The sequence below is a fragment of the Ipomoea nil genome, unplaced genomic scaffold, assembly GCF_001879475.1.
Source record: "Ipomoea nil cultivar Tokyo-kokei standard unplaced genomic scaffold, Asagao_1.1 scaffold1509, whole genome shotgun sequence".
Lineage (NCBI taxonomy): Eukaryota > Viridiplantae > Streptophyta > Magnoliopsida > Solanales > Convolvulaceae > Ipomoea > Ipomoea nil.
In genome coordinates, this window is record NW_017617937.1 from 611,452 (window position 1) to 752,829 (window position 141,378).

At 35.9% G+C, this 141,378-nt stretch overlaps 16 protein-coding genes, 1 long non-coding RNA gene and 1 pseudogene across 33 annotated transcripts; 8 read left to right on the forward strand and 10 right to left on the reverse strand.

Moving 5' to 3' along the window:
* Positions 1-9,011: 9,011 nt before the first annotated feature.
* Positions 9,012-11,640, reverse strand: LOC109188809 (transcription factor BIM2). Of its 4 annotated transcripts, none has more exons than XM_019339440.1 (8): positions 11,480-11,639; positions 11,253-11,380; positions 11,073-11,169; positions 10,419-10,488; positions 10,222-10,317; positions 9,774-9,997; positions 9,591-9,743; positions 9,012-9,363 (listed from the first exon to the last, which is right to left on the reverse strand). In XM_019339440.1, the coding sequence occupies exons 2-8, from the start codon at positions 11,335-11,337 to the stop codon at positions 9,180-9,182; spliced, it is 909 nt and encodes a 302-aa protein (XP_019194985.1). In that variant the 5' UTR covers positions 11,338-11,380; positions 11,480-11,639; the 3' UTR covers positions 9,012-9,179. The 4 variants fall into 4 exon arrangements, with proteins under 4 accessions (XP_019194985.1, XP_019194984.1, XP_019194983.1 ...); XM_019339441.1 differs by having other exon boundaries at positions 9,270-9,363; positions 9,591-9,659; positions 9,778-9,997; positions 11,480-11,640; XM_019339439.1 differs by having other exon boundaries at positions 9,591-9,997; positions 11,253-11,363; positions 11,481-11,639.
* Positions 11,641-14,690: 3,050 nt separating this feature from the next.
* LOC109189078 lies at positions 14,691-19,471 on the forward strand. Of its 2 annotated transcripts, none has more exons than XM_019339809.1 (10): positions 14,691-15,135; positions 15,417-15,501; positions 15,621-15,694; positions 15,776-15,864; positions 15,963-16,206; positions 17,239-17,351; positions 17,428-17,518; positions 17,626-17,754; positions 18,005-18,555; positions 18,751-19,471. In XM_019339809.1, the coding sequence occupies exons 1-10, from the start codon at positions 14,917-14,919 to the stop codon at positions 19,250-19,252; spliced, it is 2,097 nt and encodes a 698-aa protein (XP_019195354.1). In that variant the 5' UTR covers positions 14,691-14,916; the 3' UTR covers positions 19,253-19,471. The 2 variants fall into 2 exon arrangements, with proteins under 2 accessions (XP_019195354.1, XP_019195356.1); XM_019339811.1 differs by having other exon boundaries at positions 15,624-15,694.
* Positions 19,472-20,697: 1,226 nt separating this feature from the next.
* On the forward strand, positions 20,698-22,801 carry LOC109189080 (GDSL esterase/lipase 7-like). Its single transcript, XM_019339813.1, has 4 exons — positions 20,698-21,368; positions 21,484-21,729; positions 21,818-22,073; positions 22,231-22,801. The coding sequence occupies exons 1-4, from the start codon at positions 20,934-20,936 to the stop codon at positions 22,440-22,442; spliced, it is 1,149 nt and encodes a 382-aa protein (XP_019195358.1). The 5' UTR covers positions 20,698-20,933; the 3' UTR covers positions 22,443-22,801.
* Positions 22,497-24,843, reverse strand: LOC109189079 (F-box/kelch-repeat protein At5g15710). The gene has a single exon (XM_019339812.1). It carries the CDS (start codon positions 24,197-24,199, stop codon positions 22,883-22,885), a length of 1,317 nt encoding a protein of 438 aa, XP_019195357.1. The 5' UTR covers positions 24,200-24,843; the 3' UTR covers positions 22,497-22,882.
* A 2,803-nt stretch (positions 24,844-27,646) lies between these two features.
* LOC109189077 (kanadaptin) lies at positions 27,647-35,535 on the forward strand. The gene is made up of 12 exons (XM_019339808.1): positions 27,647-28,159; positions 28,625-28,710; positions 29,216-29,295; positions 30,113-30,168; positions 30,912-30,960; positions 31,967-32,113; positions 32,649-32,744; positions 32,975-33,088; positions 33,349-33,479; positions 33,703-33,935; positions 34,178-35,023; positions 35,116-35,535. Exons 1-12 carry the CDS (start codon positions 27,765-27,767, stop codon positions 35,163-35,165), a joined length of 2,283 nt encoding a protein of 760 aa, XP_019195353.1. The 5' UTR covers positions 27,647-27,764; the 3' UTR covers positions 35,166-35,535.
* Positions 35,536-36,157: 622 nt separating this feature from the next.
* LOC109189086 (protein furry homolog-like) lies at positions 36,158-49,042 on the forward strand. 3 transcript variants are annotated; one of them, XM_019339820.1, is made up of 18 exons: positions 36,158-36,356; positions 36,473-36,691; positions 36,987-37,105; positions 37,471-37,516; positions 38,898-38,970; positions 39,065-39,122; positions 39,791-39,886; positions 40,386-40,503; positions 40,573-40,839; positions 41,533-41,634; positions 41,765-42,122; positions 42,212-42,325; positions 42,539-43,170; positions 43,284-43,480; positions 43,752-43,974; positions 44,602-44,721; positions 44,856-45,629; positions 45,833-49,042. In XM_019339820.1, the coding sequence occupies exons 2-18, from the start codon at positions 36,596-36,598 to the stop codon at positions 48,896-48,898; spliced, it is 6,459 nt and encodes a 2,152-aa protein (XP_019195365.1). In that variant the 5' UTR covers positions 36,158-36,356; positions 36,473-36,595; the 3' UTR covers positions 48,899-49,042. The 3 variants fall into 3 exon arrangements, with proteins under 3 accessions (XP_019195365.1, XP_019195366.1, XP_019195367.1); XM_019339821.1 differs by having other exon boundaries at positions 36,494-36,691; XM_019339822.1 differs by having other exon boundaries at positions 36,518-36,691.
* A 920-nt stretch (positions 49,043-49,962) lies between these two features.
* Positions 49,963-54,891, reverse strand: LOC109189105 (sodium-coupled neutral amino acid transporter 3). Of its 3 annotated transcripts, none has more exons than XM_019339845.1 (7): positions 54,641-54,891; positions 53,892-53,957; positions 53,377-53,844; positions 53,131-53,283; positions 52,410-52,613; positions 51,286-51,751; positions 49,963-50,635 (listed from the first exon to the last, which is right to left on the reverse strand). In XM_019339845.1, exons 3-7 carry the CDS (start codon positions 53,798-53,800, stop codon positions 50,497-50,499), a joined length of 1,386 nt encoding a protein of 461 aa, XP_019195390.1. In that variant the 5' UTR covers positions 53,801-53,844; positions 53,892-53,957; positions 54,641-54,891; the 3' UTR covers positions 49,963-50,496. The 3 variants fall into 3 exon arrangements, with proteins under 3 accessions (XP_019195390.1, XP_019195391.1, XP_019195392.1); XM_019339846.1 differs by lacking the exon at positions 54,641-54,891 and adding an exon at positions 54,306-54,458; XM_019339847.1 differs by lacking the exon at positions 54,641-54,891 and adding an exon at positions 54,303-54,458 and having other exon boundaries at positions 53,377-53,846; positions 53,892-53,954.
* A 1,045-nt stretch (positions 54,892-55,936) lies between these two features.
* Positions 55,937-58,917, reverse strand: LOC109189104 (pentatricopeptide repeat-containing protein At3g02330). Its single transcript, XM_019339844.1, has 2 exons — positions 56,045-58,917; positions 55,937-55,966 (listed from the first exon to the last, which is right to left on the reverse strand). Exon 1 carries the CDS (start codon positions 58,719-58,721, stop codon positions 56,058-56,060), a length of 2,664 nt encoding a protein of 887 aa, XP_019195389.1. The 5' UTR covers positions 58,722-58,917; the 3' UTR covers positions 55,937-55,966; positions 56,045-56,057.
* A 3,491-nt stretch (positions 58,918-62,408) lies between these two features.
* Positions 62,409-63,608, forward strand: LOC109188824. Its single transcript, XM_019339461.1, has one exon. It carries the CDS (start codon positions 62,409-62,411, stop codon positions 63,606-63,608), a length of 1,200 nt encoding a protein of 399 aa, XP_019195006.1.
* Positions 63,609-72,508: 8,900 nt separating this feature from the next.
* On the forward strand, positions 72,509-73,484 carry LOC109188885 (basic leucine zipper 8). The gene has a single exon (XM_019339531.1). It carries the CDS (start codon positions 72,577-72,579, stop codon positions 73,141-73,143), a length of 567 nt encoding a protein of 188 aa, XP_019195076.1. The 5' UTR covers positions 72,509-72,576; the 3' UTR covers positions 73,144-73,484.
* A 5,641-nt stretch (positions 73,485-79,125) lies between these two features.
* LOC109188825 (protein GLUTAMINE DUMPER 2) lies at positions 79,126-79,455 on the reverse strand. The gene has a single exon (XM_019339462.1). The coding sequence runs from the start codon at positions 79,453-79,455 to the stop codon at positions 79,126-79,128; it is 330 nt and encodes a 109-aa protein (XP_019195007.1).
* A 12,224-nt stretch (positions 79,456-91,679) lies between these two features.
* LOC109188967 (probable flavin-containing monooxygenase 1) lies at positions 91,680-98,116 on the reverse strand. Its single transcript, XM_019339636.1, has 6 exons — positions 98,002-98,116; positions 94,738-94,791; positions 93,954-94,626; positions 92,938-93,104; positions 92,393-92,757; positions 91,680-92,113 (listed from the first exon to the last, which is right to left on the reverse strand). The coding sequence occupies exons 2-6, from the start codon at positions 94,780-94,782 to the stop codon at positions 91,771-91,773; spliced, it is 1,593 nt and encodes a 530-aa protein (XP_019195181.1). The 5' UTR covers positions 94,783-94,791; positions 98,002-98,116; the 3' UTR covers positions 91,680-91,770.
* Positions 96,901-103,352, forward strand: LOC109188972. Its single transcript, XR_002055521.1, has 4 exons — positions 96,901-96,992; positions 98,863-99,044; positions 102,626-102,879; positions 103,260-103,352. It is a non-coding gene; the product is annotated as an uncharacterized LOC109188972 (long non-coding RNA).
* Positions 103,072-104,870, reverse strand: LOC109188968 (annotated as a pseudogene). Its single transcript, XR_002055520.1, has 2 exons — positions 103,888-104,870; positions 103,072-103,621 (listed from the first exon to the last, which is right to left on the reverse strand). The product of XR_002055520.1 is annotated as a zinc finger protein CONSTANS-LIKE 2-like (transcript).
* Positions 104,871-111,491: 6,621 nt separating this feature from the next.
* Positions 111,492-115,328, reverse strand: LOC109188966 (protein NSP-INTERACTING KINASE 1-like). 4 transcript variants are annotated; one of them, XM_019339635.1, is made up of 12 exons: positions 115,073-115,326; positions 114,992-115,005; positions 114,775-114,907; positions 114,591-114,662; positions 114,338-114,481; positions 114,143-114,214; positions 113,991-114,050; positions 113,795-113,892; positions 113,506-113,655; positions 112,908-113,249; positions 112,444-112,823; positions 111,492-112,259 (listed from the first exon to the last, which is right to left on the reverse strand). In XM_019339635.1, the coding sequence occupies exons 3-12, from the start codon at positions 114,894-114,896 to the stop codon at positions 111,933-111,935; spliced, it is 1,767 nt and encodes a 588-aa protein (XP_019195180.1). In that variant the 5' UTR covers positions 114,897-114,907; positions 114,992-115,005; positions 115,073-115,326; the 3' UTR covers positions 111,492-111,932. The 4 variants fall into 4 exon arrangements, with proteins under 4 accessions (XP_019195180.1, XP_019195179.1, XP_019195177.1 ...); XM_019339634.1 differs by having other exon boundaries at positions 114,143-114,201; positions 114,400-114,481; positions 114,992-115,328; XM_019339632.1 differs by having other exon boundaries at positions 114,992-115,327.
* A 5,640-nt stretch (positions 115,329-120,968) lies between these two features.
* On the reverse strand, positions 120,969-123,325 carry LOC109188964 (pentatricopeptide repeat-containing protein At3g02490, mitochondrial). The gene has a single exon (XM_019339631.1). The coding sequence runs from the start codon at positions 123,248-123,250 to the stop codon at positions 121,316-121,318; it is 1,935 nt and encodes a 644-aa protein (XP_019195176.1). The 5' UTR covers positions 123,251-123,325; the 3' UTR covers positions 120,969-121,315.
* A 4,239-nt stretch (positions 123,326-127,564) lies between these two features.
* LOC109188969 (uncharacterized protein DDB_G0283697) lies at positions 127,565-134,881 on the forward strand. 5 transcript variants are annotated; one of them, XM_019339641.1, is made up of 8 exons: positions 127,565-127,731; positions 131,606-131,710; positions 132,237-132,350; positions 132,419-132,856; positions 133,190-133,276; positions 133,741-133,838; positions 134,265-134,475; positions 134,656-134,881. In XM_019339641.1, the coding sequence occupies exons 2-8, from the start codon at positions 131,614-131,616 to the stop codon at positions 134,739-134,741; spliced, it is 1,131 nt and encodes a 376-aa protein (XP_019195186.1). In that variant the 5' UTR covers positions 127,565-127,731; positions 131,606-131,613; the 3' UTR covers positions 134,742-134,881. The 5 variants fall into 5 exon arrangements, with proteins under 5 accessions (XP_019195186.1, XP_019195182.1, XP_019195185.1 ...); XM_019339637.1 differs by having other exon boundaries at positions 127,567-127,731; positions 133,145-133,276; XM_019339640.1 differs by having other exon boundaries at positions 127,567-127,731; positions 132,240-132,350; positions 133,145-133,276.
* A 1,141-nt stretch (positions 134,882-136,022) lies between these two features.
* LOC109188970 (S-adenosylmethionine decarboxylase proenzyme) lies at positions 136,023-138,794 on the reverse strand. The gene is made up of 4 exons (XM_019339642.1): positions 138,615-138,794; positions 138,435-138,513; positions 137,649-137,796; positions 136,023-137,541 (listed from the first exon to the last, which is right to left on the reverse strand). The coding sequence occupies exon 4, from the start codon at positions 137,318-137,320 to the stop codon at positions 136,232-136,234; it is 1,089 nt and encodes a 362-aa protein (XP_019195187.1). The 5' UTR covers positions 137,321-137,541; positions 137,649-137,796; positions 138,435-138,513; positions 138,615-138,794; the 3' UTR covers positions 136,023-136,231.
* Positions 138,795-141,378: the final 2,584 nt, after the last annotated feature.

Consider the following 141,378-nt stretch of genomic DNA (forward strand, 5'->3'; position numbering starts at 1 on the left):
GTTGCTTGGAGCCTATCAAAAGTATTGGCCCGCGCACGTGAGAGGGCGTGTTGAGCATATAATATCAACTATAGTAATAAGAGCCAAAGAGAGTTATGTCTATAATGGGTAGAAAAAATGACGATAAATTTTTTTAATCAAATGAATGGCTCAGATTAGGGGTAAGCAAAATGTCGGTTAACTGACCGAAAATCGCTAACCGAACGGCCCGAAAAAAGCGGTTATCGGTCGGTTACGGTTACTACATTTAAAAAAAATTTCAGTTTTTCGATTTTTCGGTTATTGGAGGTCGGTTATCGGTCGGACCGATAACCGATATATAATATTTATATATATTAAATATATTAATTACATATAAGATTTATAGCCCATAGTCCATGATTGTTATTTGTTATTTGTTAAAGAACTCAGCCCATAGCCCAAAACCGGAGAGCCCAAGGAAAACCCTAAAGTGAGAAAACCCCACTCCCACTCAGACAGTCAGACATCACTCGTCCACTCACACCAGACACGGTCACAGGCCACTCCGCCACTGTCTCGCTCTCCGCAGTCCGCTCTCGTCTCTCGCTCTTCGGCTCTTCGCTTTCGTCTTCCACAAACCACAGTCCACAGATCAGAGAGTCTGAGACGGCGAGTTCCACTCCATCCGTACTTTACACGTTCCACTCCGACTTCTTTCCACTCCAACTCCGACGCTACACCGCCAGACGCCACCGGCCACACTACTCTAAAAAAAAAAAGGTAATTTTTTTAATTTTTGTTTTAAGTTTTTTTACTGTTAATTAAATCTAGGGTTTCTTCTCTTGCTTGTGATGTACTGATTTGTATTTTTAAGTTTTGGGGTGAGTACTTGCTTGTGATGTACTGACACAAGTAGGAGATGCACTCTTCCAAGTTGGTATATTCTGTGAAATCTTGATTATATACCCAATCAAAAACATATTTTTTTAATTATATTTTCTGGTGATTTATTTCTTAAAATAGAAATTTAAAAAACGGTATGTACCTCGTTGAACTGGAACCACTCAAAATAAGGAGGTGGAAATATGCCTTCTATGGATGATTCGTGAGTCTACTATTTTAAGTAGTTTAAGTTGGGTGCTAATTTTTTTTACTGTTAATTTTTTTTTTTACATAATTTAAGCTTTAATTTTTTTTTTTTACATAATTTACCGTGTGTGAATTTATTACATTATTTGTGTTTAAACTGCATACTTTAAATTTTTTTTACATAAACTGTATACTGTTAATTTTTTTATTTTTTTTTTTACATAATTTACAGTGTGTTAACTGTTAAGTGTTAAATGTTAACATAATTTAGTAATTTACAGTGTGTTAAATGTTAACATGTAAACAGTGTATTAAGTGTTAAATGTGTTATGTGTTAAATATTAACATAATTTACAGTATGTTAAGTGTTAAACTGGAGAGATTGATAAAGTTGACTGGGTACATTCTAAATTCTTTATTTACTTTTTATTTTTTGTGTTCAAATATTCAAGTTATAAACTTATAATTTCTTATTCATCTTTATCTAATTATTTTAAATTATTTGATGTGATTTTAGAATTTTTAAAGATTAGTTTGGAGCCCGTGATTGATCAATAGAAAGTGGAAGAGTTCGATCTACACTTCTACTTATTAAGGACTTAAGGTATCATGCTCACTTGATAGTTGATATTAATAATACTAATTGTTTTATTATATTAATTGTAATAATATTAATAGTTTTATTATATTTCATTTGATAGGGTTGAATAAATTGAAGATTTGAAGGAATTGAAGTTGCACTTTGATAGAATGTTCTATGAAACTATCTATGTTTAATATCTTTATATTACTAGTTGTGGACACTCAAAAAAAAAAAAAAATATTACTAGTTGTGGACTATTGGACTGTTGGTGTTGGATTATTTCAATATGCAGGGTCGTTCTAATAAAAAGTGGGGTCCTGTGCAATATTTTAATTTGGGCCCCCTTTTAAATAAATTTCTATATATAAATAATAGTTGTTCAAAAAGTTGTCCCAAAAATTCAAAACATAAATATTGTATACAAAAAATACACTTTAGACGTAAAATCATCCACCAAACTTTTGATAATGCAGACGAAAATCTTCTAGATAATTTATCTTTAGGACCTTTATTTATTGATAAATCTCTTTTAGGACAATCTTTCACAAGAATATCTATTAATTTAGAATCAAGGGCATCCCAATTTCTTGGATCATATATATGTCAAATAAAAGCGAATCATTTGGTTTATCACTGTGACCAACATCATCTAAACAACTATCAACATTCTTATTATTTTCATTTATTTTCATTGTCCCAGTGATAACTATCATCGTTGTGCACACCATTATTTAAATTTTTTCTAATCTCACAATCATCTTGATCTTCTATATGAAAATTAGCATATTAACAATTTTTCCTTGGCATCATCTTTTTGCTCATATATTTGAGTGTTTTTTTTTTTTTTTTTTTGTAATGAATTTTCAAGAGCTCCCTTTTGAGATTGAGTTAGTTGCTCAATTATTCTTTTCTTTTTACGCTTCTCAAACCCAGACGAATATTTTCTAGATGACATAAAATCCTAAAGAAAAAATAAAAGTTTATTTAGAAACACTATCAATAAATAATTAATCAAGAAACGAATTCTTTGAATATATTATTCTGAAATCAGAATTACTAAGTCATGTAATGATGTAAATAAAACAATAAACAAGAATTTTATAAAACAATACGTAATTTTAATTATATTACACATGTCAAGAAAATTGAATAACTTGAGAGTTTGTATAATAAAAAAAGAATTGAAGAATCGATAGCACAAGAACTGAGTTGTTGTCTTTGTGTCAATTCACTTAATTGCGCTGCCTAAGAGACGTCAAACAACAAAGAATAAAAATAAACAACCCCAAATTGAATTTAAATTACTACATCAAAAAAAATACAAACAACCAAACAACAAAAAATTAAGATTTAAGAATACAATTAAAAAGAAGAATACAATTGAGATTAAAGGACTACACAGCCTCAATAACGCAAATAAGTAAAATTAAATATTTAAATTACTTCAATTTCAATTACCTAGACAAATTGAATTATTGAAATTGTTGTAGTCTCTCTAATTCTTCTGTCACTCTGTGTCTTTGTCTACTGCTAGTGCTAGAATCTAGATTAGAGAATAGGGATTTAGGGTAGGGTCGTAGGGCTTGAGTGTTTAATGATTTGTGAGTTTTTCTCTTAATCGCTACGTTTGAACGCCGCAGCTGCCGAATGCCAATATATATACTATACTTTTTTAAAAAAAATCCGGGGCCCCCAAAATTTTTGGGGCCCTGTGCGCCAGCCCTGGGCAGACTTGCCCAGGGACGGCCCTGTCAATATGTTGTTTGAGACTTTGGTTTTATATTAATTTGGGACTATTTCTGTTGGATTTATACTATTTGTAACTTTGGCCTTTGAGCATTGGCTCGGGTAGACAGCACTCACAGCAGACTAGCAGTATGAATATGTTGATTTTTAATTTTCAATTTTGGAATTTGATTTTTTCTTGTTTTATTCGGTTTTTTGGTAACTGACCGAAACCGACCGAAAACCAACGGTCGGTTATCGGTCGGTCATAGGGCCACCTTCGGTCGGTTTCGATCGGTTACGAAGGTCAAAAAACACTGTCGGTTTTTCGGTCGGTTATGTAACCGACCGACCGTTTGCTCACCCCTAGCTCAGATTGATCAGATTTTAATTTTTCCTTGAGATTTCCTAATTTATCCTTAATTATATGATTATCCATTAACTTCTCCATTAAATATTATCTTTTCCGTTAATTTCTGTTAGTTCATAGTTAACTTACTCGTTGATTTCAATAAGAAAGGTATTAGGTTCGAACCTCATCCCAATCAAAGTTGGCATAATTAGTACTCTATTTTACTCTTATTAAATTAAATAATAATTTAGTAGCTACAATAAAAAAATAATACATATGCATTTCTTTAATTTAGAATTATATGTCTACAATGTCTTTATTCAAAAAAAAAAATATTCATTATCAATGAATTAAATAAGAGAAATAATTACATTAGTTATATCGTCTTTATTTTTTTCAAATATAAAAATTCTTTACATTCAAATTCATCAATTGATTATATTCGCTACATTGTCCCTACAATGTCTTTATTCAAAAAAAATCATTATCAATAAATTAATTAATAGAAATAATTTCATTAGTTATATTGCCTTTATTTTTCACCAATGTAAAAATTCTTTACATTCAAATTCATCAATTGATTATATTCACTACATTGTCTATTATCTCACGGGTTCGATCTACTACAAGTATCCACGTACAATTTTTACTTCTTCACTTTTAGTCCTGATGTGGTAAGAAATGTAAAATTATTTTCATCATGTAGATTCTAAAAAAAAATGTCTACATCATGAATCTAAGTGTTAAAGTAAAAGTTAAGTTTAAAGAATTGAATGAAAGTTTATGTAATATTTTTCTTAGAGCAATCCCAACAATATGTATTTTTTGCATGACCAACAAGGAAAGAGAGGAATGAGAGAAAGGGGAAAAGGGGGGGAAAAATCAAAAGAAAAAATTTGTATTGCTCACGGTTTGCACGCTCGCTGGGACAATGTAAGTTTGTGGAAATAGTTATGAACTAAAACTACACAATGATCAAATAGGGCAAACATCTGATAAGCTTACCAACATATCATTAACAACAAATGGAAATTGTTTAAATGGTGAGCTCACTTGCTCCCCAGCCTTCAGATTACAAAATGTGAATTCCAAAAATGGGTAGAAGAATAAAACAATACTTAAAAATGTAACTAAATAAATAAAACAAATTAGATTAATACCTGCCATATAAAATTAATGAAAAAAGACCCCCCACCCCCCACTCCCCACCCAAAAAAAAAAAAAAAAACCTTCAAATTTGTTGTTGGTGGGAAGCGGAGTAGGCTAGACTTATAGATTTTATTATTCAGGTACAAATTTGTGGGAAGCGGAGTAGGCTAGACTTATAGATTTTATTATTCAGGTTTCGCAGTATGACAGTAAGTATTTTTTTTATTCAAAATGTATATTATTTTGTTGCCCATTATATTATTTATTCAACCAATCCTTAATCTTTTTTAAGGGAATCATGTATGTTATAGTGTGCTGTTTGGGATGAAAATGTCTTCAAGGTAGAGCCTTTTTTTTTTTAATCCAAGTATCATTAACCTGTTGTGGTCCAGATACAATTTTGTAGGGCTAAGTGTTGTGTTATCAGTAAGTATATATTGAATTATCTTTATAATAGATAGTATATATACTCTACTTTCATGTACTAATTATATTTTATCTAGATGATTAGATGGTGGGGTCAGGATATGCTGTTCAATTACCCGTGTCATAAGAGTCATCACTAGAGGTAAATCTAATGATGAGTTTCAATTAGTCATCACAATGCAGTAACCCTATCGATCATAGCTGGTGAATAAGCTAAGGTCTTAAGATTTTTTTTTTTTGGCTTATTTCTCAGATATCTAACTGAAACTATTTTTTGTTTGAAGAACAATAATGCAGTCACCTTGCAGGACAAATCTACCTAGATGGCATAACAATTTTTTGTATGTTCTTGTATGTTTAGGCAATATAATGTTGGGCTATTAGTCTTTTCATTCTGTGCACATATGTTGTTGATTGTGTGATTACAATTTAATATTCTCTTATTGGTCAAATAATATTTGTTGGTTATTTATTTAGTTATTATTTGTATAAGCAAAAAATTACAAGTGTAAGCAACAAAACAAGTACAATTACTTAATTGTTTCGCTAAGTATTAAACATTCAATTGATTTAAACTATTAATATCATTCGTAGTTGAATTGCATAAATAATTTTTGCTATTATAATATTATTATATTATTACAAGTTATAAACATTAGTTGGTGGTAATATTTTTTATTACATGATATAATATTTTTTATTTATATTACGTTGGTTAAAAATTGATTATTTTGTTTATGAATTGCACAGTAATTATTTAAAAAATTGATATTAATTATTTTAGTACGTCAACCGCTAACGTTGTTAATTACCATGAAGTGTTTAAAAAAGCCCGCATGGGCAGTACCAAGTTTATGGCAAAGTTTACTAGTGATGCTGAAAAAATGCACGACGAAACTGTTGGGGTTTGGTTTTGGTTGAGAGGCATCACATCTTTGTTTTACTTTGAGTTTTATTTCTTGAAGTTTGCGAATAATTTATATTTTTAATGAGTGTGTCAATTGTCAAAATATGTGGCCACATTCAGATATCAGAAAGAAAAGTGTATTTTGTAAACTAGATGTTAAAAAAAGTCCTGTGGTATTTTTTGTATGAGTTTAACATGATGGTTTAAATCAACTATTTAATGTAATTTCTTTGAAAAGGATGCTTGTTGCTACTATTTGGCAAAACTTCTCTCTCCTCTTTTTTTTTTTCCAAAAATTTATTTCAAGATTGCCTGTACGGCGCAACCTATTCTTAATACCTGCTAATCTATTCCATTGATTTCTATGTTGTTGCTGTGCTAATATAATTCCTTTTCATTTCTGAATCAGATACAAGTATGATTTTAACTTCTCAATCTGAATGGATGCTTCAATTCCTGATGTTAACTCACCATTACAATAACAGAATAATGGATGCTTCAATTCCCTCTTACCTCTAAACAAAACCATACAAATTAGATTTTGGTTTTTATTGTAACATTACTCTCATTACTTTTATATCTCTGTAGCATTTAAACTTATTGCACCTTTTATTATATATTTAAGGAGCTCCCAATGATCAGGAACTATACTTAAGCAAAAAATCTGTTTTCATTATTAAAATAACACTCCCTTTTATAGAGCTTATTACAAAGATTTCTAAACTAAAAATGATTAATTATTTGGTAGTTTCTAAATAATTAATCTACCTAAACTAATTTGAAGACTAAGAGTAATAAGTTTAATAACTATTTAGTAGTTCTTTAATATCTAAACTATGTAATATAAATGATATCCTCCCTACTACTAACAACTTGCTTTTAAAGAGGGTAGAAGTGGATCCTGCATGTCCAATGTGTGGGATAACTCATGAGGATGTTATGCATTCTCTTATATTATGTGATTATTCTAAACTAGTTTGGAATGTTTCACAATTACCCATCACAAATATTGTCACCAACTTCTTTCCAACTTGGCTCACCGGTGCAATGACTATTTAGAACAGTTAATTTACATGCTCATATTTTAGCATGGTTAGCGTTCCATCAGGAACACTCTATGTATTGGGATTCAGTCCCTCCCTCCTGACTCTATTCCTATGATCATTCATTAATATATAGCTACGGCTTATTTTCAAAAACTATGTAATATAAGGAGGGCTATTAGTGGTATCCTCCCAACCGCTACTAGTCTAAGGAGGGTGGATGTGAATCCCTCATGCCCTATGTGTGTCTCTTATCATGAAGATACTATGCGCTCACTTTTGGAGTGTGAGTTTGCCAAGTTTGTTTGGCATGAGTCCCACCTCCCTGTTTCTATTGTTTGGTGGTAATTTTTCAGAGTGGTTTCAAAATGTCATGTCCGTGTTAACCCCTACTATTATTGTCAAGGTTGCAGCACTCTATTTTATATGGAAGGCGAGGAACGGAGCCGTATGGGACGCCTGTTTGCAGCAGCCGACTCGGACTTGGAGGAGTGTTGCCGTTGCACTCACAGCATGGGAGAGCGCTGTTGGATTGGAGGTCACCCCACTGCCGTTTTGCGACAGCAGCCCCAGCCTCAGCCGGGCTCCCTCCGGTGTTTTTTCGACGCAAGCTACTCGGCGACAGCAGGTACAGCATCCTTTGGTGTTGTTCTCATCTCGGCTGAAGGAGGTTTCATGGCAGCGGCTAATGGCGTCCTCCCTCACTGTTCGAATCCTCTCACGGCGGAGATGTTGGCATGCAAAGAGGCCCTATCGTGACTAAAAGATCGTGGTGTTGTTGCGGTAGCCTTACACACTGATTGTTCCGTTTTTCACCGCTATATCACTAGCTCAGTTGCCAAGCCTAGATCCTATACGTGATTGAAGATTGTTTACGTTTAATGGTTTTGTTTGCATCGTGTCCTTTATTTTTGGCTCCTAGACAGTTAAACGTGATTGCTCATACTTTAGCTTCAAAAGCGTCAACTCAGACTAGTTCATTGTACTGGGACTCTGTCTCGCCAGACTTTGTTACTGCTCTTTTGAATTAATATATTCTTTTGCTTTAAAAAAAAAAAAAAAAAAAAACTATGTAATATAATAGTAATAAAATAAGTCATCCTAAATAATCATAGCCCAGCATGTATCATACATATTTTCTCCATCTCTCACCAGAATGCATTGTGGTTAGAGGTTTCATTTTGTAAATGGGTCAATTTTCCCTTTTGTCCAATTTTAATCAGTGCTCATATTATTTCTTTATTTATTCATATTTTGGATTCAGTATATGTTGACATCAATTTCCCCAGTTGATTTATGAAGATTTTGATATCAAGTCTCTGCGTGTGGCATATGTTTATCAGTTTATGCTGCATTTGCAATCTAATTACTTCTAGCATTAATGTCAAATTTTGCATTACAGGGCAAAGAATATGGAATGCTGCTTAGTGGATATCTCTTCATTTTGTAGCTTGAGGTTTGGGCAAAGGAAAGTGCTGGATTAATTTTTGTTAGACTATAAAATTGGATTACAAATTCTTAATGTTAGTATTTGTAGACTTTATTTGTTTTTTTGAACATTGAATTCAACCCAAGAAAAAAAAAAACCCACAGGCCGGCCAACCTCCGTGGGCGGGCTAGGGTTGCATGAACCTTAGCCGGCCCGCAAAAGCCCGCCAAAAATTAGGCTCGCAATAAGGCAGGCCAACTCGTTTTGACAGTACTAGTCGGAACATCCAACACTATGAATTTTTCCTTTTTACACCTAAGTAATATTGCCAAACAAACTCTTTCCTGTCACAGCTAACCATACTAGTATTCACTTAAAATCAAGTTTCCAACATTAGTAATACTGAAATGCACTTCGTAAGCCTTTGTTCCAAAAAATAGTTATGAAAGCATACAAGCAGGCTAGAAGCCGATTTAACTTCTAAGAAAACTCTGGCAAAAAGAGTAAGATGAAGATTAACTTTGTTCTTTTCTAAGCTTTTTATGAGGATGGTCCCAAGTTGTGCGGCTGCTTAATCTTGTAAGATTGGCTCCACTACTAGTGTCAGTGTGTTTGTCAATATCAAGTTGTACTGAAACATTGGCCTGCAACATATCCACTCCCAGCGATGCCAATGTCCGGTTTAGGGTATTCATCAACCTGTTCAAATCCAACAAGATTACACAATTCCAAAACCGTTTTGATCTTGTGTGAGACAATCTCAACTTTCAAATGAGATGTGTTATACTTTTTAGTAATACACATTTCACGTGAGACAGTCTCACACAAGTTTTTGTACGATGGACAGCCAAGAAGTCACCAATAGTGACAACACAATTGATGCTATGTTTAACGGCTATTATTAAAATAGTGAATGGTTTTCTTGCCTCTGGGAGAACTCGTTTGAGATTCCAGCTTCTCCGCCTCCAGTTTCTGGCTCTTCTTGACCATTCTGACTGCAACCAGGAGCAGCTCTCTGAGTTTCATTTTGTTCATCAGTCCAATAAAAGAATTGAGACTGAGAAGCCAAATTCTCAATTAAAGAAGATCCTGGTGAAAGTTGGACAGATGAACCTTCAAAGAAACTAGGCTGCATCTGCATGCCGAAGGAAGTTGCTTCATTGGTCAATCTTTGGAGATCATCCATTGTTTTATACAACACCTCAGCACTTGGATCAGATTCTGTTGAGTCATGTGCATTTGCAAGAATTGTTTGGTCCAAAACACCATTGTCCTCGTGTGCAGAGCCGTTCCTGATCAGTTCAGAGTGCCCAACTGCCCCAGAAGAGCTCCTCTATTGGCAATAAAGATGAGAGGTTGATATCATGTTACCTTTAGAACTGAAAATTCCAATACAGTAGAAAGAGTAATCCAACATCCTATCTATATTCCAACTTCCAAGTTCATCATTTGCAAATAACAGAAACTTGTTTATGTAAGTTTAAGTTATTGCCTACTTGAGAAATTTGCATCATAAACACACTTGAAAATCAGTATGATGTGGTGTACAGATTTTACCCATGGCATCAACTCGGAGGGCTCTTGACTCCAATCTTGGCATCCCCCCTCATACATTTGTATCCTCCCCTGTAAAGACTGGATGTACTGTATAACCTGTATTTAATATTCTTGTGAATGCATACATTGCACCAGGGTTCTGAAATTGATTAAAAACTAGAAGAAGAAAAATAGTCAAACAAGGTAGAGTAACACACCTCCAACAAGAATGAAGCTTTGTCTCTCTTGTTATCTTTCTCTGGTATGAGATTCCTCAAAATCTGAAATCTGCAAAATAAAATAACTCAGCTCCATTATAATAATCAATGTTTAAATAGCTCAACGAGTACAAATTGAATTGCAAAGAGAGTTTCTTTATATACTATATCAAATCAAAGGCAAATGTTTTGACCATTCACTAATAAATGAACAAGACAAACATATCATAAAACATTAGAACCAGAGGAAAGACAACAAGTCCTCAGCTGAGATGATTTTTTCATGGCATAATGGAGTAATGGCATATTGGCAATACATCCTAGAGAACAGCACTGGCTAACTTTCTTCTCGAATAAAAACAAACTACATTTTCCTCAAGATGAGTGAAAACAAAGACAACTCCATATTTCCATAAACCCAAATGACTGAGAAGTGAGAACCTCAGAGACATTACAGAAATTCATCCATTAACACTTGTTGATAAACGCATAAATCCATCCATCTTTCATGGCAAAACTACTCCAAACATGCAGAAGAAACAGCATATGCAGTGCCAGCAAATTAAATAGCCAACTTCAACACTTCTTTTCAAATTCAAAAAACTTAACAAGAGCCAAAGCAATAGCATACAACACATTAAACAGAAAGCTTGCCTCTCATTGATTTTGCTCCTCCTGCGCTGCTCTGCCTCAGAATGCTTGGATCGAACCACATTTGCCTTCTGATCACCGCTCCTCCCCTCTACTTTAACTGCCACCATAAGAATCTAACGATTTAAATACTAAATCACCCGCATACATAGCTACCTAACCGTAAACCGATGTTTTTCGTACCTTTCTGGGAGAAGCCATCGACACTTCTGGAAGAAAACTCCATGTCATCATCTTCATCGCTGTGATTCATTGCAGCTCTCAGCATTTCTACAGCTTCAGCTCAAACACTCCGGAAATGACAATCAATCCTAATAAAAGAAATAGCATAACAAGTTAACAATCCTGCTCCGGATACACATACTAATACACGTACATAATAATAGCGAGGGAGGAGTACAGAGATAAACCTCAGTTGGCGGCGTAGAGCCGTTCGCGGCGGTCGGAAATATTCTCCGGCGACTACAAGAGCTGCGTATACTACTTACACGTATGTACGTAATCGTCTTCTGTATGTATCATGTCACGAATTGTTTTTCGCAGCGGATTATTATCTGGAGCCCTAATAAGTGAGGGCTTTCCTGGAACTATAATCAATTTTGGCGGTTGGAGGGTGCTAACGTGCGCAGGGGCAGGTGAAATGTCCTAAAATTAAGCACCACTATATAATGTTGGGCCCACCGCTGCCGAATCGTTTCAGAATTGTACTGAAAATCCGGTGAAGTTGAAAATTTGTCCATTTTACATTACACAAAAGAGTTCCTCATTCCCGACGTCACACTACTTCCTAACATCGCCTTAATACTCATTTTGTCTCATTATATATGTATAATTATTTTTTGAAAAAAAAAAAAACAAATTTCATTAATTCGAAACCAACTGGAGAAAATAACACAGAAAATTAGGAGAACACACACCATTCTATATTTTTTTTGAATGACAGTGACACACTATTCTATATAATTTGTTAAGGAAATAGATTCTCAGACAATAATATGGTCCGTCTGATTCGCAACTCATCTAACAAATTTGATGATAATATGATTTTGCTAGGATCGGATCCATCTTAAATCGGGTATATATATACAGAATCGGCAAATTATGTTGTGCATCCGTATGCACCATGCATGGTGCATACGGATGCAAAAATGACGTCGTTTTATTAAAAGCGCGTCTCACTTAAAAAAAAAAAATTAGTTTCGATTCCCAGCAACAACATATGAACTAAAATTTCAGAATCGATGAACTAAAATTCCATAATCTATGAACTAAAATTTCAGAATCTAATCTATGAACTAAAAATTTCAGAATGAATGAACTAAAATTCCAGAATCTATGAACTAAAATTTCAGAATCAATGAACTAAAATTTCAGAATCGATAAACTAAAATTTCAGAATCAATGAACTAAAATTCCATAATCTATGAACTAAAATTCCAGAATGAATGAACAACATAATGCTGTTGAAGGGAATCGAAACTGGATTTTTTTAAAGTGGGATGGGCGTTTTTAATAAAACGACGTCATTTTTGCATCCGTATGCACCATGGTGCATACGGATGCACAGCATAACTATCCTACAGAACCGGTATAGGAAAATAGTAGTATTATTGCGATTGAGATACATGTCCAAAATGAAGGCCCAAACACAAAGACTAAGACCCAAATGATGAGTTATAATTAATTATGTTACTACAAGATTTGAACACATGTGACTATGTTGAAAGTATAGACCAAAGACCACTAGATCAGGGTGTCTATAGTGCTCAGATGATGATGTCTTGGTGAGAGGTAAGACCCCTATTTATAGCAGAACCCCCTACCAATTTCACAGTAACAATCGACCAATAAAATAAGAAACATACATCCAATCACTCATGCAACATATGTATAGTCCATCGTGCAGATACAAAAATACACAAATGACCGTACTATCCCAATTTTAAAAAATCACGTCACATATATAATAAGAAATCATAGTTATAGAAAAACACAAAAGCAAATTGCTATGATCCGTCCACAATTTTCACATGAAAGATGATTCTCACACACACACACACACACACACACACACACACACACACACACACACATATATATATATATATATGAGTTGCTTCCCGCTACCTCACAGGCAAATGCACTCTCGTATAGTGAACACGACTACTTGTAATCATCCTCACACATGAGTGCCTTATTCCAAATTGAGTAAACTCACACTTTAGCACTTATGTCTTGTATATTCCTTCACCCCAACCCACTAAACATTGACACCTCTATACAGATCCAACTGTCTACCGATTTTATTTTATTTTTTATCAACTCAGTATCTTCCAATTATATAAATAAAAATAATAATTGAATGTAAGAGCAACCTCATTTGTCGAGATTTTTTGTAGGTTCTTTGCAAGCCAATTAGAAGAGATGAGAGAGGGAAATGTGAGAAAAGAAAAGGAATAAAAAAAAAAAAAAAGTAAAACAAGTATGACAAATGAAAAAACAAACAATAAAAAGGATCTTTTACGTTACCAACACGCCAGGCTCTGTAAGGAACTCGTGTTATGCGTGTGAAATTTTCAGTTGTGGGGCTCATACAGAACTTGTATTTGCAAGAGAAAAATGTGAGAAAAATCATGCATCCCGTTAGCATAAAAATCCAAGCCAAATTTGTAGATCTGAAAAAAACCTCCCAAAAACCCACAAATGTGGTTGATCTAAGCATACACTTTAAATTTGTAAGTAAACAAAATCCATAAAATATTAAAAATGCATGGAAAAATGGTCAAATACACTCTCAAACTTTATATGAGAAGTCAATTAGGCCCCTAAACTTTTAAAAATTGCAATTAGATACATCAACATATCAGTTTAGTGCATAAGACCCAAAAACCTAATAGTGACCTGTAATAGCAAGTCAATAATGCACTGGCGGAGCTCAGACGACATTCCAACAAAGACGCGACCAACAAGTCGTTAGAAAAGGCGACCAAACTGGTAGCCGTCTCCGTCGACCAGAAAAGGCGACCAAACCGATCTCCTTTTCCGTTATTAGAAATGAGACCAGTTGGTCACCATCTCCAATCGACGGAGATGCTGACCAGTTTGGTCGCTATCTCCAACGACGAAGAAGGCGACCATTTTGGTAGAATATTGCCGGAGCTCTGCCGGTACATTATTGACATGCTATTGCATATCACTATTAAGTTTTTGGACCTTGATGTAATAAATTAATATGTTGATAACTTGATATGTCTAATTAGTAATAATTACAATTTTAAAAAATTCGGTGGCCTAATTAACTTCTGGACGGTGCTTTTTCCAAAATGCATTATTCATTTTTCTTGCTTGAAATGATATCCGGTCAACATCATGTGAACAGTTCAGATCTGACAACATCGGACGGTCAACATCCACTTGGGCCCAAGCTTACCGGGCCATAAGATCCATTAAAATTTAGATCATGTAAGATGTTACGTATACACGGCCCACTTTTGATCAAATCCATTTACTATCCACGTGAGGCTGACAAGAGTCACGTGACTTCAAACCTTAATTATGCCAAAGTACTCCCAATTTAGGAAGCCCTACTTCCACGCGCCGCTGTCCGCAACCTCCATTATTGCCCTCTTTATCCAAGCCACCGTGTCCTCCACGCGCTTCCACCTCCATGTAAACACTAAACAGTGTCCCCTCCACTAGTCCACTGTGCTATTGTACAGTTTGACTTCTCATCTTACCAGCTTCTTGAAAGTCCAAATTCCATTTTTTTTACCCCAAAAAAATTGTGTTTTTTTCTTTTTTTTGGGGGGCAGTGTTCTCTGTGTAACTGTGTTCTTGCTGGGTGGAGATGAAGTGGGTGAAGACTAAAGGGGAAGGGAAGACGATGGTGTCGAAGAAGATGAAATGGGTGGGGCTAGTGGGGCTGGTCGTCTCTGCTCTCTCCCTCGTCACCCACTTTCTTCTTGCTCGCCACACTTACGGCGGCGCCGCCGTGTCGGAGTTCCGGTCTTCTGTCACCATATTCTCGTGGAGGCCCATTTTCGACAATGCAGATCTTCCCAGTGCTGTAATTTTGCTCAAACCCATCAAAGATCTGTTCTTTGCTTGCTTGTTTCGTTTCTCTATTGATTAGATTGTGAAAAAAAAAAAATCTTGAATCTGGGGGTTGGAATCCGGGAAAGCAACAACCTTTTTATGATTGTCGGGCACATGCTGTAGTTCTTTTTTCTTAGTCATTAGCTAATTTCGAGTATTAGGTAGTGCAGTTGAGGTTACTGGAGGTTGACTTGTGTGTTTGGTGGATTTCAATGTTATTTATTTGTTTGTTTTTTTTTTTTTTTTTGGTAGAATCTGATTCATGAAAGACTTTGGGGTCCGGTTAGGCCTCTTGAATATTTACATGCTGATGCCAATCCTGGATCCAATTATCCAGGTTAGATTATACAAAACTGGGTAGATTGATGTTTGATGTCAAGAAGTTAAAGGAATATAATCAATTGTTTTTTTTTTTTTTTGCTTGTTGGTTTGTGCTTCAAATTCTGGTGTTTCTAGCAGCTCCTGAAGTTATGTCAACTGGGTTTATCTTTGTGAGGATACGAGGCGGTTTCCATGAGATCAGGAATTCGGTATGGATGATATTTGTGGATTCTGGTCTAATCTGATAATCTCATGATGTTTTATCAACTTAAAGTTGCTGTTTTTGTCAGATTTCGGATGTTGTTGCTGTTGCTCGACTTCTCAATGCTACGCTCGTTGTTCCAGAGATTCAGTCTACGACGAGCAGCAAGGGGATCAGGTACATTCTTAACATGTGAATATGTAATTAGGAATATCATGAGATGTCGAGATGTGTGAGAATTCGATGTAATGTTTTGATTCGTTTTAAATTTGCAGCTCAGAGTTCAAGAGTTTTGCTTACCTCTACAATGAGGATCAGTTCATGGCAGCTTTGGCAAACGATGTGAAAATCGTGAAAACCCTTCCGAAAAATCTCAAAGGAGCGAGGAGGAAGAAAGAAATTCCTTCGTTCAGAGTGTCATACTCAGCTTCGCCGTCTTTTTACCTGCGCCATGTTCTCCCCGTGCTGACTCGACACTCGGTTGTTGAGCTTGTTGTTTCTGATGGTGGATGTTTGCAGGTGAATAGGGAACAATCTTTCCAATTTGTGGTTTAGCTATTGCTAGTTCAATTTGGTTCTGCAATGTTTTCGATGAAAATAGTGTGCTTATCTTTGACAGAAGTAATATAACTTGTTAAGTTACTACATAAACCGTGTCTAGAAATATAATTCATAATGTTACAACTCAAATGAGTATAAGATCTATAGTTTATACTCTTATTTGAACTCAAGAATCTTCTTCAAACTTGTGATCTCTGTTCAAGTAGCCTACAAATAGCTCAGAAATGGGAACAAGTTAGATATGCTTTTCCATTCATTTTTGGATGACTACCCGAGGGTGTGCACAGGTAAACCCTGCCTTGTGACCCTAGCTGACTAAGGATCACAAGGAGGTAAGCTAGCCTAGGTTGCCCATAACCCCGCATTGTGACCCTAACTGACTAAGGATCACAAGGGGGTAAACCAACGTAGGTTGCCCATAACCCCGCATTGTGACCCTAACTGACTAAGGATCACAAGGAGGTAAACCAGCCTAGGTTGCCCATAACTCCGCATTGTGACCCTAACTTACTAAGGATCACAAGGAGGTAAACCAGCCTAGATTGCCCATAACCCCGCATTGTGACCCTAACTGACTAAGGATCACAAGAAGGTAAACCAGCCTAGGTTGCCCATAACCCCGCATTGTGACCCTAACTGGCTAAGGATCACAAGGAGGTAAACCAGCCCAGGTTGCCCATAGTTGACCGGTTCAAACCAAGAAAGCCAATAGGTTGCTCCCAACTTGTAACCTTGTGGTTACCAAGTCAACACTCAACAGTCTAACCAACTTGGCTGATCTTGCCCGTTCATTTTCTGAGAGAACTATTTTTGCAATGTCTTGTGAAGACTGTTAAAGACTTGGCATCTAAAGTCTAAACATCGATTCTATGTTTTGCACCTCTATTATTTTCGTTATTCGTTCTGGATATAAACTATTCAATGTGGATTTGCAGCCTAATATAATTGTTCTTCGAATCTTGACTTTTTTGCTTGCTGGATATGATGTAGTCCACATTGCCTCAACATCTTATCGAATACCAAAAGCTGAGATGTCGGGTTGCTTTTCATGCCCTGAGATTCAGAGATGAGGTCCAAGAACTTGCTATTAAAGTTTTGAATAGGTAATTTCTACTTATGGCTATTTCTCAAGCACTTCAATTCTATACTATACTTGGCTTACTTCTCGAGTACATTCAGATTACGAGCTTCAGGGCGGCCATTTATAGCATATGATCCTGGGATGACGAGAGATGCTTTGGCATACCATGGCTGTGCCGAGCTTTTTCAGGTATTCTTTCAAATATTACCGGGCTTCATTGACATCTTAAATCTCGGTTTGAAATTGATAGATTATCCAGGATCTAAGATATATCGTGCTTGAAAACTTGTCTCCAGGATGTGCATACCGAGCTTATCCTGCACAGGAGATCATGGATGATCAAACGCAGAATTCTGAAGGGGAATCTTTCTGTAGATTCTGCCAAACAACGTCTCAATGGATTGTGTCCTCTTGTGCCTGAAGAGGTATATATAATACTCCCCGTCCCATTTTATGTGTCTTGTTCGATTAACCAGGCTTGACTGAAGTTATTTTTAATTCAATTTTTCATAATATTAAGTTTAGTATTAATATACAAAATTTATATATTTAGAAACTACACTAAAAGTACTATTTGAGTTGGTTTGACCAATGAATAGTAAGTAGGACAGATAAAATGGGGCAGATGAATCTATTCCTGAATAGTAATCATAGGATCTAATGAATGTTTAACAGGTTGGGATTCTTCTACGAGCATATGGTTACAAACCAGACACTATCATTTATGTATCTGGCGGGGAGGTCTTTGGTGGACGAAAGCAGTTAATTCCACTTCATGCTATGTTTGAGAATGTCGTTGACAGAACATCCTTAAGCACTCTGTGGGAGCTGAGTAAAATGTATGGTCGTGAGACCACGCTCGTGGACAAATATTCGACGACTCCTTTGATCAAGGAAGACCGGAAAAAAATTCGTGACTGGAAAACTGCTGGCCCACGTCCTCGCCCTCTTCCACCTCCCCCAGCACGACCCAAATCATACAACATTGAAGGCTGGTGGGGTTGGGTGGCTGAGAGTGATAACGAGCCCGAGAGTAGTATTGAAGAATTGAGGACTAATGCTCACAAGTTGTTATGGGAGGCAATAGACTACATAGTCTGCCTCGAAGCAGATGCATTCCTTGCTGGATTCGATCGTGATGGTAAAGGGCACCCCAATTTTGCTAGTTTAGTAACGGGGCACAGGCTTTATCAGTTCGCTCCATCGAGAACATACAATCCTAACAGGTAAATATTTAAATGTGATTTCTGTAAAACCACCACTCAATTGGGCTATAATGCACCTGAGCCAAACCACACTAAAAGATTGAATCCAATCACCCATTACCTTATAAACCCATATGTTCTCTCTTATTTTATCAATGTGGACTCTTAACATGATTTCCTAATAAACTGTTCTGATGGCTTCGTTCTACTCTGCAGAAAAGAAATCGCAAAGCTTTTCGAGGAGATCCGCGATACATTATATCAGGCCAACCGTACTTGGATAACATCCATACGCAAGAGCCTAAGGAGAAATTTAGTTGATGGTTTAGCTAAGGAATCAAAGAGAACCAGACCACTGTCTCTTCTCGCCTTTCCAGTTTCAGAATGTTCTTGCACAGTGCATGTTTCCACCGAAAGATCAGACAACGCTTCAAGTCCTCCCCATTCTCAAATATCCAATTCTCTTGGAGTTCTGAGGCACTGCCCTTCATGGATGACGAATGGTCACACCATATCTCAATCGAAGGATGAAAGCGAAGAGGATCTTGATGAAGACGATTCCTTGTCTTCTGGATTGTTCTCTTGGCAAAACAACAACAACAACAACAACAACAACAATAATAATAATAATAATCACGAAGGTGATAGTGGAGAGATAAGCAACAAAGAAGAAGCTTTGGTGGAAGATCAAGAAGAGCTCGAGGGAGGAGAAAGATGAGTTCAGGCAAAGTATAATGCAGAGGATGAACAAATTTCTAGCTGTGGAAGATTACGAATGCAGTTCCTATAAGTCTATAACAACGTAATCTGGAACAGACAGGGATGTGTTGTGACTGAAACTGTGGATTCCATGTGACACAAGGCATGAAAAGAAGATTCGGGGAAAGGAAATCCAGAAGGCTTCTAGTTCGCGATGACTGTTTGTTGAATAGATGAATAGAAAATGGTGTTGATGAAGAAAAGATGAATAGGTAGAGCAGATGAAACATAGGGTGAAAGAACAATTTCTTCTAAGGAGAATAGATAGTGGCTGAGGTTTTGCATGACAACTGACAGAGCATATTTTTGTAGAGAACTCATGTCAGTGATTCTTTGATGTTTTCTTTAGTATCATTTTCGGTAACCCCCAATAAGGGGTTTTTTGTGGTTTTTGGAACAGTGAAAAACTTGTGAGTTGGTTTTTAACAAAAGTGGGAAGTAGTTGTGAGTTGATTTTTAACAAATGTGGGAATTGAAGTAGTTCTTTCTTGGATTGTTCTCTTGCAAAAGTGTGTTTCACTGGGAGAAAAACTCGAACTATTAAGAATGCTCTAAGGTGTGAACTCTAATTGTAGCTATTCAGGGATAATCCTCTGGACTTTCCAGAAAACTGCAAAATCTTGTAGACATCATGGTTGGTTCACAAGATAGGTCCGAATGAAATGATGTCTGAAATTGGTTTGAAATGGGACAACATTCTCTAAAATAGTGAGACTTTTGTATCGAGTATAGAGCACTTTTTCTGTGTAACAAAACTAACAACCAAATAAGTTAGGTTGCAATGTTGCATTTACTCATGGGTTAAATTATTCATTTTTGAAAAAAAAAAAAAAAAAAAGGAAAGATAGATAATATGTTTTTTTTTTTTTTGGTTGCCCAAAGGTATCCCTTCGGCCGATAGCCAGAAGACTAATCTTCCGTCCCAACGGTCAGCACAGTAAGTGGTAGGGGACTGGATAGATAGATAATATATTATTTGTACATTATAAAATAGAATGGAAAACGGAGAAATGAGAAATGAGAAACAGAAATTTGACTTTCTATACTAGCACAAGGCACCAAATCATGCCCAAAAAATTGCAGCTATTCCGATTAGAGTGACGAGAGACCTTGATTTAAAAAAATAAAATAAAATTTGTTGCCATCATTTTGTTCTTGCAGTATACTCGGCCGAAAAACTGCAGCTAGAGTGACGATAGACCTTAATTTAATAAAGAAAAAGAAACTTGTCGGCATCATTTTGTTCCCTTTTGTTGTGAACTTTAGCATGAAATTCAACTCCAAATATATACGGCTACATAATTGAACTGCTTCCTATACATGCCTTGAGGATCTTGTGGTTCGGGTGTGGTGCAATCCTTCACAAATTCGTAGTTTGTATAATTTTTAAAAATTAATATTTTTTTGGTCACGGAAAAGACAACGCACTCATTTGAGATTAAAAACAACGTGTTATGGTGTTGAAGGATTTGAAGATGTAATAATGCAAAGTGACCACGTCCGTTACAAAATGAACTGAGTTCTCACCTTTCCAATGTTTTCCAGCGAAAGAGAAATACACATCAGAAACGAGGCTTTCGTGAAAGCTGGATCAAACATGGAAAAGGCAAATAAACTTGTGAGACGATCAGTTGTTATGCATGTTTAAGTGCGCATCGCCTCTTCATCATCTACCCGATTCAGGTACCGTACGTTCTGCCTTGGTGACAATGGAGAAGTTGCTGCGGCCGGTGTTCATGGCGGTTTTTGTGGCGTGTTGTTTCCAAATCGCGCAGTCGTCGGAGCCTCCTCTTGCGCCGGCGTTGTACGTAATGGGGGATTCCTTGCTCGACAGCGGGAACAACAATCTCCTGCCGACGTTTGCCAGAGCGAATTTCTTCCCTTACGGCAGCATTTTTGCGGCGGGAGCTACCGGGAGGTTCACGAACGGGAAAACCGTCGCGGATTTCGTAGCCGAGGCTCTCGGATTGCCGTTTCCTCCGCCTTACTTGAGCCTGCGAGGATCCACGCCCCTCACGGGGCTGAATTATGCGTCTGCATCGTGCGGCATTCTACGCGAAACTGGAAATGACCTAGTAAATGATCTATCTATATCTAGCATTCGTGCAGCAATATTCGTGTGATGATTTTGAATTTTGATACGAGTACTTTTTTCTGTATTTCTGCTCACTTTTCGGTTTTTTTCTGCAGGGGAAGTGTTTGTCTATAGCTGAGCAAGTTAACATGTTCAACCAAACGGTGCAGATGGAACTGTCAAGGCACTACAACAGCTCAGAGCTTTCGGATCACTTGTCCAAGTCCATTTTCCTGGTGGCTATAGGCAACAATGACTACATCAACAACTACCTACAACCAAATTTCTACAATAGCAGTAGAGCTTACTCCCCTACAGAGTTCGCTAAACTTGTAATCGATGCACTCTCCGTGCAATTCCAGGTAAAGCTCGTTATCAGATCAGATACAATAACTAGATTGAGGTTAAGGATTGGATATGATTTGTTGATTCGAGTCTAATGCTATGCAGAGGTTATATGATTTGGGAGCTAGAAAGGTGGTGATGTTTGAGATTGGGCCGATCGGTTGCATTCCGTTATTCACGAAGAAATCTAAACCGACAAATGAGACGTGTGTTGTGGATTACAACCAGCTTGTGATGATGTTCAACGAGCAGCTCGACGCCATGCTGAAAAATCTGACCACCACCCTCCACGACTCTCAATTTATACTCGGTCATTGTCACTGGCTTGGCTACGACATCGCCATAAACCCGTCTGCATATGGTAAATCAATGAATATCAACTCTGTCTGTATATAGGAATTGCAGTCGGTGGCCGGATTTCTGGTGATGATGGAACTGCCGGCTGCCAGCCAGCAACCATATTAAAGATATATGTAGTTTTTACTGAAACTAATGACTCTGAATTTGAATATGTATAGGTTTGACAGATTCAAGCAATCCTTGTTGCCTTACATGGGATGGGGCTTCGGCATGCATACCGGAGACGATAGCATGCCGCGATGCAGACAAACACTATTTCTGGGACGGCTATCATGGTACAGAAGCTTTTTATAGGATCGTTGCGACTCAGTGTATCAATGGAACTTCTGTTTGCCTTCCAAAGAACATCATGGACCTTGTTCGATCCTGAACTCACTTTGTTTCTGGGTAGAAACTGTTGCTGTTGTATGTAGTATATCCATTATTTGATTCAAATATATGCTTGTAGAAACAGAATAAAGAATGCACCAAAGCATAGGTCATTCAAGAAAATCAACAATGATGTAAGCATTAACAATTGATTACATAAAATTGCATGAGTTGAAGAAGAAAATTGTCTTACGATTATGCTACAGATGTGATCGACTGGTCGCCCTCATGCCTAACGTTCAATGAACAAAGCAAAAGTGAATGTCCTAAATAGAACACCGTCAAATTGAACTTCTCTTATCTTTATACTCCACAGATGAAAGGTCCTTAATTTCTGAAATATGGGTTAGACAAAAAGGGCAAGTAAAGTGCAGCTTGGAGTAGACAATTGGCAAGAGAGTTACTTCTGGCTTCTGATCTCCCAATTGATTGGGTGCTGAATTAATAGATTGATGCATCAAATCTTGGCTCGTAGAAGCAGACTTGGCTATTGTACGACTTCATAGCGCAACCAGCAATCCAAGACCATACTTTCTTATCCACATCATAAAGAAGGCCTTTTCCTTGATTCCATGATGTGAAGCAGATCAGATTGTCCTGTCCAAAGCATTCAAACCTCTCTGCTGACAATCTCAGGAGAGCTCGAAAGTACCTGGGTGGCATTCTACTTATCTCAACCCAAATGAATTTTGAATGGTCCAACTCCCAAATTCGCATACTTTGAAGTGTACTATAAAGACCTATTCTTCCAACCAGAAATAGACGTTTCTGGGAGCCAGCAACGAGATAACCATCCAATAAAGAGCGCGGAAACCTTGCTGGTATGTGTTCCCACTGTCCAGTATCTAGCCGATACATCATCAAACCAAGTGGGGAGAGAGTTTCCAAATACAGTCTTGAATCGCAAAATGCCATCTTCGAGGAGCAAAGATTTACAGCAGGCATTGTCTGGTGAACTGACCACTTGTCATGCATTGAGTCGTATACTTCGGTTGGCAAAGACCTGTCGCCGTAGATATCGCTAGTGGCTATAACTTTAAATGATCTTTCCTTCCTATCAACAACCATGATCAATTGCCTTTGTTGATTGTAATGCATACTTGGCAACATCCTCCAAGTCTGTGTTAGGGGATTGCAAACTAGAGTTTTGAACATTAACCCGTCTAGTCCAGAGAAACAAACTAGCCCCCCCGAAGAACCAACCAGCCAGAATGCCCATTGTGGTAAAAATGTAAATGGAATCCGGAACCATTGTTTCAGAGGCAAGCTAAACACAGAGCACTGTGGGGTCTGTGAATTCTTCCAAAACGTAAGAAGACAAGGTCCATGAGGTGGCACCTGAGAATGGAACTTCAAAAAGCTACTGTCTTGCAATATAGAATTCCACCTTTTGCAAACAGACCGGAGTCGGAAAATCATGAATGGCGGAACCCTAGCTAGGATTTCATTCAGCAAATCCTCTGGCAGCATTGCCCAAATATTATCTTCCATCTGAATATCAGGTTGAATAGGCTTACCAAAAGTGGCTAAAGTCTCCTCATCTAATCCACGAGGTTTTGTCTTAACCACCTTTTGTCTAGACGGGCTAGTGTTTCTCGAACCAACACGTCCTATTGGGCTTGTATTCCTGGATCCACTACCCCCAAGATTCGATACTTGCCTCTGAAAGCTATCTTCTTCACGAAAAGACCTACTCGTCCCCAAAGTGGAGCTGAATAATCCAGTCCCGGAATCAGAAGATTCTGCTATTTCAACCATTGCACCAAAATTCTAACACCACGCATCAAACATTGATTTTGTACAGCAACCCCAATTCACCTCAACAATGTCTCAAAATTCTAGATTATGCCATCTTCCAGACCCCAATTAACTACGAAATCAATGTTTTTAACAACCCAATACTCAAATTTCAAATCTCAATCCAATCCAATACCAGAATCTCAATCATCATCAAACCATCAAATTAAGAAATCCACCGACATTAGATAATTTCATCCGCATATACTCGGTAATAGATAATTATTCCAAAAATGAAAAAAAATGATAGGTCAGATAAACAATCAGAACCTGACAATTGAGATACGATGAATGTAAGATTTTTCTCAGATCCGAACCCTTAAAGTCACAAACGCCGACGCTTATGGTTACAGATAAAACATAGGAAAATGAGGTTACCTTGTCGAGCGATGATTGAACAACCTCAATCTGATTGTCAAAGCTCAATGAATTCGATTGCGCACAAATGGCAGTGCCCGAGAACCAAACCCTAAAATTTTGCCATTTAGATGGTCAATCTCTCTCTTCTTGCCGCTAGCATTAGCTTGTTTTGTTTATTTCTGCCGCTTTTCTCCGGCAATGAAAATAAAAGTAATGAATTAGTACAAAAATGTATACATTTTTGAAAAGATAATAATAATCCTCCGCTTGGGGAAATGACACTTTTAAATTATGTTTGATTCACGTTTAAACAGTTAATTTGTTGTTATTATTATTTTTTAAATTTGAAATTCAAAAAAACATTGTTGAGGGTGTAAAATATGGTTATGAGCTGATGAGTCAACACTTCATCGATTAAGTTCGTTTTTATAAAAATAATAATTATATTTATTAATTTTTATTGAATTTTATAATAAAGCATTTTAAAAATGATACGAAAATTATTACAAAATTACTTCAACTCATTTAGATCATTACAAAATTATTCTGATTCATTCATAGTCAATAACACCTCCACCAAAACTTAAACTCACAACCTTTCAAATGGAAATCTAACATGGGTACCATTAGACCACATAGTCTTGGTAATGAATACACTCAATTTATTTTTTCATATTAGAACGAATTCATGAGGCCAAACATTTAATTTGATGAAGCTAGAATTCATGAATTATCAATAAATAATTGCTTAACATATATTCCGTATCAAAATTGTATCTTCATATGAAGTAATGGGGTGCTTGTCTTTGGGGCATGAAGGAAGTATCCCTTTTGTTTCTTTCTTGCAACATATGAGGGAATGGGGATGGAATACAAGTAAAGGGTGTCTTTGATTCACACATATGAATCAGAATTCGAATAGGTATCAAATACTTAGTATTAGTGGAAGTATTTAGTATGTTTGGTAATAGGGTGAAATGGTAATGGTTAATAATACTCTGTAATAGTACTTGAGAATTAATAAGGGAATGAAATCCTTATTTTATTTGGGTATGTATTTTTCAATTATTCGGAATCCATAGTAATATTCTAAAAACCTATCAACCAAACTATAACAATCACTTTCGTACCCATTTCTTTGAACAAAACCTGTCAACCAAACACACCCTAAGTGATAAGAGTATTTCATTCAACAAATATTTTGAGATAGTGTTACTTAGGTTGAGATCCTTTCAAAAAAAAAAAAAGGTTGAGATTATCCTAGCAAATAAGATATTGAAAAGATGATGTGGAATTGCTAAAGTAATTTTGTTGTTGTCGTCGTCGTCTGTGTGGCTAGCAAAAGTTGTTGCAACCTTACTTTTTATTTTATTTTATTATATTATTTATAATATAATATAATATAATATGAAAGTATGATATATTTTTTAAAGCAAGAAAGATTTGCAAGGATGTAGAACAAATAATGAAGAATTTATAAATTTAATGATGTAAAAGTGGACCCATTTTAAAAAGTGCTAGAGATTTGTAAGAATAACGATAACCTTACAATTACCTCGTATTTAGGGTGTGCGTTTCACACTTTTTTTGGGGGGGGGGGGGGGGGGGGGGGTCGTTTTGATACCGATTTTTTCGATTTTGAAAAAAAATGAAACCATTCGGTTATGAATTTTAGTTCAATTTTGTTTTGGTTCAGATTTTGGTTCGTTTTGATAATTCAAATATTCCCTAGCCAGTTCTCTTGCAAACATAATTATTTATTTATTTATACTATTAATTTAATTTTGAAAATCTAACCAACAAACCAACCCTGCATATTTCAAATTTCTCAATCTGAAATAAGTCAAATCCGAACCGACTTCTTCACTTGTGTCTGTCATCTTATAACAACGTCACAAACTCGCAAAGAAAATTTGAGAATAAAGAATAATATTAAAAATTTGGGTTAGAGAATTGGGAATTTAGTATATACATTTTGATAAATTTATAAATATAAAAGCATTCAGTATAAATAAAATATATAATTATTTAACACACACACGGATCGTTATGCTGTGCATCTGTATGCACCATGCATGGTGCATACAGATGCAAAAACGACGTCGTTTTATTAAAAACGCGCATCCCACTTAAAAAAAAATCAGTTTCGATTCCCCTCAACAACATTATGTTGTTTATTCATTCTGGATTTTTAGTTCATTGATTTTGGATTTTTAGTTCATTGATTCTGAATTTTTAGTTCATTGATCCTGGATATTTAGACGTAAATCGAAACTGATTTTTTTTTTTATTTATTCATGCTGGATATTTAGTTCATTCAATATAAAATATTTTTGTACAAATGTACGATATAATTTGTTGACTCATTAACACAATTCATTATCTGTTAACCGTTAACACAATTCGCTAAATGCATATTGTCAAACAAGGCATATATATATGTATAGATTTTATATTGAGTAAATACCAAAAATGATCCCTAGACTATAGCTAAATTCACAAATTGATCATCGACTTTTAATTTCAAGCAATTTAGTCATTAACTTTGTAAGTTTAACACAATTTGGTCATCTGTCTATTTGACCGTTTGTTGACTGTGATTTTTGAGGATATATATGTAATTTCATGGTTCATTGCCGGTTTTTAAGGTTCCGATTGCATTTTTAGACCGCACTGTTACATTAGAATCCACTGCCGAAAGTAATCTACCAAATCTGGTCGCATTTCTTCATCATCCCTTTGGATTCAATGTAGTTGAGTTCGTACCAGAGCGAAGAAGACGACATGTTTCCGAACCGGTGCAACGTCATCCTAGAGGCCTCCACGTGCTCCGACGAGAGTTGAAGGTTCTTCTGGAGATCGTCGATCACAGTCAACAAACAGTCAAATAGATGGAGGACCAAATCGTGTCAAAATTGCAAAATTAAGGACTTAATTGGTTGAAATTGAAAGTTGAGGACCAATTTGTAAATTTAGCTATAGTCGAGGGACCATTTTGGGTATTTACTCTTTTATATTTTTTCCTTTTATCACATGCTCATAGGCAACCGGGTCGGTTCACTAGTTGGGTTATAACACAACCTCCGGTTGCTCCCGCCTCGGTTTTCACTTTTCCTCCTCCGGTCAGCCACCGACGACTCTTCCTGTCACCCTCACTCCCTCCATTATGACGTCAGCCATGGGTCCTCCGCCTCCCAGAAACTCTACCCCTGCCGAGGAGCCTTCCGCAGTTTCTAAAGATTTAGTCTCAGACTCGACGAAGGCTCAAATGCCTCCACCTTCAGAAAACCCTAGGCTCTCCATACCCGAATCGTCACAATCGAATCTAGAGGAATCCGAGTTGAGAAACACTGATGCTCCCCAAAACGATCCCAGTGATGGCAACTCCGTCGCGAGCTCCAGCTCTGCTTCCGAGAGCAATGGAAGCGAGGCAGAGAAGAAACAGGAGCGACGCTCTAAAGCTGAAGTGCCTTATACAATTCCTACGTGGAGTGAGCCTCCGTGCCATAAATATTACATAGAAATTCTCAAAGACGGATCCATCATTGATCAATTTGACGTGTAAGGATGATTCGTACTTCATTTATCTTCAGTTGATAGTAGTTACTTTAAAGTTTTTTTCGAATTTGAAAATATTAAACATGAAATTCGAAGTTGTTACTACCATATTTGAGTTCATGTGGAAACATTCACTAATAAAGTTTTGATTTCATAAGCTGAATTAAAATAAAAGTAAAGATTTTATAGACAAAGTAATTTATATGAATTTCGGTTTTAAATATAGTGAAACTTTACCATGAAGCTTATGAATCTCTGCAGGTTATATATTTGTTGCACTTACTTCTCTTTCATGTTTAGATGCTCTGTTGCTTGCAAGTTTGATACTTCTTTTCTTATTTGCTTGCGTATGAAAAACATAGTTCCATTCAGATTTACAAAAGAGATTTACCTTAATCTGTGTTATCAGTGACATCTTCTTTTCTGTTCTGCTTATGGCTATTCTTCTTTTGGGTGTTTTGCTTCCAGAAACAAGAAAGGGGCTTACATGTTTGGACACGTGGATCTTTGTGATTTTGTCCTTGAGCATCCTACAATCTCTAGATTTCATGCTGGTACGAATTCATAACTGTATAGGTATTTCTGCTAAAATTGGTAGTTTCTTTTTTGTTTTCATGATTATCTTGCTGACAACAAATATTGCACCAATGTATTTTTTCTGTGAGCAATATATGGTGCTGATAAAAGTTATATCATGCCTGCAATTTCTACATGTAGATACTTGGTGCCTGATAGTCTTACTAACACTGGAACTGTCTTGAATTTTAATGATATGGACTGTCACCACTCACCAGTAATACATTTTCCTAATGCTGTTTTTTTTTTTTTTTCCCTAGTGTTACTTTCCTTTAGCTTTCATGATGGTTCTTGACTATTGAGACTATGACTTTTGTTCTAGCCACATCTATTTTATTAATAGAGGATTGAGGAGATTGTCACTTATATGGTAATTGAAGATGACCTAGTTAGTCTAAGTTCAGTTTCCTTCAAAAGATTTGTGACTTTTCATTTGTGTGTTTTTATTTATGCTAATGCTATCATTCCACCTCTTCTTTTCAGTTTTGCAGTTCAAGAGCAATGGAGATGCTTACATTTATGATCTTGGTAGTACACATGGGACATTTATAAACAAGAACCAGGTATTTAAGTATTTTTTGATTGATATCTATATCACACCCTTAATTACATGTAAAGGGTCTTGATACGGGGTATTGACCCGTGTATGTAGTTTGTACATAGTACGTATGCAAACTGTATCAACAAAGGAGAGGAGATCCCCAAAATGTAGCTCAAAAGGGGCCTCTTATTCATTATTGTTCTTGTGTTCTTGTAGAGAGAGTTGCGGGGAATTAAGTGTATAGAGAGGGAGTGTAGTGGAAGGGAGAGAAGGAGCCCCTAAAATGGAGGGCTAAGGCCCTTTATATAGGCACTAGCGTGACAGGTTTGACTTTGACATGTGGACCGGGACCCGAAGCGTTTGACCCCGACCCGACTACAAAACGAGAGCACGGATGCATAGGGAAGTCAAAACTGGGGTATATTCCCTATCAGGTCTCATAGAGTCAGTCACATCTTAAGTTATGCAAAGCAAAAATGTATGCTTTTATGTAGGCAAGTTTTCATCATTGGATGGTTTTTTCTCTGTGGTTAGTTGATATGCCTACTGTCCCATCTAAAGAACTTGTATACCTAAAAGAATTATTAAAGGTGCCAATTAAGCATGATATACATTTTTTAGACGAAGGGCAGTTTTTTACTAACCAGGTATTATTAGTATGGAAACTCTGCCATGTTTCATCCACGTTTAGTATTTCTATTTACCGTCTTTAATTCTTTGAATATGTCTGGTCTCTCTACTTGTGGTCTATAAACAGCAGCATTCATAAATTATCTTATCTATTATCGTTTATGCACTTGATAAACGTTATGGTGATTGCATTCTCCCAAATTACATAGGTGAATAAAAGGACTTTTGTGGAGCTGCATGTTGGTGATGTAATACGGTTTGGACAGTAAGTAATTACCTGAATTTTTTTTTTTTTTTTTTTTCTCCTTTTTGTTTTTGATACAGACTGCTTATTGCCTTATTGTATTGGGGATATTGGTTGAATGGTTGTGGACTTGTGGCAGTATAAATTTAATTTCCTGAAGTATGATGCATTTATTTATTCTTAGATTTACTTCAATGCTACATAAATTCATAATGTCTTATAGAAGAAAAGACGCTACATTTATGATGAAATGTTCACCAGTAGTTTCTTTCTTGAAGCTGTATGCTTACTTCTATCATTCAAATAGAACTATAATGTATATTAATTAATTTATATTTGGATAATTAAAATTAAACTATAATCTTCTTTTTTAATGTGTTTGCACTTTAGCCAGGTAGTATTTACAAATATAGAGGGTTTCTCCCTTAAGATGCATTTCAAAACCTTATTTTCATTTAGCAAAATTGGTTGTTTTAATTCCCCAGAGGTTCTGATTCAGATTTTGTAGCGTCTGTAGAATTCCTATGTTAGAGAAAGGCAGGGTTCAACTGAGACTAGCCTCTGCTTATTTGTCAAGGAAGTGATTAAAGAAAAGTAGATTAGACCTTCAGAATAGATAGCTTGCATTGCTTCTTGTTTTCCATCTGTTTTTATGCCCACTGAGAACTTGGAATTGCTTGTTTGTTATTTCATGTATGTCCATGGCATATGAGCTTTTTTGTTGTCAGTTCTTCTGAAGTAGCTTCTTTTTAAAACTTGGACAGGTCATCTCGGTTGTATATTTTCCAAGGCCCAAATGACTTGATGCCGCCGGTAAGGGACTTCACTACTTCTCATTTTACTTTTCACACTGTCTACATGCTCTATGGTTTTTGACCAGGAAATATTGTCAAAATTGTTATAAACTAAAAACAGAAACAAAACTAAAGTGATACTAAGGGTCCGTTTGGAAAGCAGGAAAATGATTTCTGAAAAATGAGTCATTTTCCAGAAAACATTTTCCTTTCCGGTGTTTGGTTGCACAACAGAAAACTGTTTTTGTGTCTGGTTCATTTTCCAAAAAATGAACAAGAAAATGAGCAAAATTGTATACCTTAACACTTTAATTGTTATAATGCAAAGTAAAATTTATCTTTTTAAATCTTTAACATACAATAGATGTGTTCATGTATAAACCCCAAAAAAAATTTATTAAAAAAAATTATTGAACTGGTTTCCTTGCCGGAATCCTTGTCGGTTTCTGGCAAGGAAACCAATCGCTGGAAACCAGATTGGTCAAGGAAACCAAACTGGTTTCTGACTTGGAAACCCAGATTTTGGATTTCCATGTCGCCGACTTGGATTTCCGATTTCTGGATTTCCAAGTCGGTGGTTTCCGACTTGGAAATCCAGAACTAGGTGTTTCCAAGTCGGAAACCATTTTCCGATGTCGAGACGCGATGTCCAGAAGCGAAGAGGCGAAGAAGTGATGTCGAGAAGCGAAGAAGCGGATGTCGAGAACCGAAGAAGCGGAGAAGAAGGCCCGAAGCGGAAAATGACTTCCCCTTAAAAAAAGGGGAAGTCATTTTCCATAAAAATGACTCTATTTTCCATTGACTCAACTTCATTTTCCATTGACTTTAGTGTTTTCCTACTTACCAAACACTCAAAACCCGGAAAATGATTTCCAGAAATCATTTTCTGGGTTTCCAAACACACCCTAACTTATAGATGGAAAAAACTTTCTAGATATAAAAGAGCATGCTCAACATTATTATGGTTCTTAACTGCATTTATGCCCTTGTGTCATAATGATAAGCATTCTGGTTTTCTCTTGAAGGAAACTGACCTGAAAAATATAAGAAGGGCTAAGATCCGAGCAGATATGCAAGATATGGAAGAATCACTCCTGCGAGCAAAACTGGAAGCGTCTCTTGCTGATGGGGTCTCATGGGGAATGCGTGAGGATGCTATTGAAGTAGATGAGGTTTGCTTCACTTGTTTAATCAGTTCTATATGTAATAATTCTATTAAACTGTAGCAAAAGAAGTTTTCTTATATCAACCCTGTTAGATTCAGAAGTCATCTTATATCATTCTCAACCTTATGACATACTCCGTGTATGATTTCAGTTGTCTTCCTTCTGGCAGGCCTAGTGTATCGAATTTGATTTTAGATTTAAAAGAAGCAACACTCATAGAACAGTAGGATACTATACATGATGGAGTAATCCCTTTTCTAAAGCAGTTTAATGGTGGGAAATTTTCTTTTAAATATATCTCTGGAAATCTTATAATTTCCTGCAGATGCCAGACTTGTGTTCTCACTTTTGCTTGTTACTAATGGAAGTTCTTTATTTCCTCCATTTCATGTTTTGACTATTTACCAAATTTACATTCAACTTTATCATGCTGGAAAGTGTAAAATTCATTGCATGCAAAAAAATTTATCTTGTACAAAGCTGTTCAAAAACATTAGTGTTGTACTTGATTGAAATAATGTTTGGTACATTGATGTTTCAGGATGAAGTTGATGAAATAACATGGCAAACATACAAGGGACAACTTACAGAGAAACAGGAGAAAACACGTGATAAAGTTATTAAAAGACTTGAAAAGGTAACTGTTCCTGTTATCTTAGGTGTTCACTTTATTTGGATGAGCTGGTTTGACATTTCATTGGTTCTTCGATGCACGAAACTGCTGTGATTATTGACTTACATTTGACTATTGAGTATTGATTTCTTCAACTGCTGTTTCATCATTTCACTGTTTCTTCAGTGATATATTGTGCGACTTGCAGAACTACTTGCGCTTACACTAAATACACAATCTTTCTTTGGCCATAGATTGCTCATATGAAAAAGGAGATTGATGCTATCCGGGCAAAGGACATTGCTCAAGGTGGATTGACACAAGGACAGCAAACTCAGATTGCTCGGAATGAACAGAGGATATCACAGGTAATGTCACTGATGTTTAAGGGAGGGATCTTTGTCTTATCCTCTTGTCTGCTAAACTCAATTGAGTCCTCTAGCCAGAATCTTCAAAGCTTTATTTCCTCCATCTTGAGTGAATGGGTTATCATTTTCTTTAGAAGATTACATTATATAGGCTAGAGCTGTCGCTAAACTACTATCTTATGATGAATAGTTGGCCAAACTAATTCCCATATAACCAGGATTTATTCCGACTTTCCAATATTGATCATTCTTTTTCATAGATAATGGAAGAGCTTGAAAATTTGGAAGAAACTTTAAATGAAAGTATCCGAGAAAGTTTGGGTGCACGTGCTGGAAGGATGTCTCATGGCAAGAAAAAAAGAGTAGATGAAGAAGAAGAAGAGTATTCAAGGTATTAAATAGTTGAACTCTTCACTGTTGTATGGCTTATCAAGTTCTCAAGAAATTCCAAACAATGCAAGCTTGATTTTTGGAAAGAGCAATCAGCATATACGCTTGATAACATATCAAGCAGATACATTTTTCTGTCATTTATTTAGGGTACTTGATATCAGTTTTATGTTTAATTTATCTATTGTTGCATTAACAACTATTCGCATATTTTGATTGAACAGTGGTGAAGATGAGTTCTATGATCGGACACAGAAACCTGCCAAGCAAAAGGGTGGTGAAAACCAATCAGTTGAAACAGCAGATTCTCTCCTTGATAAGAAGGATGCCATTGTCAAGGAGATGGAAGACAAGAGACAGCTACTTCTTTCTGAGGATAAAACTGGTCCAGTAAATGAGAATCTTGAAGCTGCTGATGAACTTGATGTATTCATGTCAGGGCTCTCATCTCAACTAGGTGTGTATTACTTTGGGTTTGTGATCTTTTTTGTTATCTTGGTTATCAATTATGCAGATTACTTTTTACTTTGAAAGGGAACTGATTAGCATTAGCAGACTCGGTTATTATGTTTTGTTTATTATTTTCTTTGAAATAGTGATTTCCTTATGGTTATCATGACTTGTTATGTTTTCTATAATATTTTCTTCATAATAGTGATGTTGTGACTATCATGATAATTTTATGGTTCCTGATGCCAGTTCATGAGAAGGAGGACCGGCTGCGCAAAGAACTCTCTTCTCTTCAATCAGAGTTGGATAGGATACTTTACTTGCTCAAGATTGCTGATCCAACTGGAGAAGCTGCTAGAAAGAGGGAGATGAAACTACAGGAACCAAAGGTGACTAAAATCCTCACATCTGATGCACCACAGCTTCCCGTAAAACATAATCAAAGATGTGGAGCAGAGAAGTATGCCTCCGCCAAGAAAGAGGATAATGTTGGTACTTCGGAATCCAGCAAGGAGAATAAAGAAGATAATGTTAAGGATAATGTTGGTACTTCGGAATCCATCAAGGAGAATAAGGAGGGAAATGTAACTAATGCAACAGATGGTAAAACTGTTCAGTACACTGTTGCTAAGCCCCAGTGGCTTGGAGCTGTAAAGGAAGAGAAAAAGCAAGAAATTGTGGTGGAGTCACAGCCAGACATGCAAGAAAATGATCAATTTGTTGACTACAAAGACAGGGAGAGGATGTTAAACAATTCGGCATCTGCACATGCCAATGAAGTTTCAGTGATCGAAAATGCAGCTCCTGGTCTTATAATAAGGAAGCGGAAACAAGTCAAGTCTGATGCCAATGAAGGTCAAACTGAAAAACAATCTTCTGGTGCTGACATGAAAGCAGAGGAAGCCATTGCCCTATTGTTGAAACATTCAAGAGGATACCATGCTTCTGATGATGAAAATGGGCATGATGGTGAAATGGTCTTACATGAAAGTCCCCTGGAGAAGAAAAAGAAAAAACCTAAAACAACGCATGGTCCTGATAGACCACCATTTTTGGACAGTGGAATGGACGATGAAACCTGGGTGCCCCCTAAAGGTAAAAAGATTTTTGGTTTTCTGCCTCTGAATAGGTTCTAACTTTCTGGTTATCTTTTTCCTCGTCCTTAACATGTTTAATGGTTTAACCAGGGCAATCAGGCGATGGGCGCACATCCTTGAATGACCGCTATGGTTATTGACACACACACACACACACTTGTGCCTTAGACTAGTGTAGTTCTTCTGGGTTATGTACTTTGTGCACCATTACAACTTATCTGCACCTGCTTAGCGGAGCCATGTTCATCAAGCTGTTTGCTTTCAAGCCGTTCTTCCACCAATGATTTGCTCGTGGACTCAAACAGAAATCTGCAATTAGTCTGGTCTTTATGAACTTTTACTGAATGACTTGACTAAACCTCCACCATAGTCTTGAAGAATCTGGGTGGGATGGATCAATTGCCTAACATCATTGTACAGTATATTGTATAGAGATCAGTTTCTGTAATCTCTATCCGTTTTGTAATGTCTCAAATCCTAAATATATGATTCCTTTTTCAGTTATTTCTAGATCCCCCTCCCCCAATGTTTGGAAATTGCTACTTAGACCCTTGCACATATTTTGGACTACCCTTAGACCCATTTCTTTTGGTTAATTGTAGTGAACCCCTCCCTTTAATTTTTCATTTTGTAGAAGGGCAAAAATTGGTGCTTGCCAATTTGCCATGATGCATTAATGCCCCAGGTAAGAGGATGATGAAGATTAACCAAAGAGTCACAAAATTTTAACAAACAAATCATATAGTGACATGTCGTTTACAATGGAATACTGAGGGATGACAACCTATTTGGTAAAATTGTAAGGTTTTAACTCGTAAACTCGAAAAAAAAGACTATATAGATAATCGAAGGGAGGGGGACCAACTGCAACTTAAAACCTCTCATGCTAACTCTATGTTCTCTTAGCGCGTATCAGACTCAATCCACGAGTAATAACTCTCAATTACTCCTTTAGTTTCAAAACCACGAAAGCACTTAAGCAGCAAATCAGCAAAAAGTGTAAAAAACCGGAAAAGACAACGCAGCCACCCCAACAGAGTGGTCGTCGACAGCTCATATCAGCGCACACACAGCACAAGCTGAACCGGTTAATAGCGCCATTAAACCCGGTCCAATAGTCTATAAAGCAGTTCTGACTGATTAAACCGACAAAGGAGACGCAGCGGTGCCGTGGCAAAACCTGTAGAAACAAAAATAGGAAAAAATAAAATAAAACACAAAGGATCAAAGTCTATCATAGTCCAACCCATCAGAAAATCTCGTCACATTTCACCTCTGATAAATAGTAATGGAAGACGAAGGGTAATCATTCTGTGGTTTGTTTGACTTAGGTTCGTCTTCTATAGCTCCAGTTCTTCAGATTTACTGTTGTGCAGTGAGGATTCGTTGTTATTTTAATTTTTTTTAAAAAAAATTTCTGTTATAATTTTGGAATTTTGTTTATCAGTTTAATATTTAAGTTGTGCGGGGGTTTAATTGGGATCGCATTCAGCTTCGAAGTGAACGTTTTGCGCTGGATATGAAATCTGAAGTTTGGACTTGAAGCCGAGTGCTTGAAATTTTGGAGAAAATGAAGGCGGGGAGCGCAGCCAAGTTGATTGTTGATGCTTTGCTGCAGAGATTCCTTCCGCTTGCTCGGCGCCGGATTGAAACCGCTCAAGCTCAAGTAAGAATTACTATTACCAGTCATCTGTTTCGATTACCCGTTTTCTTTGTCTGTACTCATGGTGGAGCTGTTGCTTGCTACTGGAGTTGGTAATGGACTTCGGTTTTCTGGTCTTGGGAACATTTTATTTACATTTGGTTGGTTCTTGTATCAATTCTAGTAAGGGCAAGCACTGTCTCTTTGAGGGGGGGATATCAAAATGGGTGTTTTGTTTTATTGTTGAATTTTTGACTTCTAAATTGGGGGATGCTATTTGGTACCTGATATGATATTGCTTCCACTTGTGGAAACTCAGGATGGACAGTACCTTCGGCCAACAGACCCAGCCTATGAACAAGTATTGGATTCCTTGGCTATGATTGCACGACACACTCCTGTACCTCTGCTTGAGGCTCTCCTTAGATGGAGAGAAAGGTGCTTAATTTCATTTTATCTATTCATGCTAGCTAAATTACCATTAGATTTTATTTCAAAGCTGAAGTAGATGTTCCTTTTGCTTTCCATTTGCCTGCAAATGAATATTCATTATGTGATAGGAATAGTTGACACTAGTCAATGTCATTTTAACACAATAAATGTATGTTTTCATTCATACTTTATACTTTGAGACGTGAAGATTTCAGTTACTTTATGAATATCAAGTGACCCTTTCTTTTTAAAAATTGCGACTTTTAAAAAGATTTCACTGAAGTGGCTTATGTACTTGGAGCTTTTTCAAGTTTAGTGTATTATTTATTTGAAAGTGCTGCTTTTGTATTAACTTGGTGGATGCTGTGCAGTGAATCTCCCAAAGGTGCAAATGATGCATCAACATTTCAGAGAAAGGTTGGTTCTGTTGTCTACAAATGTCTCTCTCCACTTAGTTGCATAATATACATGCACATATTTTAATACATAAGCAAGTTTATTGTGTAATCAATGTTGCAAAAATCGCGCCTAGGCGCTAGGCGGCACCCGGCCGCGGCGAGGAAGGCCGGAATCGGCCTCCTCCGCGGCCGGGCGCCTAGGCGGCACCTAGACCGCCTAGCCGGCCGAACTGTCGCAAACCGAATAACCCCATTATAAAAAAAAATCGCGATTACCGACCAGAAAGCAGAACCCTTTCCCCCCGCGCCGACTGCAGTCACGACTTCAGAGTTCAGCCTCCGCCACCCTCCGCCTCCGCCTCTGATTATGTTTCCAGACGCCACACGCCAGTCCTCCACCGACCGACAAAATTGATTTGCCGATAAGTCCAGATTTGATTCATTCTAATATTTGACTATTTGATAATTTAAAGATAGGAAAATGAGGGAGAAAAATAAAAAATACCAGTAGTAGATCTGTAGATGTGAGCTGTATTGTGGATGTGAGAGGCTGAGAGCTGCATTGTTTGATGTGTAAAATCAAAAATGGGGATGGATACGTTACTACGTTAGTGGATGGTGGATGTGAGCTGCACGTGTCTAAGATGTGAAATGAGGCTTCTGAGCTGTCATGTGTCGAAGATTAGGGGATTAATTGATGAAATATTGAAATGTGTTGTGACTTTGTGAGTTGTATGTGGTTACCCAAATCGGGCGCCTAGGCGCTATGCGCCCCCCAAGCGCGTAGGGGGCGCCTAACGATTTTTTAAACATTGTGTGTAATGTAATAGACATGGTTGCAGTAGGCGCTATGCGCTATGCGCTATGCGGCTAACTGAAAAAAAGAAAGAAAGCAGTGCACGTGTGTGGGTGTATATATGTCATATTATACACACACACACACACATATATATATGTATATATATTCCTTTTCTTATTTATATAATTTATATAAATAAATATTATATATATATATATATATATATATATATATATATATATATATATATATATATATATAATGAAAAAAACTAGCAAGGTCGAGCTGACTGAGTTAGGCGCTAGGTGGGCGCCTAGGTGGCCGGTTGCCTAAGGGGGAGATCGCCCCTAGACCGATGTTTGCAATAGTGGTAATAGATATTAGAATATTAGATACTCACTCAAATAAGAAAAATATCTAATCTATAGTTTGAAAGAAATCATGAGTCAACCGAGCTTTCATCCAAATCAATGTTTGTTTGGATCTGATCTGATCTTTATTCAAGGAAACAGATTAATCGAGGTTATATAGCATATTTTAGATTTTCATAAAACATCTGTCTTTGTTTTAGGGTAACTAATGGTTACCTCATCTTCTTCAGCTTGCAGTGGAGTGTATCTTTTGCTCCGCTTGTATTCGCTTTGTGGAGTGTTGTCCACAAGAAGGACTAACAGGTGTGTACAGATTCACGCCGCTACATCTCTTCCTTCTTTAAGTAAGTTGCCCAAGTTTTTGTGGGGTCAAATATAATTCTTATCCTAACTGCAGAGAAACTATGGATTGGGCTTGAAAATTTTGTGTTCGACTGGCTAATCAATGCAGACAGGTATAGCTTTCAAGCTTGTTATAAACTTAAAGAACTAAATCCAGCTGTTCAGTTTTCTCTATTCCTAGTTTCCTCATCTAGTGGAACTTGAAACATCTAATCAAGATTTCTTTTCAGTTTTTATTTTAAGCATTGCTCCATCGATGTTGTCTGCTATCTCACATGGGGACATTTTTGGCTTCCTCTGTTGTCATTAATTCATAGTGGTCATAGAAACTTAATCATCCACATCATTCCTTTTTCTGTGTGATATTATTTCTATATTGGCTTGGATAATGAGAAATATTAACTTCACGACTTGATTATGCTATTAAAATTCAGAGAGGCATGTTCATTGAGGATGAGTGGTTAATTTCTCATTTTAGATAAAGTATATCAGAGAAGTGGATATATGCCAAGATGGATTAGCATTCCAGGATGAATATTTTGATCCAAGTGTAGCTCTAATCTTCTTAACTCTAAAGTCTTATGTTTTTAAACTTTTACTTTTTATTTATTTGATTGGCCCTGATTACACTTGTTCCCTAAAAGAAGTCATTAAAGACATCAAAATGACCAAAACTGTTGTTTGCTTGACCTTGATTTAAGATGCTGCAATGCTGGATCTGTGGAAAGAAAGAAATTAACCATTCTTTCGACTTTAATGAGTTCAATATCTCCGAATGCAGGGTTGTTAGTCAGGTGGAATATCCTTCATTGGTTGATTTAAGGGGGCTTCTTCTAGACCTAGTTGCACAACTCCTTGGTGCTCTCTCACGGATCAGGTAACTTGAGGCGTTGCCATTATTGCTGCCCTCTAGGAAGGAAGAAAATTTGTGGCTTCTAGATGAGCCTGTGTCTTCTACTAGATTGGGATCAGATTAGCTCCCATCTAAGTTGAGTTGTATATGTGCTTTACATGTTTAATACCTTGAACGTTGTTTTAGACCTTTAAACTGCAATTGCTGTCTAGATTGAAAGATGATAGTTAAAGATAAGTCATACTTGAAATTTCTATGACAAAAAAAATTCTAGCTTTCCATTTGAGAATCTTAAATTGGATCCCACTCAGAAAAAAATGAAGTTAAGAAAAGAAGAAAACTTTGTCACAAGTTTCAAATTAGAAGAATAGAAATTTCCATTAGATGTAAGCAATAAAAGTGTCTGTGTTATGCAAATTTTATTCTCAACTTTCCAGGTTTTTTGATTAGTGATGATATATTTTCGTCCTCAGTGCTTTTGTTCTGCATGAATATGATATGCTATTCTGTTTTGTTTCAACAGATTCAGTTCTGTGACTGAGCGTTTTTTCATGGAATTGAATACACGCCGCATAGATACTAGTGTTGCTCGAAGCGAAACGCTTAGTATCATAAATGGAATGCGCTATCTAAAACTTGGGGTATGTGTCAATTTATTGTTACCAGACAATTTTGTCTCACTGCATTCATATATTGATTATTTTCTTCAGGTTAAGACAGAGGGTGGATTGAATGCTTCGGCTTCCTTTGTGGCTAAAGCCAACCCTCTCAATCGTCCTGCTCATAGGCGCAAGAGTGAACTTCATCATGCATTGTGCAATATGCTGTCAAATATTCTAGCACCATTGGCAGATGGTGGCAAAGGCCAATGGCCTCCTTCAGGAGTAGAGTCAGCACTTACTCTATGGTATGATGCTGTGGCACTAATAAGGGTACAGCTTATGCATTGGATGGACAAACAGAGCAAACATATAGCTGTAAGTCTCTACATCTTTTCTATATTTCTCGCATTTTCTGCCCATTCTTCTTTTGATACTTGAGACATTGGATGAACATGGAAATTTCACCTAATAACGTGTACGGAACTTTTCTTTATTATCCCTGCATTTTATGACAATTTTTTAATTTTTTTTTTTTTTTACTTCTAGAGTTCTAGTAGATGGCTTTGTCATATTGTTGTCTTTTCTTTTCATAGCCAATTGACTTGATTATAGTTAGTTTTCCTTTTGTAGTTTTGTGTAGTTTCACTTCCTCATTAAGGCATGCTTTAATTGCTTTGTATTTAGCATGATAAATAAGATATCTGTATGAAGACTATTAGTAATAAAGATTAAAATTTAAGAGACATTTTTATTGCCATTCAATTCTTTGTGCTTTAGCATGATGAGCTCATCTTTAAGTTAAAAGTTAAAAATGGATCCAAGGCAGTATCTCCATTGATAAGTAAGCTTGCATTATGGATGATTTTTACGTTCAACTTCACCTAACTTCTATTAGATATTTGGATAACATATGAGCCCCCAAAAGACCAAGGAAATTAAAATAAGAATTCCTGTTGGATGTAACATTACATATAATGTTTCTTCCCTTTACTGCTTTTCTTTATTCAATTATTCCTCTGCTTTTAGATGGTTGTTAATTTTCTCTCATCTGTAACTCTTATAATCTAGGTTGGATATCCTTTGGTTACACTTCTTCTGTGCCTTGGTGATCCTATTGTTTTCCTCAGTAACTTTGGTCCTCACATGGAACAATTGTACAAGCATCTAAAGGTAAGTTGCATTATGTGACTATGCTGGCTGGCAACTGCAATATCTTAACCATGTTTTGTTAGATTGGTTCTATTGGCTTAGTATAACAAATTAGATACTTGGGAAAGATATAATTCAATCAGTTTTGTAGGACAAAAACCTGCGCTTCATGGCCTTAGATTGTTCACATCGCGTTATGAGGTTTTACTTGAGTGTCCATGGTGATTCCCAACCTATAAACCGTGTATGGGACTACCTCGATAGTGTGACATCGCAGCTGCTGACAGTTCTACGGAAAGGCATGCTTACTCAGGATGTCCAACATGATAAGCTAGTTGAATTTTGTGTAACCATTGCTGAACATAACCTTGATTTTGCAATGAACCATATGATACTTGAATTGCTTAAGCAAGATAGTCCAAGCGAAGCAAAAGTTATTGGTCTTCGTGCTTTGCTTGCCATTGTCATTTCCCCAACCAGGGAACACATTGGCTTGGAAATCCTTCATGGTAATTTACTGTTTATTTGGCACCTTAGTATTCTTTGTGCATACCTCATTCTATCATAACTAAATTTATTTTGATTCACCTGTTGACAGTTCGTGGTTGTGGTCAATATGTTCCGAAAGTCAAGGCTGCAATTGAATCTATTTTAAGATCATGCCATAGGACCTATAGTCAGGCTCTTCTGACATCTTCAAGGACCACAATAGGTAATTATCTTTTAGAGCAGAAGCTGTCTTGGTTTCTACTATATCTTTCATTGTTAAAGGACACCCATGCATATGCACATGCATGCATGCACAAATATATATATATATATATATATATATATATATATATATATATATATATATATATATGTGTGTGTGTGTGTGTGTGTGTGTGTGTTTCTTTGCTGAACATAAATGATTTTATGCCTCTAGATGCTGTTACAAAGGAGAAGTCCCAAGGATATCTTTTCCGGTCAGTCCTAAAGTGCATACCATATCTGATTGAAGAAGTTGGTCGAACTGATAAAATTACCGAGATAATACCTCAACATGGCATCAGTATTGATCCAGGTGTGAGGGAGGAAGCTGTACAGGTACTGAACCGGATTGTAAGATACCTGCCACATCGTCGTTTTGCAATTATGAGAGGGATGGCAAACTTCATTCTACGTCTTCCTGATGAGTTCCCTCTTCTCATTCAAACACAATTGGGGCGTCTTCTAGATCTCATGCGCTTTTGGAGAGTATGCCTATCTGATAGTAAAATAGATTCTGATACTCCAGAGGCGAAGCCTGTGCAGAGAACTGAGGGAATCAAGAAGTCTTCTTTCCATCATCCGCAAGAGGCAATTGAACGTGCTTCAGAGATAGATGCTGTTGGTCTTATTTTCCTAAGTTCTGTGGACAGCCAGATCAGGCATACAGCATGGGAGTTACTACGTTTTGTTCGTGCTTTGCGAAATGATATACACGAACTTTCAATTCATGATACCTCAGATTCTGGTCGTATCTTGAGAAATGAGGCTGATCCTATATTCGTAATTGATGTTTTAGAAGAGCATGGGGTGGGTAACTCATTCTCAAGCTTTTGAGTTTGAAAATTTTCTTGGTCTTATTGTTTACAGATGTGAGGTTCACTTGATATATTCATCAAACTCAGTAACCTTTTCTTGTACAGGACGATATTGTTCAGAGTTGCTATTGGGATTCTGGCCGTCCTTTTGATATGAGACGAGAGTCTGATCCTATACCTCCTGATGTTACTCTCCAGTCTATCCTGTTTGACAGCCCAGATAAGAACCGATGGGCTCGATGTCTTAGTGAGCTTGTGCAATATGCTTCTGAGCTCTGTCCAAGCTCTGTTCAGGAGGCAAAGTAAGCTAGTTTCTAGAAATTTAGAACCATTTATATTTTCAACCTTTGTAGTTTGTAGTAGTGTTCATTCTTTAGTTCTTGATCATAACTAGGATCTCCTGTAGTAGAAAACTTGTTCTGAGTGGCTTGTCCCCGAGTCTGCCTGTAATACACATACCATGAAAGCTATTTTGGTCATTATGCATGCAAAAGAAATCCCCAAAAATTGACTCCATTTATCATGCAGTTTCTTACATACTTGAGCAGAAATTGATCTTGGTGTTCCTTGCAGATTGGAAGTTATTCAACGTCTAGCTCACATCACACCTGTTGAACTGGGTGGGAAGGCTCACCAATCTCAAGATACAGACAACAAGCTAGATCAGTGGCTAATGTATGCAATGTTTGCATGTTCGTGTCCATCCGATAGTCGGGAGGGTAGTGGTTCAGCGGCAATGAAAGAATTATTCCATGTTATATTCCCATCATTGAAGTCTGGTTCTGAGGCACACGTAGTAAGTGCTTGCTTGAGAGAATTTCTTGAATGGTTGTTGAGTTGAAGAGTCAGTGGTATTTATTACTAATGGATATTAATTTCAGAGCTTTCAGATAACAAGGAAAAAAACCTAATTTCTCTGTTATCTTTCAAGATAATTCAAAAGATTGTCATGACTAGTACTATGAGTAGCTTTGAAAACATTGCTTCTATTTTAACCCCATCCTTCAGTGAAGTTATTCAGAATCATTGAATTGTAACTTTTTTCTTCCAACCTTTTTCACTGCTATTACTCCCACTTAAGTCCATGTCTCACACCAACACTTCAAAATAGAAGAAAAGGGTGAAAACAGGCTATGCTTTGGAGTTGGTTAAGTAATCAATTAGGCATGCATGCGATACAGAACCTGTGCATGATTTTTAGTTGTCTTAAAAATATTCTCTGATATTTATAGTTATTTGTTGCATTCAAATTTCAAAGTAAAAAAGTTATCTGCAGCAATGGGTGTTTTAGCATTAGTTTGAGACCATTTGAGGATTGTATTCATTTATTCTGATAATTTACTCAGCCTAAAAGTAAAAAGATAAGAAAATATGCATGGACCCATGGTTACTTATATATCAGCTAATTTGTTACTTCTTATAGCATGCAGCAACTATGGCCCTTGGCCGATCGCATCTGGAAATATGTGAAGTCATGTTTAGTGAGCTTGCCTCTTTCATTGATGAGGTCTCTTTGGAGACAGAAGGGAAGCCAAAATGGAAGGTATATTATCCATATTAATGCTTTCCTCTTCTTTCAGTTTGGCTGGTTCTCCCCTTCCTTCCTTTGCACATGTTTGTTTTCATAGGTGTGTGTGCTTAGATGTTTTCAATGGAAACCTTCTTTCTATGGTGCAGAGTCAAAAAAATCGCCGTGAAGAACTTCGTATCAATATTGCAAATATATACCGCACTGTTGCTGAGAATATCTGGCCTGGAATGCTGGCTAGAAAGCCAGTTTTTCGTCTGCACTACTTAAAGTTTATTGAAGAAACCACTAGACAAATATTAACAGCACCTCCTGAGAACTTCCAGGAGATTCAGCCCCTTCGTTATGCACTTGCTTCTGTATTGAGATCTCTGGCCCCTGAATTTGTTGAGTCAAAATCTGAGAAATTTGATATTAGAACAAGAAAGAGACTATTTGATCTTCTGCTCTCCTGGACTGATGACACTGGCAGTACATGGTCTCAGGAGAGTGTTAATGATTATCGACGTGAAGTTGAGCGATACAAGTCCTCTCAACACTCTCGATCTAAAGATTCTATAGACAAGCTTTCATTTGATAAAGAATTGAGTGAGCAGGTTGAAGCAATCCAGTGGCAATCCATGAATGCAATGGCTTCACTACTGTATGGTCCTTGCTTTGATGATAATGCAAGAAAGATGAGCGGCCGTGTAATATCTTGGATTAATAGCCTATTCATTGAACCTGCGCCAAGGGTGCAATTTGGCTATTCACCAGCTGATCCTAGAACTCCATCTCATTCGAAATACACTGGGGAAGGTGGTCGAGGAGCAAATGGACGTGACAGGCTCAGAGGAGGGCACCTTCGGGTTTCACTTGCAAAACAAGCATTAAAAAATCTTCTCATCACAAATTTGGATCTGTTTCCTGCTTGCATTGATCAGGTAACTGTTTTGTTTACTGCTTTGTCTCTGAATACCCTCCATCCTATCATTTAAGCTATTTCACAAGTTCAAAATAGTTATTATGCTATAAAGTTTGAAACAACTGTATCCATTTACAAGATATACGGCTTTGTTGCTGCAATATTTAACTATTAATGATGCAATACCCTCGAAAGAGTAATATGAATTCTTATTTTGCGTAGTGCTACTACTCTGATGCTGCAATTGCTGATGGCTACTTCAGTGTGTTGGCTGAAGTCTATATGCGCCAAGAGATCCCAAAATGTGAAATACAGAGACTACTAAGCCTGATACTGTACAAGGTGGTGGATCCTTCCAGACAAATTCGTGATGATGCCCTCCAAATGCTTGAAACTCTTTCTGTGCGTGAGTGGGCTGAGGATGGCATCGAGGGTTCTGGAAATTATAGAGCTGCTGTTGTTGGAAACCTCCCTGATTCATATCAGCAGTTCCAATACAAACTCTCTTGCAAACTTGCTAAAGATCATCCTGAAATGAGCCAACTACTTTGCGAAGAAATTATGCAAAGACAGCTTGATGCTGTAGATGTGATTGCACAGCATCAGGTCCTAACCTGCATGGCTCCATGGATAGAGAATCTTAATTTTTGGAAATTGAAGGACTCTGGATGGAGTGAAAGATTACTGAAAAGCCTATATTATGTGACATGGCGACGCGGCGATCAGTTTCCAGATGAAATAGAAAAGCTTTGGAGCACAATTGCTAGCAAACCAAGGAACATAAGTCCAGTTTTAGATTTCTTAATTACCAAGGGAATTGAGGATTGTGATTCAAATGCATCAGCCGAGATAAGTGGTGCATTTGCTACATATTTCTCTGTTGCAAAACGGGTTAGTTTATATTTAGCTCGTATTTGCCCTCAGCGAACTATTGATCACTTGGTGTACCAATTGGCTCAGCGGATGCTTGAGGATACTGTTGAACCTTTGAGGCCTAGTGCAAATAAGGGGGATGGAAATGGAGTTGTCTTGGAATTTTCTCAGGGCCCATCTATAGCTCAAGTTGCAAATGTTGTGGACAGCCAGCCTCACATGTCGCCATTATTAGTTCGTGGATCTTTTGATGGGCCACTCAGGAACACGAGTGGAAGCTTGAGCTGGAGAACAGCGGGAGTAGGAGGCAGGAGTGCTTCAGGACCATTGAGCCCTATGCCACCTGAAATGAACATTGTTCCTGTAAGTGCTGGTCGGTCTGGCCAACTTCTTCCAGCTCTGGTGAATATGTCGGGGCCATTGATAGGGGTCCGGAGTTCAACTGGTAGTCTACGAAGTCGCCACGTCTCTCGAGACAGTGGTGACTACCTTATAGATACACCAAACTCAGGTGAAGATGGTTTGCATTCTGCGACTGGCATGCTTGGCGTGAATGCAAAAGAACTTCAGTCAGCCTTGCAAGGGCATCAACAACACTCTCTCACTCATGCAGATATCGCATTAATTCTACTTGCGGAAATTGCTTATGAAAATGATGAGGATTTCAGAGAACATTTGCCTTTGCTCTTCCATGTCACATTTGTCTCTATGGATAGTTCAGAGGATATTGTGTTGGAGCATTGCCAACACCTACTCGTCAATCTTCTCTATTCCCTTGCGGGTAGGCACTTGGAGTTGTACGATGTTGAAAGTAGTGACGGTGAGAACAAACAGCAGGTCGTGAGCCTCATCAAATATGTCCAGTCAAAACAGGGAAGCATGATGTGGGAAAACGAGGACCCCACTGTCGTAAGAACAGAATTGCCAAGTGCAGCGCTCTTGTCTGCTCTTGTTCAGAGCATGGTAGATGCTATCTTCTTCCAAGGAGATTTGCGTGAAACGTGGGGAGCCGAGGCACTGAGATGGGCTATGGAGTGCACATCGAGACACCTTGCTTGCCGATCACATCAGATTTACCGTGCACTGCGGCCTCGTGTGACAAACGATGCATGTGTGTCTCTGCTACGTTGTCTTCACCGGTGTTTGGGAAATCCAGTACCAGCTGTTTTAGGTTTCATTATGGAAATCGTATTGACATTACAGGTAATGGTGGAGAATATGGAGCCAGAAAAGGTGATACTGTACCCCCAACTTTTTTGGGGCTGTGTTGCTATGATGCAGACAGAGTTTGTTCATGTTTACTGTCAGGTGCTGGAACTCTTTTCTCGGATAGTTGGTCGCCTATCATTCCGGGATACAACTACAGAAAATGTGCTTCTTTCTAGCATGCCTCGAGATGAGCTTGATTCTAGTGCTAGCGATAGTTCTGACTTTCAACGCCTGGAAACAAGGAATGCTTCTACACCCTCACCAAACAGCAAAAAGGTCCCGGTGTTTGAAGGAGTGCAACCGTTGGTTCTTAAAGGACTCATGTCAACTGTCAGTCACGGTGTGTCAATTGAAGTTCTATCGCTCATCACCGTTCCTTCGTGTGATTCAATCTTTGGCGATGCAGAAACACGACTCTTGATGCACATAATCGGATTGCTTCCCTGGCTCTGCTTACATCTCAGCCAGGATGCGGTGGGTGGACCTGCAACCCCATTCCAACAGCAGCATCAAAAGGCATCCTCGGTGGCAACCAATATAGCGGGATGGTGTCGGGCAAAATCATTGGATGAGCTAGCTGCAGTTTTCATCGCGTATTCACGTGGTGAGATCCGAAGCACATTGACCCTTCTAGACTGCGTCTCACCACTACTATGCAACGAATGGTTCCCTAAACACTCGGCTCTAGCATTTGGCCACCTTTTGAAGCTCCTCGAGAGAGGGCCGCCAGAATATCAGCGCGTTATACTCCTGATGTTGAAGGCGTTGCTTCAGCCTACTCCAATGGACGCTGCTCAGAGTCCTCACATGTACGCCATTGTATCTCAGCTGGTGGAGAGCACTCTGTGCTGGGAGGCACTTAGTGTGCTGGAAGCCCTCTTGCAGAGCTGCAGCTCCATGCCCCCCGGGTCCCATCCACACGAGCCAGGGACATTCGAGAATGGGCTTGGTGGGATCGAAGAAAAGATTCTCGCTCCTCAGACTTCCTTCAAAGCTCGCAGTGGCCCGTTACAGTTCCCAATGGGAACTGCCCCCGGGACAGGTTCTGCTCAAGCTAGCACATCCGAATCTGGCCTAACACCTCGAGATATAGCGCTGAAGAACACAAGGTTGATGCTCGGGAGGGTGCTCGATAACTCTCCCCTCGGGAGGAGGCGAGATTACCGAAGATTGGTTCCTTTTGTAACCAGCACTGGAAATTCTTGAACCGGCCTATAATTTTGTTTCCTCCAGTTACTTTTTGTTTAAAGTGTACACAATATTCAGAAACAAGGTGCTCTCTTTTGTGTATATATAGAAAATTTCTCTAGGATTTTAGCTGTGTTTGATGTAGTTAATTATATCATCTTTTGTTTTCAAAAAAAAAAAAAAAAAAATTATCTTTAGCTGTCTGTAAAACTATTGACTGTAATTTATATTTAGTTTAAATTAATGTCAAAGCTTTTCTAAATTGTGCTGGCAGATGATTACACGTGGACATTGCTTTTTTTTTTTTTTTCTTTTATATAAATATTTTTAATCAGGTAAAAAGAATGTTGATAGTAATGGTTGAAAAGGAAATTAAAGTAGCATTTTAGGGCACTTTTTTTTGTTGCCCAAAGGTATCCCTCCAGCCGATAGCGGGAAGACTAATCCTTCGTCCTAACGGACGGTCAGCACACTAAGGAAGCGGTAGGAGACTGACCAAATGGTTCGCTCCATTCACATGGGTGGGGATTGAACCACAACCTCATGCTTAAGGGACGAGGTGCTGAACCACCATGCCAACCATGTTGGTTCTTTTAGGGTACGATTTAACTGGTCATTTTCCTTCTCCAACTCTCCAAGGCAATCTTCCACCAGTCTTTAAGATCGGAGGGAGACTAAAAGTTGATAATAGTTATTAAAAAGTATTGATTGATTGAAAAGAAAACTAAAGTAGCCATCGGGACACAGCTCAATTAGTTACCTTCTTCGCGTGATTTTAAACACATCTCATGATTTATCTTCTTCACGTGGCTTACTGTCACACATCACTAGGATAGGGAGGACTAAAGGTTCATAGTAACTACTAAAAAGTCCTAATTGAACAGGAAATTAAAGTAGCCCTCAAAGCACAACTCAATTGATTAACTAATTCATGCACATTCCATGATAAACCTTTTCCAGAACAATGACCCATCTCTTCTAGGACAACGATTTACCTCCTTCACTAATCTTCAAGATAAAAAAAGACGTAATCTTCAGAATGGAAAGAGGTGCTTAGGGCTCAAACTTATAAGAAACTAATGTAAATACAACCCATATCAAGCACACATGTATACATTGAAACAGAAGCTATTAACATTCATGTTTACATTGAAACAGAAGCCATGACCATTCATAATTTGCACTACTCACAATACATTCTACAGACAGAAATCAAACTATCATAAAAGGTACCACACAGCACTATACAACCCTACATACATTTTGAACTATGCTGCTCAAAACAACACTGAGCAGAATGCATAATCAGCTTTATTGAAAGACGTTTACTCGAATAGAAACGACTTGAGTTGTTTAAACACGAGGTCGGGATTCTGAACCCCAGGTGTACGTACGGTTCTTGGAAGACTCGACTCTGTGGATGCAGATACCAATGCAGTATACCCCCGAAAAGAAAAAATCAAATACCATTAACTCACTAAACATCACACTTCATGCAATCCCTCCCTCCCTATATCCTCCCCCCTTTATTTTTCTTCAAATTTTGGAAACAAAAAACCACAACTTGAGCTTGTATCTGATAAATTCAGTTTCATGGGAGGTGACAAAAAGAGCGATCACGCTCGCAGTGACGCATTCTTCTTAAGCAAAGCATAGGCGTCGCTGTATACAGCCACCACATTAGAGAACACAGCAAGGATGATCATAAAGGTGGATAAGATCTTATCCTTTCTTGTTGCTATGCCATACCGGTCCCTGGAACGCAAAAAGAAACAATAAGGGGGTGTTTGGTTGGAAGTAAGGAATTATGGGCGAAAGGAATTGTAATTCGGTGGGGAAAGAATAAGGTGGGAATAAAGTAGGAATTCAAATTACAGTGTTTGGTATGCAGTAATAAGGCATGGAATTGAAAAGAAATAAGTGATACAATGACTGAAATGCCCTTATGTACTAATAATAATAATAATAATAATAATAATAATAATAATAATAATACTAATACTAATAAATAATAATAATAATAATAATAATAATAATAATTTTTGGAAATAATAATAATAATAATAATAATAATAATAATAATGATGATGATTTTTTTGGAAGTAATAATAATAATAAAAGAAGACAACTAATAGGACAAAAGAAGCGTGAGGGTAAAATGGTCATTAACCTATTTTTTCTTCTCCATCCAATTCGCCGAATTGTAATTCATAGGGGAGGGGGTATGAATTACAATTCAGCATTTGGAGGGAATTGCAATTCCCTCCAACCAAACGGCGTAATTGTGGGTTGTGCTGAATTACAATTCAACTATGACTTAATTACGTCCAACCAAACAGCCTCTAAACTCAAACTATATGCAAGGAGAAGTGGGGCGAGATGTGTTCAATTTGAAGTGAGTTTACCTCAGAGTAACAGCAGCGGGGAATATGAAGCCAATGCAAACAGCAGCTGTTGCTCCCGTGAATTGGAAAGCGTCCCAAATGCTGGGGATGAAATTTGCGCCGAGGAAGATGACAACTAAAAGCCCAGTGCTGATTGACGCAAACCTCAAATTGTGTTGTTCTAAAGGCCTTGCAGATGGAAAGACCAGACCATCCAAGTTCAGTCGCAAGGGATAGAAGACGATCGGAAAGACCAGCATTAAGTGTGCAGCATAGCTAACACGAACAATATCATTGAGAACAGAACCGAATGGGATTCCCAGATCGGCGTCAAAGTTTGCGAGCACGTCATCAAGAGTTGCATCGCCAAATAGGAGGAATCCAAAGATGCTTGTCAAGACATACACACTTGAGCAAAGTGTGAGTGAAGCTCGAACAACAGCTTTAATCTGTGTACTGTCCTCAAGTTCGTTGTCAATGGTATGAACTGCAAAGCATTCACGTCTTCAGAAAGCGAAGTCTTCAAAAATTTTGGGGTCTATCAAGAAAGTAGAACCTTTCTGAAGAAATACTGTCAAATTGCCAACACTAATGGAAAAGCAATTGTAATTAGGAACTGTTAAGAGTTCCATATTGATAAAATAAAAGAGAACATATGGGTTTATAAGGCCATGAGTTAGATAGACTAGCTAATTGGTTGGATTCAATCTTTTAGTGTGGTTTGACCCATGTGCATTATTGCCCAGTTGAGTGACCATGGCCCAATCTTAATTAATAACATGGTATCAAGGCCTCCCAGATGATTTTACAAATCTTTCTTTTTTTTTTTTTTTTTTGAAAGCAAATTCAGTAAAGTTGGTCTTTGAATCATTTGTAGGAGTGCCACTATTGTTTTTCCACGGGAATATAATCATGAAAACCAAGATTTTGTTACAACATTTAGTGATAAAAGGTTTGGGTGTCTCTTTCATAATGAAAACTCTGAGAGGCTAAAGGGGAGAATAATCAGGTGAAAGAATCCAGACAGCATAGCATAGAATAAAATTATAATAGATCCCTATGTCAAGCTTTGATATCTATAATTCAATTAATTTATTTACCATGACCCTCTAAAAAAGTAAGCATATAATCAGAATATTGCATACCGTTATAGTGGCAGATATATGCAGTGACAAGGACGGGAACTACAGTGAAGAGTTCTAAAAATGATGACGCGTTATAAACATCAGGAAGCAATCTGGGCATCAGAACGGTTCCATCAATTATCTTGTATAAGGTAATTCCAACGGTCACAACAAGGAATACAACAGCCAGTGCAACTGATAGGGCAGATGTAAATTTTAATGAATCTGCAACGACAAAAAACAATTAGAAAAAGTGGAAAGAATTGTTAAGTAATTCTCGGTATCCTATATTAAGTATAGTTATGCAGAGGGGAAACCAAAAGAGACAGAACGTAATTTGCAGCATTGTTGTAATATATGCTTTTGACAAACGGTGCTTCCTTTCAGGTTGATGTACAATTCAAAGCGTTTTATTGTTTGTCAATTATATTATTCAATCCCGCTTGAACTGTTAAAATCCAATTAATTCAAAGGAAAAAGTGGGAAGAAACGGCTTTCTTATTCTTAAATCAGGACCCGAATTTAAGCACAATTACACACACCAAAACGAAATTATTGTATAGAAAAGCAACTAAGAAATGCAATTCAGTTTGGAGTTGATAAATAACACGAATTTCAGACAAAACATAATTGACTGCTAAGAAGTGTCATATTACCAGAAACAGCATTTAAAGGTAAAGACGTTTAGAAAATGGTTTCAAGTTCAAAGGGCTTTCAACATTTAAAAGAAAAAAGAACTTACCTATACGCTTTAAGCAGGCCAATGGTGCAAAGATGCCAAGGGTAGTGACCAAAAGAACAAAGAATCTTCCACTACACCAGTGCACCCCGAACCACCCTTCCAAAACACCGTTATGGTGAACTCCATCTTCGGTTGTTCCAGAAAGCACATCACCTTTTCAAAGCACGAATAGAAGCACAACTATTAGAAACTCGTTAGAAATTAATGTAACTTCAAAAAATTAGGTGCTCGACAACTTATTATTACCTATGATGATCATGTACACAATAAGCACGCCAATGTTGTTGACTAGTATACATACTTGGAGCAATATTTTACCAGTCTTTCCAAAGGCATCCCCCATAACAGCTCCATAAGAAGTTGATTTGGCAGCCCTACTAAATCTAATCAAATACTCAATTGAAGCGTCTGTCAGGAATGCCATAATGATGATCATAGCGATCCCCAAAAAAAGGCCCAACACTTTCATAGTTGCCGGTAAGGCCATAATTCCAGCCCCAACAATTGTCGTGGACAAATTAAACACTGCTCCACTAAAGGACGCCCCATTGAACTCATCAAATCCAGCATCACCCTCGTGCTTCTGAGGCAATAGCGGTGAGCTCTCTTTAACTTCCTTGCTCTTCCGTGACTTCTTTTCTTTTGCATGTGTAATGTTATCTATTGTCATTCTTGGTAAAAGGGCGTCTCTCTCAGAACTATGTATATATATATATATATATATATATATATATATATATATATATATATATATATTTTATGGACAGTATACCAGACCCTCAAGCTATTATGTGTTTATGTTCCTTACGATAAATTTCTCTGTAACTCTGTAAGAAAACCCGCCCAAAAAAAAAAAAAAAGTAATTATAAGCAAGAGAAAAGGGTATCAACAATGCAATCTATGAAATTTTATTATGTAATATCAACAATTCAAGTATTGCTACCCATACTTGTAAAGCTATGCATACAACAACTAATTCAGATTCTCCTTTTCCAATTTGAAATATATATTAAAATTTAAAACATTCAGAATATACTTGGCAATTTAGCTCATCCAATATCAAACACCCAACTCCTATCAACAATTCTACAATAAGATCCAAAATCAAACCCATAAACCAGAAACATGGTATAAAACAAAAGACAGAATTTCCAAAAACATAGTCAAATCATACCTGAAACAGAATACAGAACAAGAAAACCGATTGATTGCACAAAAAAAAGGCAATGGAAACAAGAAGAATATAACAGAGACAAAAGAAAGATTCAATCTTTAAGTAGGGTATTGAGATCAATAAATTGAATCAAGAATCAGAACCACATCCTCTAGATATATAGACCAATCATTCAATCAATTCCCATGTGGGGGAAATTATATATTATATATTATATATTATATATATATAAGTGAATAAAAAAATGAATAAAATACAGAGAACAAGAGAGACAAATACACGCAAGGTTGAAATGAATTGAATTATAGACCAACAGTATTTGTGATCATTCATACCGCACGGCTGGATTGACTAAAACGGGGCAGCACAAAAGTCAGACCCCCAAAAAATGATCACCATCTTTTCTTCTTCTAATCTTCTTGATGAATCAAAGACACATAAGGATTGGTCTCCGGCGGCATTAGCTAAATCCTCCGCAATAAATTTCAGAAATATATGTTTTTTATTGTTCTTTTCACCCGAAATCTCAGCGGAAGGAATCTAGTGTTTAAGGCCAAATCCGTACGGATAATGATTTTTTTTTTTTTTTTTTTCCCTTTTTGCTGCGAGTAAAAGTGAAAATCCAATGATCTTGAATTCTTGATCTATCTAGATTTTTGAAAAATATGTACTCTCATTTTCAGTCCTTCCTATTTCCTCTCACAAATTTTAGAAATTTTTGACAGGATCTAAAGGATAAAAATATCATATATTTATTTATATCTTTATTTACTATTGAAAGATAAATTTGAAAAATATGTAGTAAAACTCTAGATTTTGTACCAATTTATAATCAAGTTTCTAAATTCAATTCCCACATCCTAAAAAAAAATTATCTATTAATGAACGATCTAAATTAATTTATTAATTAAAATCACAATACTGATTTCATTTAAAATAATGACTTCAAATTTCTTGTAAATTAAAAACTTTGTACTAATTTGATAAATTATAAATTAATTATATTTATTAATTACTTATAATTAATTAATTAATATGTGTACAAATATAATAAAAATTATATTTTCTAACTGGATATTGACCAAATACTACGTTTGATACTTCTTCTTCTTCTCACAAATTAACATATATCAAAAGTATAATTATTGTAGTTCTTAATTTAAAAGTTGTACTATATAGACTCTCAAATTCCGAATTTCAAGCAAAGCAAAGTCGGACTCCCAGAAGTCGATTTTCCTCCTCTGGTATCCAAAATCCCATGCAGCAACTTTTCGTATCCACTTTCCCAAGACACATCATTCTAGTTTATGATTCAGATTGTGATGCGGTAAACGTTGCTTTTGGAAGATTTTATTAATTTTATTAACTCTTAGGGCCGTCGGCCCCTCCCCTCTACCAAAAAAACAAAATAATACGGAGTAATAATTATTCTCTATTTCATCACTAACAATAGTTTGGCTAAATGACTTTCAAGTTAAGGCTTGAGGTTCTAACTTCTAACAAGATCATTGTGCGAATGTTACTATGTAGTAGAACCTGTTGAAGCACAAATCTGTTATTATGAAGTATCTATCCATACAACTTTCTTACCTATCGAAGCACAAAAAGTCAATGCCCTAAACCTGTGACCTCCCATTTAAACGTGTTATAATTGTGCAAACGCCCAATAATATGAATGTCAACAGGGTACATATAAATGTATAATAATAAGAGAGTGACATTTTAAAAGCAATTTTGGCTCCCATAGTTCGTTCAATCAAGAAACAATTCTTGTGGGCTATCTTCTTTGCCCATATAAGTAGTAGGTGCAAATTCACCATCCAGTTCATATCCAGCCAACTTCATTTCACTGATGAGCAGTTCTAGTTCCATATATATCTCTGTGCATCTAGGATGAGCTTTGTCTCCAACAACAAACATATGTACCTCAGAGTTTACCTCAATCCAGCTGCATCCCGGCTCCTTTTTGAGACTCCCGAATCGCATCACTTTCCTCAATTCTGCAACACGTTTCCACATTCCAGCAGTGGCATAAACGCTAGATAAAAGAACGTATGTGGATGAGTCCTCGGGGTCCAGCTGCAAAAGAGAGTTCGCAGCTACTTCTGCCACCTCGACATTGCCATGCATTTTGCAGGTGCTGAGAAGAGTTCTCCAAATCACATCATCGGGCTCAAAGGGCATCTCTTGAATAAGGCTCAGAGCGTCGGTTACTTGGCCTGCCCTCCCTAGTATCTCCACCATGCATGAGAAATGTTCTATTTGAGGCTCCAGCCCGTATTTCTCTAGCATTAGATTGAAATAATGGAAGCCTTTCTCAACAAGCCCCATGTGCACACAGGCGCGGAGGACAGAAAGAAAAGTTGAATGATTTGGGGCGATGCCCACGAGCTCCATGTGTCCAAAAATCTGCAACGCCTCTTCTGCAAGACCGTGCTGGGCGTATCCGCAAATTATGGCATTCCAAGTCACGAGATCTCTGTTTGGTGCTTTCTCAAACATCAACCTGGAGTCCTGCAGGTTTCCACACTTTGAGTACATGTCAACAAGGGTGCTAACAATGTATTCATCCAAGAGCAACTCTTGCTTGATAATTTGGGCATGGATCTGCTTTCCAAGCCCAACGGTTGCCATATTAGCACAAATGTCGAGAACTGTTGCATACGTGAAGTTATCAGGCTGAATTCCCTCACTCAACATTTTAGAAAAGATTATTTGAGCTTCCTCGCTTTTTTCATGCAGTGAGAACCCAGAAATCATTGAATTCCAAGAAACCGTGCCTTGTTCCTGCAATCTGTCATGAAGGGCCTCCGCATCTTCTAGCTTAGCACACTTGCAGTACATATCTACAACAGAGCTTCCAACGAATGGGTCAAATCCCATGCCTGATTTTATAATTCTGCTATGAATCTCCATGCCATAGTGCAGAGCCTGTTGTGCTGCACAGACTTTCATAACACTACCATAAGTGAACTCATCAGGTTCCATTCCTGACCGAATCATCCAAATAAAGAGCAATAGTGTTTCCTCCGTAAACCCATTCTGCTCATAAGCAGCAATGATGGCATTAAAGGATACAGCATCCCTCACCTCCATCTCGTCAAACATACGATGAGCTTCAAATGGTCCTCCACATTTTCCATACATGTCAAGAATGGCATTTGCTACACTAACGTTAGAGTGAAAAGGGGTCTTAATAGCTAATGCGTGGACCTGAACTCCCAGTAAATGTCCTTTGACCCCTGCACAAGCACTAAACACACCAGATAGGCTTACTTCATCAAAACCAAGACCAGAATTAACCAAAAGCCGAAATAACCTTAAAGCTTCAAAACTTTCATTACCCCGAGCATACCCAACAATCAGTGCATTATAAGATTGCACATTGTGGATTGGCAACAGGTTGAATACCATCCGAGCATCAACCAACTTGTTGCATTTAGCATACATGTCCAGAGTGGAAGTTCCTACAATGATATCAGATCCAAAATTGGTCTTCAGTGCATGACCATGTAATTGAGAACCAAATCTTAAGTTAGACAACCCTGCACAAGACCTAAAGACACTGGCATAAGCAGACTGACTAACGCCAACCCCTTCATTTTGCATCTTCTTGAAAAGCTCTAATCCATCAACAAGTTGGTTGTTTTGAACATAACCTGCAATCAAAGCACTCCAAGTAACAGTGTTCTTTTCTGGCATTTCACTGAAGAAATACACAGACTCATCTAATCTTTTACACTTAGCATACATATCCAAGATTGCAGTTCCAGTCACCACATCCATAACTAATCCCAATTTAATTCCCAAACCATGCACCTGCAATCCCAAACCATAATTTTCCAAAGCTGAGCAAGTTTTCAGAATAACAACAAAAGTGGCATTATCAAAGGCAATACCCTCTCTCCCCATTTCCCTGAAAACTTCAACCGATTTTTGACAGTCCCCATTCTGCAAGTACCCTGAAATCATAGAATTCCAGGAAATGACATCTCTCTCTGGCATACAATCAAACACCATTTGTGCATTCCCCAAATCACCAACCACAAAATACCGGGAAATCATCGCATTCCACGTAGCCATGTCTGTTTTAGGCATGCTATCAAACACTTTATCGGCATAGTTGAAGTCGGAGCATCTTATGTACATTTGAATCAAACAATTGGTAACATAAACGGTGGGTTCGAAACCAGAAGTGACCATTAGAGCGTGGGCTTGTTTTCCAGCGTATAGGGCCCTTCTTCTCGAACATTCTCGGAAATTGTGGCAAAATGTTTGGTTGTAGGCGGGAAAAGTTTGGGCGGCCGCAACTGTAGTAACTGCGCGGAGTTGCACTGTAGTCCGTAATGCAAAGTAACTGAACGAAAGCTTTGGTGGGGAAAATAATAGCTTGGTAATGTAGAGGTGGGAAGCCATGGATTTTTGAATTCATGCTTGGCGGGTCTTCGACCTGTGTCTGCCGGGGCCTGGAGCGGCGTTGCGCGTGATCGCGTGAGGCAGGAGAAGGCGCCACTGCCTGACCGCTGGGGTAGCGCGGACTGCGGCAGTCGCTAGCCGGCGCTCGGCAGTTTCGCACTCTCTCAGGCGGCGAGTGAGTGTAAAATAGAACATGAGGCCGAGGTTCAGTTAGGGTTTTGTGTTTTAACCTTTTACTTCTAATTAAACCTGACTAATTGGACAAAAATTTTATGGTCGAACGAATGAAGGGACTTTTTTAAATGGGAGGTTATAGATTTAATTTAGTGGGAGAAATATTGACTTATTGAGTTTCAGTAGGTTGAGGACAATGAGATAAGTTCTGGACATTCGGCATGGCGGGCACGTGATGCTCATACATAGGGTCAGGTCGGGGCGAAAGGGGATCGAGCATTTGGCATGGCAGGCACATAGTGCTCATGCATAGGGCCAGGTCAAGACGAAAGGGAATCTAAACACGTGTCATTATATTACGGGCATGTGGTTGCTCATGCATAGGGCCAGGTCGGAGTGAAAGGGGATCTAAACACGTGTCATGATATGACGGGAACGTGGTTGCTCATGCAAAGGGCTGATCCGTGGGTTCGCCTACCGGCGAGGTCGGCCGGACAAGACGGTCGGGAAGTCCACCATGGGCAACCGACAACAGAACGAGTGGGTGTCTCTTAGCACTTGTCCACCCAAGAATGAAGAAGTCTACCTCAATGATTTAGCGCGTGCCACGAGCCACCGCAGAGTTCAGGAGACGACTAACTAGAAAAATGTTGGGATGATACTGTTCACATGAATACTAACAATGTGCTACTAGACTTTTTTTTTTTTTTTTTTTTTTTAAAATGAGAATAATACTTATTAAAAATCACAAAATCAAGATGTTAGAAGCAGTTCTAACGAAGTAATTTGCTAGTCTGTTGACTTAGTAATCACAAAATTACAAGTTCAATTCGTAGTAAAAATAAAGCACACCTCGCACATTAAGTAGTGTCAGTTTTCCTTATGTGAATGGTGTCACCAATGATCCAACCAAGGGCGGAAGAAACTCACCGAACTATCGAGTTTTTTGTTGTTTGTTTGTTTGTATTTGTTTTATAATAATAATAATAATGATGAGAGTTAATTCCAGCAATGGTCCTCCGACTATTATGATTTTCCAAAATTAGTCCTCGTCTTTTAATTTGAACAAAATAGACCCTTGACTATCAGATTTGTTCCACCATTGATCCTTCCGTGAAAATAGTGTTAGACAACCGTTAAGTAGAGGGGTACAAGCGTAATTTCCTTAGCTATGTCTCTCCTTGTCCTTCCTGGCTTCTTATTCATGGCTTCGGGGTCATGCCCGGTGGATTTGGATTTAATTGGCGAGGAAAGCGAAATGAAGTGTTTCTGACTTAAACCCACGCAAGCCACTTCCTTTCCGTCTCCTTCTCAAAATTACCTTCTCCAAGAGTCCAAGATTCCAATGACCAGATTATCTTTCTAGAGTTCTTCCTCACCTGGTGTCCTCTTACATGTGCCTTTTACGCGAAAGAAAGAGCAACAACACATGTAAAAATTCAGGAGCAGAGATGAGTTTGGAAGATTATTATGATGAAATATAATGGAAAAGAATAAAAATGTAAAACAACACACCTGAATTTTAATAATTTGTTGTCGAATTAGAAGAAAATCCTTTCGTCCCTTCAAGCTGCGAAATTTGTTTTGTATGCGCATTGCAGCAACATGTAAAGGTTCATTATTTTGTCCTGCTCTGTTCTTCCTCACAACAAGAAGTGAAAGGGCACGCTCATCTGATAGTCCAACTTCACCATCACCATATTCTTTTATCTGCTTCCTCTGGAATGATTGGACTCTGAACTAGACCTCCATGCGTGTGTCTTGAGCTTGAGATGGCAAGGAGCTTGAGTAGTTTGCATTTTATTGGTGTAACAACGCGGGCTGATTTATCGCTATTGCTCCGAGGTTGTTTTGTTTAAAACAACTAGCCTACTGATGAGGTTGCGAATTTGGACAATGTGTAACGAACGGATGAGATTTGAGAAGACGCGGCACTCTGTAGCTGCTGCCAACGCTGGCTTCTGCATCGCGATAATATAGGTGTCCTTTCATCACATCTTCACTAACCATGCATGCATGAATGTGTCAGACCCATTATATCACATCATATTATATTATTAAGATCAATCATGCTAGCTTAGCTACTTTTTGTTTCAGAATATATATATATATATATATATATATATATATATATATATATATATATATATATATCAGCCCCCCACCCTTCCTTGTAAGCCACTTCCTTATGGGCGGTAGTGATGGACTGATGGTGGTGGCTATGGTGTGCAGTACGCAAGTGGAGGGAAGGAGAGTAGTACAGAGATTGAGGGGGTGAAGGGCAACCAGGAGGTTCAAGATTTGGGGAAATACTGCGTGGATGAGTACAACATCGCCGATTATCATTTTCCCTTCTCACCGTAAAGGAGGAGGAGACCCACAGCCTACTGCTTCCTCTCCCCACAAACCACCCGTTGCAATTTCCTCTCCTCACTCTAGCACCGGCTCCCACCTTCACTTCATCTCCGATTCCGAAGGGGAAGAAGACTCCGCCTCTGGATCTTTGGACCACCACTCACACAACGCCACCCCGCTTCATCCCCATGCTCACCTAAACTACGTCGCCGCCGCCGATATATCATGAATCCCTCGCCCTCGGTAGCCCATACCCCGAAGCTTTTCTCGGTGCTACTATTAACATCTCAGAGGAACAAAAACACTACTTCCACTGCCCCTGCAAGATCTTCAGTTAATGCCACACTCGGTGTTCCAAGAACGGCTAGTTTTTCTTCGCGACCAAACAAGAGCACAGTCCCTTGATATTCCACCAGATGGTGGCTGGAAGGAAGCTGAGTGAAGAAGAAAGAAATCACAAGAAATGACCATTTCAGCCCTTCACTAACGCTTAACAAACGGATGTTTAACGGAAGGACCCAGGCCGGAACAAATCAGATAGTCAAGGGTCTATTTCGTCCAAATTAAAAGACAAGGATTAATTTTGGAAAATCACAATAGTCGGAGGACCATTACTGGAATTAACTCTAATGATGATGATACATCAAGTATGCATCGAGATAAATAAAAACCATGAAGTACATGCCCCGAAATTTAGCGTAATTGGTTCGTCGTCTGACTTAAAATGTCATGACTTGAAGTGTGAAAGGTTTGGATTGGATCCAAGTTTTGATAGTCTAAGTTTTTTTTTTAAAAAGTAAAAACCATGAGGTGATATATATATATATATATATATATATATATATATATATATATATATATATATATTTTGATATAATGATGTTTTGTAAAAATAAGTATTTTTTTTGTTAATACGGAGTAATTTGTTGTGTGGTCCGGTTCTATTACACCATCAAGTAACAATACCTGTCAAAATAACCACCCAATATCTGACAACGTGTGAAGAGAGGCGAGAAATGAGATTGAAATTGAACAACAAACGTATAAGCAAATCCAAAAACTCCCCTTTTCTTCTTCTTCTTCTTCTTCTTCATAATCAAAGCAGCAAACTTCAAAGCTAAGATTTTTTTGTTTCTCTCTCTCTCTCTGTTCATTTCAATGGCGGACGTTTCGAGTCTCCACCGCCGTTGCCGCCCACAACCCACGGCTGACGCAGTTTCCTTCGTCGTCGACGAGGAGGAGCCCAACATCTACATCTTCGATTACGACTACATTTCGCCTCCCAATCCCGCATTTTATAATCCCCCATTTGTCGATTTCAGTTTCGCCCCGAATCCGTTATCCGACTCCGAGTCCGAGAAGTCCGATTCGGATGGGTCGGCCTCCTTCCAGTTCCCGAATCCCTTCTTCTACAACAATGAGGAAGAAGTGAGTTTCGTCACGGACTTGTTCCAGCCCCGAGATGGACCCGTGTCGGATGACGTGGATAGGGTTTTTGGAGGTGTATTCAATGGCGCGAATGTCCCTTTCGAGTTAGGGTTGGGTGAATTCGATGCGGTCGTGCTTTCTTCTGAATCGCACGGGTTCCGGAGCTCCGACGGCCTCCGAGTCGTGGGGATGGAATCGGAGTCGGACTCTGAAGATGCCGACGTTCATTCCGCCATCATTGATCCAAACGGTAGCTTGCGGGAGTGTCTCCGGTTTAACGATCAAGACGAAGAATTTGAGTGGGAAGAAGTGAACGAACGGGACGACGAGAGGGAAAATTTGAGTTCATTGATCGATCGAATCGAAGAGATTTCAGTTTCCTCCGGGATAACCTCTTCCGAAGGAGAGAATCCCATTTCAGACAATGGAGAAGAAGAGGAGGAACTGCGGAATCTGGAGTGGGAAGTTCTGTTGGCAGTGAATAATCTGGAAAGACACCTGGAATTGGAGGGCGATGTTATTGATGATGAAGTTTCATACTTAAACATTCATGATGATTACATTTATCCAGCAGATCATGATCCCCTATTTGGACAATTCTCAGATGGAGGCTTGAAGGGCACCCCTCCTGCTGCCAAACACATAGTTGATAATCTCCCCTCTGTGATCCTTGGGGACGATGAAAGCAAGGTTTCATGTGCTGTTTGTAAAGATGATATCTTGGTTGGAGAGATGGTCAATAGGCTGCCATGCTCCCACCATTACCATGGCGATTGCATTGTGCCATGGCTAACCATTCGCAATACGTGTCCTGTTTGCCGCCATGAGTTGCCCACAGATGATGCTGAATATGAGAAGAAGAAACACCAAAGGCACACAAATCCCCTCAATGACTTTGAGGTTAGATACAATTTTGAATTTTTACCTTGAGAGATATGTTTTCTTTGTGTAGAAGAGAATATCTTATATCTGAACTGTGAATACCTTGTTTTGCTAAAGATGTTGATTATTTTGCCACTTTTTACTTTATGTGACATGTAATGATTCATGTGGGTAAGTTAAGATGAGAGATTAAACAGTTTTGTGAACCTCATTCCAAAAAAGTTGTGGCATGTTAGGATCATTGAAATGTTAATGGTACTGTATGAATTGCAGAAATTGATGTCTGCCTTTTTGCTTTCATTCCTCTATGGCTCCATGTTTTACAATTTTACCTTAAAACTGCCATCGATTCCACTTACAGTTGTGCAATCATGCATCTTTTACTTTTACATTACATGTGTAAGTTCTAGAGAATTACTATTGCTTTGAAACTTGAAAGTTAGCAGAAAAAGACTTGGTCTTCCTTGTCAATCATCTAGTGTATATTTCTCTTTAATGTTCTTACCAAATGTTCTCTAAGATGTGTCGGTATAATAATGTATATTCATGTGCCTAGCAGTGCAATAGTGCATGCATACTTTGTATCATCTCCATTTCCTTTTTATTTCCCCTTGTTAACTTAGAAACTTGAGGGGACGGTACATGTTAATATGTTATGATTGATTGATTCTCAAATTATGAGACCCTCTTGATTGGACAACTAGTTAGGACTTTTAGGAAATTGAATCTTGTGACGTGGTTATGATTGATTGGTTCTCAAATTATGAGACCCCTCTTGATTGGACGACTAGTTAGGACTTTTTTATTTTTATTTTGTTGAACACAAACAGCCCATTCATTAATAGGCTTCCAAGGAAATAACATCAGAAAGAAACGTAGGAGGGTTAGAAATTCACTCCCTTCGATCGGTAGAGAACACTGCTTCCCGCGCAATCAGGTGAGCTGTCATGTTCGCAGATCATTTGACAAATGCAAAGCTAATACACGAGAAATCTTTAGCTAATTTCCTAATATCTTCTAGGACTTAATCAAAAGAAGAGTTACAACTAAGATTTTTTAGTCCTTGAATTACAATCAAGGCATCGGTTTCTACTTGGATGGAGTATGCTCCCTTCTTCTTCAACCACTTCAGAGCCTCTCTTACACTTATTGCTTCAGCTAGCTTTGGGTGGTATAATCCATCCCATTTCTCCTCCTTAGCCGCAACAAAGGCCCCCTCCGAGTCTCTCAGAACAAAACCCTTGCCTGTAGCCCTAGTAAGCTTATCATTAGCTGCATCCACGTTAACTCTGAGCCATCCATGTGGTGGTTTCTTCCAAGATACATTTATGGCACCATTGCTTTGGGGGGCACTACTCTTACTATTTAGGACTTTTAGGAATCGAATCTTGCACCTATGACAGATTGGTGAAGCAGAGTTCTCAATCTTTTAAAATTGATTGACTAGTTGAGCTATGTCTCAAAAATTAGTGGGCCAGAGTTATGTGTGAGTGTGGGTAATTCTTTGTTAGTTTGACACTCTTGTGATTGCTTGTCTTTTTGGAAAGTGGATTCTTTACCTCAAGAATTGTTTTTTTTTTTTTTTAAAGATTATTTTTTACCAGTAGAGATAAGTTGAATATGAGATCATTCAATCTGGGCCATTTTAGCCACAGATCCCATGTAACCATGGGCCTATTGGGTCAAGAGGTTGGCCTGGTGCAATACTGCAATGGGCTAGGGAATTATGAATTCCCTAGTCCAAGTTGCTGATATGAACAATTTATCTGTGATCTATGAACCCCATGATTATATCTTGCTGAACAAATACAACCTTAAAAAAATAAATAAATAAAAAAAGAGCATAAGCCAAAAAGATGCCATTTTCAGACAATGGTGATAAGGGTGTGAGCCTAGCTTTTAGTGCCTATAGAACTAGACCAAATCCTCTATCATACCTTATTATACTATTTGCTCTTGCAAGTTGCAACATTTTACACTTTTTTCAGACCACAAATTTTCTAACTAATCTCATTTGTGTTGAGTATGAGTATGACCTCAAAGGATGTCACACACTAAGATTAATATTGTTCATGCTGAGTAAGACCTCAAAGGGTATCACAGTACACCCGCTAAGACTAACCTTATTCGTGCTGAGTAAAACCTCAAAGGGGGTGTCAAAAGCACTTTGCTGCATCCCCAGGTCTCAGGACCTGAGATATTTGGTTAAACTGAAAAAGACTCACGCCATCTCATCTACCACAAAAACCATGATATTATTTAACTACACACTGTTTGCTTCAATCATTCAGAAATTGAATGAATGAATATGCAGTGAGTAGATGATGCAATCTGATAAACACAAAGAAAGTGAAACTCATACACACCATTATATAACTACTAAATTACAGGTTTGAATCATCACAACGTGAAAAGTAACAGTCCATCCTTTCTTACCCATTCACCAAACCTCAGACAGACAAAAGTAATACACAGCAAAAGAAGAATGGGATAGGAAGGGAAACATCAGTCTTAATTTAAACTATATCAATGAAGAGATACTGGTTCAAATGAGGACAAGGCTTCTCGTACGGTCGGTGCAGATGCACCATTAGGTAAGCATAAATGCACCAGAATGAAATGCACCACCCCATAATGGTGCATTTTCGAACACTTTGTGGTGTATTTCTGAGTACCTAATGGTGCATGACTGCACGATCGCACAGGAAGCACTGTCCGCACAGGAACCTGACCCTCTATGAAGAAACTTTGTTAGGATTTTTAATTTTTTTTTTTTAAAAACAAATTTTGGACCGAGACAAAACAAGAAATTTGGGAAGATACAATACCATCATTATTGTAATATCTTGGATGATTTTATGCTCATCCTGTCAACCAAGAATTGACAAAATAATCATAATTGATGAGATGAGAAGGGCACCAAGAAACAAGTCATGCAAGTAAACAAGATTAAATGTCTGCAGACCATGGTACATATCACCTCTAGTTTAATGCTGCTGGCAGTATAGCTTCCAGTAGACTATGAACCACAAAGCTGCAAAATGATTAAGAGAGTTATGTCAACAAGCTGCAATAGCTCACTTGGTTAGAGTGTTGCCCGCACAAGCAGCTTAGTTGGTACTCAAGTAATAGATTTTAGGTGAGGATGCATGATCAAGATCTAACAATTGCAGTGTGGAAGTCACACCTAATGTGGTGGGCTCCTTATGGACATTAGGCATTGGTTCTCCCACCTAAGAGGGCGATGCTTTGTCAAAACCTGCCCGCATGGGCAACTCAGTTGGTCACATGGGTGAAGTTTAGGAACAATGACCCAAGATCGAATCTCACCAGCGGCAGTAAGCAAATGTCTAGCCTCTGTGTTCAACTGAGTTATCATGATTTACATCATCCCAGATGCTCTGTCGGGCCGGGATATGAGGGACCCTTGGGATTGGGGATTCAACCTTTTGGGAACAACAATGTTTTGTCAAAATCTTTTCTCAAGTAAAATTAAGGCACAAGCTGGCAACTTTAGTTTTGCTGATGCATCAAGGTTTTCCCTTACCTTGGATTAGTAGCATGATTGCTCCTTGTATGTGTCAAATGCAAGCTGCCAAAAACTTAACATAATGTCTCAACACCCTTGGCATAGCTAAAACCAGGTTGAGATGCCATCAAATGTTGTCAACTACAGTCTAAGGTGATAAAGTTTTGTAGAGATGTTGAAATTTTAGAAGCTATTAGCGTTTTTGATACTCTAATAAGAGATTCTCAATATCGAGTTTCAGTTTAGACTAATATGAAGTTCAGTTACTATTGGAACCCTAGATGGGCAACTTTTTATTTATTTTAGCGTATTACATCCAATATTCTCACTACTATGAGATTAATCCATTACTCGGTTCAAGTTGCACTTGTATAGTTGACATATAGTTACATTAGAAGTTTGCTTAACAGCTGTCACAAGTTGCTTAGTTAGCAACATTTTATTTCAAATAACTTTATTTTTTGAATGACGAGAGAAACACGTAATTATTATTTGATTGTGCACACTGAGTAAACCCCGCTCTTGATACGAGAATCGTATTCCACCACTCAATTACCACTCTTTTCAGGGTGGCCAAATTAAACAACCTTATTAGCTATATTGTTAGTGGAGTGGGATCTTAACATGTTTGTGTATATAAAGAATATATCATGCTGCTAAGGATTCAAATGAATCAATCAAACATTGAATTAAAATGATGCCAAGTACTGTGGAAATTGGGAGTATACGAGAATGGAGCAAATCCATTATTAGCTGGAGGCTCCCAACCAATTGGGACAAAAGATTGATTGGGCAGAGAGGCACATGATTGTTGAATGGAAATGATGTGCCTTCACTACCCATGATGAAAGAAGAAAAAGAAATTTGCATAGGTCACTTGAGTGGGGTGCACAACTGGGTCATACATTTGACAAATCCACAAATTTGTGAGCCACATCCTACCATCCTAGCCATGGCCACACTGGGCAAATTATACCATGGACCAGGGTCTACTTTGCATTGCTGCATTATAGACCCTGGTCCAAAAATAACCTTATCTATAGTTGATACATTCTATACCTGCAGTTGATAGTTTCTGTACTTGTAACTATCATATTATGTGTCAGCAATTATCAAGTCAGATTTTGTATCTATAATTGACACATTATGTATCTGCAGTTGATAGTTTCTGTACCTGTAGCTAGCATATTATGTGTCAGCAATTATCAAGTTATTTCTTTACATATACAGAAACTATTAACCGTAGGTACAGAATCTGTTAATTGAAGATACAAAATTTTTGTATTAGAGTTCACTATGCAATATGAATCCTGCTTCATGGTATAACAATTGGGCTACACCGTGTTCTCGAAATTGAAAAATGTGTTTCGAATTAAAAGTTTCACATTCTTCTTCCAAAGGCTGAACCCCAACTCTAAAGGAAAAGTTTCACATTCTTGTTCAGTTAGTTGGTATCAAATTTGAAAAAATGTACTTTATCTCAACTAAAAGATATGTCGATTAGAAAAATTATACGATGAGAGTATATACTGTGAAAACTGCAAGTGCTGTTCTTTAGGGCAAAAATCTTGACAATATATTTGTTGGGGCCTTTGGTTGAGCTGACTGGTAGCAATTGGCAGAGGCAGTGCACACGCCACCCACAAGTGTGTGTAAGATAGGAGCATGGGGTCCACCGCAAAGATCTTATCTTATACCCGCATTTCTTGAACTCTTATAATACTTTCAAACGATATTACCTCAAATAGAATCTGATCAATTTTATTTATTTTTTTTTTAAAAAAAAAAGGAAAATCTGATCAAATTTCAATTGTATTAATTTTATCTTACGAATATATGACTAATATTGGTGACTTGATGGGATAGGATTAGTCCTTAAACAAAGGGACGCCTGTCCTTTCAACAACACCAAAAGAGCTTTTCTTTCATATCAAAACAGTCAAGTTAATATTAAATCAAGTACCCCTCAGTGCAAGGGACTGGCCTCATGTCTAGGGCACTGCTGTTGTGTTAGATTCCCTTCAATTCCTAGATACTGTGTTCTGAATTTCCATGATAATTCTTATGAGCCAGACCAGCACTTTCAGGGGTATATTTGGTAAAACCAAACAGATGATGATCATTCAAAATCTAGATATACCTTATCCTGTTCTTTCACATTTTTAAGGACACTGTCCTATATATCCACCCTCAGCTTGCTCTTTTTTTTTTTTTTTTTTTTTTTTTTTTTCAAAAGGACAATGTCATAGGGCACCTAATTCAGAATTTGATGTTTGTTTATTGAAAGAATAGAAACAGCCAACATTTCCTACCAATATCCGGGCTCAACAATAAAACCGCGAACGAGGATCAACATCATAAAATTAAATTTTTAGTTGAAATAAAACACACCATTCAATTTTATATCAAAGTTGGACTAAACGAAATGTCATGAGTAATTTAACTAGGAGGTGAGCATGCATGAGGAACTTCAGACTCTCAAGTCTCAATTGACAAGTTCAAATCTCACACAAATTGTACTTACACGGGATAAACCTTATCGATCGGTCTAGAGGAACATTTTCAAGTAGGGGTGTCAAGATGGGTCGAAACCCGCAGACTAGCCCTAAACCACCCCGTGGTGGGGCAGTTTAGGGCCTAGATTTTTGGCCCACGAAAATGTGGGCTACTATACGCGTGCTAACCCGTGCGGGCCGCGAGTTGGCCCACGGGCTTTCGTAAATTAAAAAAAAAAAAATTATATATATATATATATATATATATATAAAACATTAAAATTTAAAAAAATGTAAAAAATTTAATTTTAAACACGAAAAAATTTAATATTATTTAGGTTAAATTATTTGAATATAATATAATAAAATAATAATTTTTTTTTATTTATGAAGTAAGCCTGCATGGGGCGGGTCTAATGGGGTGGGCCGGCCCGCATTGACACCCCTATTTCCAAGTACTACTTTCTATTTTTTTAGTGACGAGAAAAACCTGTAACCATTACCCGAGTCCTGAGGGCGTGTACGGACCACAAAGAGGTAAACCATCATAAGTTTTTCATAGCTGACCAATTCAAATCAAGAAAGGTACTAGATCGTTTCTGTTGGAAATCAAATTTGTAACCTTGTGGTTATCAAGTCGAGCTTGACCAATTTGCCGGCCAGGCAGCAACTAAATGGCCTGCATAAGAATACAAGTACAGTGAAGAATGATGCATGTGTAGTGTATTCACCGCATAAATCACTCATATTATATATGCCTTTAGCAGGAAAGGGGGGTGGGGGATTGTTGAAGACAAGAAAAGAAACAAGAGTCAAAACATGTCTAATAATATTGTTGACTATCCAGTCCACTCAACCTAACCCACAATGAAGAAGGGGGAGGGCATTTTGGGCTTCATGGGAGTTCTATCTTCTGGTTCAGGATGCATCATATATGCATTTTCTTTTTGGTAGTGGAAGTCTCAATTCCAGAGTACACACAAGCTACCACCTCTTCAAATTTCAATCCTTCCACCATCCATATCTGAACACTATTCTGGTTTAGGATTTAATTAAGGTTTAGTACTAGGTTAAGCAAAAGAAACATGGGATTTGTGCAGATAATCTTTGAATTGGGTGTTTGCATTTCATGGTGGATGCAAATTAAATGAACATGGACCTCTGATCTGATGAACATTTACTTTGCCATTATGTGTATGAGTGCATGCACATGTTCAACTTCAGTCTGGTGTCTCATCTTTAAGGAACTATACTGTTCTTCAACTTTCTCCAAGTTGATAATATGGGGGGCCTGCTCCCTTTTAAAAAGGATAGATGGAAACCCCAACTCCAACAATATAATTCTCACTTGCCCTTCTCTAAAGTTGATAAATTGCATGCCAAACATGTTGCTCCTGTTTGTATGCTAGTGTTCCTAATTAACATGGCCAATCTCATATCACAGTAGGAGTTAAAACCCTACCGGGGGCAGTCAGCTTGGTCACCACAAAGTTCTCAAGTTCGATGAGGATTGTCTATGGATCTCTTTGGTTTAATTTAAGTCGGTTAGCAATGAACAAACTAGACTGATCGATTTACCTCGTTGTGATCCTTTACCGGCTAGGGTTACCCAGAATGCACTTTCGAGTAGTAGATGTTGACTTTCATGTAAGGTCATGAATCAGAGTTAAACCATACACTCTCAAATCGCTAGCGAAACGAAGCTATTAACTCTTGTTGGACCAGTGCTATCTTTTACGTATACTAAGCTATAACCCACCTTCTTGTGGTTCTTTGATGGCAAGGCTAAAGTCATTCAAAGCTCACTTTCAACTAACATCTGCGGAATATAATTTCCCGTAAATCAAAGGAATTAAACCCTACACTCTACTACTACTAACAAAACAGAGCTATTAAATCTTGTTAGACCAATACTACCTTTTTTCCAAGCTATAACCTACCTCCTTTTGATTCTTTGCCAACTAGAGTAACCCAAAATACACTTTCAAATAACAAGTGTAGACTGAACTAAACCCTACACTCTACCACCACAAGCACGCGAAATGGAACTATTAACTCGTGTTGAACCACTACTACCTTTTCACCAAGCTATAAAAGGACTCAAGTTTGTTGGTGATTTAATTTGACCAATTTCCCTAGATTTAAGGGAGTGGCTAGGAAGAAGTTGGCTTGTAACCGCATTGATGCATTATAAATAGCTTCCTATGTTTGTAGCCAGATTGTTGTGTAGAGAGCAAAGGCTACACGTGTTAGTTACGTTGTTGGTCAGTGTTTTAATTTGGATGTAACATAACACTCTTGGTTTTTAAATTATTGTGAGGATCCTCTGTACATTCTTTTTATGAATATACAAGGTTAATTAATTGGGTGAGTTAGTCCGTAAAATTAAAGCATGTGTTCTTTTGTTGGGTTTAATTTTACTTGGTAAAACGTTATACACTCAGATTTAGGTGTGCGAGAAAGGTTGACTCTTCCTTTGGCGGTGTGGGTGCGAGTTAACCACTTTGGTTTGAGAATTCGATCAATAACACTTTGCCAGCTAACATCAATCAGAGTACACTTTCAAATAGCAGCAACGCACTTTCTCGTAAATAATCTAAATAATTAAATCCTAACTACACTACCATTGCCTAGCAAAACAGAGCTATTAACTCATGTTGGATTACTACTACTTTTTATCAAACTATAACCTACCTCCTTGTGATTCTTAATTTGCCCATTAAAATTATCCAAAATACACTTTTAAATAACAGTTACGGACTTTTCAATCTGTAAATGAAAGGAATTAAATCCTACACTCTGCCACGGCAGCTAACAAAACAAATAAAGCTATTATTAATTAACTCATGTTGGACCTCTACCACCTTTTCACCAAGCTATAAAAGGACTTCTCAACTTCAAGTCTCCATTCGCCATCCTTCATTACATTCAGACTCGGTCTGTGTTAGTTTCTGCAGATCAGACCCTGCAAGCAAGCAACCACTATTCCGCCATGCAACCCAGCGATGAGATTGAGAACACACAATTCTACACTACTCATCATCATCACCTTCTCCCTTCAAATCCAAATCACCAATACTATTATTATCCTCCGGCCGCCCATCATTTCGCCTCATCATCATCATCAACCAACAACCACCCTCTGCACCATCATTATCTCCACCAGATGGCGGCTCAACTCCAGGACTTCAACCCCCCATCTGCGTGTTTCAGCGGCGGGGGCGCGTCAACCTCAGACGAGGCGGAGGAGCAGCAGCAAGTGATGAGGCGGCAGAGGAGAATGATCTCGAACCGGGAATCGGCGCGGCGGTCGCGCATGCGGAAGCAGAAGCACCTGGACGAGCTGTGGTCGCAGGTGAATTGGCTGCGGAACGAGAACCAGCAGCTGCTGGGGAGGCTGAGCCATGTGGCCGAGAGCCACGAGCAGGTGGTTCAGGAGAACGTTCAGCTCAAGGAGGAAGCTTCCGAGCTTCGTCAAATGCTCATCACTACTGGGACCACGCAGATTATTATCAATGGCGCGGCGGCGCTTACCCCGCCGCCTTCTGATCGCTGGTAGCTAGCTAGCGTACGTGAATAAGGAATTGATCTGAGTGTATGTTTTGCATGCATGCTCGATCTGCCTACGATAGATTATGCTTCTGATCTGCCTAGATGGAAAATCTTGATTTCTGTTTTCAATTCCCCTACTTCATATCTACAATCTACTTTTCATGTAGAGCTGTCAAAACAGACTAGCGGGATAGGACAGACTAGCCCGCTCTTTGACACGCTATTTTTAAACCCACCCCTATCTAAGTAGGAGGAGGAGCGGGCTGATGGACAAAATCCATACCTGTTCCACCCCTATCTAAGTAGGAGGAGGAGTGGGCTGATGAACAAAATCCGTTTTGATGACTCTATATATATGTCATGGTCGAAAAGATTGAATTCCGCCAATCCCAAGTGTATCATGCCACTCAAATTTACAGGGTATCTAAGTAGGAGGAGGAGCGGGCTAATGGACAAAACCCATTTTGACTACTCTATATATATGTCATGGTTGAAAAGATTAAATTCCGCCAATCCCAAGTGTATCATGCCACTCAAATTTATAGGGTTTGTCTCTTTTTTAGTATAATGAGTGTGGTTCTACTTAAAAAGAAAACTCATGTTGGCCTCTAGATAGGAAAATTTTCGTCTTGGGTGCCAACAAGTTATTGGACGATTGCTAATTATAACAAAATTTGTAGGCTCAAACCGAAAACACCAAATTGAACTTATATATTATGGCTACCAAGCTAACTACTATACAAAAACGGACCCATTTGTCAAGACAATTGATTCAATAACTCAATGTGCTTACTTTATCATTTATTACAAATTTACAATATGGGTAATTCTACATGTACTCCCAAATTATACTATCATTTTGCACTCCCTATGACATGACATGCCTTGATTATATTGCTAGGGGATCATGTTTATCCATTCTTTTTTTTTTTTTTTTTTTTTTTTCTGTAATCAAATTTGAACACAAATGAGAGTATAATTTGAGAGTATGAATTTGGAATTACATCTAGTATTTTTGTTACAATATACTATGTATCTGCATTCTGCGAAATTCGACACCTTCTCTATCGGTGGTGGAGAGGGTTAGGGCCAGTACGGACTACTCTTTTATCCACCCCATATCTCCGATCAATCTCCACCACCAACGGCGGTGGCGCTGGCGGTAGCAGCCGTCGGAGACGGAACCCCCGAAGTTGCGCCTCGCCAGTCTTGGAAGCGTAATTGCAGGCATTGTGAAGACGATTCTGGTAGGCGTTTGTGGAGATTTGGGGTTTGAATTGAGTCGATGAGGAAGTGATTATGACAGAGAAAAGAGAGAAGATGAGCAGAAGAAGTGGGTATTGGGATTTCTTCATGATGAGATTAGAGAGGAAATGAATGGATGTGAGATTAAGTGGTGATGATTAGTGTAAATTTAGTACCTGTCAGTGCAGAGATTAAGCAGTGATTAACTGTAGATTGTTGTAATATGACGTGACTTTTTTTTTTTCTTTAAATTATTATACTACTTGAATTGTTGATCAGCGTTAGCTTAGAGCATTCATATCAGTTAAATTTTTTTCAGGATTTTTTTTTTTTTTTTTTGGAGTCACTTAAGAGTAATGGGCTAATTCTCTTTGTATTCTTGGGCATACTTTGAGTTATGGGCCACCTAGCATTTGCACTTTTGGGCCATTTGAATTGGGTCAGGCAATTAATTGGGTTGTAGGGTTTTGGATCACATGTGGTCAAACCACTTTAGGCCCAATTCATAAAGGGTAGTTTCCAGCTTGTTAAAAATGTAATAAGGTCGGGTTTTGGGGGACAAAGTATCTATTAGGTCCTTATACTATAGTGTTTTGTTCAATTTAGTTCTTCTATCTTAATTTTGTTCAATTTAGTCTCTGTACTTTAAAAAGTGAAAGAATTGAGGACAATAGCTTATGTGGCGCAGACATTATCACTGCCACATCATCATACTTACATGCCAACTCATATATTATTTTATAAATATTTAAAATTAATTACTTTTACCACCAATATATTACATTAATATGTCCAAAATAAATACATAAATATTTGCTCACATCAACTATTGTCCTTAATTGTTTCAATTTTTAAAGTATAGGGACTAATATGAACAAAATTAAAGTAGAAGGACTAAATTGAACAAAATACTATAGTACAGGGACCTCATAGGTACTTTGACCGGTTTTGGGTAGGCCTGTTAAAATATGTGTAGAAAATAATATGTTTATTTTTAAGAAAATAAATCAAATATATTTATGTTTTAACTTTTCAGTTAAATAGAAAAGATAGTTTTATAAACTTCAACCAAACATTAAAAAATTAAATTAATTTTTTAAAAATAATTTCGAAAAATATTTTTTGAATTTTCAAACGGACCTTTAATAACAATGAAATTAGTGAACTTCACTCAAAATACACATTTATGTAATAATTACAGAATTTTCCATAAATCAAACAAACAAACAAAAAAAAAAAAAAACTGGTAAAAAAGGTCAAAGCTATAGCATGTTGTTTCCATGATTCTTCAAGAAATATATTCCCGCGATATATGATTATAGTGACTATAATATCACCTAAATCTCACGAAGCGTATTATTCTACCTTGGCTATCGATTGAAAGGGAAATATAATTATAATCGCCATATGTTATTACATGCGACTTATGAACATTTAATATATTAAATTTAAATATTATTGAATATAAATACTTGGGATAAGGGTCCAATTAAATAGGACTTCAATTATAAGTTAAAGTGTAATTAGTCCCTTAAAGTAAGAAAAGCTTCAGTTAAACACTTCATCTCTTCATTTTTATGTAATTTAGTCAATAGCTTCTTAAATTTGTGCAATTAATTCATTTTGCATGTAAACTCAAAGAAATAGCATGTAAAATTGAACTTTTAAAAAATAATTTACAAATTAAACAAAAAAAAAAAAAAAGATTACCGGCTTCTCCTCAACAGATATGTCCAACTTGGACGGAGAAGCTAGGTAGGCCTCCATCCAGTTCGACGGAGAAGTCATGGCCTGCTTCTCCATCCAACTAGATGAAAAAGTCAAGACTGGCTTCTTTATTTAGTTGGACGGAAAAGCCGTCACCAAAGAGTTTTTTTTTTTTTTTTTTTTTTTTTTTTTTAAATTAATTACTTTATCAGAAATAAAAATATAATTTATTAAATTTTTTAATTAAAAAAATTACCCGTTACCTAGATGTAACATGTTAATTAATTTAATTGTAGAAAAATAAGAAGTTAAAGTGTCTAATTGAAATTTTTCTTAATTTATAGGTTAATTACACTTTGGCCTATAATAAAAGAGCTTATTTGACCCTTATCCCTAAATATTTTAATATGCTTAAATTTCACAATTATTTAAAAACTAATGATCGATTGAATAAATAATTTACTAAATTTAAATTAAATATGTTTATCGATATGCACTGCAAATATTGATAAAATAGTCATTGAAAATTCACTAATTATCGATATGTTTTTTTTTTTCTTTTCTTTTAGGTCCTAACAAATCAACAACAAAAATCAACGTACCATGAGAGAGGGGAGGGAGAGAGAAGAAGAAAAAAGAGGGGGAAAAAAAAAAAAAAAAAAAGCAAATGTGACGAAAAAATGAAAAAAAGTAAAAAACCTTGTTAACGCGTCGGCGCGTGCACTACACGTGCCTGACTAGGCGCTGTATGTGCGCGAAACGCGCCTAATTGTGCATTTTCTCAGCTCTGTCGTTTCTCTTTGTCCAAGACCCACAAAAAAATCAAAGTGTTGCAGAGAGACCTACAAGCTTCTCTCGTCTGTCTCTCTTTCTCTCCTTCACATAAGCCTTCATTCCTAAAAAATCACACCAAAAGCTTCTATTGGGGGTGGCCTTACCACCCACCAAAAGTTGTTTTTGTTATCTACTAATCTACCCCCAAAAATGTATTGTGTATGTCATAGTTACTATTTTTTTTGACAAACATACTTAATTTTTTATTCTTTTTATACATTTTTGATGACTTGATGATTGAAAATTATTCGTAACCTAATGTTGTCTTGGCGAGTCTAATCATTTATTTTTAATTATCTGACCACTTTTGTTGGTGGTTAGTGTGTCAACTAAGGGTGCAGACGAGCCGAGCCAAGTTCGATAAGAATGGTTGGGCTTGAGCTTGAAAAATGATGCTCGAGCTTGGCTTGACAATTTTTCGAGCTGGTCGAGCTCGATTTTGAGTTCGAGCTTGAGCTCGAGTTCCCAATGCGAGATTGTGACCTGAAGGCCTTAATCTTGGTATTGTGTTTATAGCACCCGTAATAATTTTCGTCATCATCTCTAACACCTAACTTTACACCGTTTCTGACTGTCAACCACTTTCGACTAACAATAATTAAAAAAAAAAAAACAACAATAAACATTTTTTTGAATCCTCAAAGTTGTTGAAAAATAATTTTTTTACCAGAAACCTTATTTTTTTAATCATTTTTTTTTTATTATCAATCAAGGCATGCACCAACAAAAAAATATACTACCTTCATCTCATTATGTATGTTTGAATTGATTAACAATTCATGAGTGGAATTATTTACAAATTAACTTTTATAATATTAAATTTAGTATTAGTATATAAAATTTATATATTTAGAAACTACATTAAATACAAAAAAAAAAATTATTAAAAAATAGTAAAGAATATACTTGTTTGATTTAATTAATAATAGTAAACATGATCTTAAAAATCACCGTACCATGAGGGAGAGAGAAGAAGAAAAAGGATGAGAAAAAAAAGGGAATTGAAAAGCAAATCTGACGCAAAAAAAAAAAAGAAAAAAAAAAGAAAAAAAAAAGAAAGAAAGACAAAAAGCAACGGCGCGTGCACTTCACGTGCCCGGCTGGGCCTGTATGTGCGCGAAACGTGCCTAATTGCACATTTCCTATGTTGTTTCTCTTTGTCCAAGGCTCAAAAAAAAAAAAAAAAAAAAAAAAGCAAAGTGTTACAGAGAGACTCAAAAGCTTATATTTCATGTCCCTCTTTTCTTCATATAAGTCTTTATTTCTCAAAAACCACACCAACAACTTCTATTGGAGATGACGTTACCACCCACCAAAAGTTGTTTTTGTTATCTGCCCCCCCCCCCCCCCCCCCCCCCCCAAACAAATGTATTTTGTATGTTTCATGGTTACTATTTGATTATTTTATTTTATTTTTACAAACATACTTAAGTTTTTTTTCTTCTTTTTATATATTTTTGATAACTTATGATTGAAATTATTCGCAACCTAATATTGTCTTGACGAGACTAGTCATTTATTTTAAATTATTCGACCACCTTTGTTGGTGATTAGTGTGTCAACCACTTTCGACTAACAATAAAATCGAAAAAACATAACAATAAACATTTTTTAAATCCTCAAAGTTGTTGAAAAATAAAAAATTTATACAAACCTTATATTTTTTAGTCTTTTTTTTAAAAAAAAAAAAAAATTATCAATCAAGGCATGCACCAAAAAAATATACTACCTTCATCTCATTATATATGTTTGAATAATTGAATTGATTAATAATTCTTGACTGGAATTATTTAATAATATTAAATTTAATATTAATGTATAAAATTTATATATTACAAACTGCATTAAAAATACTATTAAATAATAAATACAAAAAGTTATTAAAAATAATAAAGAATACAAATTTGATTTATCGAATAATAGTAAACATGATCGTAAAATAAGAGAGATATCATATGATGTATATATATATATATATATATATATATATATATATATATATATATATATATACTTAACAAATTAAACATTAAATTTTAAATATATCAAAATTTCTTCATTCTTATATATACAAGTGAATTACATATTTTCGCTTTTAAAAAAATAAAACAATATAATAAAGGCCTAAATTACACCGATTTTTTTTTTTTTTTTAAAACAATTATGGACTAATTAGGAATTTAATTAAACGATCCATCAAAGTTCAAACCTCCTCCCTGCGGCGAGCAGAAGGCTTAGCGAGGCAGGTGGGGTTATGATCTCCGGCCATGATAACCACGAACTTAGGCTCCATTTCCAGCTGCATCACGCTCGCCGGCGAGGCCGCCGGCTTCTGATCGCGATGGCCACGGTTACTCCCATCGCCTTCTCTAGAAGATTCCCCGCAACAAGAACAAGCCAGAATCAGCAATGCTAGGGTTATGAGTCCCATCATCACAGCCAGGCCGCCGAACAGGTAAGGAATCGGCGAATTCCAGCGATGCATCCCGGCCGCAGGGCCCACCGCCGAAGTCTCGTTGCGTGCTGGCCGCATTTTTTATTTTTTTCAATGGAATTCCGGTCGTCTTCTTCTCCTTCGGATCTTCTATCTGATCGATCTTCTCCTTCAAATCTGCAATGAAATCAGCAGATTTACATATGAAAGTATTTAATTTCTTCAGTGTTTTGTTAGGTTTGGAGGGGTATTTATAGAGGGAGATGGGAGGAAAAGGGAGGTGAGAGTACAGTGCATGGATGAGGATGAGGATGAGGATGATGAGGTACGTAGTGATGAAGTAAAGTTTACAGAGCGGTGGCGATCGAAGCTAGACGACAGACTATATATAGAGGAGGATGAGGAGAAGGAGGATATAGTAAAAGTAGGTGTTGGTTGCAATTGAAGCTAAGGACTACGTATAGTAGTGGATTGATTCTTGATTGTGGTTTAATTCACTGTTTCCTTGATGCCATCCTCAAAGTATTGTTAGCTTTCCAAGTCTCTTCCTTAATTCCATATTATACTTTCCAAACTTTACCCGACCAGTTGAGCTGCTCATGCGGACAATTCCATATTATATTGACTACTTGACGATGAGGGTGGGTCTCAACAAATTAACGAGGTCAGAGTTTGATTCTTGTCAACACTCTTTTAATAGGGTAAAAGTGAACCTATTATGTAAGATTTTTTTTAGTGTTATTTATTTCTTTTGTGAATTAAATATAATTATACACCGAACATGTTTTGTCTCGTGTACACTCTGAAATAGTATTGCGGGTTTTCTCTGTCATACAAAAAAAATAAGAATGTCTTTATTATTAGGAGAAATTTTTAAAAAATTGGAGAAAGAAAGTGAGAAATTCATTTCTCTAGTTTCAAAATAGAGAATGGAAATGAAAATTTGGAGAATTGAAGTAAATTCAATAGTAAATTAAAGATTTTTTTATTTTTTATTTGGTTCACAAATTTTAATATGTAGATGACTAAAATGGCAAATGTTCAAAATTTAGGTACCAAAATTTGATTGATTTTGGAGTGGAAGAGGTAACAGTCAGTAGATTAAAATTGAAATTAAGTTTAGCTAGTATTAAATGTTTACATCACAAATTATGCGTCATTACCATGTTGGATGTCTACTCTTTTTGTTGTGCGTTTAATTTCTTTTAGGGCTTGGGTGTGGGTATTTTGCTATTACTCGGTATTAGTTTTTTTTATTATTGAACTTCGTCTAACAAAGAGTAATGGAGTAACAAAGTGTAGGAAGAATTGTATTTTCGTCCAATCTATAACATGAATAAGTGAAGGGCAAAAGTAACAAAATTCGTTATCTAAGGGTGTGTTAGGTAAATCCCGCTACACCTTATGCAATTGACTCGACTGAAAATGTGTTGTTAATAATTAAACTCATGACCTTTAAATATTATAGTCATGCTTCACTTACTTAATCACTCTTTTCGAAACGTGATTTTTTAATATTTTATTTTATAAAATAGAGTATGAGTAGTGTGTGGATAAAATTGTTGAAAAGGAGGGACAATTTTCCACTCGGATGCCCTTCCCTGAAGCAAGTAATCCATCATATCACGAAATAGACTGGAAATGCAATCTCAATTTATTCGGTTCCTAAAACACGGGTCCCCGCAGACGTGTTTTCGGGTTAAGAATATTTCGTCGCTACACTCTACTCCATTATTTTGTTCATTAATTAACCAAAAATGATAAATGTATTTCGAATGGATATAACTCTTGTGACATTTTTTAAAATTAAAATATTGATAATTATAAAAATTGTAATTCATTTTTGAGAATATTGTAATTTTGGTCATTCTGTTATACCATAGTACAAACTTAATCCATGAGTTATACACATGACTATAACTCCTAAGTTATGCATTGAGTGACGATTTTAGTCCCTTAGGAATTATTTCTACCACCAAGTTGTCATTTAATACAATGGCTGATTTGGTCATTCAATGACTAAAATCGTCATTCTATGTATAACTTAGGGGTTAAACATGATCACGCATATAACCCAAGAACTAAGTCTGTATCACGGGTATAACTGGAGAACAAAAAATGCAATTTTCCATTCATTTTTTTTTTATTTTTTAAAATCTATACTAGATCAACCAAATTATTATATGCGAATATGAATTGAAGTAAAAATGAGTAAAAACTAAAAAGTGAGGGTAAGTAGTGTAATTATACTATTAACCATTTCATTACTCGAGTGTGGTTTAGTATTTAATTTACTAGTGCGATTTACCGCAACTACACATAAGCAGTAATCAAATATAAAAAGAGCTCCCCTCAAAAAAAAAAAAAAAAAAAAAAAAAAAAAAAAGAGCTAATCAATATTGCAACGTAAAATAATAAAAATTAAAAGGTATATTAGTGCGCTTACCAAAAACTAATTAGGGTAATTATGCCATTTGAGATACATGGAAGAATCTATATGGTCATTTAATTGAAGGATTAGATGACTTTGTTTGTGTAGTTATTCTTAATTCATCTCTTTAGAAAAGAATCAGGCCATAATTATTCATTTACATTAAAAAAATTACCTTATTTTATTATTATTTACCTTATTTAAAGAAAACAAGTACATTAAAAAAAACGTTACTTTTTTTTATTTTTATTTTATTTTTATAAATAAACCACAATATCATATAACCAAAATGTCGTTACACAAAACTTGAGAAATAAAAGAGGGACCGGTATTAAACCAAAATCGACTACCCAACAAAACACTAGCGTCTCGAGCTAACAAATGGGCCACCATATTAGCCGACCGCCTAACAAAACGAAGACTCACAGAATTGAATAAATCTAAAAGAGAAACAATATCACTAAGAATCAAACCATATGGAGTGATGTTATCTTTGTGAAGCTAAACAATAAGTTGTTAGTTGAGCATTCGTTTCAATATCAACCCCGTCAAAGTCATGCCCCTTTAGTCAGCTCAGCGCTTCCCGAACCGCCAACACCTCCGCCTCCCGAGGTAAGCAAGCACCCATCTTCCCAACTGCCCCAGCTGCCACAAAATCTCCATGATAGTTTCTTAAAACCCGGCCCATTCCCCTTTTATTTTTTTTCTCGTATAAATGTAGGTACAAGAGAACTCTTTGCAAAAGTCTTTTCAATGTCCTACTTTTCCAATATGAACATACCCCTTTTATTTTTTTTTTCTTTTTCATTGTCCTTCTTTAATTTTTTAACGAATATAGGTTATTAGAGCAACTCCAATAGCAAGCTTTGGATGTTTTTGGAATAGTAAAAAACCAATAGGCTGATTCGTAACAAATGGGAGGGGTGGTTTTTTGAGGGTTTGTTCTTCCGCAAAGATAAGTTTTTTGTCGGCCCAGATGAGAGAGAAAGGAAGGAAACATTAATACTGAAGATTCCCGTGTGCACCACATCTCACCCCAGTAGGGGACGTGCAAATAATGTGCAATTCACGTGCCCAGCTGGGCGAGTTAATCATTTACTTTTACTTTTTTAAAAAAAAATTGCTAGTTTGTTTCCCTCTTCCCTCTTCTTTCTCTTTCTTTGTTATCCAAACAAAAACCATAAAAAATTTCCTACAATTGAGCTTGCCCTTATGCTTGGAACTGAAGGAAGGTTGGGCATGGGGTGGGTGGGTCATGCAAGGCTAGAGGATGTCACGCGGTTACATGGAACTCCACGTCATGCCTGAGGAGAGCAATGTTTTCTAATAGTCAATGACCTATTACACGAGGTTGTTGTGGCACTTCCCATGACACGAATATTTTGACTGAAAAATAACTTTATTGGTAAGCCTGGTAACATATAAAAGGCATATGAAATCAACGATGAAGATATCTAAAAAATATAGAGAAAAGGGTCAAATAAACTCGTAAACTTTAGTCGGAAAAGTCAATTAAAACCCTTTAACTTTCAAAAGTTGCAAGTAACCCCATAAGCATGCTATTTTAGATCATTGAAGCCCAAAAAACCGATTAGTGACTTGTAATTGCATGTCACAATTGTTTCAGCCACTCTCCAACCAACTCTGACGACCATTTGACAACTCCAGCCATCATCTAGTGAATTTTTAAAGAGATTTTGGGACAAACACCATTGATCGACGACCTTCAAATGGTCTCCGGTTGCGTTTGGAAAAGGCGACCAACTTGGTTGCCTTTTCAAGCGACTAGAGAAGACGACCAAATTGGTCTTCTTTTCCGACGACTGGAGAAGGCGATGACCAACTGGTCGCCTTCTCTAATTGAAGGAGAAGGTAACCAGTTGCTGGAGAAGGTGCGTCTAACTTGGTCACCTTTTTCAAAAGCGACCTTTTGATGGTCGTTGGTGTTTGTCCTCATAATCTCACCGGATATTGGTCGGAGGGTCAAGGAAGCCCTAATGACATGCAATTAGAGGTCACCAACCAATTGTTGGGTTTCAATGCTTCAAAATAAATGTTTATGAATTTAATTGCACATTTTGAAAGTTTAAGATTTTAATTGACGACTTTTTGAGTAAAATTTAGGGGCTTAATTGCCCTTTTTACCAAAAATATATTATGAATCATTGCACTAGCTTCTTTTATATATATATATATATATATATATATATATATATATATATATATATATATATATATATATATATATATATATATATATATATATAAAATTGCAAAAATTGTCAATTTATACACAATTGAGACCAAAAAAGCAAGGTTGCAAAAAACGTTAGGCGCCTATGCGCCGATTTATTTATTTTTTTTTACTTTTTTATTTTTTTTTAAAATTAAATATTAAAAATTGTGAAATTCACAAATAAAACATAAGGTTCCTCTAGTTTTTTCTTACAAATTATTGTTGTAAAATTGTTTTGAATATTGTTAAAACCATCTAAATACATTAAAAAAATTAAAGTTAAGAACAAAAGAAGCATTTTTGGAGAAATTAGAAGACCAAAACGGATAATCGAGTCAAAAGTTATGCCTTACCGAACTTTCTACACTTTTCAAAAAAAAAAAAAAACTAAAAAAAAAAACTAAAAAACGCCGGTTCGGCCGATTAATCGCCGCCTAGCCGCCCAGCCGCGGAGGAGGCCGATTCCGGCCGAATCGTCCGCGTCTGGGCGCCGCCTAGGCGCGATATATTTTTGCAACATTGCAAAAAAGTATAGATTGTCGAGCGTCTGCTTTCCAAGTTATAGCAAATGAATGTTAAATGATAGTTGATTGAGTCAGCTGATAGTTAATAGCTGATTGAGTTAGCTCATTTGATTAGCTGATAGTATTAATTGGTTGTAAAAATATGTTTGATAAATTAGATGTTTACTTTTAACTTATTACATGTAAACTAACATATAAGGACGTTCATAATAATAATTCTAATAATAACAACCAATTTTTTTTTTAAATAATATTATAATAATAATAATAAAGACAAATTTGAGCCACGGTGTGAACCCCTTTGCAATTTAATATGGGATTGATCCCACATTAAAATTGGTTGAAAGAGGGGCGTTGAGCTCCCTCCCATGGAACTTGGCCTCCATTTTAGAATGGAAAAATGGAGCCCAAGGCACATAAAAAATTCGTTTTGGAGAAAACAACAATTTTCTCCACTTTGGCGTTTTGGGGTGAGGTGACCAGGCCAGTTGATCACATCAGCTGGTTACCAAACACCACCATATAACATTACATGGTATTGCTGCAACCACTGTTGGAAATTATGGAATTTTCGACCAGCTGAAAGGATCTTATATCAAGTTGAAAGTAAAAAGTGGTCAGAAATAGCATTAAAGGTTTTTCCGGATACTAAAAGTGGTCGGAACAAGACTTTCGACTTGATTTAAGATCATTTTCAGATGGTCGAAAATTCCATAATTTCCAGCAGTGAACCGTACACCATACTATTCCTTAGTCCAACTTAACGGTGAGTGTGGGTTAAAATTCTTTTACCAGCTTATAAATCATTACATATTGTATCACTACTGGAAATTATGGAATTTCCGACCACCTGAAAGTGATCTTAAATCAAATTGATACCAAAAAGTGGTCGGAAATAGCAACAAAGGTTTTTCTGGACACCAAAAGTGGTCGGAACAAGGCTTTCGACTTGATTTAAGATCATTTTCAGGTGGTCGGAAATTTCATAATTTCCAGTAGTGTATTTAGCATTTAATTTGGAATATAGTTCAATTGATCGATCGATCAACTCAAAATAAGTTCATAAGTTTTGCTTTATTAATAGCGGTAAAGTGCATGGTTCAGATCATATTAGTAATGAGTATATAATTAATAAGAAAGCAAGCCATCTTTTTATCTTGGAATTCTCTACGTCTTTCTTTCATTTTTTTTTGGGGGGGTGGGGAGAGAGAGAGTCTATGCACTTTGTGTGTGTATATATGTTGGTAATGTTGCTGTATGAAAAGAATCATTGTGACTAGCTTCATGAGAAATTAATGTTGGAATATGAGGTGTAGCAGTAGATCTCTCAATTGGACAAAAAGTTGAGATGTAGAGACTGCAAAATATCTGCAATTAATTATATATTATATTTGAGCCTCTTGGTGGAGGGGTCATTGAGATTAGAAAGCTAGACACAAAGATATGGTTATTGTATGTATATATACTGGTGAAATATTACACATTAGCTAGCTTATAATTAGCTTGTTACATTTTAACCGTGTGTTATTTGATTATGCAAATAACTTGGAAGGAAAAAAATTGATAAAACCAGAAAAACAAAATTGTATAAATACACTTAAATCTATACTACTTGTATATATGAACTACTTGATTATATTCATTTTAAATAAGATTTTGTACTTTGTAATAATAATAAGTGGTCATTGCTGAAGAATCGTAAAATTCTGACATTTTTTATCATTGAAAATTTAAGATTTTTAACATTGTTCAACCCCACCACAAATTAATCAGGATAATTATGCCATTTGAGATAAATGGAAGAATCTAAACGGTCCTTTAATTGGAGGATTAGATGACTTTGTTTTAGTGAAGTTATTCTTAATTCATCTCTTTAGAAAAGAATCTGGCCATAATTATTCATTTACATTAAATTAATTACCTTATTTTATTATTAGTTACCTTATTTAAAGAAAACAATTACATCAAAAAGTGTTAATTTGAGTGAAAGAGATTTGAGTTGCTTAAGCATAAATGTAGGTAGGATAGAACTCTTTGCAAAAGTGTTTTCAATGTTATTGATTTTTTTCTTTCTCAACCTGTTGAAGCACAAAGAGTCAACACCGCCTCAACTGAAGCTCGATCTCATGACCTCCCTTATGGGAGAGTCACTACATGTCATTTGAGCACAAGGTGTTTGACAGGTTATTACTTATTATGCTTAAAAGTTGGAACCGAAGGAAGGTTGGGCATGTGGTAGGTGAGTCATGCAAGGCCGGAGGATATCACGTAGTTACCCGGAACTACGCGTCAGGCATGATGAGTGCAATTTTCTTTAACTGTCAATGATCTATTGTTTCACAAAAAAAAAAAAAAAAAAAGTCAATGACCTATTACGCGAAGTTGTTGTGGCATTTCCTATGACACACGAATATTTTGACTGAAAATTAAATTTATTGGTAAGCTTGGTAACATATAAAAGGCATATGATATCAACAATGAAGACATCTAAAAGATATAGAAAAAAGGTCAAATAAGCTTCTAAACATTACTCGAAAAGTCAATTATGCCGTTAAACTTTCAAAGTTGCAATTAAACGCATAAACAGGTTATTTTGAAGCATTGAAGTCCAAAAATCGGTTGGTGACTTGTAATTGCAAGTCATTAGGACTTCGACGACTCTCCAACCAACTCTGACCACCCTTTGACAACTCCGGCCAACCTTCGACGAATTTTGAAGAGATTTCGGGACAAACACCAGTGTCCGGCGACTGTCAAATGGTCATCGCTCGCGTTTGAAGAAGGCGACCAAGTTCGTCCCCTTTTTCGGCTACTAGGAAGGCGAGGACCAACTGGTCGCCTTCTCTAATCGAAGGAGAAGGCAAGTAGTTGGTCTGCCTTCTATAGTTATTGTAAAAGGCTACCAATTGGTCGCCTTATCTGATTGTCGAAGAAGACGACCAACTTTGTTGCCATCTCCGGTCACCGGAGAAGGCGTGATCAACTTGGTCGTCTTCTTCAAACGCAACCATTTGATGGTCGCCGGTGTTTGTCCTCAAAATCTCATCGAAAATTAGTTGGAGGGTCGCCGGAACCCTAGTGATATGCAATTAAAAGTCATCAACCAATTGTTGGGCTTCAATGCTTCAAAATAACATGTTTATGAGTTTAATTTCACATTTTCAAAGTTTAAGGGTCTAATTAACTTTTCGAGGTAAAATTTAGGAGCTTAATTAACCATTTTTCCAAAAAATATATTATGAATCATTGCACTGCTTTTTGTTTTTTTGTTTGTTTGTTTGTTTGTTTTTTTTTTTGTTTTTTTTTGTATGTATCTAATTGCAAAATTGTCATTTTATACACAAGTGAGACAAAAAAAGGTACAAATTGTCAAGCGTCTCATTTCCATGTTATAACGGGTGTTTGGCAAATGAATGTTAGCTGATGGGTAATAGTTGACTGAGTTAGTTATTTGATCTGCTGATAGTATTAGTTGATTGTGAAAATGTGTTTGATAAATTAGATATTTACTCTTAACTAATTACATATAAAATGACTTATATATAATGATATTTATAATAATAACAACCGAAAATTCTTTTAAAAAAATTAAATTCAAATTTGTGCCATGGTGTGGACTCCCTTTGAAATTTGATGTGGGATTGATCGCACAATAAATTGGTTGAAGGAGGGGCGCTGAGCTCCCACCCCTGGATCTTAAAAAAAAAAAAAAAAAAAAAAAAAAAGGACTTGGGTTCCATTTTAAGGCACATAACAATTTTTTTTTTCTTTTTAAATCGTTGTGTAGAAAACAATAATTTTGAATTTCTCCACTTTGGCATTTTGGGGGTGATTAAGTGATCACGGTTGAAAAAATAGCTTGAAAATAACATAATAAGTGGCTATTTTGTGGTACAAATATTAGTTGAATTCACTTTCAATTTGGATCAGGTTAACGTGGATTAGAGTTCTTCGTAGTGAGACGAAAAGATTGATATATTGTACGCTCAAAACGGATAATTGGTGAATGAGAAATTGATTTTCAAAATAGACTCATTTGAGTTGGAAAAATGAAGGGAAAATAACTTTAAAATAGTCTTTGTCCCACATTAGTTTGGGAAGTGAGTTTGCACCACTATTTATACAAGAGCCAATTGTACAATGACTTATTGAGAATCCCAACTAGAAAGACCTATTGAATGCTATAACATAGAAGCTCTTTCGCGCGTAGGAGTGCAAATCAAATCCCAAAAAGAGAGTGCGGGAATGAGTTTCCAAACACCACCTTAATATTACATTATATTGTTATTGCCCGGCCCTATTATTACTTAGTCCAACTTAATGGTGAGTATGGGTTAAAATTTCTTTACCAATTTATAAATCATAAATATTGTATCTACCATTTAATTTGGAGTATAGTTCAGTTAATCCATCAATCAACTCACAATAGATTTATAAATTTTGCTTTAATTATATTTATTTACTAATAACGGTTCGAATCCTATTAATAATGAGTACATATAATTAATAAGAAAGCAAGTCATCTTTTTGTCTTGAAATTCTCTGTCTTTTTTTTTTTTTTTTTTTTTTTGGTGGGGGGAGAGAGATAGAGAGAGATCAGAGACTGCAGATTGTGTGTGTATATGTTGCTGAATGAAAAGAATCATGGTGACTTCATGAGAAATTAATGTTGGAATATGAGGTGTAGCAGTAGATCTCTCAATTGGACAAAAAGTTGAGATGGAGAGACTGCAAAATACTGCAATCAATTATATATTATATATTATATTTGAGCCTCCTGGTGGAGGGGTCATTGAGAATAGAAAGATGGCTGGATTTTAAGACGTGCAAAATGAGCAACAATACAAGGTTTCAAGTCCTTAATTTTTAGAGGATTCAATATTTATTTTTAACCTAACTACTTAAGAAATAAAAAAATATTTATGATTAATCCTAAAACTAATCAGTTTTATAGAAAATTACTTTTCTCCCCTAATAATTAGGACATAATTAATTGAGCATGACAAAACTATTCTGTTTTCCTAACCGCACAGATATATCTCAAGCTCTGAATCTGCAGAGATAATTTGAAACATGTACCATTCACCACCAATACTATTCACTATTAATCGCGCTTATATTTTTTGTAGGGTCTCATTTATTTATAAAAACGAATCACAAAAATCCAAAAATCAGCCCGGATTAGAAAGCTAGACACAAATGGTTACTGTATGTATATACTGGTGAAACACCATCCTTGCTTGAGAAGCTAAGGTAATATAATGGGTGTGTACGTAAAACTCCATCTAGCTAGCTACTTGAAAAGCATTGAAGCCTCTCGAGTGCTAAAGAGTTCTTAATGTAGATTCTTGGCTGTAATGACCCTTAGCTTGTCTACTTGGAGACACAAAAGGCCGGTTTCAAATCTTAAGTTGTTATATTATTGGATCCTTTGAACCAATTCAATATAATTCTTAATTAATCTTGTATGCTATAAAAAAGGATTTGAAGATGATTTGATATGGATTATAACTTAATTCTTTATTATACCATTGTGAAAATGCGGAATATAAGAAAAGTGATATTTGTTTTTTAATGATTTATATTTGATACCATATTAGAATATAACATATTCTCAATTGATCTGATTTTGAAATATCATATTTCTATTTCTTGTTTCGATACAATGAAAAGAAACACAAAACGACTATATAAAACATGATAAGACCACACGTCCACACCAATACAATAGTCAATCAAATATTTGGAGTAAACGAAGGCCACTTAGAAGAATATCGAACATGTGAAGAGCTAGTTGTAAATCCCAAAAATCCTTTATTATCCAATTTGATTGTATGCCTTTTTGTTATATTTATATTTTTTAAAGTTATACTTTGGACTTTGTTGAGTCATTCCTTATACTGTCATAATATACTAATGCACATTAAAATACTACGCAAAATACAATCAAATCGTAACCACAATGTTTTAAGCTCGACTGTTGTGGAATTATCTACCGGTCTTCTTTATTTGAGTTACGTTGATCAACTATGGATAACCTAGACTTAATTATTTGTTTATGATTTATTATCGACTATAATTACAGCTTACAAGTTGTGTTTCACTCAAAATACGCATTTAAACAATAAATTAGAGTAAAGATGAAGCATTTGTTACTATTGAATTAGAATGCTAACGTCAAACGACATGTCGACATCTCGCACCAGTGCAACGTTGGTGTCTGGGTATATTATATTGTGTGTATCTTTGCGCTACATAAAGTACGCACCCTCTTGCATATTGGGGAATCATGTCTTCATGCTCCAAATCCAAATATCACTAATGGATATTTGCAGCATTTCAAGTAGATTATTCTGTTAATCTCTGGAAAAAAAATAAAAATTTTAGCATTTTTGTCCTTAAATTATAATTAAAAAAAATTATTTTTTTAATTATTTATGAAGTGATTTCTTGTATGACAATCAAAAGATACAATGTTTTTCTTGTAGGAAAAAAATTGTTTGACTTGTCGTTCTCATTTTTTTCCCTTGGTTTTCATCAACCCCTATAATCTAGAATGAAAATTGTCAATCTCATTTTTTTTCTCTTGATTTTCATCAACCAAAATGTGCAAGATGTTTCCTTAATCAAATCTGTTGAGGAAAAAACGAGAACAAGATATCAAGAATAAAGACATAAATAAAATGAATAAGAACAAAATTTATGTGGTTCAGTAGTTTGGGTACATCCACAGGAGAGAATAAATTCATTTATTAATTACGATGATAATACATCCCGACATTCCGCCTTGTAATACCATGGCTTCCTACAGTTATAGCACAACCTTCCTTGAGGAAGATATGTTGATAGAGAGTTTTGAAGATTGTTATTCACATAAATCTTTTGAACTTCCTGACAAACATAGCAAACTGTACTGCTCGTCAATCGAATGCTTGAACATACTTTATTTCCTTTTCCGCTTTAAGTGAGTTCGAATTTCTCTCGAGTTGAATTGAATAATAGTCTCAAGTCATCTGACTATCTCCCACACCTACCATCTTCCAATAATATGAGACATACACAATAAACCGATCGAATCCTGCAAGCTCAACTAAGAATTTGTATGTTGGTTCCATGAATACTACTTAGTACTTACTGTAAACTACTGCATACATTAGTAAAACATCCTGAAAGTCTTTGATAATACACATGTAGCACACAAACACAAATTTTATGAAACTGTTCTAAGTTCTGTAATCAACAGGGCTGTAAGGGCAAAACATCTCAGAGAAAAACCCATTCTTTCTTCTGGGATTACAATTCATATCTTTGCAGAGCTGATCATTGCAGTAAATCTGCAGCAGAACACTGGCACAAGCTCTCTTGTAGTGTCTGCCAGCATATTTTTGCAGACATTTTTCCCATCTCCTTGCATCATCTTCCATTTCGCTCACTTTAGGCAACCCGAATTGCCCTGCAAGAAAATGCGCCAGCCATTTGCTCTGCATTTCCGTGGTGTGCAGTATTGAGGGGCTTTCTGAATACCCGAGAATGGCCAGCTGCGGTATGTGCGGATCAATGCACCCCCTACATTGCATACACTAAAAGATTGAATCCAACCAAGTAGCTAGTCTAGCTCTGATACCATGTTATAATCAAGACATGCACATGGACCAAACCAACTACACTAAAAGATTGAATCCAATCAAGTAGCTAGTCTAGCTCTGATACCATGTTATAATCAAGACATGCACATGGACCAAACCAGCCACACTAAAAGACTGAATCTAATCAATTAGCTGGTCTAACTCATAACCTTATAAACACATATGACTCGTGAAATATGCAGTATGGGTGTTTTCTTACCTGTAGAGGGGAGTTGATGAGCCAGTAATGCGATTCTTGAAGTGATTCGAGGCGAAGATACTGCAGAGTTTCTCATCACTCTCGTACCCCGTTGCAAAGATAACAACATCCGTCTCGAGAGGTGAAGCATCATCATCATCATCATCATCCTGTAAAATCAGGCCTGTTTTGCAGAAGCTAAATGTTCTTGATCTCTTTAGCACGATGCTACCTTCTGCAACCTTGCTGTAGAAATCTGCTGGCAGAACTGTGAATTTGCACGAGGATATCTGCTCGAGGAATCCATGATCCGGAACCATGTTGTGCTTCTTTAACGGGTAAATCCATTTCAGATAACTCTCCACAGCCTTAGAAAACACCCAGAGCTGAAAGCAGATGCAAGGATCATCAATATAGTTAGGACGTGCTAAAACAATTAAACGCTAATAATTGAAGGGTTAAAATCACACTTTTCGTATACAATTATCGGCTTTGAATGTGTGATATCCACGGATTGATACTGTGAATGATAAGTGAATATATGTACATATATGTATATATATTACCAGGGGTGAAGCAAGAACTGCCAATAGCCAAATGAAGAAGCTTTCCTGGGGCTTATGGATCAGAAACTCTGAAAATCTATTCAGATTGGTAAACAACAGTTTCACAAGTGACTCTGGAACTGTCCAATGTACTGTCCTATGTAGGAGTGTACAAGGAAATCTTGTCCCTAGAAACACAAATCTTAATCATAGACTATTCTGACTTCTGATCATATGGTGGAGCATAATATATATATATATATATAAATAATAGGGGAAAGGACACTTACGATCCCTAAATTGTTTCACTTTTAGAAATTTAGTCTAGGTAAGTTAATTTAAACACAATTAGTCCCTTAATTGTTCATAATGTTGCACTTTTAATTCCTGACGTTATATAATTGTCAAATTCCATCAACATATGAAGTTATTAGTTTGCTAAAGGAGTTTAATAATTATATAACACCAATGAAAATGCAACATAATGGACAATTAAAAGACTAAATGATACGAACCCAACACTCATGAGCTAGCTAGACAGCTCACACTCCGGACCCTTCTCGGCACTAGGTAGCCCTTTTCCCCTTTGGATGGCTTCACTCCGAACCTTATCAAGCACCTGGTAGTAGCTCTTTTCTAGGTTGTCTCCTCCGCTGAACCTTATAAAGGGTAGCCCTCTTCCAGCTAGCCCTTTCCCACCACACTCCGGTCTCTTAACAAGAGCAGCAAATGATACAATACTCAAACCAAGACCCTAACTTCACCACAAAAGCTAGCTCATTAGTGGAGGTTTGGCCCCAATTTAAGTACCACTCCACAATCTCTTGTGGAGTCGATGTGATATCAAAATCTGTTTAACTAACAAAGATCAAATTTTTAAAAGTGAAACAATTCAGGGTCAAAAATGTTTTTTTTTTTTTAAATAATAAATAAATAAATGTGCAGTTTCTCTGTCAGTTTAAAACCAACATATCATTAAATTCATATATATGCAGAATTGCAGAGTATATATTAGAGGAATTGAAGCATATATATACCATTTAGTCTAGCAATTTCTGTGGCAATATCCACTGCAGATTTCTGGAACCCAACCACTGTAACTCTCTTGTTCTTGATGAACTGAGCTGCATGGAAATTGCCCATTGCAGCATAATCCATGGAGTGTATAACCTTGCCATCAAACACCTCTGGTCCCTTGTTCATAGGAAACTGAGGGATTCTTGGTACATCACTGAACTTCCCAATGCACAGAACTACAAAATCAAACTCGTAAACCTCATTTGGCTTCTCTGGGTGCCGCACATTCTGCACAACAACACTCCATTTACCCTTAGAAGAGAAGGCCGCCTTTCTGCACAGAACATCCTTTTCTTCATTACCATGGTGATAGTGGATGCTAACCACCTTGGAATTAAACCGGATTTGAGGAAGGATGTTGTAGCGGACGGCATAGGAGACAATGTAGTCCAAAACCTGGTCGTGGTCGGGGAAGGTGTCGGTGACGGAATCAGGCCACGGGAAATCTGAGAAGGTGTAGTGGTCTTTGGGAGTTTGTAGGCGGGTTGAAGCAATGGTCTCCGACCAGACTCCGCCGACGCCGTTCTTGGCCTCGAAGATTGTCGGCGTGAAGCCCTTTTCCATGGCGTGTTTGCACGCTAACAGCCCGCTGATTCCGGCTCCGACGATGCCTATTCTCTTCTCCTCCATTTTCTGCATGCAAACTGATCAAAGTTTAAAGAGTTATTGGCTCGCCAGAAAGATCAGGAAAAAACCTGGTGCCGGAGTTGACAGAAGTGTTTCATAGGCTACAGAAGTTTAGACCGTAAAACCACGCATCATGTGACTCCTGACTCCAGTTTTTGACATCTGGCATTGCTGAGTTAGTTCAAAACTCAAAACTATGGTCCGGAGAGTAGAGCGGTAAATTTATTCATGCTCACGGTTCGATTTCGACTCTGAATGGACAATTTTCAGTTTCAAAATACTTTATTAGAACCGGACCCTTGTATAAAGGTTTCATTTCCAGTTTTGGAATTGGCGGTTTCGATTCAAATAGGATTTTGGATTTTTTTTTTTTTAATTTTACTTTATACGGAGTATTTTTTAACTGAACTGAATCGTGATCATGCCTAAGTAAATTTAGTCCACTTTGATGAGTCTAGTCAAGTCTGAATTGGGCCCGGGCATGTATGGGCAACTTGTGTAACCCGTATTCACCCAATCGTTATACCCTACGCCACGGCGCACATAGCACTGTGCATCGCGCGCCTCCCAAAACGACGTCATTTTGGGAGGCGCGGTAGGAAGTTGCTGGGATTATGTGTATTTGTTCACACAGTTATGTGTATTTGTTCATACAGTTATGTACATTTTTTATACAATTATGTACATTCTTTTTATACAATTATGTACATCCGAATCAGAAAATTTGTGTGTATTATGTTAATAGTTGATGTGTATTATGTTAAAAGTTTATGTTTATTATGTATTATGTTAGATTATGTGTATTATTTTTAAAAAAAAAGTATGTATATTTTGTTATATAATTATGTACATTCATGTATACAATTATGTGTATTCTAGTATAACATTATGTACATTCATAAACAGCGGGTTTTTTTTTTTTAAGAAAAAACTACTGCCATTCACTGGGGCGGGAAATTTCAAAAAATTAAAAATTAAAACGACGTTGTTTTACATCTGGGCGCATATTACAACGCGCGCCGTGGTGTAGGATATAAATTGCCGTATTCACCACTCTCAAAATTTTGTTGAACTTCTAACCTCTTCTGTTGTCCTTATCCTCAAAATAGATAGATTTCCATAGGCGTTATGTAGTGTGATGTTTGGTGATTTATTGGAGTCCATCAACATAAAAAGTTGAGAAGCTATACGAATATCTTGCTCCCTTAATCTTACAAGTTGACATGTAAACAAAAAAATGAAAAAAAAAAATAAAAATTATTCTTAATTTTTTATGAAGTCACGGTGTATTACAAGCTTACAAGTATAAAATCTAGCAGTATAGTGAATGTTTATTTTTAATGTATTATTGATTCATTTTCAAGTAATATACTAAAAAATTGAATCTTTAAAACATAAACTTTTAATACAAAAAAAAAAAAAGAACTTTTAATATACTAAAAATAAATATTTATGTAATTACTGAGTACATATAGCGTCGAAATATCTAATTATCCCTTATAGTTGTTATACAGTATAGTGGACAATGGTCCAATATAATTATCAAATGAAACTATACTAGAGTTAAAATAATATTATAGTGTTGTTAAAATGAAACTAGTGTCTGTGAAAAAAAAAAAAAAAAAAAAAAACAGAGATCATGCAATAACATATAATGTCAATTGAAACTGTAGTATAATTAAAATTATACTTTAGTGTTGTTATAATAAAACTAGTGCATGTGAAAAATAAAACTGAAAAAAACAGAACTCATACAATAACATATATTGCCAAATGAACATGAAGTGTAATTAAAATTATACTTCAACATTACTATAATTAAACTAATGTGTGTGAAAAATGAAACTAAAAAAAAAAATAAAAAAATAGAGCTCATGCAATAACGTATATTGTTAAATAAAATTGTAGTAAAATTGAAATAATACTTTAGTATCAATACAATGAAATTAATGTTATGAAAAATGAAACTAAAAACTAAAATAATATTATCAAATGAAACTAAAGTATAATTAAAATGATATCACTCTATTTTGCTTTATGATCAACATGATCCATAACAAAATTTGCCTATTTCTTAATAGCAAAAGTTTTAGATATTTGTATCCTAATTTAATGGGCCCAGCTCGGGAATTTGTGGGTCCAGAAGCTACGGCCAAGGCCTATAGATAGCATTGGACCGGACTATTGGGCCCCAGAGAATCCGGCCCAATGACTTTCAAGCCCTGAGAAAACGATCTGACGAGACAAGATGACAAGAGAACAGCCGCGTTGATGTCATCATCTCTTTTGCTCAACCTTTTTACAGACACGTGGAGCGACATGGTAAGACGTTTGAAAGTCGCCATGCAACCGCAACCATCCCGCCGTCACCGGTATTTTCTCGCAATTTTATCGCCTGAAAACTTTAATCCTAAATTTACTTTCGACTATTGCTATTTAATTGCTTGCATACGATTATACGAATGATGCTCATAATCGGTATACCATAGAGCATAATTTGCAGTCTTCGTTATATTTAGTTTTGATTATTTGAAGTGCATTGGCATTTTTAGTAGCTATAGTTGTTAGCAATTCCGATGGATGATAATGTATGAAATTCTGTTGTAGCTTTAATTTGAGGCCTTACTGATTAGTGATTAGGAATTACATCTGAGAACTATTGAGTGCTGGTTAGCTGAAAATTTCCAAATTGGATAGTGATCATAGTAGGGATAATGAGGAACTTTTTCATTGTTGAATTATCCCTATGCATTTTAGGGATTCATGGCTAAAATATTGAGTTTGAGTATGATGTGCTGCTGAGAAGGCAATGAAGATTCTCATTTGGGCCCATATAATAATACAAAATTGTTAAGAACTCTCTTGCAAATTGGGGAATCATGTCTTTCCGCTCCAATTCGAATGCCATTGGATATTGAGTGAATATATCACTTGTGCTTAATTTCTAGAGAGCATTATCTTGTGTGATTAGCGCTTTTGTGAAAATTTAATTATACTCTTATAATGTTGGCTTAATGCATAAAATGCGACCATTTATACAAAAGCTTTCCTAGCACTGGAAGCACTTCTCCAGCCACGAGAAACACTTACTACTTAAACTCAATTCTTAAGATGCTAATCACTGAAACATTAATTAGTAGCTATTGGGACTTTCAGCTTTTGAGTTATCTATGAGGATTTTAACATCTATGAATCAAAGGCCCTCAATTTGAACTTTATTCCTTCTACAGTAGATTGTTTATAAAGTCAGTTCAGCTATCTACACTTTTGAAAAAGGCTGTTGAATCATATTGGATTTTTCATTGTAATAAAGTGTGGTTTGAGGCTTCTAAGCTGTATACTGTAGACACATCCACAAAGATTTGAGATTGACTTACTAACCTTAAATAGACTGTGGAGTATCCAATCTCTCTAATCTTCAATACACTGCTGAGTATCCAGTGTCTTTAGCCTTTAACTCTCAAGTATGAATATATAGCCATTACTTAAATAAACTCAGAAGAGTAATCATGGAACCTTATATTTCTTTCTTTATTTTTTTTTTCTTGTTTTGTAAATTTTTGTGCCATTATTCTGCTATAAGGAATAATATCTGTAGTGTATACTGGTGATGAAACTAGAATCTGAGGCTACAAATTGAAGAAGAGTCACGAGTTAGTTTTTTGTCTACTTGTATACGTGCTATTAGGCATTAATTCTTGGTGTCAAAAGGCATGAACTTTAGATGGCCTCATGAGCACTAAAGTAGTGGTTGATACAGTCACTTGAAGTGATTTTGACCTTTCTTTGTTGAAGTTGCACTAAAATGAAAAGATTCTTATGTTTCTTTCATGGCTATTAATTTTACATATCCCTTGGTTTAACTAGGCAGTGTGCTTTTTGTAAAGAATATAGTTCCTACCTTTAATGGTTTAACTTTTTCCCTATCCTCAAAAATGGAGAAGAAGAAAATTAAAAAAGAAAAATATAGAACAGTTATTATTTGAGTCCATCCATTAGTGTACTGCTCTACATTTCAAGGACTGATTCTGAATTTTTCATTTTCATCTGGCCTTATTGTTGACCTCAAGACCTCAAGTTGCCTCAATACTATTGCTGCACATTATTTTTTGCAGGGTGTGCATATCTAGGAAGTTTGTTTTTAACAGATTTCCATTTGTTTCTAATTCATGGCAAAGGTTGATGTACATATCTTCAAAGTCATGCTTATTTATTTATTTATTAATGTTATATGTTTTTCAGCCTTAATATAACAAGGACATGGTGAGAAGAATCTTTGTCAGGATGCAACTAGGTGGAGAAAAGTATTGATGTTCATTGAATAGCAAAGCAGAAACATATACATAAAGTTCCAAAGGATCACGGATGCCTCATGTGTGAAAAGTTTTGATCCATTCTTTGTCAGTATTAATGGCTGAAACCAGGTATCGTGCTTTGGAGCCACAAGTATTTTCTTTATGCTAACTTTCCTCTTAGGACTTCTCCCCTAAAAGTCCCATTTGAAAAAGAAAGTTTAAAGAAAAAGGTGTGGTCTTAACAGTTAAGTTATTATGTCAATATTGTTTAGTTCACCTTTCAGCATTAATCATTGGAATGAAATAAACTCTTTTATTGAAACAATTTACTAAGTCACAATGGTTGAAAGGGAGGAATGAGATTGCGTTTTCTATTATTGAGTGCTAAAGTCAGCACACTGTGGTTTGACCTTTTTGATAATCATCTCTCCCAAACCATTCAATTTGGCAGTAAGTATTTTTTAAATTCTGTTCCACTATAGCTTCTGGTTTTGGAATACCAGTGACTCAATACTGAGATTGCTCTCATGGTTATGTTTGTTTGATGGAGCAAGAAAGTGTGAAGAGTCAACAAATGGCAGAGCAGAAATAGATACTTTTATTGCCTTTGGATTAGGAGGGACCTCTTTGGTTACATGTATGCAATATACCAAGTATCAGGCATTCAGGCTTTGGAGCCTCAAATTTTCAACTTAATAGGAGCCTCAACTTTTCAACTTAATCTTTATTTTTTTTCCATTCTGAGATAAGTCCTTTCAAAATTAGAAAAGCGTAATATTCTTCAGTTACATCATATTTCTTTAAACTGGGTTTAGTGCACCTATTGTTAACCTTCGATGCATGCTAAATCAAACCAAAAGAACGATTATTTTCTGAAATTTTTGAAACATATTTTATGGAGAACTGGAGATGTGGTTCAGAGAAAGGATAAGCTTGTAAAATTCCTCTGGAGCTAGCTAGTACAGTTAAATATTCCATCTTTAATAATGTGAGATTTTTATAGATTCCCACCTCTTTCAGATGGGTAAGTGTTTGGATGAGAAATATCTCAAACAATCTGTCTATATCAGTCATTGATTCTTTTGAGTGTTAAATAACACAGGTGACACAATGGTGAGTGTTCTCAAGAACTTCTAAAGTGGAAAAAGTTCCTGTGTTGAGCCAACAACAGACCAGAATTGGATACTTAAAGTACTATAAGATCAGGAAGCCCTTGAAAAGTAAACAACTTAGCAATGCTTTCTAACATATCTTAGCCACAAAATTTTTACCTCCACCACAGCTTTTATGTATTCTTTGCTAAGCCAGGACTTACCATTTTTTTTTCTTTACAAATTTGCATCCTAAACTAAATTGCAATACTCTAAGGTACACTCATTTGCTTAGTTTGATGTATCATCCTGATAATTTACCATTTTGAGGCCATTTAAAGATATCTCTGTTCCGTTCTGCATGATTTATTTTAATTTCAAATCTTAATAAGTGAGCCACAAAGGATTCCTAAACTAATATAGTAGAGTATGGTTTTCTGCCAAAGGAATTCTGTAGCTTGCTTTTAGTTAATTGTTTTCCTTTTCTTGGAACTGAAGGTGATAAGATTTTTTTTTTAACCATCCTTCATCTTTTTCTCCTGTCATTCTTTTCATTTTTTCATTTAAGTTTGGACAAAGGAAAAGGTTGGACAGTGCAATAGCTGATAGGTGGTCTGGAATGAAAACTTTTTGGTACAACTATTTTGCATTTTTTTAAGAGGAAATTTCAATTTTGGTCATATGACTATAGGGGTCTTGTTAATTTCAGTCCTTGACTTTTAAAAGTGTCAATTTAGTACCTTAACTATGCAATTTTTTTCAATTATGGTCACTCCGGTCAAATTGCCGGTCAAATTTCACCGGAAAATTTTAATTGTTAAAATAATGAGGGTATTTTGATAATTTCACGTCTCTTTTCATCTTCCCAGGCGAGTCCAACCCTTCCTCTCCCGTTTCCCGTGAATGCAATGAACTAAGATGATGGGGAAAGGAGGCTTGATGATATTAAAGATAGGGTTTAGAGGGAAAAAGAACGTCGGAAACGGGAGAGAAAAAGATGGACTCGCCGGAGAAGAAGAAAAGAGGCGTGAAACGACCAAAATACCCTCATTATTTTAACTATTAAAATTTTCCGGCGAAATTTGGTCGGCAATTTCGCCGGAGTGACTAAAATTGACAAAAATTGTATAGTTAAGGTACTAAATTGACACTTTTGAAAGTCAGGGACTGAAATTAACAAGACCCCATAGTTATATGACCAAAATTGAAATTTCCTCTTTTTTTAATAACACTAAACTTTCTTGTTTAACTATTTTATCAGTTATTAGTTATTACTCATCAAGAATAACTATATCACCAGCTATTCAGTTCTGCTTGGCTGCTTGCCCAGACCTGTAAATTACTTTTATTCTCTAATGAAAACAATTTTATTTTTATAATAATTGCAATTAAATTATTCCTCCTTTTTCCCCATATTTATTTTAGTAATAATATAATTACATAAATCATTTTACATATTAATTTTTTAAGATAATTGCAAACAAACGAGTCATATATTATTCAATTAATTGAGTGATACTTTTATACTAATCTTATAATCAAATAAATGTACACTTTCAAATATTAGAATTTAGCCTTTATTCTTTCAAAGTCAATCAGCTATGCTCTTGCACAACTAATCAACTATAGAAGCTACAAATGTCTGTCTGGGAAAAAGAATAATAAATTCTATTCAATGGTGGTCTCTTGAGCTGTTGAGGTATGACTTTATTCTGCTATATCATAAAGTTAATCTGATGTCTGCTTGTTGCAGTAGGAAACAAAGGTCTAAGTCTATCATGGGCATTATCCAAAACATAAAGTACCTCTAGAATTTCTTTATAATACCTTTGCCATTGGTTTCATATTTTTGTTTAAAACCCGTTGGTGATATATATATATGAACCTCACTAACAACTTAAACTTCTAGTTGAGATGGAAGGCGTCATTCAATATGGTATTTGAGCATACACAAGCCATTGGGTTCTGCTACTCAAAATATTTCCCCATCTTTGGCCCATAAACAAATACTCAACTCACACACGACATGAGAGAGGGATGATGATGATAATTCTGGTCACACTAAGAATAAAATGAATGAAATTAAGATAGAAGCATTGCATAGAGGTACGATTTTTATCACAGGTTGCTAATTCATTGTATTCTTAAATGTTTTGAAAATTGAACAATCCTGTAATAATACACACTGCTGCAGTGGATTTGTGTGCTTTTTGTTTAAAGTATGTCCTTAGGGTAAACAGAGTGGAGGCAGCAGTTTCCTTCTTTTTGACTTATTTTCTTATTGCTGTTGTGTTTGAAGAACTTAAAATAATGCATTTTAATGCTAAACAGACCTTCAAAGATTATATTATTGTTGTGTTGAAGAAATAGCATTATTGTCTCTTTACAGGTAAAAGTGTAAAACAGTATAACTTTCGTTTTTGTCAATTTTTGAGTCCAGGTTTACATCTTCATCTCTTGTACACTTTTACAGCTATAGGAATCACCTTGGCATACATATAATTTTTCCTTGTTATGTTATTGTCTGATGTCTGAGGTATTTCCGTGTGTAGATATGATATCCATTTTTCTTTTTTGGGGGGAAAATATCTCCACCAGAGCTTTCCTCTTTTTTTGCAGGCAATGGATATTTGTTCTGCTTATCTCTCACGTTGGAGTATTCACTATACGTCTATACTAAACGAATCTGGGTCCAAATAGTTTTTGAGTGAGTGGTCTAGGACCAGAGAGCAGCTATTGATGAACACCGTGTTTCATTCAAAAAGAGCAAGGTTCAGACAAAAGGAGGACCTTGATGGAAAGCAGAAAGCAGTTCTGAGCTTCAATTAGATTGCCACACCCAAAAAGTTCTTCATGGCTTTTGGGTGCCTAAGGTCGTTATCAGTTTTGCCTTTATTCCATTACCTCTGGCTGAATTCTGATCCTTTTTGAGTAAAAAATTTCCGTAGTCAATCTTTCTTTTTCTAGCCGTTCTCTTTAGGTCTGTTCTTTTTTTCTTTTTCTTCTTTTTTTTTTTTTTTTTTTGAGTTTATACATAGTTTTTACTTTTCACTAGTATGGTGATCTTTAAAGGTCACAGAATGAATATATTCATATATGCAGGTAATTACAACAAGATCGATAGCTGGAATAGTTAATGGGCTTATCTCATTATTGAAACAACCTGTTATGCTTAAGAATACACTAATTGAAGTAACTCTAAGAATACACTAATTGAAGTAGCTCTAAAGATTGTCTCTGTTTTTGGATTCAGAATGATGGAACAATTCCGTATCCACTTTCTGCCATCAATGGTGCATAGAAGATCTGATCAACCTCGGTATCTACATCTGTTCTCTTTGCAAATCGACCTTTTATTCTTGGCCTGGTTTCTGCATAGGCCTTTCTTGAGGCGTACCGGATGGTCTTCTCAAACTTGCGGGTCTTCTTCTTCTCCCTGTACCTGAGAACTCTGGCCTCCCTGTCCATTTGACTAAGCTGAAGCTGTGGAGGCATCTGAATTGGAGGACCTGAGAAGAGGTCAATTGTTCCTTTCGAGGCTCTTGAGTGGGAGATTGAGGTATCACTCAAGGTAGACTCTGGAACAACACCAACATCCATGGAAGAAATGGAGACCTGGTAACCCAAAATCACAATATACCAGTTAGGTGCTTCGTTTCCTTGAGATTTGAGCATCATAATTAGTCTTTAGGGGAAGTTGCATACCTTGATTCCCGAAGGAGAAACAGGACTAGCAAGTGAATGACTAAAATGATCTCCTAGAAATATCTTGACGTTGGGTTTTATTGGAATATTGATATCTTAAATTCCTCATGAAAAAATAAAAAAATAAAATTGTCTTACCTGAAGTGAGACAATTGGATATGATGAAGAAAACTTACTGTGTGACTGATGGATGCTGGATAACCATATCCCGTGTTAAAATTCTCATATTCCATTCCTTGCAGTTGAAAATTGCGTGGTGGTTATGCTGCTGCAGTCCCTGTGTATAATGGAATTGATTTTTCCCGTGATTGGGGACGATGCTATCCCCTCTATAGCTCATATTCCTCTGAGGAACAGAGTAATTCTGCTGCTGATTTATGCTATACTTGTCCTCAAACAGGTTGTTGTGGCATGAACTAAACTCAGCAAGGTCCAAGTAAGCATCCACAGCCTCTACTGCGCATGACATCTCGTTATTGTTATTGTTGCCTCCTTTACACATGTTTGTACTGTTGTTGCTCTTAACAGGATTAGGATTGGGATTGGGATTAGGATTAAGCAGCAGCCAAGAAGCCGCCTCGTCTTCATCTTCATCCATGGTAGTTTCCTCTGCATCCTGAGTCAAGAACCCATTGTCCTCCTCCGCCGCATCTCCCGTCAGCCCAACCATCATGGAACTCTCCCTGCAGGGGTTACTGGTGGGAGGCCCATAAAGGGTGCCTGAAATGGGCAGAATCGGGACACGGTGGTGGCGGCGTGCCAGCGGGTTGGCGGAGTGGATATCCGAGTCGCAGGCCGCACAAAGCGACGCCGCATCCGCCTTACATATGACCGTGGCCGGAGCGCTCTCGCACGCCTCACAAACCAGCACGCGCTCGTGTCTCCCCGCCACGGTGTTGGCGCCATGCACGCGGGCGTCGCAGCCGCCGCAGAGGTAAGCCAAGTCCGCCCGGCAGTAAACGCTGCATGCCGCGGAACGGCATATGTCGCAGACCCGAGCCCAGTTCTGCTTGTTGCCACTTCTGCTGCCGCTGCTGCTCCCAATGGTAACGTCCAAATCCAAAACCTCACAGCTCTCTTCCTTCAACATTGGTTTTTTTGAGTGTTTCCTCGCACACACGTAAGACTACACACACTCAAACGTATTTATTTAGAGTGACCGAGTCCTGCAGCTATGCTTTTTATGACTTTGTGGTAGCAGTGAGCAAGTTGGAAGGGAGAGTGGGAGGAGAATCCAGAGCTGACACGTGGTGCGATATTAGCGGGTTGCAAAAGGTTGTATTATCTTGTGGCTGGCTGTGATTCTGGTGGGGCCAGCCGCGGGGTCCCGCTGACCCAGATTCTGTTTTACAGACCTGTCCTGTCAATGGCTTTGGCTTTTGGAATCCGTTTGCTGCCCACACTCTGGGAGAAACGTTCTTCACATCAAATTAGTGAAAAAAATGTCATATAGGCCATTGAACTTTTACATTGTGTGTAATTGATCATTGAACAAAAAAAATATGTAATTAAATTATTAAGAACTCAAAAATTATACAAATAGTATTTTATTATAAGTTATTTTCAAGTTTCTATTAAATATAATGTCATAATGTTAAATTATTATGGTGTATATATATAAATTATTTTAATTATTATTTTAAAAAAAAATTTAATTTTAAAAGGTGTAAGGGCATGATTGCCTACACCTTCGTTTGTTGTGGATGAAGGGAATGATAACCATGGTTGCCCTCACCTTTGTTTTGGACGAGGATGGAGGCAGCCATGGTTGCCCCCTCCTTTATCCGATTTGGATGAAGGAGGGAGCAGCCATGGTTGCCTCCCCTTCGTTCAAATTGGACGAAGGTGGGAGCAGCCATGACGGCCTTTCCCTTTATCCACAGTAGATGAACTTTCTTTTGATTTTTTTTTAATTATTTTTATATTTAATTTAACATTATGACATCAAATTTTACTAGAAACTTAGAAATAATTTGTAAAGAATGTTATTTGCACAATTTTTATTTTTTTAATGGCCTCACTTTTTTATTTGATGGTTCTATTGTACAAAGTGTAAAAATTTAATGATTTATTTGGCCTTTTTCATAATTAATAGACGACGTGTGAGCGCTGGTATGAACCTGTTCTTATGAGCTTTCCTTGATGCGATCTGGAAAATAGATAACATATATATATATATATATATATATATATATATATATATATATATATATATATATATATATATATATATATATATTTGGAAATAAAAATAATAAAAAAAAACATAAAATATAAAAAATATAGGGTATGTTTGTAACTTTTCTGAATAAATATAAACTGTTTACTAGTTTTATAATTAAAAGTAATATTCGGGTATATATACACTATAAATATAAATAAAAAGGAGAAGATCATATAGCTAAGCTCTCAAATTATAGGCCAAATAACTTAGCTTCTTAAATTATAAAAATGAACACTTTAACTCGTCAAATTCATACAATTAAACTAATAGTTGATCAAATTGATGTAATTAAGGGTTATTAAGTCAATTGGCTGGTAAACTCAAGGTAGAAATCAATAAAATGCATTGACGGTGTAAGCTTTTTCAAATGATTTTTTTTTTGAAAAGAAAATATATTATTGTCTGCTTCTCTATCCAGATTTGAATGAAGAAGGACTTCTTCGTCCAACGGGGAAGCTGTGGCTAGCATCTCTAAGAAACATTTTTAAATTTTTAAATTAATTTATTTGAATTAAAAATTTAAAATGTCACTTTGTATTGATTATCTAAAGTTAATTGGCTAATCAACTCAATTACATCAAATTGATGAGTTGAGGTGTCTATTGGAACTTTTTATTATTATTTTAGAGTCTCACATATAGTTTGAGGTTTCATTTGACCATTTCTTCTTAAATAAATATATGTAAAAGTATATAGGAGTAAGAATAAGGAACAAAAAATTTATCAAAAAAAAAAAAAATCAATTTAAACCCCTTAAATGCAGATTGAAACGTCTTTTTCTATAGCTCAAAAGCTTTTTAATTATGTAAATGGCCTCCAAAAGGTTTGTGTGAGCTTTCAATGTCAAAAAATGTATCTGATGTAGAAATGCTTATTGCTAATAATTTTCATTGGTAAAGCATGTTTATCCAAGGCAGAAAGTATACGTGTTTGGATGTGCATTGCCACGCACTTAGTCTTCTTTCTTTCGTTCTGCACTGCTACAACCGTAAACTTGATAACCGGTGTCTATCCTACGTGGTTTTGGAAGCATCAACGTCATAAATCACCAAAATCTTACCTTACCGTCACAATTGTGAAAGTTTCACCTAAAGCATCAACTAACTATACAACTGCAATTACACAGTTGCACAGTTAATAATCGATCAGATCTGATTATTTATCTCTAATTTTAAATAGATCAAATCTGTTCACACGGACTCATGAGAAGGGATGAACTCATTTGATCATGAGTATATATATATATAAAAGATAACTCTTAAATCAAATAGGTTTATATTGCATATCTCAAATTTAACCAAACACGTATATCTAATCTATCATTTTTAACAATTTAATCTAATTTTCTCTAAAATAATTAAACATTTCATGAATTAAATGTCTCTTTATTCCTTAACACTATGTACATTTAATCTACGGAGTGTGATTTAATACACCAATTACTAAACAATCCAATCACAAATTATTACATTTAAACAACGTGAAAGATCAACATCAACCATGCACTTCCACTTGCAAATTGCAATGGCAATAACTTCAATTCAAACACAAGGGGGATTTAAAGAAGCTTTGTCCTGCCCTATTAATTTGATAAGCTGTCGTGGCAACAGCCGAGTCCACTCATTACAGCTGAGTCAACGCAGGCAGCCAGCGCAGCTTGTGGTGGGGAGTAAACCCAGGTGGATTGCCTTCCATCTCAGCCACAAGTTCAATGGGCTGCCCAATGGCCCAACTCCATTTGGGCCCATCTTCAAAATCAATTCAGATGTTTCACACTTTGACCAATCATTATCAGACGTTATGCCATGGAACCGTGTTCACCATGAATGGTGAACACGATTCTAACGGTGTTAGTACACCGTTATTCTTTTTTTTTTTTTTAATTGCGTGACTTTTCTTCTTTATTTTCACATTTTGCGGTTTCACTTTAATTTGAAGTGAACAAAAATTTCGGACATTCATAAATTATGAATTCATGCCTGCACATTCACTTTGGAACCATGCCTACACATTCCCGTTCAAAATCGCGGACATTCATAAATTATGAATCCATGGCTGTACATTCACTTTGGAACCATGCCTACACATTCACTTTGAAACCATGAGATTATGAATTTTCTGTTATAAGATTATGAATTTTCTGTTATGAGATTATGAATTTTCTATTATGCGATTATGAATTTTCTGTTATGAGATTATGAATTTTCATTACATTCATAATTTCGGACATTCATAAATTATGAATTCATGCCTGCACATCCACTTTGGAACCATGCCTACATATTCCCGTCCGAAATCACGGACATTCATAAATTATGAATCCATGCCTGCACATTCACTTTGGAACCATGCCTACACATTCACTTTGGAACCATGAGATTATGAATTTTCTGTTATAAGATTATGAATTTTCTGTTATGAGATTATGAATTTTCAGTTGTGAGATTATGAATTTTCAATTGTGAGATTATGAATTTTCTGTTATGCGATTATGAATTTTCTGTTATGAGATTATGAATTTTCATAAAATTCATAATCTCATAACAGAAAATTCATAATTTGATCAAACGACGCGCCGTTAACTCCACATCCGCGATTTTTTTTTTTGGGCCTAAAAACGACGTCGTTTTGCCTTGTGTTCACCATTCTCGGTGAACACGATTCCATGGCATAATTTGCGAATCATTATTGTGTGGACCATGACCCACACAAATGGTGTGGATCATATTTTGTCTATTGTAAAATAATGTACATTCAGTACAAAAATAATGTATATTGTATTCAAGGGATGTACATTATTTTTGTTCTGAGTGTACATTATATTGTATAATGTACATTCAGTACAAAAATAATGTACATTTAGTATATTAAAAATGTACTTTTTGTTATGGTCCACATAATGGTCCACACAATAATTTGCCCACTTTGACTGTGTTTAAACCCTCACCCCCACCTCTCAATTGTTATACCATGGACTAGGGTTTATTGCGTTGTAAATCCTGATAACATACTCTGTATATACAATTAACAGTTTCTGTACATGTAAACAAATAACTTGGTAATTGTTGACACATAATATGATAGCTACATGTACAGAAATTATAGATACAAAATTTGGCAACCTACAGATACAGAATGTATCAACTAAAAATGTTATTTTTGGATCGGGGTCTATAATGCAAGATAGACCATGGTCCATGGTGTAATTGGGCCCCACCTCCCGGTCCATAATTGCATTGCACTGTGCGTTACATGTCTTCTTCAGCTTGGCTCCTGCTTGACAGGGAATGAAGATGAAGATGAAGATGAAGATGGATGGAGTAACCAGGACCATTACCTGGCATTCTAGGTCCCACTTGCATTTCCATTTTCTTTCTTTCGCGGTCTAAGCTGTTACTGAAAATATCCTACTCTTATGATGAATATATTTTAGTTTTTAGAAGTTATATACCGGGATTAATTAAGTGCGTAGTGAACAATTGAGCCTACATTAAAAGATTGGTGCTTGATGGGGTTGGGAAACAGATGGCGAGGTGCACCCCAAGTTTTTCTACTTTGTAATTACTTTGTACTGTTCTGGTTAACTAACACAATAATATATATATATATATGGGTTTTCTTTACTTTCTTTCGTTTTCTCAATCCACTTATTACTTACCTTTCGAGAATGCACACTAGATAGATTATGTGCATTCATATAGTAACTTTTGTGCATTTTTAAAGTGTCTATATATGTAGGTTAGGTTATGGTAGAGGTGTAAATGAGTCGAGCCTGGGTTGTGGCTCGAGCTCCGTTCGTCGACAACAGTTTCGTTCGGTCTCGACTAGTCATTGTCGACGGGAGGAGACTGGCCAAACGATTTGCTCCATTCACATGGATGGGGATCAAACCCCCAACCTCATGCTTAAGGGATGAGGTGCTAAACCACCATGCCAACCATGTTGGTTTTAATATATAAATATGCAATCTTTAACAACTAAATATGCAAACTTGGTAAATTCTATAAAATCAACGAAAAGGCAAAATTTTAAATCTAAATCATAAATGTTAGACCTTAAACAGTAAAAAAAAAAAAAAAAAAAAAAAAAAAAAAAAAAAAAAAAAAAAAAAAAAAAAAAAATCAAAAATTCAGTCATAAAAATCTAAAATCGGAACTCTAATTGCAATGTACTTTCGCATTTTTGCAAGTGCAAACTTTTAATACTAAATATGCAAAATATTAACACTAAATGTGCAAAACATTAATACTAAATGTGCAAACTTGGAAAAGTCTAAAAATTACAAATTTTAATGTTCACGTTTGCATAGTAAAATTAGTAATAATTACGAAAATGCAAACACGTTTGCACAACGATACAGATCACTAACTTTTAATGTTCATTTTTGAAATGTTTATTAAGACTATATAAAAATTCTGGATACAGATCCCGTAAAGAAGCTAGACCACCGTAACAAGTTAAAGGGCATGTATTCCACGCTCTTTGAATTGTCCTTATAACTTTCATCTACGTATAATAATAAACTAGACATACGTAAGTTTGTTGAAGAAGCTAGCTCCAAAGTTAAAAGCAACAATATCAGTAGATAATTTGGGGATAATTCACGGCTTTTTAGATTGAGTAAGCCACATAGAGGGGTGAGAAATAGGAGAGAGAGAGTAGATCAGCTCCTTATACAAGGAAGAGTTATTTCTCTTCCCAAGGAAAGAGAAATAAATGAAGAGAGAAGCAGGTGTTGTGCGCGTTTCGCGCACAGCAAAGTCATGCCGGACGCGTGCACTGCACGGGCCCGGGTGGCACGTCAGACGCGCCTGACATCTCATCTTTATTTTTTATTTTTATTTTTTTGTTTTAAAAACAGTTTTGTATATTATTTTTTTCTCTTTTTTTTCTCTTTCCTTCCATATTTTCTTTCCTAATCACACTTACAAAAACTCATCAAAAATCACAAATAAACTCCACCATTGTAGATGCTATAAGTTTTTTTGTCCAATAGCATCTACACTAGAGAAGAATACCAAGTTTATTCACAAATTTTAAGAAAGTGCACGCTTACATGGAGGAGAAAACTAAAAAGTGTAGGAGAGAGAAGATTGGGGTGTATCTGCAAGGGGTGGAGATAATTCAGAAATGTGGGACCCACACGCGTCAGACACGCCTGACAATCAACTTTTATATTTTTTAAAAAAATATTTTGCTTTAATTTTTTTTTTCTTTTTTTCTTCCTTTCCATATTCTCTTTCCTAATTACACTTAGGAACTCCTCAAAAACCATAAAATAACTCAGCTATTATGAATGCTATTCCTATATAGTCTCAATAAACATTCCAATGCTATTGATGGGTATGATGAGAAAAATCATGTTCTGCTTCACCAATGCGTCATATAAATTTATACATAGATCGATAAGTAGAATTAGTACTCATTTTTCTCATAAGCACCAATTTTCACTTGAGCCGAATGTTCATATATATATGTGTGGGTTCCATATGAATGGAAGGAAATTTTCAAAAGAATGCGGATACATTTCAGTAATTTTTTTCAAACTTTAATGGATACAAAGTACATAAATTTTATACTACAAGAAGTTTATCAATCTAAAAAAACAACTCGAGACTGAAACGATACTTTGCAGGCCCATCCACCCACATACATATATACATGAATCTAATCTACCAACTCTTCATACATACACATTAGCCTTGAACACTTTGGCACTAATTAAAACTTTGTCATCATCTCATTGAAAACAAAATGGCATTTTTTCCCTTTTGTGCTCTCTTGCAAAGTGTACAATGGGTTTGAGACCAGACAGTTGAAAGTTACCTAACTTCTCATCCTCAAGAAACTACACCAAAAGCTCTTTGAACCCTTGATATATATATGTTCCACTGCTATACACCATAAAATCTAGGCAGATCGAAACCTCGGGCCATATATACTTTTTGCCTTGTACAAACCCGGTTCTTGTGCTATGTACTAAACTCACATTTCAGCTCACCTTGGACCCGACAGCTCTATGGCTTGTGCAAGCACTGAAGAGTCGTCGGTGAGATCTGAAAACCGTTCTGAAGACGAGAGCGCCTGTGCTCCGTACTTGTGGTTTGGCTGTTCGGTTTTCTGGGACGCTTCCCACCTCTCTGCAAGCCCGTCGCCTTCCAGCATTCGAACAACTTCAGACATCTTCGGCCTGTGGCCCGGAAGGTATTGTGTGCATAGCAAAGCAACTTGAACCATTTCCTCTAGCTCAATCTCGTCATACTTGTCTTTCAAATCTTTGTCAACGAGTCCATCGAGTTTCTTCTCTTGGTGAATCTTCTTAACCTGGTTTAAATATAAACTAAGATTGAGTCCGGGTCACTGAACTAGGCGCACATGGGCCAAACTACACTAAAAGATTAAATCCAACCAATTAGCTGGTCTAACCCATGGCATTATAAACCTATTTGTTCTCTCTTGTTTTATCAATGTGGACTCTTAACACAAACAAAGAGAAGCGTGTACTTACCCAGTCAAGCATTGCTCCTTTCTGGTTGGCTGCTTTGCCAAATTCTATAGCTCTCATGCCTGTGATGAGTTCAAGGAGCAGGATCCCGAATCCAAAAACGTCCGTTTTCTCGGAGGATTGGCCTGTTGATAGATATTCGGGGGCAATATGCCCGACAGTCCCTCGTACAGCTGTTGTGACATGAGAATCCTGATGATCCAAAAGTTTTGCGAGGCCAAAATCGCCCACGACTGCCTCACAAGACTCATCAAGCAGTATATTTGCAGCCTTCACATCTCGGTGAATTATCTTCGGGTCACATTGCTCGTGGAGATACAGCAGTCCCCGCGCTGCCCCTATGGAAATTCGCTTCCTGGTGCCCCAATCCAACACCGGTTTCACTGGCGAAGAAAGACCAAAAATGGATATTCACAAGGAAAAAGGAATGCATATATATATATATAGTAATTTTTTTAATTTACTACCTTTGAGGCGCGAGGCAACGCTTCCATTGGACATGTAGGGATAAACCAAAAGCTTCTCGGTTGCTGTCATGCAGAACCCGTATAGCCTAAGAAGATTTCGGTGCACAGCTAAACTAATCATCTCAACTTCGGTCTGGAATTGCCTCTCGCCTCCAATGGCACTCCCGTCTTTTAGCCTCTTGACAGCCACAGCGGTTCCATCCGAGAGATGGCCTTTGTAGACGTTTCCAAATCCGCCTTTCCCCAGAATGTTTTTGCCACTGAAGTTGTTGGTTGCAATCTGAAGTTCCTTGAATTGAAATCTTCTCAAGTTTCCCAGGGAAACTTCTTCGTGATCTCGGCCTAAAGTTTCAAACAAGAAATCTTCCAATCAGTCCACAGAATTTCGGTGTGTTGAGCATATAATATATAAACATAAATGTGCAATCCAACTATCAGCTTAGGCTGAGATGGAGCACATGTTTCAATTTGGTATTACAGCCAACCCCATGACTATGGTCTTGGAGCCTAATTGGCCAGCACACGTGAAGGGCGTGTTGAGCATATAATATATAAACATAAATGTGCAATCCAACTATCAGCTATTCGGAGTACATACCCCTACCATCATACAACATTTGCTGCTCCTGCCTTCGCCTCGACCATAGAAACAGCCCAATTCCAAGGATTAGTATACAGGTACACCCGAGGCTTGAACCAAATACAATCGCAAGCTTGTGATTTTTCTGTTTCCCCGAGAGTGGAGTGGCTGGAAATTGAAGCGTTGACGATAATAATATCAGGTTAACCACAACACAAACATATACCGAAGTTTGAGTACAGTAAGTTGTTTAAGAACAGCACATATACAAGGGTATGGAATGAGAAAACGTAAAAAAAATCCATACTTTGGGAAGTGTTCAATGGCATCGAGATAGGTAGAAGTGTCATCCCGTTGCAGTATGGTTCGGAGCCTGTGGCGCATATCAAAGGATTCCCAACGATGCTGCAATTACCAGGACGACGAGAGTGAAAGGCAAGCTCGATCAACCACGAAAAAAGTATGCATAAACTAAATCTTTAAGACAAATACTATAATCTTACTTGAATGTTCTCGAAGGAAATCTTGGCACAGGTCCACTCAAGTTATTGTTTGACAAGTCCCTGGATTCAAGAACAAGAAATCGAGAATATTCAACCAGATCAGAAAGTAATAAGAAAATGAACATATTGCGTTAAAGAGGGGAGAGATTTACACGAGAGAGAGCTGAGTCATGTTGGTCAATGACACTGGAATTTCCCCAGTTAGACTATTGTTGTTGAACCTCCTGAAACAGGCAAATGAGTTAAGGAAACTGAATTCCCGACATTTGAAAATGAAAAAACTACACTATAATAATGTGATCTCGACTTTCTGAAACTTCATTCCATAATCGAACTTCAATGCTTACATGTACTTGAGGCTCTTCAGCCTGCCCAAAGTAGGAGGGATCTTTCCCGTGAAGAGATTATTCGAAAGATCAAGTGTTTGCAGACTAGAAAGGCGTTCGATCTCAACTGGGATTGGTCCTGTTATGTTGTTGTTCTGTAAGAGTCTGTCAATCACATTGCTTATCAACACCAGAAGCTAAAATAACCATTTAAAACTTATAATCTTATCTGCAAATTAAATATTTGCACAGTATTTCAGAAATTAGCACTAACATGATCTGCAGGTTTGTCAAATTCCCAATGCTTGGAGACAGCAGCCCAGATAAGTTCTGACTGGGAGTTCCTCTGCACAACAAACCTCATTTTATACATCTTTTGTACTAAAACATGACATTCAATCACTAAAATTGCAGAGAAAAATATGGGTTTTCAATTCTTTGAATGATTATTAACTTACAGCCCAATAACAAGACCATCTGGAGAGCAGGTGACCATGGACCAGCTACATGGATCAACAGCATCCCCATCCCAGTTATCAAGAACCCCATGAGGATCTTTCAGAGAAGCCTTTATGCCCATTAAAGCTTGCACTGAATTTAAAAAAAAAAAATCAAAATTTTCAGAAGCCATAATATCCATTGTGAAGATATATGAACTGGAAATTTATACAATACCTTCAAAGTTTACACCTTTAGGGGATAGCAGAGCAGCTGCAGAGGCAAGGACACAGAGAAATAACACAGAACAGAATACACCCTTTATTTCTCTCATCATTTCCACTCAATAGTAATTGCAGCTAGCTAGCAGAGCAGCCAAAGCCTTGAAGAAGCTAGAATGAAGTGCCCACCCACCCTACCTCAAATGAGTTTCTTGGGGTAAAGGGTAATAATCTAACAGTGATGAAAATTGAAAACTCAATTCTTTAGGATTCTATGTCTCTCAGAAACTTCATTTTACTGTTGTCTCTGTCAGACCCCAAAGTAGAGAAAGCAATTCTTGTGTAAAGAGCACCAGCACGCCTGTCACCGTGGCAAAAGGCTTGTAAAGCAAAGTAAGTATACGTTATTGCTCTATATCTCAAACTTCTTTCTTTTTCATTTTTATTACCCCAATTTTTTTAATTTATTTTGAGTTAATACCTCCAATGGTCATCCGAGTATTAGCGATTTAGCAGATGTAGTCATCTCAGTTTTAAATGACCTCCAGTGATCCTCCATATTTTAAAAAATAACCACCTGTGGTCCTTTGCACGTCTCGTGGTCATTTTAAACTTGGATTTTTTTTTTAAGAAATAGGATCACGGGTGGTTAGTTTTTAAAACATGAAGGACCATTGGAGGTCATTTAAAACTCGAATGATCATAGTTGGTAAATCGCTAATACTCGGAGGACCATTGGAGGTATTAACTCATTTATTTCCATATAACTCCAATAAATACAAAAAATGTGTGCATCAGGTAAACCCTATTTTGTAACCCTAGTCGACGAAGGATTACAATGAGGTAAATCAGTCTAAGTTGATATAGCTAATTGATTCAAACTAATAAAGTCAATAGGTTGTTCCGCTTGTCTAGTAATAAGATGTATGTTTCATGTTTGTAATGCTAAATAAGATGTAAAGATTTTCTTGGTACTAAAAATCATGGAGAGAAGAGGGTATCTCATGTATATACAATATACATAAGCATATAAACAAAAAATGATTCTTTTGTTATTCTTCCAAGAAATCAAATTAAAAGCTATTGATTAAGAGTCCAGACAAAAAATCAACATTGGTGTTGTGGCTACACATAATAACAACAAAACCTAGTCACAGGTCACATGTTCAGTAGCAATCTTACTGATTAGGATATATGTAATCCTCTCGATCATTATCATGCAACAAAATCAGCAATTTATGCAACCATTTATGGTTTATATATATATAATCAAACATTTTCTGGGGTTTAGTGCATAAATGCAGCATATATAAATGGTATGCATTAATGCATGCAATTTTAGTGGAGTTAAAACTTTAACTCATTAAATTGAGCAAAACACAAAAGTCTGGGACTAAATTGAGCGAAACACAAAAGTCTGGGACGATATTAGATCACCAAAGTCGTTTAGGACGAAATTGAAAAAAATCACTATAATCGAGGACGATTTTGGGTATTAACTCTTATATCAATTGATCAGTCCTCACTTTTTATATAAAATTATTTTTCTTCAACCTTCTCATACAATAAAATAGGGTTCAGATGACAATATAATTATCATGTAAAAAGTAAAGATGGATCACAGTCATCCATCAGAGTTGATCCATGCATGATCGATGATTTTAATAAAAAAAATGTGGAGTCAATTTTATAATTATTATAAACTTTAAAGTATATATGTAATATTCATAGAATTGATCGATATTGTCCATTTTTTTCTTTATTTTTCAGCAACCCTCAACTGTTGTCTGAGAGAGATACAGATATAAACACATGCAAGACATGTATCTAGTGGAGTAGGGGTTGGATTTGCTATGGAATTGAAGGGACACAAGAAAGGAATCCAACATTCCCTGAGTTTGGCCATTCAAGAAAACCCCAAAATTTTAATCTTTCTTTAAGCAAAACCAATTAAACCATAAGAGAATGTGAGAATCTCAAGGTTTTAATAAAATAAAATAAAAAATTAAGTGGAGATTGATGATTGGTGTTATGGGTTTTGGTTACCCACTCTGTCCCATAACCAAAGACCTTAGCCAATTTGCCATGATAGTGGAATCTTAGTTGGCTATTATATAGTGTTCAAATAATTACTATCAATTTCGTTTTTTATACTTTTAGTATTCACATTTATCAAGACAGGATTAATTCATTGAGTTTCATTAATTCTATTTAAAAGCATATTTGAATTTTAGACTCATACTTTTAAACTCGAGTTTTAATTAGTTTTTATAATCGTAATTACATTCACAAGGTCTTTGAACTCGTATTAAAGGAAATACTATACATTGGCTTTCAAAAAAAAAAAAAAAAAACTATACATTAAAAAAAGTTTATTCGATTAAGATTCGATATTTAAAAAAAAAACTAAAATAATAAATAATAAGATGGAATAATTGGGCGGTAGCTTTGATTTGAGATTTGTGGGAGGAGAATTTAATCAGATGAAATTATGAAAAGGCAAAGGCACACTCAAATTAAATAATAAAAGTGGCTTTAAAAAGCAAAGGCTGCCACCTTCACGCCTTTCTCTCTTTCCCTACATCATGACAGATCTCTATGTTCATTGGGTAGACAAAATAATTTCTTTCTTCTTGCCCTTTTCTTTCTTTATTTTTTAGCATCTTTAACTTGAAATTTTAATGTGATAGATGAAATTATGAGTCATGAATTGACCCCCTAAAAAGAGCGCATTCAATATATACCTTGAGTAGAGATTTGAAGAGGTAAATTAATATTTTATTATTGAAATATATTGTGTTCACTGTTATACAAATATAAGAAAATAAAGTTATATATTTTTTTATTAATTATATCTTTGTGTGTAATGGTAAGCATTTAATTATGATAATATAGTCAAAGTAAATGTATTGTAAAATGTATGCCAAAGAAAATACAACGACTTAGATAATAGAGTATTGTGAAGATAATTAGTTCATTAAGCAATGACGTTAAATGTAAAAGCATATATAATAACTAAATAGAGACACCAAGACATGTCATCCACTTATACTTTTCGTGATAAATGATGCAGTATGTCTTAATTATAAATTAAGCTACTCTTGCATCACATAAATTGCAATGTATCTAATGATGATAGTTAGACAGTAATTAGCTAGGTATCAATCAAACAGTAGACTTATCAGACGAATCTTTTATTAACTTTGAAAATATAGTTTATATATATATATATATTGTAGGTTGTAATAATAGTTATCAATTTGTAAACAGAGATGGTTACCACGTTGTAAGTTTTAAGTGTGATAACATATTAAAACTTTAAAGGTAATTTGAACAAATTTAAATGCACCTCACTAAGGTACGTATATTGAGATTGATCAAGTTCCAAAGACTTAATCATGCCTTCCAATGGCTTGAAATTTATGTTAGGTAACAAGTAGTTTGATAAGTATCCTATGAGTGAGTTGTAAAAAATGAACAAATAAGACAGTCCAAATGACGATTATTCACAATGAAAATGAATATACACAGCCAAGCACAAAAAGATACAACTAGGGAGGAGAACTTGATATAAAAAAACATGAAGAAAGAGAGTGAGCAGATTGGTGTTAGGAAAATGACAAAAAGTTGGGTGGTTTTAGCCTTGTGAATTGAAATGAGCTCTAAGAACAGCTTGGAACCCTCTTTCTAGTTCTTCACTAAGAACCAGAAACCAAATAAAGGCACCTACTTTAGTGGGACCATTAAGCTCCAAATCAAGATTTGGAGAATCCAAGATTGGGATTAATCTTGGTAGGGTTCCAATTGTTTTCTTCCCCATTTTATAAGCCCATCCATCAATTCTTTTATATTTGAAAAGGACATATTTAGAGCAAGTATAGGGTTCGATCAGGTGATAGATATTGTTACTCTTGTTCTATTGTCATCCTTATAATTTTTTGTTAGAACTTGATACTCTTGCACCACAGGCCGTGCCATTAGGGCGCTGATGATGAAAATTCTAGCAATCGGACTGGTTGCGTGAAGTCCAGTACGTAAGTGATGAATTGGGAGTCGATTTTAAAAATAAAATTCATTGTAGGTTTCGGTAAGAATTTATATAGAAATTCAACATAAAACCTAATGCAATCACTACATTTCAAGGGGTGGAGACAAGTGGAGGCGGTGGAGCAAATAATGAATGTTGTCACCTCCAACCAATTTCATACTATGTCTATTAATCTGTTGTGTGGACTTGATACTCCCGCACCACAAGCCATGCCACAAGGGTACTGAGGAAGAAAATTCTGACAACCAGACTGGTTGCTCGAAGTCCGGTAAGTGGTGGTTGTTGGAGTATGTTTTAAAAATAAAATTCATTGTGATTTCAATCAGAATTTACAAACAAATTCTGCATAAAACGTGACACATTACATTTCAAAGGGTGGAGACAAGTGAAGCAAGCATAACGTTACGTCAAGTAATGAATGCTATCACCCCAACCCATTTCATACTATCGCTATTAATTCATTGCGCGGACTTGATACTCCCGCACCATAAGCCATGCTGCTAGGGCACTAAGGAAGAAAATTTGGTCCCCTATTGTAGATATCACACACACTGCTTTTCACCAAAAAAGAAAGAGATGCAGGTATATGGCAGAGTACCCCCATGGTAATAGGTACTAATCATCACGAGTTGATGGCAAATTTGTCTCTTCCGACATAAGAACACCAGTTGTCTGCAACACTTTAGTCACAGAGATATAAATATGACAAACAGAAGCCACCAACAGAAATTTGCAGTGGTCTTGTATGTGTGTACTGCAACCAATATCTGTGTTTGTGTGTGTGCTTACATTCGAATGAATCCAAGAATAAGAACAAAACCCATTAAGGATTTTTGCAATGCACCATCACGTTCGCCCTGTTTTGCTCATTGAAGTGTCTTATTCATCCAACCAACTACCCAACCCACACCCACATTCCTTGCTATTAGACACACCCCACAATCAAACCCTCTAATGGAAAGCTTCTAACCCAAAAAAAAATCCCTTTTTTTGAAGAGGTGTGTAAAACAATAGTGACAATATCCTTACAGTTACGGACTATTACCGCAAGATATTACCGTTTGGGTAGTTGGTAAATGAACTATTACTATTTGGAGCAATTGGTAAATGAACTATTAATGTTTGGGGCAATTGCTAAATGGGCTATTACCATTTGAGGCAATTGGTAAACGAATTCTTATAGTTTGGGACAGTTGATAAACGAATCATTATCGTATGAGGCAATCAGTAAATGGACTATTATTGTTTGGGACAAGTGATAAATGGACTAAAGGATCAGCTTTTGTAGTACTGAATTCGAATTAGTTTCATAGTGACAGAGATACGGAATACTGGAGCAATATATATATATATATATATATATATATATATATATATATATATATATATATATATATATATATATATATATATATTGACAATGAGGTCCATAACAAGATACATGTCTAGAAGGCTAAATGATGTGTCATTTTCTTTGCCTGTCAGGCCAAAAACCTACACACATTATTAAAGCCACAGCACTAAGTTATCTGCAGTAAAACAATCATGCCAAGCAGATAACCAAGAGAAAAAGAATGGGAAACACATCATTACAGGAGATAATTAACAAAGTTCACAGTAGATTGACCAACTTGTGCAGTGCCAGCTTTAGATCTTTCTCTAGGTCAGATACTCAGATTGAGGAACCTTTGGAAGGCTTTTGTAAACAAGCATACTGGGTCAAAGGCCCTGAACACAATGCAAGCCCAACACAACCTTCCCAGTTTTCTCATAACATGGATGTTCCACACAATGGATACTTCTAAATGCAGTGAGCTCAAAATGGTGAAAACTGAAAAGCACAACCTCAATAATGCAAGTCTCTCAAGTTAATGTGCAAAAGAAGTGTAGAAAGATACTCAATGCAATCAGAACTTAGATAAAAGAAGAAAATGTTCAACTGATAACAAGCCAAAGAACTGATTACTCTGGCTAGTCTAATTTACAATTTGGTGTAATAAACACCATCTTATACAGCTAATTCAGCATATTACCAGAAATGCAAATACAACTGTAGAAGAACAATAAACCTTCTCATTTGTTTTCCAGTCAAGAAAGCTAGATGGAACAAATGAAGCATAAGATGAACAAAATTTCTCAAAGATCTTATTACAGATAAAGTCAAGCTAATCAAGATTCGAGCAAGAAACCAAATTGAAACTGATAGGAAATGTTCTTAATATCTAAATTTTAAAAAAATGCCCTACTGCATTTTAGTGACAAAATACATTCGGTGAAAAATCTGTTTAAATATTACGCAGCAGTGATTTGGGTGGTTGCTGCTTTTTCATGTTGCACGGAATAAAACAGCTCTAGAACATCGGCATTGTCGCGTATGTATTTTGGACATTTGGCAAGAAAGTCTTGCGCTGCACTCTGCCTGCCTGCTTTAAAATACGCTTCAAAGAGACGGAGAATTACTGATGTTGATGGAAATCTCTTCACTGTCATTGCTTCTGAAAACGCAATAGCCTCATCAGCACTGCCGTTCTTGGAGAGATACTTGATGAATAGATCGAGACAAGGTGGGTACCCGTGATCTTTCATCATGTGCAGAACATCTAGAGCTTTCGAAAACTGTCTACCAACCAAGAGCTTTTCTACTAATAACTTATATGTGCTTTGCCAAGGACGTAAATCTTTCTCACTGACCATATTCTTAACAAGTATGAGTGCTTCATTAGTTCTCTTCTTGCGACAGTATGCTGACACCAACAATTCTAAAGCACACCCAGCATGAGAAGGCCCCTCTTTTCCAATCATTTTTTCGAGAGTATCAGAGGCTTTACTTAGATCACCAGCTGCACAGTATCCATCTACTAAAGATATCCATGTTTTGTAATTCAGACTGGAACCGGAAGTATCCATATTAGTCACAAACTGAGTTACCTCATCAGTCTTTTCACACAAACTAAGATGATATCCAATCTTACTCTCTTGAGACCCATTAGGTAAGAGACCAAATTTTTCCAATGCTTTCAAGATGTTATTGCATTCCTCCCATCTTCCCACACTGGTCAATGACTTCAGAACAGCATCAAGGGTGTTCTTTGTCAACAAATTCCCACTTTCTGTGAAAACCCTCACAACTTTTGAGAACAAATCCAAATCAAGCTCCTTACTAACAACTATTTTCTTCAAAAGAAGAGTACAATCCTGCAACGATGGCTTATTTGCACCAGCCATTGCAAACTCATAGAGTTCAACAGCTTCTTTAATCATTTTCCTCTTAACAAAGTGTTCCAATACTTCAACATATGTTGCCCTCTCCATTTCGTACCCAGCATCTCGCAGTTCACCTATAACCCTCCAAAACTTCTCAGTTAAGTCCTCCCTACCCAAAACTCTAGCCATAGCATTAAATGTCCGTTCATCATGTTTAAGCAAACCACTCTCTTCAATCCACCTAAAAAATATCAAAGCCTTAGTAGTTTCATTTTGAAGATTAGCCAGTACCATTGAAACCAAATCACTAGTATAGTTGATATCCTTCAACTGCTTTTCCACATTATCATCCCAAACATTTTGGGATATAATCTTACAAACCTTCTCAATGGGATTATCTGTGGAGCCAGAAGCATACAACTGATTTAACTTCTGTACATCACCACTTAACCCTTCCTTCTCAAATTTCCCCAAAGCCCTATTAAATGCACCCTTAGACACTCCATACCCTTTCTTCTTCATAGCATCAACCATTTCCCAAAACTCCCTCACATTGCCGCTATTAACTAGTATTCCCAACATCAGATTATATGTTTTTGAGCTCAACCTCTCACTCTCATTCTCTGAAACCCAGTCAAAAAACCTTCTTGCCGACTCAGGCGCGAAGTCCTGATTCCGCAAAGCCCTAAGCACCAAGTCATGACTAACACCAACACCGTTTGACTCTAAATCAACCCGAATATCCTCATTGCTTTTGTCCGCATTAGAAAATATATCACACAGAACAGTAACTTGATCCGACGGGTCTTTATGATCGACGGCGAGGTCAGAGGTGGAGAAACAACGGAAGGAATTACAGATTCGGGGAGAAGCTAAGTGATGTGCACGGGAGTGGAGGAATGAAGAAGAAAAGCAACGGAAAGAGTTCTGTACCTGCAAGCCGGAGTGAGAGTGATATATGCTTCTGGAAATGTGCTGTTGAGATGATCGGAGAAGAAGAAGCAATCGCCAGTGGTTTCTCATTCTGAGCAGAATTGTGTTCGGAAGTAGGATCTAGTCGCTAGGGTTTTGGACGATCGCTCATTAACCCCAGATAAAGTCACTGTGTGTCCTTATATTGATAAATGACAACTAAATTTCTAAATATTTAAAATAATGTCATTAAGCTTTTGAATTTAAATTTAACAAGCCAAAAGGGTCCAATAGGCTCAAGTATTAAACATGATTGTTCATCCGACACCATAAATGATTCATCTAGATTATTATACTCCCAATTATATTTTATCTAATATTTTTAACCTATATCTAACAATTGGAGGAACCACTCATAGTGAGGGGGGCTTTTTTGTGCGCAGTGAGCACCAGTCTAGCATTTGTAGTTCATGTTCAGTTGAGTCACCATGATTTACATCCTCCTAAATGCTCTGTCTGACCGGAAGGTGGGACCCTTAGGGTTGGAGTTCAGCATTTTGGAAGAACGATTGACGATTGATAATGGCCGCCTCTTAACTAGAGTTTGTTATTGAATAGAATTATGTATCCTCAAAACTCATTGTTTTCACAAAGTTCTAGATAGAATGTGCCATTAACACGAGCCTGTTAAAATACTTGATAAAATGTGATTGTTAAGAAACATTTTTATTTGTTATTAATTTACATATGTGTTAAAATTTGTTGTTAATATTATTTATATGTTAAAATTTATACACCTGATTTACACCTAAAGTTATTATTAAAATACACAAAATTATGATCATGCCTCAAATTTTATTTAGCATTTATTGGCATCATTCATTATTATGTATTGTCTCAACTTGATGAATGTATTAAATTTGATGACACAACGTATGAGATTTGACATTAAAAAATATTTTAAAAGAACTCAGTGTGACTTAAAATGTTCTACCTCTATAAAAATCTATTACAATATTTTTCAATAATAAAATGATTTAATTGCTTGCATATTTAAATGATCAATGGTGTAACATTTATTTGAATGCTTTTAATGCAGTAAGAAGAATTTACATGTCATCTCCAAGTGACAAAGTAATAATTCTAGGATTTATAACTTAGTCAATAATCAAGCAAAGTCGACAATGATCAAATAACAAGCATGGTGTACAACCATTTTGTAATGAAGCAAAGTCGGCAATGATCAAATAACAAACATGGTGTACAACCATTTTGTAATGAAATAGACAACATTTTAAAACATAACTATGAGTTTTAATTAGTCTTTCAATTAAAAATCGTATTCTCTAATTAAAAAGGGGTATCAGTCCATCTTATTGGTAATTTAATTTTAAGTTTGAAATAGTACTTTTAAATTGCTTGTGCGAAAACTGCGAATCAAACATACACTCAAGGGACGTTTGGTTCAAGTCATCTTAGATTACCTAGGTAATTAATCTGAGTCTGGTAATGTTATATTACCTTGTTTGGTTCAAGTTATGAGATTACAAGGTAATGTTATATTACTTGAAAATGGGCGATAATGTTTCAAGGTAATGTGATAACCCTATTTTTTAAAGTAATCTTAAATTACCTTAATTTATTTCAGCATTGCCCTGGTTAACTAATTATTATTATTATTATTATTATATGTTTATACAATCAAATATACATGTGTGCATATTTATATATTTAGTTTTTTTTTTTTATATTTTAAGTATTAATATGCATTTATACATATAAATAAATAAAATTTATTTCAATATTGCCCTTGCTAACTAATCCTTTTTATAATATATATATATATATATATATATATATATATATATATATATATATATATATATATATATATTCATACATATAACTATATAAAATACACACACCCATATTATTAAAGACATTATTGTAAATGAGATACCCAAATATACAAGCATTCGAACCCATCACCTCCCACATAGAAAAGTAATTTAGTACCATTGGATCACAAGGTCCTTGATGTTTTTAAAGCTATTTAAATGGAACCGTGCATTTATTTTTATTATTTAAATGTTTATTTGGCATAATAAATTTTAAAATTTTAAATATAATAACAAGTGAACAAATAGTTTAACGGTATAGTCATTATCTATCTCACCTCAATGTCATTGAATGTCCTTTATAAAATGTGATAGGGTTTGATTAAGATTTTCTCATTATTGAATTGTAAAATTTGAAAATTTTGAAAGATTTCTTCCAAAAGGTTGAACTCCAACCCTAAGAAATTTTGAAAGATTTTTAACTTGAAGATGTGGCGTGTTTGAAACTTTTTTACTAGCCCCTACTAATAACTTCCTTAGTTAAAGTTGTTAAAACGGACTCAATTTAATGAGTTGGGTCCATTTAACTTATGTTTGGACGGGTTGTATAGGAGAAACCTTGACCCGTCCCATATTAAACCCGACACATTTAACTCGTATTAGATACGATAGTGTTTGGACGGGTTGTATAGGAGAAACCTTGACCCGTCTCGTATTGAAACCGACACATTTAACTCGTATTAGACGAATCGAACCGGAATAACCCACGGATTACTCGGTCCGTTACTTTAAAAAAAATGATAAAATCCATAAAATAAAAACCTAAAACAACGAAACAACTGCTCCGGTAACTCTTTTTTTTGTTAGGCTATGCTCCAGTAACCTAAAATCCCTAATTAGCGTTTCACGCCTGCGGTTGCAACACAGCGACAGTGCGACCTGCGACTGTGAGTCAACTACTCAGCATTTCACCGATAGGCGGCAACGCTACATCGACGAGTCGGACTAAGACGACAGCGGCTGGCTACTTCATGGCTCTGCTCCACTCCTTCAGTCTCCATTGCAGCACTGCTCGTCTGGTCCATGACGATCGAGAACCACTGCTCCACTACTGATTGCTCCGTGACTCCGCGAGGGACTACCGAACTGAGAGTTGCTCGGCTGCTCCACGCTTCCACTGCTCTACCGCTCTATACCTCTACTGAGCACTGACTAGGTAATTAGGTAAAAAAAAAAAAAAAAGTGGAAAGAGAACGGTGCCACTAACGGCACCGTTATAGTGTCCAGCATGCATGCTGGACACGGGTTCATAGCATAACGATTGTTATACCGCATGTTGGGTTGAAATTTTTTCAAATCGTGACTTGTTTTTTTGCTAACTCGTGACGAGCCAGCCTGGCAGCTCCATATTTACTTATTTAGTCCATCCAAAAAGTAAGGGTAATTTAAACATAACAAATAACGATTCAATCAACTCTAACTCTAAGTAGCAAAACATAACTAATATGGCTCACCGCTCACCAATTCAAATAGTTTTTTTTTTTTAAAAAAAAAAAACAAATTTATTATTATCATATTGATGACTCGAAAAAAGATGTAAAGATTTCTACTCAATTTTTTTTTTAGGTTAACAAATTCGAAGTGACACTAACCTTTAGAGTTAATACCTAAATAATTTTTTGTATTTTATTTAGTTTTCGACTTTAATGATTTTACACACTTTAGTCTTCCGTTAAAAGTTTCGTTGTGTTGTGCCACCCTTTCTTGTGTCTCTTTTTCATGACTATACGAGAACACGCCTTCCTATAAAAAGTGTGAATACATCCATAATTTCTATTTTGGAAAAAATTACAATTATTAAACTTAAGTTTATAATAATTATAGAGTAAATACCCAAAATGGTCCTTCGACTATAGCTAAATTCACAAATTGGTCATTGACTTTCAATTTCAACCAATTAAGTCCTTAACTTTGTAATTTTAACACAATTTGGTCCTCCGTCTATTTGACAGTTTGTTGACCGTGATCTTTGAGGAAATATATGTAATTTTACGATTCAGCATCATCGTCGGCAGCTGCGCCGTCATCGACGATCTCCAGAAGAACCTGCAGCTCTCGTCGGAGCACATGGAGACCTCCAGGATGACGTTGCACCGTTTTGGAAACACGTCGTCTTCTTCGCTCTAGTATGAACTCAACTAGAGTGCAGTCTGAAAATGCAACCGGAACCTTAAAAAACCGACAATGGACCATGAAATTATATATATATATCCTCAAAAATCACAGTCAACAAACGAACAAATAGACGGAGGATCAAATCGTGTTAAAATTACAAAGTTAAGGACTTAATTGGTTGAAATTAAAAGTCGATGATCAATTTGTGAATTTAGCTATAGTCGATGGACCATTTTAGGTATTTACTCATAATTATAAAATGAGTTTTGCTTTTAATTTTTTTTAATAATTATAATATTGAACTCGTATTCTTTTTACTATTGAATCCTTATTATTTAGATTTAGAAATTAGAATGCAGCCCTAAATTTTTTTAAGACTATAGAACCAGTCTCTCACAATATCACACTCGCCGCTCGCAGACTCGTTTGCGCTCTGAAGTCACTGCCTCGCTCTCCAACTCTCCCTCACCCTTGCCGGTTGGCGTTCCCCCGATTTTGTCGTTAACTTTTCTCACCATCGCCGGAGTCGTCGCACAGTAGCTCATCCTCCGGTCTCCGGCTAGGCTCCCTAGCTCCTCGGTAATATATGACATCCCTCTCTTGTTAAGGTTGGGGATTGTTTAACATAAGTATTCTAAGCACTTCACTACTTATTTTCATCCTATCCACCGTATTTTGTTTAATGATTATGGTATCCTGTATGAGTATTTTGATGGAATTAACTGAATACCTAAACGCGTAAATATACTATATATGCGTTGCTTCTTTTCTAAATTTTTTTTTTAGATTTTGATTTTGTTTTGCTGACCTAAGCCTTTATACATTTAGATATTGTTTATGATATATGATTTACATATGTGTTAAAATTTGTTGTTAACATTACTTATGTGTTAAAATTTAGAATTAATTTCACTTTTGGTCTCACGACTTTTGATGTTCTATCACTTTTGGTGCACAACTTTAAATTTTTTTTAATTTTGGTGCCTAACTTTGTTATTTTTATCAATTTTGGTCCTTTTGGCCAAATTGATAGTGAAGTGTTGCTGGATTTTATATTTTTAGGGGTAAAATTGTCATATCAAGGAAACATCTTCAATATCTAAACAAAATCACTGTAAAATCATATCTATAGGTGTTTGATCGATGAGAATAATAGGGAAGACAGGCAGAAACCAGACAGATCTATGGGATTTATAGTTTCGACCATTGGCAAACTCTTCTTTTCCTCTTAATATGATTTTTCTTTTGTTTAAATATTGAAGATCTTTTCATAGAATGATGATTTTGCCCCTAAAATATAAAATTCGGAAATATTTTACCGTCAATTTGGCTGGAAGGACCAAAACTGAAAAAAAAATAACAAAGTTAAGCACCAAAATTGAAAAAAATTAAAATTGTGCACCAAAAGTGATAAGAATTCAAAAGTCGTGGGGCCAAAAATAAAATTAATTCTAAAATTTATACACCTTGATTTACACATAAAGTTATTATCAAATTACACATAAGATGCCTCCAATTTTATTTAGCATTTATTGGCATCATTCATTCTTATATATTGTCTCAACCTGATGAATGTATTAGATTTTACGATACAACGTATGAGATTTGACATTGCGAAACATTTTTAAAAAATTTAGTGTAACCTAAAATGTTCTACTTTTATAACAATCTATTACATTATTTTTTTTTATAATAAAATGGTTTAATTGCTTGCATATTTAAATGACCAATGGTGTAACATTTATTTGAATGCTTTTAATGCATTAAGAAACATTTACATGTCATCTCCATATGACAAAGTAATAATTCTAGAATTTCTTGAGTTACCATGATTTACATATGTTCTGTCGGTTCGGGTGTAAGGGGTCCTTAGAGTTGGGGTTCAACCTTTTGAAAGAATAATTATAGGATTTCTAGCTTAGTCAATAATCAAGCAAAGTCTAACAAGCATGGTGTAAAGTCATTTTGTAATGAAATAGACAACATTTTAAAACATAACTATGAGTTTTAATTAGTATTTCAATTAAAAACCGTATTCTCTAATTAAAAAGAGATATTAGTCCATCTTATATGAATAACAAAACACAACTAATATGGGTCACCGCTCACCAATTCAAATAGTTTTTTTTTTTTTTTAAAAATAAATTATTATTATCATATCGATGACTCGAAAAAAGCTTTAAAGATTTCTACTCACAATTTTTTAGGTTAACAAATTCGAAGTGACACTAACCTTTAGAGTTAATACCCAATATAATCATCCATGTTGTTTTACTCAATTTAGTTCTAAATGACTTTTTGTACTTCATTTAGTCATCAATTTTAATAATTTTACACACTTTAATCCTCTGTTAAAATTTCCATTGTGTTGTGACATCTTTTACTGTGTCTCTTTTTTATGACCATATGAGAACACGTCTTCCTATAAAAGAGTGAACACATCCATAATTTTTATCTTAAAAAAAATTAAAGACTAGAATTTTACAATTATTAAACTTAAATTTATAATAATTATAAAATGAGTTTTGCTCTTAAATTTTTTTAATAATTATAAAATTGAACTTGCATTAAGGAAAGTTAAATGGGATTACATTTACTGAGTTAATCAATTACAATTCATTTACTGTGAACAATTGCGTTAAAGGATTACACAAAAAAAAAAAGAAAAATTGCGTTGAAGGACATCAGTAAGTGCATTAAATTGAATAATTGCAGCAAATACATTAAATTGAACATTCAACTTCTACACTACATTAAGCTAGAATAAACTTCCAAACCCATGACCAATACCATTGAAATTACTAACCAACACTAATATTGCTACAGAAACAAAAAAAAAATAATAATCACAGCTCTACATACACACTTTAACTTTTGATTCACAATAGAATTAAAAGCAATTAGAAGCTTTAGTACTAGCAGTGTATCCAAGCTTTGCTTTTAGGACATCAATTTTGTGCTCGTTTTGATTTATTCTTCTTTAGCAATCCCGAAATAATCATCTTTGATCTTGAACACATGAGTGGGTCAAACTATCTCACCAATCCACACCCACCAACAACCCTCCTCTGTATACAATTTGTGAATATACCAAATAATTAAATAAATAAATCCATAATCAACAAAAAAAATTAAAAAAAAATCAGTTATTCCTCTCTTGTATACAAAATCTATGAGTATACCAAATAATTAAATCCACAATATATATATAAAAAAAATCAGTCAGTATTCCCTTGTATACAAAATTTTTGAGTATACCAAATGATAATTTCAATGTTACTCACTTGGTTATCGTAAGCTCAATCTCAATACCTTCTTCCCGGGTTTTTATTCGTCCATGATGTTCGCATTTTCAATCTTTGCCCACAGTGACAATAAGAGAGGGGTGTGTCGCTATAGTAAACCTTGGGATGACAATTGCTCTCCTCGCTGTCGGCATAGGAACGTTATCTTCAAGATTGTTGTTGAAGTCCAAGCGTGGTCCTCCAATGGAGATTCAAAAGAAGAATGCGTGAAGGAAATAACAAATGGAAGAAGAATGCGTGAAGCTACGGTTCAATTGGTTAAATAAGAGGAGAAAAATAACAATGAAAGTGAAATTCCTCTATTGCTCTGGACTTAAAAATTTTTAACAGCTGACCTAACAGAGGACCATTTTGGTTAACTTTTGCATAATTGAGAATTTTTTTAGGTAAAAAAAATAGTCGAGGACCAAATTGATAATTTTGCAAAATAATCAGAGGACCATTTTAGTAATTAACTCATTTTTTTAACACGGGACTAAAGAACCAGTCTCTTACAATATCACACTCGCCGCCGCTCGCAGACTCGTTTGCGCTCTGGGCTCTCCAAATCTCCCTCACCCTTGCCGGTTGGCGTTCCCTCGGTGTTGTCGTTAACTTTTCTCACCCTCGCCGGAGCCGGAGTCGTCCGCACAGTAGCTCATCCTCCGGGCTCAGGCTAGGCTCCCTAGTTCCTCGGTAATATATGACATCCATCTCTTGTTAAGGTTGGGGATTGTTTAACATAAGTATTCTAAGCACTTCACTACTTATTTTCATCCTAGTATTTTGTTTGATGATTATGGTATCATGTATGAGTATTTTGATGGAATTAACTGAATACCTAAACGCGAATATATACTATATATGCTTTGCTTCTTTTCTAATTTTTTTTTTTTTTTTTTTAGATTTTGATTTTGTTTTGCTGACCTAAGCCTTTATACATTTAGATATTGTTTATGATATATGATTTATGCTTTTACTTGTCTGATTTCATAGTATGTCATTTTGGGCTACACGAATGAAGTAAGTTTTGTATGAACAATTTAAAAAATCAGGATTCTCAAATTGCTGAAGAATTGGTAAAATTTTGAAACATCAAATCAAGTTCATGGCAGGGTTTAGTTTTAAATTCACTTTGCTTAACTGGTGATTTTCTTTTGTTGCACTAGGTAAGAAAATGAAGATGGCAGTAGGGGATTCAAAGAAGATGAGGAAGAACAAGAACAGGAATAGGAGCAAAGAGCAACATGAGGTGAAAAACTCCAACCAAAATGGTAATTTTCCTTGGAATTTTATCTTTACATTTTTTCTTTTATGTGGTGTCTACTAATGCTTTTAATTGATTTCCATGCAATATGTAAGTTTGGTAGATCCAATATGTGTAGGAGAGTCCACTCTTCTTTTCATGAACATCACAAGTTTGTGCAGAAAACTTTGTTTGATGTGTTCAAGTCTGAGGTTAAGAATGGTACAAAGTATTTTGTATCTCCTTGGAAGAAAGATAACTGAAGACAAATATACATGGGCATTTTGGGAACTTGCAATTTTTCTAGTGATGATTCTAATACATTTAACAATATAATTAATCTACTTAGATTTCAGATTTATGATCACATCTAATCATGGATAATGGGTGCAATAAAGTACCCATTTGTCTGGTGTGTTGATGGTAGCTACCAGCCATATGAGATAGCTCTGTGCAATCTCTTATTTTTCCTTTTTCTTTCTTATTTTTATGCAGTACTTAATGCTTTACATTTCACCAACTTGGGATGCTAATATATGGTTTCTTGTTGACAGAAGAAATTTTCCCAGTAGAAAAGGAGGAAAAGAAAAAGAAGAATAAAAGAATGAACGTAGAGTTGAAAAGAAGCAAGGATGAGGCAGATATATCTGATTTATCTTATTCCACAGGTATCTATTGTTGTTTGTATCAAATGATGATTTTTTTCTTTATGGACTCACACCTGAGGTTTACACAGATCAGATGGAGACAAATGGCAGAGGAAAGAAAAAGAAAAGATCGTTAAAGAATAAGAAGAAGACAGAGAATGATGACTCATCTGAAAAAGAAACTGTTATACTTGACCAACCTAATGAAATAGAAGGTGGATTTTGTCAAGAAGATAGTGATGCAAATCAAATTGAAGAAAACAAGGACAAATCAAAAAGAAAGAAGAGAAAAAGTGTGAAGAAGGCTGAAGCAGACAGTGATGGAAATGAAGTTGAAGAGAAACAGAAGGGAAAATCAAGAAAGAAAAGAAAAAGTGAGAAGGCTGAATCAGACAGCGATGCAAATGAAGTTGAAGAAAACCAAAAGGGAAAATCAAGAAAGAAAAGAAAAAGTGAGAAGAAAACTAAAACTGGTGGAGTTGCTAGGCCCAATGTTGATGCTGAAAACATGTCTGAGCAAGAAAATGGTATGGTAGCAAAAAAAGTTGTCTGTTTGTTTTGGTTTTTAATGTTTAAAATGGTTACATTATTATTCCAACTAAGGAAATGGTTTTTTAACATTTAAAAAATAAAATAAAAAATTTGTTAATTTTCTGACTCATGTTCTGACTGGCAATTATGGTACATACATATGTTTCTTCTTTGACCTACCCTTTTCTTTTTACTGCTAGACTAGATGAGTATCATCAGAAATTGTAACATTATTTTATCGGTTTCTAAGGAGGAATTCTAACATGCTACAATCCATTGAACAGTAGGTAAGTCAAGAAAAACTGAGGACTATCCACAACCAAATGCAGAGGAGAATTTTCAGGGAAAAAGTGGAGAAGCTGAAGATGTGTATGAACTATCTTCTGGAGATGAAGATGCCTCTAAAGGAATGCAAAGTATGTTTAGATTGCCATATATCTTATTTTCAAGTTTGTTTGAGAAGCAAATCAATACTAATATTGTCACAGTTACCAATTTTCCAATCATGTTATGGGCCCATATACCACGTTGCAATTATGGGTTAGTTAGCTAAGCAGTATCCTATTATTAGTCCTACAAATTGTTGACCTTGTAGAAATCTAGAATTTGTTGTGTGACACATATCGTGTGGCTTCTTCCCCACAATTTGTTGTCCATTAGTAATTAAATTCCTTTGGACTTTCTGAGAACATAACCTGAGTTTTGTTTTTCTAGATTGTTTGGTTGTATCATTCTCCACTAGGTTAGTAATTTCTTTTTCTTAGCTGTGGAGGACAAGAGTTTGCTTACCAAGATGAATTTAATTCTGAAATACCATCATGTTAAAACATGAGTAGTAGATGTTGTAGTTCCTTCTGATAGATTTCCTTGTTTCATGCAGAATGGATTACGGAATATTATCAGAGCAGACCAGGGTTGCAGATATTGCAAGAAAAGATTGATGAATATATAGTTGCTTATGAAGCAGAAAGGGAACGGGTACTTCATAAATTCCTCATTGCCTGGTTATTTGTTGCTATTATTGATCATAGAAAATTATTGAGGAATATATTAATAAGGATATGTCTGCCATTTCTCACCCCTTCTACACTGTTTGAAATAGATAGTTGTGTATTTTTCTGGCTGAAAGTCTTGACTTTTTCTGCCATACGAGCACACCATTGTTTTAATTTTTTAAAATTGAGAGAACAATTAACTTTATGAAGTGGGATTATATATGCATTTTGTTAATAATCTGCATAATATTAACACACATAGTAGCTGTTATGATATATCTGCAAATATCTTGTGACAGAAGTTTAAAATATCCTGTAATTATATCATTGTCTGTTTTAAACAGTTACGTTCTTCTTTAACACACTAGTCAGTTTCACTTCTAAAATGAGCTTTTTTTGGGACATACAGGAAAGGAAGGAAAAAGAAGCCCGTATTGCAGAAGATGGATGGACGGTTGTGGTACATCACAAGGGAAGAAAAAAGACAACAGATTCTGAAACTGGAATTGCAGTTGGTTCTGTTTCCCAGGCTGCTGTAATTGACAATATGACCAAAAAGAAAACAAAAGAAATTGGACTAGATTTCTACCGATTTCAAATGCGGGAAGCAAAGAGAAATGGTATGACTAGTCAAATGTTAGACCGATTCAATTTTGTCATATCTGCATGCAGAATCCTCTTTGTTGATCCTTCATTTATAAAGATTGAATGGGTCTAATACAACCATTCTCTCTGTTGCTAAAGTTTGGGTTTATAAAGTTAATGACAAATTCTCACAGCCGTTTCAATTTTCAATGCAGAGATTATGGAGCTTCAAAGTAAGTTTGAGCAGGACAAAAAGCGTGCCCAGCAGTTAAGAGCTGCAAGAAAGTTTAGACCTTTATGAATTACAGAGTATCAATTTTACTCGGATGATTTTGTTCCCTTTGCAGGTCTATTTAAATTTTAAAGTGATTTAGTGACATGTCTAATTTATGAAACCGTGTATTGTATTTCCACCCCCTAAGAAGATAGAATTGAGCAGAACTGATCTATGCTGGTTTAAATCTCCTCTAACGGGACTAAACTCTAAAAACATTTTTTCCTGATATTCAGAATGACGTCCCAATTTTTTGAACTAGTAGAGAATCAACTTAATGCTCTGTCTTGATTATATTATCCATTGTGTTTTCTTATAATATTTAAACTAGTAATTATCCGGGCAATGCACGGACTATTATTAATTTAATAAATTTATGAATTAAAACTTTGACATCTTCTATAAATTTTTTAATAAAGTAATGGTTGTAGAAACAGGAAAACATATTTGAGTTTTTCAGCTCAGAATTAATTTTATTAAAAATATAAGTATACGATTAATATTTAATATTTTTTAAAGTTTAATTATGTTATTATTATGTTGATTTTAATGTTTATTGTTATTTGTATTTTAAATAACTACTTTAATACTTTTAATTATATATAACTAATGTATTTAAATAAAATTTGTAAATAAAATAACATGTAATATTTGTTGAAAATTCCACAAAAAACTTATTCATTTGAAAAAATATTTATATAAAAATTATATTTATTTTATATCTAATTTCTCATTTTTATATATGTGGAGTCAAATTAATTATAATTGAGGTTTAAATAAATATATACACAAATCATATTAAATATAAAACTTTATCAATAAATTTAAATACAATAAACTTTTTTCTTACTTCATTTTGTTTTAATATATATAGTGATAGAGATGGAGATATAATAAAATATATATACACATAATAACTTCAAAAAATATGTATAAATACATCTATCTACACAATTAATGCATTCATACTTGTTAATCTTGGTTCTATGACATTTTGTAACATTTTGTGTTTAATTATATATATATATACTATAAATTTAACATGTCGTGTTTATATACTAAATATATTACGAAAAATTAAGTTGTAACTTAATAAATACATGAAAGTGAACAATTAAATTATAAAATATATTTGATTAAATCTCATCAAAATCCTAAAAACGGAGGGGGTACTTACTGAATTTGTGAACACATGAAAAGGATTTGTAATTTTATTGACCGATTTGTAATAAAATAGTAATAGTAGTAATAGTGCAACCAAAGCTAAAAGAAGAAAATCAGAATACGGATAATAATAACACCAAAAACAAATTACTTAAGCACTCAAGTTTATTACCATCACAACATGTTCAACAACAACAAATGAACTCTGAATACGATAAATGTCTGAAATGACCACATAACGTGGACTACTAGATTGTCCACTAATGATTCCACATAACAGAATCTTTATTCCACAACAGGCAAGTAGATAATATAAAAAATACTAATAGAGAAGAAAAACTAGAATCATCTGATTAGAAGTGTTTCTTCTCTCCTTCCTCGTCCTCGTTTTCACTCCAACAGCAGAGCAGGGTTGATCTCGGAGATCCACAACTACCAGTACTAGTGAAGCCACAGTACATAATTGAGCCTCCCTTGCCAAGGGCTTCATAGCTCCTTTCTCCACAGGCATATCCTTTCACATCAAGTTCGAACACAGAATCGAGCTTCTCTCCAATGGAGTCACAGTGCAAAGCAACAGAGAATTCAGCAGGTTGGAAGCAGGACAACACTCTCTGGATAAGGGCATCCAAGTTCACATCTTTGAAATCATAACCCATGGCTTCAAAACTTGCATAGCTGAAGCCATCTTCTGGGGTCACATGAATTGTAGAAATTGTGCCACCCTCAACAGCATTCATTGAGTATCCACATGGTTCGAAATCAAAATCACATATATCTGATCCAGGAAGAATTTTCCTAATGCCTGAAGCATCAGTCATCACAGCAGCAGAACTAGATTGTGTCTTGAAAAACACAGATGCACTCTTCTTGTCCAAGCCAGTCATGCACATCTCCAAGGTATAGATGGGAAATGTGTTTTCTGCAGATTCAGCAGATGCAGAGTAAACATGCCATTGCTGCTGTTTCCCAGCACCACCCATCACATAGGCTTTGCTACCTGTGCCGAGTTTACCAAAGTAACCGTCAAGAATGGCAACTTCTTCAGAGAAATTACGATGCGGATATGGCTGAACCTCAGGAAAGTTAAAACTCCCACGAGTGTATTTCACAGATTTCACTTTGAGGCTGAGTCCATCCGCCAACTCTAGGATGGGAGGGATAGAGAGTAGGAGCTTTGTAGTGCCACAAGTTTTAATGATAATCTTGTATGGGTACACAAAGAGGCTGGATTCAGAAAGAACATAGGAATCAACTTCATTATTTGATAATGATGAGACAATAGTGCACTCAGCTGGTTTAAGAACTTTGTCCAATTGCTCCTTAGAAAGAGCTCGGAGACCCCGGCCTTCAGGGTCAGAAAATATTCCAGCCTCAAAGAATGAGATCTCAAGCCTCTTTTCATAGCCTTCAAATCCAATTGCAGAGGTTGACAAGGCCATCTTGACTTCAATCAAACACAGAGATGTTTGTGTTGCTCCAAAAGAGAGGTTTTTGTTGTTTCAAAAGAGAAAATGCTTGCTGTTTTAAATTAGAGAATAGCGAGGACGAGTGAAGAAGGAAAGTATGAAAGAGCAGATGATATCTTCTAACTAACTATAATTTAACCACTGATTGTGGTTATCAAAAAGCCCCGGGGACCTCAGGATGGTTTGCGAGCACACTGCAAATAAGCAAAGGAAGATAGATGAGGATTATATACCATCTATAAGTGAAAGTGAAACCATCACAAACAAAAGGAAACAATGAAGAACATTTAAGTAGACTCACGTTGGAGTAAGCAGCAGATCTGAATTTCTTGATTCCTCCGTTTGGTCGAACGTCCTCTACAGTGTAACCCAGGGGAGCCTCGTAGAACAAGGATTTACTACTGCTAGACTTCTTTTTCCCACCTTTAGACTCCATCAGTTCATTACACCTGCATATTGGATTCAGCACAGGTAAATCAGAACAAATCATAATAATGTTTCAACGTAATAAAGGGTTAAAACACTTAAAACTATTGTCCAGGACAAAATCATAGCATAAACCAATCATAATTCCTTCTCTACCAGAAGAGCAGATGCTATCCTCCTACAAATTGCAGAAACTAAGGGACAACAAAATGATAAGATTTAAAAACATGCAATTGGTGTTATCCTACAGTAGTCAAGATGAACTCAAACAGTATTTAACAACAAGTGCCTGATGATTCATTAATCATTCCTAACAACCTAAGAATCTAATATTAGAACGAATGACCCTGCTGCAATCAACGCTAAACCGTGCATTTGTACTTCAAAGACCAATATCTTTAGAATTTTCAAAACAGAATCCATACTTTGGAATAAATTCGACAGAGAAAATATACCAGGCCAGAAATTAAATAAAACGCAAAGCATCAAAGTTAAAAAAGACAAAGAAATAATGTTACGAATCAATATATGCTATTTTTTTAAAAAAATATCAAAATAACGAAAACTGATAAACGACATCCAAAAAATATACATTAAGGCAGTCAAATTCCACATCTCTACGAGAACAATTAAATCTAGAAAAATAAGAACCGTAACTTACAGATCAATATGGAATATGAAACTTGTAACGATCAACTGTCGTTTAATCCTCCTCTATCAAAGCCTTCGAGCAATCAAAACTGAAATCAAAATTAACAGAAACCTCAATCGACAATCCAACCAACATGCACGTCATTAAATGCAAATCAAATTAATACGAGTAAGAACAACAGATGATTACCGTCTTCCTGGCTTCCTGCTCCGTATGTAAAGCGGCCGAACGAGATCGTAACCCTAGCAGCGGAACTTTCTCGACGGCGGAATAAGCGGTTAGAGAAAGGGAGGGAAATTTTCTAGAAAAGGAATAGCTTCTCAGAGGTTCACGAGACGTGAATGAGCGGATGAATTTGCAAGACCCAGGGCCGTTATATATACGCGGTGGTGGGGGTTGGGCAATAGTACGCCACATATTTCGGAGCACATTTACGGTCTTACCCTTCCGGAATTGTGTGGAATTTGGATTCCTAGTTATTTAATGTGTATGCATTATGCAATGTAACGGCGGCTGGACTAACTTTAATTTTTGACTAATCTGCCCTCGTCTAATGTAAATTGAGAAAAGGCTCTTTAATTTCGCATAAAAAATATTACTCACAAGGAATCTTTTCCAAGACGGAAACCTCCCAGAAAGAGAGAATTTGATTCAACCGATGACTCTTGTTTTAGCAAGGGTGTTGCTATTTGCACCCCCTTTGACCAAAAGTAAGTATAAAGTATTTTGAAGTTATAAAAAGGTGAAAATTTTTAATAATTAATAGGTGGTGTAAATAGCTAAATAAGGGTCATTTTGCTATTTGCACCACTTGGTCAAACCTCATTTATGATGTGTGATTAATAATATTTTAATTCAAACTCTAATTAATTAAAATATTAAATTAAAAAAAATTGAACCCCGTCACTGTTTTGCTTGTTTTTGTTTTTTTGTTTTTTTTTTTTGTTTTTGATTTTTTAATGCTAATTATTTATAAAATATTTTTTTAAGTTTTTATTTTCAATACATATATTTTTAAGTTTCTATTGTCAATACATTTTTTTTGTTCAATATATATTTTTTGTTCAATACATATTTTTTCAAAGTTGCTAATTGTAATACATATTTTTTTTTAAGTTTATAATTTCAATATATATATTTTTTAAGCAATTATTCAATATTGATGTTTGTGAGATGAAATTACTGGTAATTTGGGTGGCAGAGAATACAAATTGGACTCATATGACTATATATATGTGTGGTGGCTCTATTTGGCAGAGCTTATTTAGGAGCTTATAGCTTATTTTAAGCTACTAATAAGCTATAAACTATGTTTTGTAATGTTCATAAAATAAGCTTCTAGCTTAAAATAAGAGCTTATTTTGGAACGCTACTTTAGGTAGCGTTTCAAAATAAGTTCCTAGCTTCCTAACTTTTTTTCCATCTTTATCCTTATTATTTTAAAGAAATGACATAATTTACCCTTCTCAATTAAAACTTTTTTCTCTTCTCTTTTAATTTATCTGCAACTTTCACCGCAAATATTATAATTCAAATATCTTTTTACCAACCGTTGATATAATTCGCTGGTCAAATCCGCTAACGCTAACCGCTAACTGCTGATTGTCAAACAAGGATATCGTGACGTAGTTCTCACTTCAATTTGTTGTGTGATTTGAATACTTTCTTTGTCAACAAATCCCTCAAGTAGTTAATATGATTGGCTTTATTAATTATATTTTTTAAAATTTTTCATGGTATTAATAAAATACTTGGTAAATAAACATATAACATTACTTATATTATAACTTTGATATTTAATTAAAAAACAGTGCACAAAAAAAAGATAATAGACAATGTAGTGAATATAATCAATTAATAAATCTGAATGTAAAGAATTTTTACATTGGAGAAAAATAAAGACAATATAACTAATAAAATTATTTCTCTTAATTAATTTAAAGACAAAATGTTAAATTTTAATATGTAAACAAACTAATGTAAACAGAGCCTATGTATCACACAATCTATAAGTCATGGATCATTAGATAGAAGATTTTTTTTTTTTTATTACAATAATCATAATCAAAGCCAGTTACTTAGTTACAATGATCAAAATCAAAGTCATAGACATTATGAGGTATTTTAAGTTGTTATTTGAATTGTTGTTTATTTCTATGAGTGTTGCTATTTGTATTTTAAGCCAGTTTGTTCTTCCTTGCTAGGTAATTAGGACTCATTTAAATTAGATATAATTTCTCAATTGACTAAATAACAATCTCATTGTTCCATTTCAAGAGAGAAAATTATAGTATAAAGAGTACTGAATTTGTGATTTTATTTATTGGGTGACTTGTGAGTCTATCTATATACTGAATTAATTTAATTTGTTGTGAATAGAGTTGTAAATTAATCAATTTATTGTATTTACAGTAATACAATATAAAAAAGATAGGTAGAAAATCAATTTATTGAGTAATATTGAGTACATAGAGCAACATATACTACAAAGAATACACAATTGTAGGAAACTATTTTACAGAGACGGAAGAACGACCATAAATACAAAATTCAAAATAGAAAGAGTGTAGGAACACATGCAGTAGACTTATTTTATGATTAGAAGCCTTTGACCTCCACTTATTTTATGATTAGAATTTTAACTACATCAAAATTGTTAGAACTCTAACCCATATATCTTTATAAAATTGTTACAGTATTTACAGTATAAAAAGATAAGTAGAAAATCAATTTATATTTCAAAGTCTCAATAGAACTATAACCCACATATCTTTATAGAATTTTAACTACATTAAAATTGTTAGAACTCTAACCCACATATATCTTTATAAAAGTTAGGTAGAAAATCAATTTATATTTATTTATTTCAAATATCACTAGTAATCATTTTATATTTCAATTTATAGTTAAATCAATTTAAAATAATATATACAACAAATTTGAGTTATAAAAA

Excerpts from the sequence above, each read along its gene's own strand:
- LOC109188809 (XM_019339439.1), bottom strand. The coding sequence starts at position 11,337 with ATGCTGAGAGCTGCAATGAATCACAGCGATGAAGATGATGACATGGAG. Across the intron at positions 10,489-11,072 it reads AGGAGCAAAATCAATGAGAG|ATTTCAGATTTTGAGGAATC; the intron begins GCAAGCTTTCTG and ends TTTATTTTGCAG. Across the intron at positions 9,998-10,221 it reads CCTCCGAGTTGATGCCATGG|AGGAGCTCTTCTGGGGCAGT; the intron begins GTAAAATCTGTA and ends TATTGCCAATAG.
- LOC109189078 (XM_019339809.1), top strand. The coding sequence starts at position 14,917 with ATGAAGTGGGTGAAGACTAAAGGGGAAGGGAAGACGATGGTGTCGAAG. Across the intron at positions 15,136-15,416 it reads ATGCAGATCTTCCCAGTGCT|AATCTGATTCATGAAAGACT; the intron begins GTAATTTTGCTC and ends TTTTTTTGGTAG. Across the intron at positions 15,695-15,775 it reads TCCATGAGATCAGGAATTCG|ATTTCGGATGTTGTTGCTGT; the intron begins GTATGGATGATA and ends TGTTTTTGTCAG.
- LOC109189080 (XM_019339813.1), top strand. The coding sequence starts at position 20,934 with ATGTTTAAGTGCGCATCGCCTCTTCATCATCTACCCGATTCAGGTACC. Across the intron at positions 21,369-21,483 it reads GCGAAACTGGAAATGACCTA|GGGAAGTGTTTGTCTATAGC; the intron begins GTAAATGATCTA and ends TTTTTTCTGCAG. Across the intron at positions 22,074-22,230 it reads CATAAACCCGTCTGCATATG|GTTTGACAGATTCAAGCAAT; the intron begins GTAAATCAATGA and ends GAATATGTATAG.
- LOC109189079 (XM_019339812.1), bottom strand. The coding sequence starts at position 24,199 with ATGGTTGAAATAGCAGAATCTTCTGATTCCGGGACTGGATTATTCAGC.
- LOC109189077 (XM_019339808.1), top strand. The coding sequence starts at position 27,765 with ATGACGTCAGCCATGGGTCCTCCGCCTCCCAGAAACTCTACCCCTGCC. Across the intron at positions 33,089-33,348 it reads ATGAACAGAGGATATCACAG|ATAATGGAAGAGCTTGAAAA; the intron begins GTAATGTCACTG and ends TCTTTTTCATAG. Across the intron at positions 33,936-34,177 it reads AGGGCTCTCATCTCAACTAG|TTCATGAGAAGGAGGACCGG; the intron begins GTGTGTATTACT and ends TCCTGATGCCAG.
- LOC109189086 (XM_019339820.1), top strand. The coding sequence starts at position 36,596 with ATGAAGGCGGGGAGCGCAGCCAAGTTGATTGTTGATGCTTTGCTGCAG. Across the intron at positions 37,106-37,470 it reads CTCCTTAGATGGAGAGAAAG|TGAATCTCCCAAAGGTGCAA; the intron begins GTGCTTAATTTC and ends GATGCTGTGCAG. Across the intron at positions 42,326-42,538 it reads ATCTTCAAGGACCACAATAG|ATGCTGTTACAAAGGAGAAG; the intron begins GTAATTATCTTT and ends TTATGCCTCTAG.
- LOC109189105 (XM_019339845.1), bottom strand. The coding sequence starts at position 53,800 with ATGACAATAGATAACATTACACATGCAAAAGAAAAGAAGTCACGGAAG. Across the intron at positions 51,752-52,409 it reads ATATATCTGCCACTATAACG|TTCATACCATTGACAACGAA; the intron begins GTATGCAATATT and ends AATGCTTTGCAG. Across the intron at positions 50,636-51,285 it reads CCCGCTGCTGTTACTCTGAG|GGACCGGTATGGCATAGCAA; the intron begins GTAAACTCACTT and ends TTTGCGTTCCAG.
- LOC109189104 (XM_019339844.1), bottom strand. The coding sequence starts at position 58,721 with ATGGCTTCCCACCTCTACATTACCAAGCTATTATTTTCCCCACCAAAG.
- LOC109188824 (XM_019339461.1), top strand. The coding sequence starts at position 62,409 with ATGGCGGACGTTTCGAGTCTCCACCGCCGTTGCCGCCCACAACCCACG.
- LOC109188885 (XM_019339531.1), top strand. The coding sequence starts at position 72,577 with ATGCAACCCAGCGATGAGATTGAGAACACACAATTCTACACTACTCAT.
- LOC109188825 (XM_019339462.1), bottom strand. The coding sequence starts at position 79,455 with ATGCGGCCAGCACGCAACGAGACTTCGGCGGTGGGCCCTGCGGCCGGG.
- LOC109188967 (XM_019339636.1), bottom strand. The coding sequence starts at position 94,782 with ATGTCAAAAACTGGAGTCAGGAGTCACATGATGCGTGGTTTTACG. Across the intron at positions 94,627-94,737 it reads ACATGATGCGTGGTTTTACG|AAAATGGAGGAGAAGAGAAT; the intron begins GTCTAAACTTCT and ends GTTTGCATGCAG. Across the intron at positions 93,105-93,953 it reads AGAAATTGCTAGACTAAATG|GGACAAGATTTCCTTGTACA; the intron begins GTATATATATGC and ends TTGTGTTTCTAG.
- LOC109188966 (XM_019339632.1), bottom strand. The coding sequence starts at position 115,091 with ATGATGAGAGAAATAAAGGGTGTATTCTGTTCTGTGTTATTTCTCTGT. Across the intron at positions 114,051-114,142 it reads ATGACTCAGCTCTCTCTCGT|GGACTTGTCAAACAATAACT; the intron begins GTAAATCTCTCC and ends TCTTGAATCCAG. Across the intron at positions 112,824-112,907 it reads CGTTGCCTCGCGCCTCAAAG|TGAAACCGGTGTTGGATTGG; the intron begins GTAGTAAATTAA and ends TTTCTTCGCCAG.
- LOC109188964 (XM_019339631.1), bottom strand. The coding sequence starts at position 123,250 with ATGAGAAACCACTGGCGATTGCTTCTTCTTCTCCGATCATCTCAACAG.
- LOC109188969 (XM_019339637.1), top strand. The coding sequence starts at position 131,614 with ATGAAGATGGCAGTAGGGGATTCAAAGAAGATGAGGAAGAACAAGAAC. Across the intron at positions 132,351-132,418 it reads TGATTTATCTTATTCCACAG|ATCAGATGGAGACAAATGGC; the intron begins GTATCTATTGTT and ends AGGTTTACACAG. Across the intron at positions 133,839-134,264 it reads ATGAAGCAGAAAGGGAACGG|GAAAGGAAGGAAAAAGAAGC; the intron begins GTACTTCATAAA and ends TGGGACATACAG.
- LOC109188970 (XM_019339642.1), bottom strand. The coding sequence starts at position 137,320 with ATGGCCTTGTCAACCTCTGCAATTGGATTTGAAGGCTATGAAAAGAGG.